The sequence below is a fragment of the Mustela erminea genome, chromosome 9 (assembly GCF_009829155.1).
Source record: "Mustela erminea isolate mMusErm1 chromosome 9, mMusErm1.Pri, whole genome shotgun sequence".
Classification (NCBI taxonomy): Eukaryota; Metazoa; Chordata; class Mammalia; order Carnivora; family Mustelidae; genus Mustela; species Mustela erminea.
The window spans coordinates 503,825-623,842 of record NC_045622.1 but is presented as its reverse complement, the minus strand read 5'-3'; the positions used below and the strand labels follow the sequence as shown (position 1 = coordinate 623,842).

The window sequence follows — 120,018 nt, the reverse complement described above, 5'->3', positions numbered from 1 at the left end:
CATGGGTTTCAGCACTGATTGGTATGAATTATAGCTAGCATTAATTAGGGTTATTTTTTAATGTTTCTGCCAGTTTCCCTCAGAATGCATCTATTTACTGTGAATACGTAAAACGACAATAATGTCTGTATATAAAAGTCAGTTCCTTACTGTTCTTTCTTCCTTTTCTAAAAAAGGCACTGTATTTAGAAACAGCTATGACTGCAGGCAGTGCTTTGGAGAATCTGAAACTCCCGATCAGTGCACTCCACCAATGTCAGTACACCTAAGAAGCCCTAACTGAAAAGAACACAAGATGTAAAAAGTTGATAAACTGAAAGGTTATAAAACTGGTTTATTGTAAAAGCAATTCAAGAATACCCAGTTAAAATCTTACCCCGACGCTACCCAGTATAACCAAGAAGCAGTTACACACGTTAACATTAGGAACAAGGACACAGAACAAGACAGACCACATCCAGGCTGTGATTCAAATCAGAAAGAGGGAAGGACTGCTACGTGTCCTTCAGGTGAATGGAGGGTGCGGTCGGGGTCCCCAGCACCTCAGGGACACTGTGGGGTGACTGGGCAAGCCAGAGTCTGGGGGACAGGAAGAACCCTGGGTCCCCGCTCCGTGGGCGCACTCAAGTGTTGGAACTCGGAGGAACGATGGCCTTCAGTGACAGCAAGACGCAAGCCAAGTCTTTACAGGGAAAAAGTGGAGCTTATCAAGTTCTCTGCCAAGGTCCCACAAGTCCTCGCCACCCCTCCCACGTCCCCAGCCGCCCGAGCCTACAGCTACTCTGCTGAGGCTAAAGACACGATCTCAGCCGGAGTCTTCCTGGCCACGCAGGCACCCCCTCCACGCAGCTCCCACCTCTGCACGAGGAAACCAACACCCGCTGGACGGTCCCTACACTCACTCATGCATTCTGGGTACAATTTCATTATTGCTCTTAAAAAAAAAAAAAGTCAAGGAATCTCCACAGTGGCCATTTCCCCTCAGAGTTAATTCAAGATTTACTCTTTCTGCTGCTTCCTAACAAGAAGTCTTAGAGTCAATAGTAACGAATGATCGACCTATGAGTCATTATATACAACACAGTCATTTCATTTTTGAGCACTGAAAGTACTTAAGATAAAACTTCTCATTCCCAACTATTGTAGTCCTCTCCACCGAAGGCCCAAGATTTTTGTAATTAAAAAAAAAAAAAGAAAAAAAATCTGTTCAAGCTGAGGTTTTTCATAGCAGTTTTAGCCAAGAAAAAAGATCTTCTTATGTCAGTTATAAACCCTTGAAAATAAGGGCTTATTCCAGAAATACTGAAAGACCCTCAATCCCAGAGGCACTCGCTGGTACCACTATGACTCACGGCTGACTAGTCCCTTCATAGCTTATACTGAAGAGCTGATTCCTGCTCATTTTGTTCCTTTAAAAAATACTCTTTGGAAACCATTATTATTCTTCCTGTAGACATACTCTAGTTATATCTCTTCCTGTAAAAATAAAAGTATAATCATGATTATCTCTATTTCTGTGCTAAATTCAACTACCGATATACATTTATTAATCTGATCACCTCACCAGCTAACTCACCGCCTTGGCAGGATCCTATATGCCGTCCAGGGTCAATTCTCACCATGTACAAGTAGGAGCACGTCTGTTTTAAGTAAGAGCAATCTTGTAGTATCTCAACACAGTCCTAATATGTTTGTTACAAGCAAGAACTGAGAGACTAGATCGGACTTCCAAAACTAGGGCAAAGGTCAATTTCCAGAGCTAAAGAAAGGTAAAGCACATGTAAAGCTTACTTCTGTCATGTACATTATGAACTTACAGAGTGATTTCCCATCGAGGCTCAAAATTAGTCCAAGGGAGTGTCAAGGGGAAAATACAGCCTTATCTTGTTTGCTTCTTTCAAATTCATTGGACAACACCGTGTGCCCAGTAAGCACACGGTCCTCTAGACGCTCTCTGTGACGACAGCCCTTTCTAGAACACTAAACTACCTCTAATGTCCGCACACTGCCCCGACAGATTTAACCACCCATGCGGTACGACCACTACTCACATATTCTAAACACACACATTGAAAACTACTGTGTTAAAATAACCTGGAAAGTAGGGAAACCTTAAAAAAAAAAAAAAAAAAAAAAAGATACATTCTTCTATCACACTATCATAAACATTATAAGTGTGTGTGTGGGTATATATAGAGCGGATAATCAAGATTTAAATAAGATGGTAAAAAATCAGGAAATGTAGATTTTAATAGTTGCCCCCAGCTACAACTACAGAGTTGCTACTATGATAATTTGTCTAGATTCTGGAAAAAAAAACAAAAACTAAAACAAAAAACAGAAAAGACACAGCCCAACCAATCAAAACAACAAACCCAGAATAAAACCCAGCACAACCTATACTAGAGTATGTGGCAATAATTAATACATTTCTACGGAAACTGTCTTATGCCTTATAAGCTCCTAAAATAAAATCAAGGTCACTACGTGACTAATGATAGCACGAGGAGGGAAAAACACTGAAAGTGAAGCGGTCTCCAGCCGTGGTTCCAGCGAGCTCATCGAATCAGCACGAAGCACTGAGCACTGGTGAATCGCTCTGGCGACTGACCGGTAAGTCATGTTTTCCCACCGGCCAAAGGCCACTGGACAGACAACCGCCCGCACAAATGAAATGCTATGACGTGACGCATCTGACTCCCAAGTCCGCGTGTTTGCTCGACACGACGGGCGAACACCTAACTGGGCGCAAGGCATGGCATCCGTCATCCCAACAGGCTCACTGCCCCCAGCCCCCCAAACGAACAGTAGTTATAATAGCAAAAGAAACCAAAAACTGTTTTTTGATTCTTTAGAGCCAACTATGAAAGAGGTCAGCAATATATCAACAGCAGCAACGGACAAGAAGAGCGAAACAACGGATCGAGAATCCTGCGGGACGTCCATTCCTCTTCTCCGGCGTGAGCCCGGAGACTGCGACCGGCTCACGGGGGAACCTCTCCTTGGATCCTTCACAGATGTGGCACTCGGTCTCCCTGCGGGCTCTACAACCACGTGAGAAAGCTCTCCTTATCAAGCTTGGTGGCGGCGAGCACGGACTCCATGTCGCTGAGGATGTCAGAGCTCAGGGCCTCCTGCAGGCTGGGCATCAACTCCTCCCCTTCCATGCTCATCCCGTCGCCCTCCAGCGTGCCAAGGTCCACGTTTGTCCCCGGAAGGGCTTCTAGGTAGTCTGGGAAACGGCTCTGCTGGGGGGGCACGGTGCTTTGGTTGATAGTGTCGCCTGGTGGGGACAGAGGAAAGAGAATAAGGTCCCTCGAAAGCTACCATCAGAGCTCTAATGTGAGAGCATCTGGAAATGCAGAGAGAAAAGCTCTCCCCACTGACCTCCTGAGCCAACGCCCAGAGTTTACTTCAGGCTGAACAATTTGCAGAAGACACAATAATGCCAAAGGTAACTTTTGCTTCAACATTTATTCAGACCCTGAAGCAACGGCACAAGGCGCTTATTACTAGATACTTGGCACTAAGGGGGCTCGTGAAAGAATGTCCCGCGACACTTTCCTTCCCGCAAGGACACTGCCCGAGAGCACCACTGCGGACCCCCCACTCCCGCCCCGTGCTAAGATCGAGTATCAGCAGAGCTACACACCCTCTTCCCTTGACGCCACCCTGGGGACCACTAACGTCAAGACTCCAGATGAAAGCTGCATCCCAGCCGCAGAACAAGCCTCCCTGAGGTCTGGGACTAGACGCACTCGCTAGCCCTCCTCCCAGAGTGCCCTGCGAGCCTGACGGGACATGCTTCTGAACACGATAGTACCACACTGCTTCAAGCTTCAACCGACAAACCTGTGAGAGCCACAGCAGTTTAGAGAACAGAGCCACGGGGGGACAGGAACAAAGACAGCGTGTGGGGAAGAGCCAGGTGTGCAGGGGCACCTGCAGGGGAGGGAAGATCTAGGGGCGCGAAGAGGAGGGGCCGCTGAGCACTCGAGCAAGCAGCAAAGCCCTGAGCCGGAGGAGCACGAGCAGAGACGACGCGGCCCGCGCTCCGAGAAGCTGTGGGCCAGAGAGCTGGCCAGTCAGGGCTTAGCGGGTGAGTCCCAAGGAGGCCGCTCCGAGTTCCCTGCCCTCCTGAGCCAATACCCACACTGGGCCAGAAAGCTCAGGGGAGAGGTCTGCAGTCACCGAACCCACACAGGTCCATGACCACAACCGTGTGTGAGGGCCCTCCACCGCCTTGCAGGCCAGCCCAGGGTCCTAAGTGCTGCAGAGAGTCGCGTCGTCAGTGCTTTTCGAAGGGAGCGATGCTGCCCACGTTTACAATCTGCGAAAACACTGTCCCTGCAAGCTACATATATAGAAACAAAGCAGGCTCAATCAAAATGAACTTTACGGAGTCGTGACGGGTTTTCTTCCCAACAAGCTTGGCTCCCGGACACGGTGACCACGGCTGTGTCACTGAAGGCGGCCCACCAAGACCAGCTGAGGACCCCCACTGCCCACCTGTGTCCATCTCGTCAACGCTGTTCAAGAAGTCGTCCGGGGTCCGAGGCACGCTGTAGCTGCTCATGCTCAGCCCGCTGTCTGTGCTCTCCTCCCTCGAGTGGTAGGTGCCACTGCAAAACAGGAGCGTCAGAGACCAGCATCTTCTAGGGTTCCCAGGTCACAGTGGACAGCTCAGTGCACACCATAAGCACCCACCCCCTTCGCCAGGACTCAGACCTGGCCCTTGGCAGGGAGAGGAGGGCAGCCTGAAGGGGCCCCGATCTCCCCTCCGGTGCTGGCTCTGGTGGCAAGAGAAGAAAAATGACAGACTGGCAGCCTTTCCCGTGGACAGAAAGTTCTCCGTGTGGGCATTCTCTCTGTGGTGCCGTTTGAAGCTGGGGGGGCCACACGGCCCACGCATTTCAGGATCTTGATTTCCCAGTGGTGCTCCATAGGCCGGGGGCGGGTGGGGTGGGGAGCACGGACAGAGTTCAAGCCAAGGAACAATCAACCCCAATCAAAGAACCAGAAGTCCCAGGGGCGCCTGGGTGGCTCAGTGGGGTAAGCCTCTGCCTTAGGCTCAGGTCATGATCTCAGGGTCCTGGGACTGAGCCCCGCGTCAGGCTCTCTGCTCAGCAGGGAACCTGCTTCCCTTCATTTCTTTCTCTGCCTGTCTCTCTGCCTACTTGTGATCTCTGTCAAATAAATAAATAAAATCTAAAAAAACAAAAACAAAAACAAAAAACAAACCACAAGTCCTTTCTGGATCAGGCCCTAAGGGAGGAGTCGCTGCCCATGAGTAAGAAGTCCCCTGGGGTGCTTGGGAGGCTCAGTCCGTTAAGCAGCAAGTCGTGATGCTGGGGTCCTGAGATTGAGCCCTGTGATGAAAGTTGAAACCTCAATGGCCCAGCTTCTTCCCTAATGACATGAAGGAGTGGCTGTGTCCTCCCTCCCCTCACAGTTGCACTGAAACCCCTACACTACTCTCGGGCTTCTGCCAGATTTGGCAAGAGCTGGAAGCCTCACAATGACCTGGGAAAACACGAATGTGCCCCTAGGGCCACTTGGACACAACAGTGCTGCTTCGGAGGCCTCAGGATGTGGTCTGTCTTCATCCTGTCAGAGCCCTGAGATGGGACAGGGCCTGGTTGCCACTCCTGCCACGCAGCGCAGGGCTTGCCCCGGCCACGGGAGACCCTGGTGTGGAGCTCTGTCCACACCACGGGATGAGCACAGGGGCCACTTCCCTGTCTACTCATCCCACAGACACGCGGGACTGGAACCAGCCCAGACTCTGGGGACAGACGCAATAACTACAAAAACCTGTATTTGATGGTTTCTGAGAGACGCGTACCGTCGAGGAGAGGCTAACGCGTACATTCACGAATCGCACCCAAGCGGTGTGCAAGCAAAGTGCTCTGAGAACCGAGGGGGGAGCTGGGAAGAGGCTGGTGCAAGGGGACACTGGACCTGATGATGAGGCTCCCAGGGTAACGGGGGGGGGGTGCTGCAGCAGGGCTGAAAGCCAGCTTGGTGACAAGTGGGGTAACAAGTGTGTTCTGTATGAACTCTGGATGTAACTACTGTGTTCGTGTATGATCTCAGTAGCAGGCAACGGAGAAACCGTCAAGAGTTTCTTCTTTTTCTTTTTGTTTTTAGAAAGAGTTTATTTATTTATTTGACAGAGATCACAAGCAGGCAGACAGGCAGGCAGAGAGAGGTGGGGAGCAGGCTCCCCACTGAGCAGAGAGCCCGATGTGGAGCTTGATCCCAGGACTCTGAGATCATGACCTGAGCGGAAGGCAGAGGCTTATAACCCACTGAGCCAGCCAGGCGCCCCTCGTCAAGAGTTTCTGACAAACATTCAAGCAGATGAAGGTGTCAGACTGGGGGAACGACACAGTGGCCAGAAGTCCCCCCTTAGAGTAACAGAAGCTCCAGCGACAGCCCAGCGTGCCTCAAATGTTCTCAGGAAGAATCTTCACACGTGACTACCAGAGGGTCCACCCACTTATCTATGCAGTCCGATTCTACCCCTGGACCCACACAGGCCCTCGGATGGACACTGGAATTAGATTATCTGAAATGCTCCTTGTTGGGGAAGAAAAAGTTGCGTGGCTCTGACCTTTCCTAACTAACCTCAGTTTGACTTCAGAACTATAACCTTGTGCACATATACTCAAACTCTGGCAGAACTTTAAACTGTATGTGTCAAAAGAGCAAATATGAACTTAAAATACATTTTAGATGGCCTTCAAAATCAAACCTAAGAATCGAGGCCACCAGCCCCAATCCTGTCGCAGCAAATGATTGGGGGCATCTGGGTGGCTCAGTCGTTAAATGCCTGCCTTTGGCTTGGGTCATGATCCCAGGGTCCTGGGAGTGAGCCCTGTATGGGGCTCCCTGCTCAGTGGGAAGTCTGCTTCTCCCTCTGCCCCTGCCCCAGCTATGCTCACTCCATCTCTGTCAAATGAAAAAATATCTTAAGGAAAAAAAAAAAAAAAAGAAAAGAAAACACTGATCAAATGATGGAAATTCTATTGTACTAAATGTTTTGGCAGGATAAGAGAAATTTCATTTTTTTTTTTTAAGATATTATTTATTTGACAGACAGAGATCACAAGTAGGCAGAGAGGCAGGCAGAGAGAGAGGAGGAAGCAGGCTCCCCGCTGAGCAGAGAGCCTGATGTGGGGCTCGATCCCAGGACCCTGAGACTGTGACCTGAACCGAAGGCAGAGGCTTAACCCACTGAGCCACCCAGGCGCCCCAGAAATTTCATTTTCTGAATTATGAAGTTTTCAATTCACTTGGTGAGAAATTTAAGTGTAGCATTAGTAACGTTCTTAAACCAAAGTGCCTTTAAATGTTTTTTAAAAGTGCACTGCTTAAAACTGGTTTTAAAAAACCTAAAAGGACAAAGACAAGAAAGTATTTGCTCCATATTTTAAAGACTGAAACTCCACCAATATTTTACAACCTAAAAGGATGAACCGTCGTCCAACCTTAGTTTTAAGTGTTTTCCAGGGAAGGGCCGTCAGCCCACAGCCTCCAGCCCAGCTCTGCACGGGACAGCACGACCTCACTCTGCTCAAACGCGAGGTCTGTGTGAACTTGCTGAAAGGCATCTGCAAGCAGATCCTGCCCGTGGCAGGGGTGTTTCGGAAGGAGGTGCAGCCTTCCATCTCATGGCCTTAAGCAACAGCCCTTGAGATGGGGAGGCTGTGGGCCCCTGCCCGGTGGGGAGGGGAGGGGTGCCCGGACGCTGGCCTTAGGGAACTCGAGGATGAACTTCCACGGAAGGCACGCACGCACCCCTTCAGGACTGTGTGATGTGAACTCACCAGAAGCAGACACGTGAGCGGGAACGTGTCACGCGTCCTACCCCAGGAGCCGACTCTGAAGCCCAGAGCTTGGTGGGACTCACCGTTTGCCAAGATGGTCATTTTCAAAATGGGGTGTGGCCCCCACGGCCACCCCCTGGGTGTGCCCAGCACTGAAGGGGCACGCGGGCAACTATGGCCTTTCTCAGACACTGGCTGGGGCAGCTCCCACCCACCTGTTTAGAAAGGGATCCGAGCCACTGGTGGTCATTGTTCTCAGTTCCTGAGACATCCCAGGGGAAGGCACCGGGTTTGGAGTCCCGCCATCCTGCTCCAGTGTCGGTAACTGGCTACGAAGAGCTAATTCCTAGGAAAAACCAACACAAACACAATCAGCCTACCGATGACAAATCCACTGTTCGATGCACAGAAACAAAATGCCGCTGGCAGTGCAAGGGCGCGGGGGCTCAGCTGTCCAGCACCTGCTCAAAGCTAACATGCTACCTGCCCGGAAAGACCACTGCTTCTACTGTCCAATCACACACATTCGAGGGATCCCAGATCCTTACGTCCTTACGAACCCTATACTGCATGACCTGACCTCACGGTGATACTCCTCTTACCTCGCAGACCCTCCCAAACCCATCCCATGGGGTAAGATGGCAAGTGTGGTCTTTCAGAAAAGAATGCTTCTTAACACTTTATTTCTATTCACCAACCCTCACCTGATCCTGTGTTCAGCGCATGCACTTGAAGCCAAGGGGGAGAACCAACACCAGACACCGACTGGGGCCACCAGCACACCCACCGCTGTACATGGGCTGTTGCGTGTCCCCAGCAACCTCCGCTGTCTGCAGCTGTGCTCAGAGCCTCTAACGGTCCCTCAGCAGGACTCCACTTGGATTGCCTGGCGAAGCCGGGGGCCCGCTACGGCTCCAGTGCTTCCAGAGGGCCTGCCTGACTGGGTGTCCCAACGGCCCCGGCCTCAGCCGCCAGGGGGGCAGGACCTGGAAGCTGGGTCCTCCCTCCAACCATTCTGACCCCCTTCCTTGCTACTCCGTCCTCGGTCACCTCCTCCTCTGCGCACGCTCCCGGACTACGCCTGCTGGGCCTCTCACCATCCCACGAACCTCCTGTCTGCGGGAGCACAGGCTTCCTCTCCCCTGGCTTTTCTGGTTTGACTTAAACGTGGCTTTTTATTGCTCAGGAAACTGGCGGCTACTCACAGAGGCATGCTCGAGGCACATCCACGAGGGAGACAGCCCACCTCTGCGCCCTCACCCCTACTCCAGGAGCTCTGCCTCTGCAGAAACCTCTGCTTTTTACTCAGGTTTATGCCCGCTGAATACACCATCCTTTACGCAGGATTTCTTAATCAGAGGATCGAGACAAAATGCAGAGGGCCCATGAACTTGGGTGATTAAGATTCACCTTCGTTCTCAGTAACTTTGTTCTGAAATTCAGCATTCCCTTCAAACACAAATAGAGATGACCAACAGCTGTATTTGCTCTCCCTCTGACTTTCCATCCGTGGTCAGCATTTTCGTATCCTGTCGTAGTTGCAGTATCTGGAAATACCACTTACGTTCACGACCACTTCGGTATCGCGGTAGCTGTCAGACATGCCAATAGACACTGTCACCTACACGTTAATTACTAGGTGAAGGGTTCACTCAACGTGACAGCTCCTTTACCTTCTGGGTCCTAGTGACCTTCACCTCCACCCACCTGAACCCCTGAATTGGCCGGCTGAGACCATGGGGCTTCAGTCTGGACAGAGACCCCTGTATGCACAGCCCACCACTCTGGCCACCGTGGCGCCAAGCCCACACGACCAGCTGCCACCGACGGTGCTGCGTCCGCACACGGCAACATGGGCGGCTCCAGCAACACTCTGGCACGGGCTCCACGCTGTCCCCCTCAGGAACCTCGCACATGCCCATCCCATGTTCTGGGACGCTGTTCTCTCCTGCCCGGTTCCCGCATGAGCAGAGTCCCACTCTGCTGCCCTCTAATCTCAGGGACTCAGTACTGTCTTCTTTCTCCTCCTGGTCTACTGGCTTTTTTTTTTCCCATTAAAAAAACATTGAAGGGACACCTGGGCAGCTCAGTCGGTGAAGGTCTGCCCTCGGCTCAGGTCAGGATCCTAGGGTTCTGGGATGGAGCCCCGCAGCGGGCTCCCTGCTCAGCGAGGAGCCTGCTTCTCCCTCTCTCTCAAATAAATAAAATCTTTTTTAAAAAATTAAGTAAAATGCGTTGAGGCCTGAGCAACACAGACGACTGTGTTAGTCCCCACAGGACAACACAAGGACCGGTGTCTGCGCATCCACCACGACCCTCCGTCCATCACCACAGTTAAAACAAAATTGTTTTTCTTAGAATGAGGACTTATAGGACTTATTCTCTCGACAACTTTTAAATTTGCATTTATTATGCATTATTAACTATAGCTAATAATCACAGTTCATTATTAATTACAGTCACCATGCTGTGTGTTATATCACCAGGACTTACTTATTTTGTAATTTGGTCGTCTGAACCTTCTGATCCCGCTCCCGCACGCCCCTAGTCACCCATCTGTCCTCTTTGTCGATAGGCTTGGTTTTTTGTTTTTTAGATGCCACTTATAAGTGATGTAACATGGTACTTGTCTTTCTGTGACTTATCTGCCTTAGCATAAGGCCCTGAAGGTTCACCCCACGTTGTCAAACGGAAAGACACAAACGGCCAGGCACAGCTTCATCCTTTCACACACCGATGGACACGGGCTGGTAAGTGACCGACAGCTAAGTGGGCACTGAGGTCACCGCCACATCTAGGTCACTGTAAATAATGCTGCAGCCAACAGAGGGGGTGTGCGTATCTTTTTGAATTAGTGGTTTTTGTTTTCTTCCAACAACTCCCCAGAGGTGGAACTGCAGGGTCACAGGGTAGCTCTGTATTCAACATGGAGGACTCTCCACACTCTTCTCCAGACGGGGCTGCGCCTCTGCACTCCCAGCAACAGCGCACGAGGGACCCCTCCCTCCGCATCCTGCGAACACCAGTTTCTGTGTCATGTTGTTAGCCATTCTGACAGGTGTCAGGGAATATCTCGTGGGGTTTTTTCCCAGGGGTGCCTGGGTGGCTCAGTGAGTTAAAGCCTCTGCCTTCAGCTCAGGTCGTGATCTCAGGGTCCTGGGATCGAGCCCCACATCGGGCTCCCTGCTCAGCAGGGAGTCTGCTTCTCTCCACCCCCATCTGCCTCTCTGCCTGCTTGTGATCTCTGTCAAATCAATAAAATCTTTAATTAAAAAAAAAACAAACCTTAAAAAAAAAAGATTTTACATATTAGAGAGAGAGAGCGCGCGCACAAGCAGGGGGAGCAACAGTGGCAGAAGGAGAAGCAGGCTCCCCGCTGAGCAGGGAGCCCGACACGGTACTCGATCCCAGGGCCCTGAGATCATGACCTGAGCCGCCTCCTCCAGGTCTGGTTATTAGTTCCCTGACGACGAGGAACGCTGAGCGTCTCTGGAGGGCGAGTTCCTGGTCTCTTCCTCCATCCCTAGGAGCCTGACCTCTGAGCGGATCATGTGACGTGCGCATGAGCACCTTTCACGTCCTGAAATATGCACATAACTTCACCTCAACAGAGCAAACTGCCACCTTGAACCAATGTTAGGAAAGTGCTCCCTTCATTTCTTACCGAGACTGCTAAGAAACGCTGGCGAAAAATCAGCCACCCACACTGGTATTACAAATCAGTGGTCTCTGGCCTCGAAGGGTGCTCAGTACCACTCCGGGTTTTCTTCTTTCTGTCCTCGGGGCAGTGTTTCTTCTCATCTTCAGGGCTACCGCCCCTCGTCTGGCACATGCTCTCAAGCCCGTCCTCACCTCGCTCCCATTTCAGTGAGAACCTGGAGGCGAGCGAGGAGTCTCGTTTCTGGCTCCTGCCATCCCCTCTCTCCCTGCAAAGCTACCTTCAGTCATACCCGTCTCTCTAACTTCTCAGAGAACAGGGGTTTCTCCCCTCCTCCAGCCAAAGCCAACGGGCTCTGCAGCGGCTTCTGGGGACTCCCGTCAGGCGTCTTCTCTCCATCCGCTCCTGGACCAACCCCACTTCCACGTTCTCCAGCACAGGGCGCGCGCCCTCCCCACAGGCCTGCGGGAGGACCTTCCACACGCACTTTCTGACGAGAACACATCTTTCTTCCTTCCTATTTCAGACTCAGTTCCCTCCCCCAGGTAACTCTCCATGAGGATTTTACCAGGCTTGAGCATGTATGGGACACATGCTTAGCACTTATCACACGATACTGGAATGATTTCTTTCTTCTCTGTCCCTGAAGGGCACATCAAATGAATGACTGGACGGTTTGGGAGCAAAGAAGAGCGATGCTCGAAGAATTTACGTTGCCATTAGAACATGAGGGCGTAAACAGAACAGACATGACAACGATTGAAGCCTGGGCTCCAATGAACCAGAAGCTGCAGGTCTCCCGAACTCTGGAAGCGTCTGCAGGCACCGTCCAGGAGCCCCGTTTGTGCCCCACTCCCATCAAAGGCCCCCACCTGTTTCTGCAGAGTGAGCACAGGACAGGACACTGGCTAGTAAGTCATTATTAAAATAACGAATAAGCCGGTTATTATTTTTAGTGTTTTTTATAAATTTTTATTTTTCTCTTCTTGATAAAGTTCCCACTTTTTTGAGATTACCTTTTAAAGTTAAAGCTAACTGTCAGGTGCTACTTTGGATTTTGACACTTTGCTTGTTCAAAGCTGCCCAATTTTTACTTGTTGCTATCTTTGGCAAGTGAATTTCTGTCGGCACGCAGTGCAGAACCCACTATCCAGACTTGCAAAAGACATTAATTTGGAGATGCCCGAGGACCACAAAGGCCTGGAGACAAACTTCTTATCAAAGCTGTGTCTGAGTCATGACTAAGAGTCATCTAGGGACTCATCTAACGTGAGTCTAAAAGGGTCAAGGAGAAAATGCCATTTTACTCCATTGGTGCTAGTGGGAGGCCGTCAGGGTGATCAACCAAACAGGGACCAATCTGGCATGCAAACAAATAGGACGTGAGAAGGCCAATGACATGTCTACACAGGCTGTAGAAACCATATCAAGGTATGAATACTCAGCTCAGTTTTGAAACTTCTAGTTACACCAAAAAGAACACGACTGATACAACCCCCTAAGTAATTTCTGATCAGCTAGGTATAATAACTTATCCACATATTATCGCCAAATGGATACTTCCTTAACACAGCTCAGTACTTGAAGACAAAATTGCTGTAATTAAAGTTGACTTACAGCCCCTCCTCAAGCCATTAATCCTTAATGTTAATATTTTCATCTGTTGTTCATTTAGTTCACTGGGTTCAACAAGGAAGATGGAAAAATTCTGTTGGTATTTAGAACCAACCGTCGAAAACGGGAAGGAAACTGTATGCACTGATGCCTTACTTTCCCCTTCTGACTCAGGACTGGGCTCCAACTGCACAGGAAAACAAACCCCCTGCATGTCCCGCACGCGCGCGCGCACCACACAGCACGGAGACAGAGCTCTAGGCAGGCAGGCGTCAGAGGTGGGGACCAGGGCAGTGTCTTCCTCCACGCTCCACCTCATCAGGTCCCACAGGAAAAGGAGCACGGAGTCAGAGGGAGCCCCTCCAGCCACCGTCCAGCTCCAGGGAAGAGCCGTGCGATGACATTTCACTGTCAGGAGTCATCAGAACTCCTTGTATCCTTTGACGAGAACTGAAATGTGAGGGTGGACAGGATTACATAAAATTAAGAATTTTAGAAGAATACTCAAGATTTGCTTCAGAGCTGTAGAGACCTTCTACTGGTGACGTTAGAAATTATTATAATATGCATAAGTATAAAACCAAGTTCCATAATCTGAACTTTTTAACCTAAAAATACATTCCATAGAAATGCTTTCTCTTTTATGCTGCACTTAAAAATAAAGCCTGTAAATATGTATATATACCTATACAGAGTTAAGTCTGCTCTAGTGCGATACAGTAGTTTTAGCGGAACACACTTCGGATAAATATGGACATTACTCTGTAACTGGGTAAATCTGGCACAGCTGCTTCAAAAACAAGCTTGGGACGTAACTGGATTGTCTCTAAAAACGGATTTCAGTGGAAACAGCTCATGTTGAAAGTTATGTCTATCTCTAAGGAGTTTTTTTACTCTGAACAAATGCCTAAAATTAGAATACTAAGCTAAAAATACAAGTTTGCTAGGCTTCTCTTTTTCCCAAAGGTAGTTAGAATAAATAGTTTGACAGACTTTCAAAAACGGAGAGGCAAGTTATAGGAAATTTGGCCAGAATTTAATCATGCTTCTGTATTTCAAAGGTCAAAAAGTTCTTTTGGAGTATTTGACTTTTTCTAAATGAAGCAAGTATTTTTAGCTCATAGTCTTCTGTAATAATACAAAAATGTGGCAGCTTTTCCCACTGAGCTTGTAAATCTTAGCTAATCTGGGATACATTTGGAGTCACAGCTCTCTGCACTGTAAGTAAAACGGATGGTCCCAACTTGGTCTGAAGGGAACTTTCCAGGATGGTTTGTAAGGGAAAACACGAGTTCGCTTGCTTTATACAGTGGACTTTCATGGACTCGGGATAGAGCCATGAGCCACTGTTCCTTTCCATATTTCCCCTCCTCTCACTTAAAGCAGTATCATTTCCTCTCACTTAAAGCAGTATCATTTCCCACAGGGTCAAAAGATACCTTGATATGTATCTGATAGTTAAAGTATTTTGGACCCATATGAAATCAGTACTTTGATTCATCATTTAGAAAAACAAGGAGAAAGGCAGTAGTCCATAGTCTGGCAACATTGAGAATATTCCTGGGTTACTGAATTCTTAAGAGTATCCAAGGGAAATCAAAGCATGTACCCCCCCACCCCTCCACAAAGTCAAAACCTGGAACAAATCCAAAGTCTATTAATGAGTGAAAAGATAAGTACAGCACGCTAGCCCACCACGGAACACCAGTTAACAATGAAGAGACCGAACGCACACGAATGAATCCCAGAGTAACTGTGGTAGGTGAACAGTTACGACTCCACTTATAGAAGGTTCTATGAACACACGACGTCAACCTTAATCCCTTTCTTGAGGCAACTCTGTCTTTAGCGCACAGGAAGCTATGGAATGGGGCGTTCATTTTAGGGAACACGAAACACACGACTGAAGGTTCAGTTGTTTTCCTCTGGGTCATGGATTTGCTTAAGGAAGGTTAGTTTAGTGAACTACAAATCCAAATTTAGAAATGGAGAGTAACTAAAAATACACATTGTATCAGTTTGTCTCAGCCACAGCAGTGTAAGTCCACAATTTTAAAAACAGAGGAGGAAGAAAGGCATTTCTTCTAGTGGTTCCAGACGGACCTTGCTGTGCCCTACTTCCAGCAAAGAGCATTTCATTAGGTCGGCAGGGATTTTAAAACATTTGGCCAGTGTTTAGAATGCTGCTGCTGCTGCTGCTTCTTTTTTTTTAATGTGTGTGCCATTTTACCAAATTATCTTCAACTTCAGAACATTTTTTACTTAAAAAACATGTACACATGGATCTAGGGACTGTTAGGACACTGAACTCTGAAAGGTGATCTCCGAAAGCAGACTTTAAGTTTCGTTGTTTCCAGCACTATCCTGGGATTCAACACTCTTTCTGAAAGATCTCTAGAATTAGGTCTTCTATAATTTTTGTTAATTATAATGTCAAAGGAATACATTTTTTTTTTAACATTCTTCAAATTATAGACACCTCGATGAATAAAACAAATGAGATAACCTATGCAGGTATGAGGCTTAGAGAGTTCCCAACTTTCCTATTAAAAAGAACACATGAAATTCTTTATTCATGAGAAAACACCTAAATGAATTTATAGTTTATTTAGTATTAGGACTTCAAAAAGAGGAGACAGAATTTTGGGAAAAGTTAACTGGACTCTGAAATAGCTTTTCTAGTGTCTGCTAACAGGAAAGACCATTTGGACGAACAAAAAGCCAAATTCTTTACTGCTATTAAATTCAGGGAAAACAAGATTGACGGCCACTGTTCTCACACTGCCCTGAACAGTGCTATTATTTGGCTCCATTTGGCCGAAACTGCGGACATCCCAACCGTCCTCACCTCCGCAGGCTAGTGGTGTGATACAGTCGCTGCACGTTCACACAATGGGCTGTGCCCCTCACTGAACCAGAGGCTGATCACGATGTGTACAACATTGGGAATGGCAACTAATACTCATTCCAGCTAGACACAGCAGTCTTGTTTCTACACTCTGAGTCGTTTCAAGAATCCTAAGAAGGCCAATGAGGACAGGTTTTGACCTAGGCCTTATAAAGAAACTGGAGAACCCTGGGGAGCAAGAGTGAGGAGACGTGCTCGTGACCAGAATCAGGGCAAGAGGACAGAAGAGTGCTCGCGGCCAGAGGAAGACGGAGAGGGAGAGGAGCTACTGAAGACACCCGGGGCGGGGGGCTCTGCAATCCCACTTCATCATCTCACCCATCCTGGGGAACCAGATTCTCAGGCACAAGAGAAGGTAAAAACATTCACACTTGAGGGGTACTATCTTTCTCAAAGTGTTTCGTTTCACAAGACTTTCAAACAGAAACTGTGACAGGTTCCTAACCAACTCTCTCTAAAGGTCTCCCAATTTACAAAGAAGTAACTGATGTATTAAAAAGATACAGCTAGAAAATTGAACAGTAAAGACTTGACCTCTGGGAGTGAAGATAACATTTATAGTTCCAAAAAGTTTCTTCTGAAAACAAAAATTCTGAATCATGAAAGTAATGAATAATCACAATGAAATTTTAAATTTTAAGTTCTCTGAAGGCAAGTTATTCCAAAATTTGCAAACAAACCCTAACAAAGTAAGCTGTTAATTTATACCTTTTAACTAAGATATACAAAATCCTTTAAAGTGGTCTTAATTCTTCAGAATTCCACATTAACCTGTCCCATACTGACATCAGTCTATGTGACCAGAACACAGATCTGTGTAGTTAATCCTATTTGGTAAAAATTAAAAGATAGCTTTTGAAATGACTACCTTTGTAAACATTTTGAAGTATGGTACCTTCCCACATGCCACAGCATCTGAACTGTATGATTACGATCTAATTACAGAGCGATGACACAGATTTCGTGTTGCTTAGCTCATGTGCACTAATTCCTATCAGAAAAGTAAAATGGCACTTTGAACACCATTTAGGACTCAAATATTGGATCTGTCCCCCTTTCTCCATTATTCCTTCATACATTCTGTTCCTTGAGACAGGAAAGCTCTTCCCAGCTTTCCTGGTAACCCCCTAAAAAGCCAGATTTTCACTTCAGAGAAGACCCCTCTTTGTGAAATTGTTTCCTGGCAACTACCTGAAGGTCACCCAGAAAACACATCAGCACACACAGGCTTGACTGACACAAACCCCATCACATTCTGTTTCGGAGCCACTCTAAACTTAACCCCGCACCAAACCTCTTAAGATTCACGGACACTCCCACGCCTGCCAGGCGAACACACTGACAAATAAAAACTTACATAACAAACCAGTATTCCATTCTCCAGCACATCCAAAGTTGATTTTTACAAAACCTTTTCAGGCTTCTAAATCTAAGGAATCAACTCCGTAATTTTAATTAACAGCATATAAACTTAACGGACATTCTATAATTCTCAACTTTTCTGAAACTATTAAAAAGAAAATCTAAGAACGCCTGATCATTTTAATAAGGGCTACTATTTACATTTGTACTCAAGTGTGAAAGAAAGACCTTAAGCTACTCATTTATCAGATTTATGGTTTAAAATCTCAGTAGGAAAACAAAGAAACAACCTCAAAACACTTTTGGCATGGAGGACTTTTTGCTTAAACCCAAATCTCATTTAATTTCTGCTCCTATCTTAGTTTCCACCTCACTTACCATAGTTTCCACCTCACTTATCACAAAGAGAAGCCTTCTTTCAGAAACACTTCAGAGCTAAAGCACGGGATGTATCCTCACTTCTTAAGACCCATGCTCCGGGCTCTGGCCAGGCCTCTGTGATGACGGCAGCCCTCACCGCGAGGATGCGCTCTCTCCACCGAAGACAACTTCCAGGAGTTAGCCCCTCCCCTGATGTCTTGCTTCGAGAAGGCATTTATGGGCTAAGGAAGCGAGTTTTCCCTCCCCAAGTTAACTGTCTCTACGGGGACTCTGACTTGATCAGCACGGGCTCTGACAGGCACAATGACAGCATCCAAAATGAGCGGAGCTCTGCCAACTCCTGCTTCCATAGCTCATTCGGACACATGCCCTTCAGCCCCGCAGCGCACAAGGGGCACGTGGTAGCATCTGCCCACCCATGAAAAGTGCAATGATCCCCCCCAGGTCTTCAGTCCTTTATATCCTGTGAACCCTGAGCACAGACAGTCTGTTTTCAAGACCGAGAGTCTTCCCTTCGATCACGGAAGTGTCTGAGTTAGGACAAATGGCAACAATCTCTCCATCTACATAAGATTCCTTTTCAACCAGTGCTCTCTGGGGTTCATCAGGGAGACAAACTGATAAAGTCAACAAAGAAACCCCAAACGCGACCCAAGCAGGCCCTTCCCTCTTCTGATAATTGTGATATTCTTCCTTTGGGAAGCCCTGGAAAGAATTTTTTCCCCTAAGAATACTACTGTGACTCTCTTAAGAGGTCTTACAGTAGTCCGCCCAAGGAGATGAGCTGTGCCGGTCTGTCCCCGTCAGGTGCACAGCTCCTATCCATCATTACAAACACTACTGTAAGCTACGCACCTGAGAATCACACACAGCTCAAGGCTGACAGGATGTACAACAGGGACATAATACACTTTAAATACGGAATAAAACGAGACTTCCATGATCAAACTGAGTGCTAGACGCTCTCTGGAAGGAGCAGGAGGGAAGCAGGCCGTGCAGACCTTCTGGGAACGGCAGTGGGAACGTACGTATTTGGGAAGAGATGGCTCACAGTCACACCCCCTGGGCTGATGCTCAGTAAGGACAGGACCCTGGAGCGCAAGTTTCTTGCTTTCCTAATTTAATATCTTTTTTTTGTTTTGTTTTGTTTTGTTTTTAATGCTAAAACATCAGATTAAGAGCCTACCTGACATTTTGGAGAATTTGCTGTGCTGGGATTGATATTCCGCATTGCCTAAGAGTAAAAAATAAGATGGATAAAAATTACTTTAAGCCACATGGTTTGGCTATGTAGGCTGACTTACAAATTTCATCCAGACATAGCACCACAGAGAGAACTCCCAAGCCAGCCCGAGAAGCAGCAGACCGAGGAAGACAGGAGCTGATGGGGTCACCACGTAACAAACTGAAACCTCAGGGGCACTGAACAGCACGGAGGACAGGACAGCAGGCTTCAGGCGTCAGGACTCAAACAAAATTGGATATTGGTCAGGAAGGTTCTTTGCTTCTGAGTATTAGAAGGAGCAGGAAAAGTGTCATTCAATGTTCAGTGGTAAGAGCAACCAACAAGGGAAGAAATTCACAGGAAGCCAAAGACTTGAGACTTGCTGAATTTATACTGATTGCCAAAAAACAAAACCAAAAAAATCCTAATAAACAGACTATTAGTATGAAATAGAGCAGGTCTATCACTTGGAAGTGAGAAAGACAACACAGCTGGTGATAAGGAAGAAACAGAGCTGCCTTTAAAGGCAGTTAAGCTGCTTGTCTCGGACCCGTCACCCACAGTAGGAGGGAGGACAAGACTCCAGAAGGAAGAGCTTCACAAACAGCAGCACTGCCCACCCGAACAGACCGTTACAAACAACAAAACGAACAAACCCCAGGCTGATCAATGGCATACAGCAAAATAATGAACGGTGACATTAACAGATCTTTACTCTTAGTAAGATTTCCTGGTTTGGACAGTCTTCAACTCCTATGTGGAACGGGGACCGGCGTGTGCATGGGCCGTCCAGCGCTCAGGGGCAGCGTCGGAAACAGGCCCGGAGGCCGCTTTGTTTCCTCTAGCAGCTCCATCGTCATATTCTCGATGGTGCCGCCTCGCTCTGATGATCGAGTTTTTATTTAAATGAGAAATATCTTTCCTTTACAGACATTTGTTAGCCAGAGGTCCAGAACATTGAGTTGAAGTGCTTCCTTTCTACACCTTCCCGGCAGGTTAAGAAATCCGTCCGTGACAACCACTCTGTGGCCTCGAACCCTGAACAAGCACGCCCTGGCGTCTGGGCTCAGAGCCGGGGCTCGGCGCACTGGCCTTACACGGACGGACAACGGACAGCACAGACAGCTGAGAGGTGGGTCTGTCTGGGACCTCCAGGGCCGAGTCCCCATCCCCAGGGCCCAGTTTCTCCAATCCCACGTCAGAGTCTGGGGACGGCACCACGTCTGTGCACGTCCAGTGACCCTCCTGGGACGTGGCCCACATCACTAACGGGCCTGAGCCAAGGTCCTGCCTCCGGGGAACAGAAACGTGGAGTGTCATGACGTTTTAATTTCTACACTTGGGAGGCTACAATTTAGTGGAAAAACAGTAGATACATGTGTTCTGTGTCTGTGGACAGAAACAATGTTGGAGAACAACGTAAGTGAGAAGCTGACCATTCTGGCCACCCCGAGGGGTAGACTCGGGACACAGAGTGGGAGGTTCGGTCTTCACACACCTTCACCTTCTGCCCCCTTCAAAATCGCACTGTTTTCCTGTCAGAACAACCTCTAGGAAAATGACAACATACGCTGCTCTGGTAAGGCTGCATCCCGGTCCCTGGACTCAGCTCCCCTCCGGGAGCCCCCGGCTCTGACAGGGGCGGTCCGCTGTCCCGGAGCGCAACGGCACTTCCCAGGAGCAGATCCCGGCCTTGTCCGCCCCGAGGACCGCTCAGAGCGGGCACCGGGAAGGCACTATGGGATCTCCTAAGCTTGGGGTCTCTGGGATTCAACAACGCTCCCCTGGGAAGCACCTTGTGGACAGGCCCCTGCCGGGTCCAGAACAGCGCTCCCCGGGGAGTGGGGTGGCCTCTCCCCCGGGGCCTCACCTGGCGGAGCAGCTCCTGCTGCTTCAGGCGCAGCCGCTCCTTCTCCATCTGCAGCTGCTGCAGCCGCATCTGCTGCGGGCCGGGGCCGCCACCGCCCAGGACGCCCCCTGGAGGGCTCTGCGGGGCCAGGGGTGGAGGCTGCTTCACCGGGGCGCTCTGGCTGATCCTCTGGTTCATGGCTGCAAGGAAACAAAATATCTGGCCTAAAACACTGGTAGCCAAGGGAAAGGAGTTTTTCAAAAGCAACTAGGAATAGTCAACACAGCCTTTTCACCTTTTTGGCAGGGACTGGAAATAAGCTGAAAATCCATCCCTAGGACAAGGGTTGTGTTAACTGGTCGTTATTGTCACTGCCCCTGCTGTCCTCGAACAAGACCCAAGACAAGAGTCAGGAGACACAAGGGAGCGTGCACCTCCCACGACATGCAGCGGCTGCGGATGCCGCAGGTTAAGAGCCGAGTGTGGAACAAAAGTACGAAAAAGTGACAGACGGCTCAGAACCAACTAACCTCTGCCGGCTCTGCAGCGGGGAAACTGACGAGAGGACGGACTTGCAGAGACATTTTGGGTGACTTTTTTTTTTTTTTTAAAAGATTTTATTTATTTACTTGAGAGAGAGACAGTGAGAGAGAGCATTAACGAGGAGAAGGTCAGAGAGAGAAGCAGACTCCCCATGGAGCTGGGAGCCTGATGCGGGACTCGATCCCGGGACTCCAGGATCATGACCTGAGCCGAAAGCAGTCGTCCAACCAACTGAGCCACCCAGGCGTCCCGGGTGACTTTTGAAATGTGAATGATGTGAACACGTTGCTCATTATAAAATTGTAATATATACAGATTTAATAAAAAATACAGCTCCCAGAGCAAATGGCACAAAGCACTGTGAGCAGTAAAGCTCGCTGTAATGCCCTGTCCTTGGGACGCCGCTGGCTCGCTTGGGGGAGCGCGCAACGGGAGCCCAGGGTTGGGAGTTCAGCCCCACATCACATGGAGAGAGGACTTAAAAATAAAATCTTAAAAAATAAACAAAATGTTCAAACATTTGTAAGTGACTGAAACACACGCAGAACCTCTCCGGAAGCAAGCAGGTGACAGTGATGAATGAAGAGCCCAGGGACACCCGGACAGTGGGCGGAGGTCTGTGGCACAGGACACTGGCCCCCGGTGGTGGGGACGGGCCCTGTGCTGGGCCCCCCATGACCATGTGACAATCAGGAACCATGGATTCTCCCACCAGGGAGTTTCGGTCACGGACACCACCCGGACCAAACCATGGCCCATGGCAGCCTCCTGAGCAGACACTTATTCCAGGAAACGGAACGACATACCACCTTTCAGACACACACCAACTGTTCCAGGTGACATTCTGGGTCCCTGCTTCTACTTAATGTTTAATACACACCGACCAAGAAAACCTCAGGCCCTAACAACTTCGCAGACGCTGAAGGAAGAACAGCACTGTCCCACAACCTCCCAACACAATCCTGAGCCCAGGACATGAGGACAGCGCAAAATGACACACCTGTCTGTCCCACCACACTCCTGTGACTTCCCAGGGTCCCCAGGCACAGGCCCGACCCCCTGGCAAGGGTTACTCGTGGGCCCCCGGTACAGGCCTGGGACACAGGAGCACAAGGCTCAGCCTCTCCCAGAGCCCTGCCCTCTTGATACTGCCACGGGCAAGGGCCGAGGACCCAAGTTATGTGCATGTCCTCGGGGCCCTGTGCAGTGGCCGGCCTGAAGCTGGAGCTAAAACACCTGAGCTGAGTTCTCTCACTAAGGCAGAAACGGAACGATCTGGGATATGACAATTCACAAATGCTGCCACCCACGTCACCAAAGACTGGCCAACTCTGCCACGACACCAGCCCCACGCTGAGACAGAACTGACACCACCACCATGTCTGCGCCTTCGTTCAGTCCAGCCCCAGGCCCCTGGCTGATGGGCGCGGAGGGCGCCCACCACCACGTCCTACCTCCTGCTCCTGCCTTTTCCCTCCAGGCTTTCTGTGTTTCCAACTTCTCGACTTCCAGTTATTTAGTTTCAATCTTTTAGTGAAGCACTGAAAATCAGTACATTTACCTTTAAGTGATGCTCTTCCTGTGTCCTCCCCCTTTGGAAAGTGTAATTCACAACTGTTCTCTTCCAAATACCTGTGGTTTCTGCTTCAATTTCCGTTTAACTCATGAGCTACTTAACAGACTGTTAAGCTTCCAAACATGTTTCAAAGTTCCAAAATGACTTCCACAAACATACAGAGAAGTAGGAAAAACAGATAAACTCTCCCATGCTTGTTGTGCAGCTTTCCGATCAATACACGATTAATTCTGCTTCTTCCCTATCCCCATCCACCGCCTCATGGACGACTGTCAGGTCAACAGTGCAGCCTTTCACTCATACAGTGTCCACGTGTATCGCTCAGGGGTTTTCCTTGGGGTTCTGAGTGTTCTCTCTCTTCTTAGTGTTCTCTCTCTTCTGCTGAGAAGTGTGGTTCTACTACGTGAGGATGTGTTACCCCTCCGCACATATGCCGTTCCTTCAAACAGCACGAGCTGAACGTCCGCTCAACACGACGACAACTGGAAAGTTCTGAGTCGTCAGGGCTGCGGTGAAGGCAGCTGAGTAACTGCTCTCCAGGCCACCTCGGCCACCAACTCACCATCGAGGGTGACCGGTGACACTATGCTCGCCAACTCTGGAGACTCATCTACCTGCCCCCTGCCAGCACCAACCCGCCCAACAGTCACCAGTGCTCCGGGCGTTCTAAAAGTCCAAGCAAAGACATGCACACTTCTGGGGCCTGCGGTGGCACCCGCGCTGGACGGCTCTACTCCAGGCCCCTTTTCGCACCCACGGACATCCCCTCGGGACCACTCCAAAGCACAATATCCAGGTTTTCTCTCATTTCCTTTATAAAATAGCTAATTAGGGTTCCATTCAACCAATTTCCCGTCAGGTGTTCACTACGTCAGAGTCAGTTCATACACACCTCACTTTGTTCTTCGGCTAGCCGGGGCAGAGTCCCAGCGGGGACAGCTGTTAAGTTAGTGGCTGAAAACAAGCGCTCTCAGCAAAGCCCTCCCTTCCTGCCTCTCACACCACGGGGCACACTTCATTGCACCGTCCCAGTAATGCGTTAAGGGAATCTTGCTTTCCTCTCAAATCCTTGCCGAACTTTTGGACTTTTGCCAATCTGAAAGATGAGAAATGGCTCGTGTGATTTCACTTTGCTAGTTTTTATCACCAAAGTTTGAGCAATTACCCAAATTTAAGGGCCATGTGTTTTTTCAACATCAATTGTTTTCCTATCTTGTCCAACGGGGTTATTAGTCTTTACATACTCTACTAAAGACTGTCGCCACAGCCTAGGGATAGACTACTATGGCAGTACATACGCCACAAATAATTTCCCTGTTTTCCATCTGTTTCTTTAGTTTGCCTTTTTTTCTCCCCACAAGTTTCTTTTTTAAGCAAATTTATCAATCTTTTTGAAATCTGAGCTAGTTTTCCCCATGCCCAGATGGCAAAGGAATTCATCAACTTTTTAATTCAAAAACTATATGCTTCCTTTTTATATACTTGTTTGGCAATTCAATCCAGACCATTTGGAATTTATCCTGGAATGTGATGTGAATGAATCAAATTTTATTTTTTTGTACCTATTAGTCTCAACACATGCATGTGAAGTATATCCTTCCCCCAGAAACACCTTTATCACAGACTAAACGTCTAGATTCTGTGGTCCTGGATTTTCCATTCTGTTCATTAATGCCATACCACAAACCACAGTTTTAATCACAACATTAATGATATGTGCTAGTAGTACTCAAGAAGGCAAACCACAGTTTTTCAAAGCTAACTATTTTATTGGGATCTAATTTAACTGCACTGTGGTTAAAGAACAAGTTCTGTGCATCAATTCCTGAAATTTGCGACTCGACACAGGGTTGAATCCTTGCTTTGGCACCAGGGCCTGTTTCAGTCTAATCTCCCCTGTTCCTACCACTTTGGAGTCCTGACATCCTCGGGAGCGGAGGTCCCTAACCCTGGTCGGCCCCTGGTCCTGCCTGCCCTTGCTCACTGTACAGTATGTGGATTTTATTTTCTGACCCACAGAGATTTTTTTTTTAAACTATGACCCCAGTTATGTCTTTTTGGTTATCTGCTTTTAGTATTTTGTCTGGCAGAGCAGAGAAGGGACGTCAAAACAGGATTTGCTGTCCCGTATTGTTGGAAAGCCTTATTAGTCTCTCAGAAGGCCCCATGAAAATATTTATGATTGCTCTTTACAAAGAATAAATGGCTTTACATTCCATAATCATAGTTTGTAGTGTATTTTGTAGGGAAATGCATAGGAAAAAGCCAAAAATTTTAAGAACTAAGATTTGCCAGGCACCCATCAACAGCCTCATTCGTGCAACTGCGCACACCCGCTCGCCGCCGACACGAGGTGCACAACTGACACGTATTGTTGTGGTCTTCACCGTCAAAGCGACCACGACCAGAATCCGACACAACCCAGTAACTCGTCCCGTACTCGGCTTCTCCGGCTACTCTGGGCGTGCCCCCACGTCCCTTCGACAGACGCTGTGGAGATAACAGCCTGGAGAAAAGGGGGTGAGCCACAGAGGGCACCTGCTCCTGCTCCAGACCAATTCTTTCTAAGCTTTAAGACCCTTCCTGCTACAGATAACCATTCTGCGCTCTGCCGTCTCCCACTTTTCCAGCCACTTGTGTTTCTAGGCATGCTGTGATTCACAGAGATATGCATATTTTTCCAATAAAACCAAATTGGAACAAAACGGGTAGTGGAGATTAAGCCTCACGTCAGCCTCCAAGGCATCCTCCTCCTCTGTGGAAGCCCGTTCCTGGCGGTCCAGCGCAAGGCCTGGTGTCTTCCCCACGGACTTGTCTCATCCACTGTGAACGTCTGCTTCAATGACATGAGCTGGGAGCTCATCTAAGGCGCCATCACACGCAGTGCACACCCCATAAACTGCACCCTAGAACAAACAGCTACTGGGGAGAATGTTTCCAGTTCTAAGCAATTACGTAAATCAATGTTAAAAAGAAACTGCTAGGAAACAGCCCATTAGTGAGTTGAGGAGTGCTGGAACATGCAACTTGATTAACTGCAAAACAGACTCTGTAACTGTACAGTGGTCCATACTTCATCTCTAAGAAACATCCGGAAAACTTTTGAGCTTTCCACACTGGATCTTTACTCAGTTACAGAACATTTAAAGGTTAATATAAATATGTAGTCCTTGGGAAAACTAACTAGACAACAACGTAACTGCGTGGAAATAAAGACGTAAATATCCTCTGCTTTCCGCCCATTTCCCAGAACTGAACACCATAAGGAGTCATGATTACTGACAGTGACCACTGCTAAAGGCATCCTAAACTGGTTGGAACGGTCTTTTTTAGAACTAAGCTTGTGTAACTACTCAAAACCACAGAAAGGGAGAAACAGGAGAGCAAGGGATGGGAGAACAGCTCTGCAAAATTCAACAGAAGTCTGTACCACGTCTGCAGCAGAAACAGCCCGACCACTCGAGCACTTGGGGTTGTCTGTGGCCACGGTTCCCAAGGATACCAGCGTGCGGTGCTCTCCCCTCAAGAGCGCATGTAGGGACGCCTGGGTGGCTCAGTTGGTTAAGCGGCTGCCTTCGGCTCAGGTCATGATCCCAGCGTCCTGGGATCGAGTCCCACATCAGGCTCCTTGCTCGGCAGGGAGCCTGCTTCTCCCTCTGCCTCTGCCTGCCAATCTGTCTGCCTGTGCTCACTCTCTCCCCTTCTCTCTCTGATAAATAAATAAAATCTTAAAAAAAAAAAAAAAAAAGAAAAGAAAGAGCGCATGTAAATCACCCCTCACACAAGCTTGTTCATCCCCTGGAGCTGGGGCAGACTCCTCTCTGGAAGTGTCCCGAGCTTCACCTTGAGTATCTCAAGCCTTTCAACAAAGCACGGAGCAGTGCGCCCACATGGGGCACAGCAGAGACCTCACAAGCAGGCGAGAAACAAAACAGGCTTTGTTTTCCCAGGGAAAGGGGGCAGGGCAACTAGAAAAGGAGAGACCAGCAGTACCCAGTCCTTCCATGATCAACTTCTCCAGTTTTAATAACATTTCCAGAAGATAAAGAGAAAACAATCATCCTTAAAACATGACAGAATTTTTTTAAGAGCTATTATTTTTAAATTCAATCTGTGCTGCTTGGACTGTGAAACAGTAACTTTCAAGTGTTACTGAACAAAATCAAGTGTTACTGAACAAATCAGCATTACAGTAGCAAACTTAAGACTCAACAATTACTGAAAAGAGCCCCCTGTCTCCACAGAACAGGTCATCCCCACGGATGCGTCTGGTCCCAGACCTCCTTCTCAACACCTGCATTTTCAAGCTTCTGAAGGTTTTCAGTTTTGTAATAAAACTTCAACCTTGGAATATTACAAAGTATTCCACATGCGGTAATCACCATAAACCTGGTGATAATAAATTAAAACCTAGTAACCTCATCAAGCAGGAATTGAAACGAGACTCCTGCTAACTTGCACCGAGTCCCCCACAGCCCGAGAAGGCACGTCTTCACTCAACCCTGCACGCCGCCCTGTTAGCCTGCCCCTAACATTCCGAAACAAATCTTGGGTTTTGCACATACCTTCAGGGATGCTCAAGACTATAAAATAGTAAATCTATTTTAAAAAATGAATATTTTAAAAACACAAACAGGTCGTCAATCTGAAAACTAAAAAGCAAAACACAAAACACCCACTACCAGCTCAGTGTTCACTACACAACGTGGGAGGCTGAATCCACATCTACAAAAAATGGCTACTAATTGGCACAATAAATTATGCATTTAAATAGAAAATGGGTTTTTTCAGTGACAATTACTGTTCAATTCACACAGAATCTGCCTCTTATAAAAGGTGCAAAAAACCAGAGTCCTAATCTAATGACTGAATCTATCCTTTTTTTTTTAAGATTTATTTATTTGACAGAGAGATCACAAGTAGGCAGAGGCAGGAGGGGGGATGGGTGGGAAGCAGGCTCCCTGCTGAGCAGAGAGCCCGATGCAGGGCTCGATCCCAGGACCCTGAAATCATAACCTGAGCCAAAGGCAGAGCCTTAACCCACTGAGACACCCAGGCGCCCCTTTTCTTTCTTTTTTAAAAGATTTTATTTTCAGGTGGGGCTTGGACTCCTCGCCCGAGCCCAAGCTGCGCGGTCCACCTTCGGGGCCAGCCCCGTGTCCCCTCCTCGGAATCCTTTACCAGCAATACACTAAAGAGTTTCCCATCACTCCACTGAGCTCTGGACCTAAACAACAGTGGCAGACCAGGAAGGACTTTCTTAAAAGTAAGTTTTCCTGGGGAGCCTGGCTGGCTCAGCTGGGGGGACATGCCATTCTCGGGTCTACAACCTTTCAGAAAACAGGAAGCTCTACTGAGATATTTCACCCTTTTAACACTTCTCACGGATTCGCAGAATTGCGCAGCCATCACCAACTTCAGTACCTGTTCATCCCCCAAAGAAACCCTGTACCCTCTGCAGCGCGCCTGTCCCGCACCCCTGGAGGCCAGGCATCTATCTTCAGGCCTACCGACAAGCCCAGCCCGGACAGAACACATACGCAGAATAAAACAACATGTGGCCTTTTGCGACGGGCCTGTGTCACTTAGTGTATGTTCAAGATTGAACCACGTTTAGCGTTTACTGACAATTCCTTCCTTTTTTGTTGCCGATTATCATGTCGTGACACAGGTACAGCGTGCCTTGCTGGTCTAGTCACACATCGACGGGCAAGGACAATCGTGAGCAGAGCTGCTGTGAAAACTCACGTGCAGCTTTCCGTGTGGATGCACGGTCTCGGCATCCCCTACAAGCATGCCCAGTAAGGAGCTGCCGGGTCCCGAGCGGACTGTGTATTTAACCTTCTGAGCATCTGCCAAACTGCTTTCCAAAGTGGCTGCCTCGACCATATGAGGGTTCCAATTCTGGCACACTCTGGTGAACACTGACGCTCTGCCCTTGATTTTAGCCATCTGACGGGGTGTCACGAGGGACAGCGCCATGGTCTGACTGTGTCAGGTCGCAACAGTGGGTCTCCTTGAAGCCCCTGCTCTAGCTCTTGTTCCAGGCACAGAAACGCCCCCTTCCCACATTTTGCACTTCTCTCCTTTCCCAAGTACCAACCCAACCCATCCACACCCAAAACTGGGCTCTAGTTTTTAAATCCTTAAACTGTTAAAAAAAAAAAAAATACCGACAACAAACATCATTACTTAGGTCCATTCAACTTCTTTCAAACATCTATCAAAAGACTGGCATGAACATTTACTAAAATAGTATTTTTCAAACTACAATTGTGGATGGAACTTACAAAAACCCAATAGCACATGCTCCCCTTATCACGTCTTTGCGCAGTTTGGGGCACGACACAGGCACTGCTAACTGAGCTGAGAAGAAAAGGGAGAAAGTGTTCTAACGAGCATTCATTCAGTTCTCTCTGTCCCCAGAGCACAGCCACGTCTTCCCTTTACTATGGAAAAGAAGTCTGAAGCCTAGTTTGGAAAGAAAGTCCAGATAATGAGACTACTGGTTAGAAGGGAAGGGGAATTACATTTTAAAATACACCTGGCATCATGAAGTCATTAAATTATTGAATAAATACTGCCATTAATAACTCTATTTCCAATCATATGTACCTTATTACTATAAAGGCTCTTTTTCTAGGGGAATTTATAGTTGAGGTCCATTTTTGAGTCTTGGCTGACAAGCACAAACTTGGACCTTCTAGTCTAGAGCTTGATGGGGCTCTTCTCGTGCCTCAGTGTCCCTCTTTGGAACAGCCCTTCCCCCCCCAGCCAGTCACGCTCCTTTCTCCCCCACTGCCCCCAACCGGGCATACTCCATCCCACGTCACTCCCTTCCGGGGCGCCTCACGAGTCCTCCATCCCTCACTGGACCTCACACGTCTGGTGGTGACTTACTTATGGAGCAGCCCACAGCCCCTCCCCGGTGGCCCCCGTTATGCTCGGCCCAGAACTGGCACTCGGGCGCAGGTCGGAAGATCCATTACTGAACCAGCTCCTATCCCTGCTCAGCACGAGGCCGTGCGCAACTCACAGGACACTCTCCAAGTTGAAGCAAGTCCAGCAGGAGCTATAAAATGACCTCAGCAGCTAGAGCGGCAGAACCGAGCAAGGGTAAAACCAAACCAAGAAGAGGGGCCGCTCTCCTCCGAAGTCGCTCTTATTTCTACAGAAGCCCATCTGCCTTTTCCCTTGGCAAGTCTACAACCCGCTTCTTGCGGCGGAGTCTCTGCGGGGACACAGACGTGGTGCCCACGCCGGCTTTCTCCACCCGCAGGTCTTACAGGGGACTTGCTATGGACGCAGAGCTGGTAAAACACAGCTCCAAGCAGTTGTTCTTTTAAAAGCTAATTAAGGTTTTTGTTGTTGTTTTTTGTTTTGTTTTGGTGTTTGATGTTAGGGCCTTTATAGTACCATAAATAAACCATTAATTTAAATTACTGTTCAGTGACTTTGGTGATCTTAAGCTTTAAATATGACTAACTTCCGTTAAAAAAAAAAAAAAACTTCACTTTGTAATTCCTGGCCCTGCTGAGCCAGCAGCAGCCACGAAGGGCCTACCAGGCCCGCCCTGCTCAGGCGCAGGGCAAACTGCTGACCGTGACCGACAGACTCTCTTGGCTCCGTCCTCCTGAAGGAACACTGAAAACAAGACAGAAACCACACAGGCACGAACAGACACACAGACCGCCAGGACTGAAGCGAGTGTGGTATTCCATAATCTGAGGCAATAAAATGGTCACTTCCCTAGTGCCCACCTCACACTGCGACGCCCGCCGGGGCCGTGGCTCACCCAGCCCCCAGCAGGCCTTTGCTCTCTATTGGGGCAGCTCCACCGGAAAGCTACACTTGGGAAACAAAGCATGCCAAAATGCACCATCTTTAAGGCAATAAAGCCAAATCCTGCTCATGGGAGGTTTTTTTAAACTCCTACCTGCTTCCAAGAGACTGAGTGAGGACAAAGTCTTATCTTTAAAGGTTGAAAGATTTCTGTCTCCTCACAAGTCATTCCCTAATGTGCCCAGAGGACCAAAAGCTGACCCCAAATGACTCAACAAAAAGTTCCCCAGTCCCGGTGTGCTCAAACCCGGTAGCCGGGGGTAGAGCAGCTACTGGTCCATAATCCAGTACACTGCATCAAATTAATTAAGACTAGAAATCATCCTCCAAAAAGCCTCCAGTGTCATTTAATTAAATCAAGAGCAGTCAGGTGTTCTTCTGAATGAGCTGGTTAGACTGTGATTCAGGAAAAAACTCAGGTCTCTGGGTTCCGCGTTGAGCAGTAAAATCCTCTCTGCCGCACTGCACTTGAACCCAGCGCGTCACGCGGTATGTACGGCACAGGAGAGAGGACACCAGGTCATTTCGCAGACTTGAAAACCGGAGTTTTGGAAGGCATGTAAAATGCCGGGTGCACGCAGAGCCGTGCGCCGGGCTTCCTCTGCGGGGATCGCACACAGAACTCCCTGCTCGGGGCATTACAGAGACGCTAGTGAAACGCAGGGCATCCCCAGAGCAGGGGAGCGGACTGGTTCAGATCCCAGAACGCCGAGTGCTCGCTCCAGAAGAACGCTTCTGGGACTGAACTACGGCCACAAATCTGAAAGGAAGTGTAGGCAATAAAGGGACACGTTACTTTCTGGCCGCTGGAACTCTCCTTCAATAGAACGAGCCGCTACACTGTAGTCTAGGGCAAGGTCAAAACTGAGGCTGGAGGACACTCTCTCAAGAACACGAGAGACGAGGCACGAGAACTCACGTAGACCACTTCACAGTCTGCGCCACTCAGAGACGTCCTGATTTCTCTTCTGCCACGGAAACCATTCCCTTCGGCAACTATCTTCAAGGGGAGGCCCTACATAATTCAAGTGACTGTGCTACCCTCAGTCATCTTCCCTCGGAAACCTCCAGGTATCGGTGCTGAATGAATTAGGGGTGTTCCTATAAGATCCAACTGCACGCAATCTAAACTTCCAAAAAATCCTAGGTGTGAAAAGAAAGAGTTCAGGTTCTAGTTCTGTCACTTAACTCTGTGACCTCGGATGGATCATACTTTCCCTGGATCTGAGATGAAGCCCGGTGTGGGGCACTCCTCCCACCGCCCCAGCATTTCTGGTTTCAACACCACGTCCGTTGCTGGTGTGGGGAGTCCACGGTGGCTGAGTGGCTGTGTGGCATTCTGGGGGCAAGGGCCATGGGTGTCAATGTCCCCCAGTGTTGTAATACTTCTCACCACCCAGCTCCATTTGAAAAATGTTGGTTAGAGGAATTACAAGGTCTTTCCAGAGCCTAATTTTGTGAGATTTATCTGTTAAAAATTTGTCATTAGCCACGGCTCTTCTTACCTACAACGCAATGAACTACCGTTTCCTGTCTATCCTAAGTAGTTAGTAATAGAGTCCACAACCAAATACTTTCAATTTAGGATGAGGAGGAAGGATTAAAAACAGGATAAGAAAAAAATACCGATTTTTTGAATGTATGATTACCAAGAGACTCATGTCAATAAAATTCCAATAATTAGATACTGACGCTCCGTCCAAGACTCTGCCAGTAGAGCTCACGGCCTTTGGCGTGTCTTCCCAGCTCTACCAGAACAGGCTTAGGAACTAAGTTGGTACTGGGACTATTACATAAAACGGTATTTCTACAACATACAAGGAAACATTTAAAACTTCAGACTCTTTATATTTACGATAAAAAGTATGCAGGAAAAAATGGTTGTTTTACTCTTCATCAAGAGTAAAACATCACTTCACTCAGAACAGCTATCAAGAATATTTGGTGTTAGAAGGAAAAGGTTAACAAATAGTAAAATTTGTAAAGACCTTTAGGTTTTGAATCAAAACATTTAACTCTGAGAAAAGTGAACAACTTCTGGTTTGGAGACTTAATAAATTATGTATTTTTTGTTCTTTTAATCTTATGTGTTATTATCTTAGGAATCTTCTCTGTCACGCACACACATCAAGTCTGGGGCAATGCTGGGCTTTAATGCCACCTCCACACACAGAGCTTCTACGCACACAGCCCTAGCAATTAAAGGACATTGTGTTTTGGCCACACTAGATTGTCCATTAAATTCTTTAAGACTCAAAAGATGTACTTTTTAACCCAAATCTCTGGTCCCAATATTTCATGTACACCAAACATGATTTTCCGTTTATTTTCTCAGTGGCACCAGCACTGATCTCCAGAAACAACTGCTAAACAATATTTGTATGTCCTTCCCCAGGGCAGTGAGGACAGTAAGAGCACATAACCAAGGAATTCAATCATGATTACCATTTTGGAGATTCTTCGTTCTGAAGAACAGAAATTATTTTTTTGAGGTGTTTTCATTAGGGCTTTTACCAGAAATTATTCCTAGGACTATTACATAAAACGGTATTTCTACAACATACAAGGAAACATTTAAAACTTCAGACTCTTTATATTTACGATAAAAAGTATGCAGGAAAAAATGGTTGTTCATATGAATTCAATGGCCTACATAACACTCAAGCACCAATTTTCATTTAATCCAGGATCAAAACATCCCTAAAAGGATTCCTTTAAAAACAAACAAAAGCCCTCCTTTCTCAAAGCCAATAAATACCAGGGAGCCCTTACTGCCAATGGATGTCACACTTCATGATTTCATACAAATTACTAAAGGACTCTCTAAACTAAAATAAGTGTCAAAAATATATAGTTTTTAAAATGCTAAAGAAGAAAATCAGATAAAAGAAAACCAACCCACAACAAATTACTCTTTAATTTCCTGAATTATACGGCTAATTTACCAGCTTTCTGCAGGATATGAAGGATGGATAAACTATTCTAAATATATATAACTAACCTAAAGCCTCTGATCAAGAAATGGGAGAAGCTACCTGGAGGAGGAGAATGAAAACGTCGAGCTTACACACAGCTCTATCTTCCATTTCAAAATGTCAAAAGACATCCATCAGTGTGACCTAAGCTAAACATGGGTAAACGCTTTTATACAAATTTGGGAAATACAGGGGAGCAAAGCTCACCACCATGAAAAGAATCTACCGTTCGTTTGTGTCTGCACGGCTCAGAGGGTCCTACAAAGGACAGTTTAGAGTTGGCAGAGATCAAACACAATCCACTACAGGATTTGGGACTTCAAGGAAAGCTCCCTCAAACGCATCGGCGAGCAGCTCGTCTCTATTTGCTGTCACTCCAGACAGAAGCCCACGTGGCTCCCCTTCCCTGCTCCGGCCCAGGCACACTTGAGCTCTCGGACTAAAAAGGTCTGGAACAGATTAAACGTCGGGCCACAAACTAAAAAGCTCTGGCCTGTTCTCAAGTCTGTCTGGAACACACACACAGTGGGCCCAAAACAGGAGACGAAAGGCAGTAAGAGAATTTTATGGAACTTTGTTTTGGCATACCTAATTGTAATGTTTGCATGTACGTATGTGCTCAAGGCAGTGTGGGAGAATTCTTCTAGTACTTTCTCTCATTTGAAACAAAAGACCACGCTGGGTGATATGAAGAATGGGTCTACTGAGGACCACAGCCGAGCTGTTTTACTTCACTTTCTAACCTGAAAGTACTTACACAAGAAAACAAAACAACTCTGTTCTAATTCCTGACTTCTGCAGGAAGCTAAGAGTTAATCATCATCTTTCATAACCTCATGTAGGGGGGAAAAAAAAAAACTACAGACCATTTTAAAAAATTTCCAAAATGTGGACAAGCTGATCCACTTCATTAACGATGATTCAAGGCAACACGGTGTTTGTCGTTCCAGTCCGTACAAACGGCAGCACGGATTAAATCCTGTACCTTACTTGCTTTCCTATTCCAACCACGAGGGCTTATTCAAGTATTAAATAAAACCCAAAGCTGCAAATTATTAACATACCACGTTACTTTTTAACACCCAAACAGATCTGCAAGCTCCCAAGGCTAGCGCTGAAACCACACGGGACATCTGTCAGGATGATGGTCTCCGCCCTGACACCCCACACAGAAGGTTCCGTCCATCCAGGGCAGCTCCGGCAGCTCAGGCCAAGCCACAGGCTGTGGCTGACAGAGCCGACATAAATGTGGCACAACTGTCCACAGCGCTTCTGACGGGGACGCTATTTCACTCAGCTGCGGGCAGGCAGAGTTCTCCTTCCTCTTCTGGGTTTGGAAGGCATTCGCAGAGTTAAATCCTCGTTCCCGTCAGGGCCCCGCAGCGGCTGTGAGGCCGACCCCTGTAGGGCTTCACAGCCTCCCCCGCCCGTCTGACCCACTCAGTGACGTGCACACTGTTTTCGTTTAGCTGCATCCAGGCCAAAGACGAAAACTTCAAAACCACAATGCTTTGCTCCTTTCTAGACTCATTTTTCCATGGCTCTGGAAGAATATCTCAGAAACCCAACTGAAGAAACTGAGAAGAGTGAAAAAATGTGGATAAAAAGGCACACGGAGCTTGTGTATGATGATCAAGACGTGTACTTTTGTGGAGAGTATTCGCTTGTGCAAATGCTGAGTAAGTCATGTAATTTGGAGGGGAAAGTGCTTTGCTTTTGCTTTTTGTTTCCTAAAAAAAAAAAAACAACTAAGGACCTTTCCTTTAAAAAAAACAAACTATAAAAAAAGGCAAGGCAGAGTGAGGAGAGAAGGGAGAGATGTGACACCCCCTTCCCAGCGGAGGCAGTAAACATAGCAGCGCCTAGCACGAAACGGGCTCAGGCTGACCGCCCTCTCAAGTCGAGCAAAAGCAGACACAGGGGCATGGACCAAAGCTGGTGCCCCAGGTTTCCCAGCAGCTGACAGCCTGATGACTAGTGCAGCAAGAAAGACCTCTTTAAGCAAGATCAGAGGTCTCCCAAAAATGTGAAAGGAACAGCGACTCTGGTCAGTACGCCGCCACAACGTTTCCCCAACCCGACCCCGAGGGGTCCAAGCTACAAAGCTCATTTACATCTGCATTTCTCCCTCAAGGGCAGAGGGAAAGGTATAAAAAGAGTCCTGGGTATTAGAGAGGGCACGGATTGCATGGAGCACTGGGTGTGGTGCAAAAACAATGAATACTGTCACGCTAAAAAGAAATTAAAAAAAAAAAAAAAAAAAAAAGAGTCCTGGAGAAACTGGGTGAGCAGTCATGTCTTTAATACTGTAAAGCAATGCAGTTTTATTTCCGTGTACCTTCCCAAGGTGTCTGTCTGTCTGTCTGTCTCTCTCTCTCTCTCTCTCTCACACACACACACACACACACACACATGTGCGCGTTATCAAAAAATGTCTAAAAAGGTTTTGAAATGAACCTTTACCAAAACGAGGATCAAGCCTTGGGTCTAGCCAAGAGGTGGTCTTGTTCTTATGGTTTATATAGTATATCTCTCCATCCTGAGTCATGGCTTGCTCCCATCCATCAGGAAGAGGACCTATAAATACAGAAAAAATAATCATGGTTGGTTTTTACTTGGTGCAACTAAAATAAGTGGGAAGGGTACTAATTTATAAAGAAAACAGGTATCGGCAAAACTTACTAAGACAGAATTAAGCATGTGTTCAGAGAAGAAAAGAAAACCTACATACCTGATTCTTTTCCATCTCGCCAAAGAAACCACTAATTCACAAAATCTGCATCTCCAGAGACACAGACAGGAAACCAGAGTCCTGCAACATCCTCTCGGAAGCCATGACCCAAACAAGCATCATCACTGTTAATACACCACATTCGGGGCCACGGCTCAGGGAGCCCCCCACCCAGTAATTTTGGGGACAATGCCTTCCTGCGGACGTCAAGGCTCTTCAGTGAGAAGGACACACAGCGTGCTCGGCACATCTGAAGCGTCACACACACTCGGTTTCACGTAGAGCACACTTCAGCTAAGTCTGCCAAGATCCATTTACTTCCATGACTTACAAGACTGGCTCTCAGCGAGAAAACTAGCACAGAGCAAACTCTACTCCAGGAAACGCTTATTTTTAGGCAGACTGAAAGCGGTGAGGAGGGCGGGTGGTAGCTGAGTGCTAAGTCCATTCCGGGCTCCAGGAGGGCAGGGTGGGCACCGGAGCGGTCAGCAGAAGGACACAACCTGAAAGCCGCAGGGTGAGGGAACACCACCGTGAGGCAGGACGGAACACCACTGATGATTCGAGGGAGTGCCCAGACTTTTCCCATCTGTGGATCCACATACCTGAGCGCCTCCGGGGGCCTGGACCCTGGCTGGAGGTGACGTGCGTCAACTCATGTAACCCTCAGGCCCGCCGGCGACCTCTGTGGCTGTCATTCCACTCTAATGAGACACTGGCACACAGGGGCTCCGTGTGGTCTGATGCCGCGCGGTCTGGGTCAGAGGCCACGGAGACCCGGCAGCCAGGTCCCGGAGCCACGAGGCTTCTTCTCAGCCATCGCCCACCGCAAGACCAGGCAGGAAGGGCGCTGCCTACGTATAACTGGCCCGGGTTCCTGACTCCTCAAATGGCAGTCTGAGCCAGCCTTCCGGGGGGCGTTGAGGAGCCCTGCTGGAACAAAACAGTCACAAAGGCCCACGGGACCCGAAGCCCTCATTCCAGTCCACTTCCCTTTGTTGCAGAAACTGACCGATCCGCTGCTATGCCACTGTCAAAGGCCTGCCGCGACAGGGGCACAATCTTGTCAGGACACAGACACATGCAACTGGAGGGTCCCGCACGGCTCGCGGGGCCCAGGGAAGCCCCTCCTGCCATCCTCCTCGGGTAGCTCGGTCCACAGTGCAAGCGAATTGGCCAGAAGGACCCCACATTTACTAACAGTGAGTGGGATGCAAACAAGTTCAACGCACAGAGATGGAACCACTTTTGGTGGTGTTCGCTGTCACTAGAGATGCTTCATTCAGGAAGACAGGACCTCCAGGACACAGTACGAGCGCCTGGGACGACCTTCCACCGGGAAGCTGCCATTCCAAGCGCCTAGCACACCACGACGATGAAGCAGTCGGAGCAGTCGTGGGACGGCTCTGTACACCTCCCTCTCCGAGGCCGCCACAGCCCGGCACCGCCTCCACACCTGCCTCTTCTCCTGGTCCAGCCGCCCCCTCGGCCGCCTGAGGCAGAACCCCCAAAGTCGTGTTCTGAACCCGAAGCACAAGCCCATGCTCCAGATGACACTCCTGCGCACTCTGACCCCTCGTCCCAGGGCACCTCTAGGGACTCCACCAGCATGGGTCACAGCTCCCCTTTCTCAGCCACCACCAGTGTCCTTCCCTGGCACCGGACTGCTCATCACCTCCCCTCATCCCACCGTCCCCTCCCAGACAGCCACCCGGACTTTCTTAAAGCACCAACTCATCAACTCCTCCATGCAACTTGTTCCTTGCAAAAGCAGTTCCTTTCCTCTCGACCATCAAAAGGGAAATGCCTGCTGGGCTCATTTCTTAACCCTAACCCTAACCTGATCCCACGTTCCCCTCAACTCAGCACAAAGGCAAGCCACCCCTTTGCATCTCCTGCTCCTCTCACACAAACGTCCCCTGACTCTAACCCTTACGAACTCCTATTCATCCTGCAAGCAGCTCACAGGTCAGCTTTTCGAGCCAGCCTTCCCTAAGTTCTCTCTCCTGCTCTGCGCCGACAGCTACCGTGCAGGCCGCCGTCACCCGTGCACACGCGTGTCCTCCTGGCGGCGCGGTCCCCTCATGCTCGCGTGCACGGGCCGGCAGGGCTGAGGACACGCTCAGTATGAAGGCCCTGCCACGTAGGAGTTGGAGCTTTCTATAAATAAGCTTAAAATCATGTAGTACGTACGCGATTTTCCATTAACGTGTTTATGAATAATAAATGTTATTAAACCCAGTGCCTTCTGTTTATTAAACTTTTTGTTCATAAACATATTCACTTTCATAGTTTTTTTGAAATGTTAAAAACTACAGAAACGCAGAGTGGAAAAAGCGTCCGTTTTTTTTGACCCGCTCCCCGGGGGAAAAGCTAAACAACTTCAGTTTGTGCTATGTCCCAGACTCCTCTTCTGCGCCTCTGCTGCTATAAGACACTCACACCCACCGAGGCCAGGCTCCACCTGCCCCGTACCTGCTTTCATCACCTAACAGATAACGGCATCTCTTCTTGACACGACACATAGATCTCTTTCCTTTTAATGGCTTCATACACCTTACTGTACAGGCAGAGCTCTGAGATGTTGTGGCTTTGGCTCCAGACCACTAGAATAAAGTGACTCAAATGAATTTTTTGGTTTCCCAGTGCACTTAAAAATTATGTTGACACTACACTGTTAAGTGTGAATTAGCATTATATCTTTAAAAAACTAATAATGTACATACCTTAATTTGAAAATACTTCATTGTTAAATTTGCTGGCACTATCTGAGCTGGCTGTGGGTCCTGAGCTCCGGGCAGGCAGGGGTCCCCCCGCAGTGCTGAGGGCGCCGCCAGCCGGGCTGTGGGCTGCAGAAGGCCAGGCGGCCGCGGCGAGCTCCCAAGACAACCAGGCAGTGGCTGCGTGTATCTGCTCTCCTATCAGGATCGCGTTCCTGCGGCCCCAGAGGCCGGCCGAGCGTCTTCTGACGCGGGAGAACTTCTTTCCAGACGGGGGTCCCCCCGCTCAGACCCGGAGCTGCTCCATCAGCAGAGCCGACAGGACACTGAGCCCTCTGCTGCCGTTTCAACCATCTTCGCGGCGCCTTCCCCGGGAGGTTCCAGCCCGGGAAACCACCGTCTCTGCCCAGCCCCGAGCAGCACATCCTCCTCTTCCAAGTTGGCTCATGAGACAGCCGCTGCCTGGCCCTGTGTCCAGGTCTGACTCGAGTGCCCTTGCTGTGTCCACCCTGTCTGCAGCTGCCTCCCACCCCGAGCTCCTGACCCCTCCGAGTCTTCCTGAGGGTGGGAACCGACATTGCCACAAAGTCCCGCCTGGGCCGCTGCTCTGCTGTACATCTGATGGCTCGTGAGCCACGACGCTCTTTACCGCATCGAGAACAGGGAATCTCTTCCCCTTCCTCCGCCCGGACCCGCGAGAGGAGCCACCACCCACGGCAGCTGCCGCTCTACAACACCCGTTTCTTCTGTGGTAAGACCCAAAAGTTAGAGCGACGCCTGGATCCACGGCTGCAGGCCCGAGGGCGCAGGTGGAGCTGACTGAATGTCCTCTGTGCGGAGGCCCGCAGAAGTTTGGGACTGGGCAGCAGCTGCGACTCAAAGTGGCCAGCTGCATGAGCCTCGATCCAGAGTCAGCCTGTGCTCTGAAGTCAGGGACCAACTTCTCCTCTGCAGCTGTGGAAGTCCTAGAAGGCACCTTCTTCCCGAAGAAGGCTGTGTTGTCTATGTTGAAATGTGCTGTGATCTTGGCGGGAACTTCGGGCTCACTTGCTGCTTCACCCACCCGTTCACATTCCTGAAGCCTCACAAACTGACTTCCTCCAGCTCCCGACCTGTCTTCTGCAGGTTCCCACACTTCCCTCAGCCTCCACAGAACTAAACGGAGTCAGGGCCTTGCTCTAGATCAGCTTCTGGTTTACAGGAATGTGGCGACTGGTCTGACCTTCTATCCAGATGACTAGAACTTTCTCCCTGTCAGCAATAAGGCTGCTTGGTTTCCTTTATTTATGTGCTCACTGGAGTAGCACTTTTCATTTCCTTCAAGAGATTTCCTTTGCATTCACAACTGGACTGTGAGGCAAGAGCACTCTAGTGGCTTCATCATTTTCTAGCCTTTGACTTTAAGGGACAGACATGTGACTCTTCCCTTCACTTGAACACTTAGAGGTCACAGCAGGGCCACTGACTGGCCTACTGTCAAGACCCCAAGTGTCAGGAGGAAGGTTGGGGGGTGGGGGATGGCAGAGGGACTAGCTGGGGCCCTGGGGCGGTCACCACACACACAGCACGTATTAAGCTCCTCACCTTACATGTGGATGGCTCATGGCATCCCGAAACGTCACAGATCACAGATTAAAGTAACTAGTATAGTGACGAAAAAGTAAGGAATATTACGAGAACTGACAAGATGTGACAGTGACACAGAGACACAACGTGAGAAAATGCTGTTGGAAAAATGGCCCCAACAGGCTTGATGGGTGCAGGGTTGCCCCAAATCTTCAGTCTGTACAAAATCCAATCTCTGGGAAGCTCCATGAAGTAGAATGCATGAGAATTCAGAAATCCCTTTCCCTGTGTTAGATCTCCAAGGGGTCCCTAACTCGTGTTGACTGTTCTAAGGAGCAGAACAGCACACAGACCCCACTGCCACAGCTCCGTCCACGGCCACTGCACTCTAAGGACACGGCCACTTTCAGCCTTGCGCACCAGGCACCGTTCTCATCTGTGTCCCATGGAGGAGATATGGGTTGTGCAGGGATGTCACCCACCTGGGGGACAGGAAACCTGGTCAAGGTAAAGGTGTGAACCCAGGTCTCTGACATAAACCCTACAATACGCTGCCTCCCAAACACAGCAACATATTCCCCAAAACTTAGGAAAGTATTTCCTACGTTAAATTTGTAAAGCGGAAATAGTGAATTTATCCCCTTTTACGCAAGTTTAAATCAGTAAGTATTTATCATATGTAACCATATCACATCAAATATGTTATGTATAAATCATTGATTATTTAGTATTCCACTAAAAACAGTAGCCTTCAAAAATGAAGTTCAGGGGGCACCTGGGTGGCTCAGTGGGTTAAGCCGCTGCCTTCGGCTCGGGTCATGATCTCAGGGTCCTGGGATCGAGTCCCACATCGGGCTCTCTGCTCGGCGGGGAGCCTGCTTCCCTCTCTCTCTCTCTGCCTGCCTCTCTGACTACTTGTGATTTCTCTCTGTCAAATAAATAAATAAAATCTTTAAAAAAAAAAAAAAAATGAAGTTCAGAATACTTTTCACTAACACCCTTCTCCTACGCCGTAAATACCAGAACCAGAGCTGGGAGCGCACTGACCTCAGACATGAAGACACAACGGGAACTGTCCTACTGCCATCCACACGGGGACAGCTGCCTGTTTTCACACTCTATTTCTACTTAAAGAGTTAAATGAGGTGCGTAGGAGATAGAATTCCCATACATTTAATAAGCACTCAAATTAATACGTCAAACAGAAAAAAAACCAATGCTTTCCGTATTCATGTGTATTTTTCGTGTAACGCTTGGGTGAATACAATGTTAGACGGAAAAAGGCTCAAGATCGGATGTTTCTTTTATAGGGAAAGAAAGCTGCTCATCAAAGGCAAAGGAGATGAGGAAAGGTGACCTTTAAATAGCGTCGTGTCACAATCGAATCCTTAGCAGTAGAGAAAGGAAAGGGACAAGAAACAAATCTTCCACCTTCAGTGTCAGCATCCAAAATGATACAGACCCAGGGGCGCCCGGTGGCTCAGTCGAATGAGCGCCTGACTCTGGGGCCCAGCTCGACCGCTGGTCTGGGGTTGTGGGTTCCAGCTCTGCGCGGGCTCGACACTCGGTGTGGAACCAAACCACCAGCTCGATCTGGGCTTCCTACGTACACAACAGAATCCCGGCTAAATGGACCTTTGGAGAAATCCCGAGAAATACTCAGCGCAGGGTTCGAGGTCATTATGCTGAGAAACCACGAGAAGCACAGAAAACAAGAGTGGCAGATTTTCTGAGTCATCAGGTCACAGGCCACGGACAGTCTGACTCAACGGCGTTTGCGCGAGCGCTAACGGGGTAAGGTCCGGCGTCCCAGGGAGACTTAGGAGAGGCCGCAGGAGACCGACACACAGTGAGCGCCCGGGTCCGGTTTATGCTCCGACTGAACGTGTTACAGATGCAGCGCCGTCAATGTGAAGAGAAAATCAAGTAAAATGGAAGCAGCAAAACGCTAGTTGCGTAAGATGATTTAGAACTTGCGACCGATGTCACTGGGAGGGTTTGTTAAAGCGCACGGAACAGCCGAGTCCCGCCCTCAGAACTTCTGAGGAGAACCGGACGCCGCCGGGCTCGCAGGGTCCCAAGTGTGCGCGGGCCGCGGAGCTCGCTCACGGCGTCCGGCGTCCCCACAACCGCCACAGCTCGCGCCGCGGGCCAGGGCCGCTCCCAGACCACGCTCTGGCGCACTGCGCGGCTGCGAACGACACGCACGAGGTCCCTAGAGCGGGGAGCGAGGTCCGCCACAGCCGTCCGGGCCGCGCGTCCTCACCGGAGAACGGCTTCTCCTTCCGAAAACAGCAAGAAACCACGCCGGACGGCTCGAGCGACTGTGGCGGAGAAGCCGGCCGCTAACGACCGCGTGGGAATGCGACGGGCCCTGGAGGCCGCACGGTTTCGACTGGACGTTCTCGGTTCAGAGGAGGAGCCCGCGTCCCACAGCGCCAGTTGGCGACGTGCGCTTCCCTCCAGGCCGGCCTGTGAGACGCGGGCCCAGAGCTTTCCTCTCCGGCGTCCCGAGCACTCCTGCGCGTCCCTGTCCGGGGAGCGCGCACGACTCGGGAGCGCGGATGAGCGGGGACTGAGGCGAACGGACAAGAAATTCAATTAAAACCCTTTGGCTTGTGAGAGAAAACATCTGCGTTTTCCTCCTCACGTGGGTGCGGCGTCTCCATCACTGGCGCGACCGGAGCGGGAGGCGGAAAGCGACGCGAACGCGAACAAACCGGGCGGCCCGGGAAGGGCTGCGCGGAGGACGGGCCTGTCAGGCCGAGGCTCCAATGGCACGCGCCGGGCCCCGGGATGGTCCGGGCATGAGCGGCCCCGGTAGGGCCGCAGCGCGGAGGGTAGCGCGGAGGGGCCGGCGGTGCACACCCCAGGACGGCAGCGCCCCCGCACCCGCGCGGTCCGAAGGAGCGGGACGTCTGAGAACCGGCCTCGCGTGTGGCAGGTGGAGGCACAGCGGTCGGCCTTCTCCTGGAAGAACTCTACCCCCCGTGGGGCTAGAGCGCACTCCCGAGACCAAGAGGCGCTCGCTCCACCGACGCGGCCCGCCGGGTGTCGTCCGGGGGAGACGCTCGGACTGTGGTGAGAGGACGAGGAGAGGCGGCCCCACCGGAGTGCTTCGTCCACGGAGGCCACGCGCCTCGAGAAGGTTTCCTACCGCGGGGGCAGGGGGTGACCTCGCAGCTCCCACGGCGCCGGCTCCGGCCGGCCGGACCTCCCGCCGCAACAGCACCCGCAGGCCACACAGCGCCCACGCCCGGCTCCCGCCTCCGCCGGCCCATCAGCGGCGCCTCGGCCAGCATGGAAACCCCGAGAAGCTACCGCCGAGCTAACCCGAGCGACCTCTCCCCGCCCCCGGCCGCACGACTGCGGAGTGACGTGGTCGCAGCCCCGAGAGCCCGCACTCACAGGCGCCCGCGACCGCGCACTCGGGGTCACGGAGCGTTCCGACCGCGCGAGGCCGCCTGGGCTCTCGGCCGGCGTCTCCGGACTCGCGTCGCAGACCCGAGGCGCGGGCGCCACCGCTGCCGGCACAGAGAGGCCGAGTCCGGCCGCAGCAGGGGCACGCCGGCCCTCCGGTCCCCGCACGGGCTTCAGGTCACCCTGACCGCCTGCCGCGACGTCCGAGACACCGCGCAGCCGCCGTGGCGTCCCTGCGGGGCGCGCTCCTCCGCCAGCCGCGCACGGCCACCTCGCAGGACACGTCCGCACACTGACCGGGGCTCGCTGTAGACCGACGACGCATCTGCTCGACGAACGCTGTGGCGTAGACGGCGCGTCTCCCTGACGCCGCCCGAGCGCGGCCGCCCCGCGGGGGACACCACTTCCCCGGGATCCTCTGCCTGCGGACGCCGCCTCTCCCGCTGCTTCAGGTCCCTGCGTCCTCTACGGGGACTCCATCACGCTGGTTACGCAGCGAGCCACTCCTTGTCAGCACTCCCAGCGATTTTTTACTCGTTGTTTTAAAAGATTTTATTTATTTAACAGAGAGACAGCACAAGCGGGGGGAGCTGCCGAGGGGCAGGGAGACGAGGCACACTTCCCACTGAGCAGGGAGCCCGATGCGGGGCTCGACCCCAGGACCCTGAGATCAGGACCTGAGCCGAAGGCAGAGGCTTAACCCACGGAGCCACCCAGGTGCCCCCCCCCCCCGCCCCCGGTAAAGATCTGTATTTGCTAGAGCGCACGTGCATGGGGGGTGGGGCGCGGACGGAAAGGGAGAAACAGAGTCCGCGCTGAGCAGGGAGCCCGAGGATGTGGGGGTTCTGGGATCAGGGCCTGAGCTGAAGGCAGACGTTTAGGCGACGGAGCCGCCCAGAAGCCCCTAGCCTCTACTGTTTTTGTCCACTGAAATTCTACCGCTTTCTCACACTACAGCTCTGGGAAAATTTCCTCAATTCTACTCCATGAGTAAGACTTTCCCCACGATGTACTGAAATTACTTTTTTTTTTCATTTTTTACTGCAGACTGTCTTGAATTTGCTCTTTTACATGGAGCTTAACTATAGACCAGGTAGTAGCATGGGAAGAATTTATAATTCCGTCTCAGAATATAAAAAAGGAGGTCTCGATTTTTTCATAAATGGGTATGCTCTATTTTCAAGGTTGATCAGAACAAACATGGCAACGCCGACCAGAAACTGCCCCTGGGGTTAGGGACACTATGACCTGCAGACATGTGGCTCTCGAACACAGGAGCTCACACATATTCACCCCCAACTCCTCCACAGTTCTTTATCCACGGACGTGAGCATCCCAAGTCTACATGTTTGATCTCATGAGCTCTCAAGAGTCCCTACTGAAATGCTGCCCTGAATGAAGTTTTCAAGTAGACACACTTGAAGCAGTTGCTGTGTGCCATCACTATTAACTATTATTGTCATTAAGTTTTCTTTGGCTTCAATAATCTCAATGTGGGGCAAGTATTCGTGAATGCACTAGTGGATGAAAATGTCATTTATGAAATCTAGTTGTGGGAGAAGAAACGATTTCTTTTCTGGTTTCCATTACAACAGTTTTACTCTCAGGGTAAAAAGTGACTTAAAGCACGCAGCCCCAGGTCACAAGGTCAAGGCTGTGTCATTGTGTACAGACCTAGAAGCTAAAAAGATTATGAGCACACTGATTAAAATCTGCTTCACAAAAGCAAAGGCAAGATGGTGACCAGTCCCTTTCTTTTATTACTTTAAGTCGGGGTGCACTCCTGGGTCACGCAGGGAGCTAGAAGAGTCTTCTGCCAAACCAGCAACCAGGCTGGGGAGCCCACAGCCCAGGTACCACCTACATGCAGGCTGGGGCCCAGCCATGATGCACATGTCCCTTCAGCCACACTGTGCACGAGCTCAGCTCCCCCTCCGTCTGCTCACCCGATGTTAACACGAAGGACCTACAGTCAGTTCTTGGAGCCTATACTCCTGTCCTTCTAACCTGGTACAAGTTCCCTAACCTTCCCAGTGCTCACTTTCCTCATACGCACAGTGGACAGGATCACTCCTGCCGGTTAAGTTCAGAGAGGCTACAAAAAAAGCGCTTGACAGAGGGCAGGGCTTATAGTCGGTACTTTTTCTTTTTTTTAAGACTTTATTTATTTGACAGTGGAAGACAGAGAACACAAACAGGGGAATGGGAAAGGGAGAAGCCGGCTTCCTGCAGAGCAGGGAGCCCGATGCGGGGGTGGACCCCAGGACCCTGGGACCACGACCCAAGCTGAAGGCAGACACCTAATGACTGAGCCACCCAGGTGGCCCTGTAGTCGGCCTCTTAAAAAGTCAGTTCCCTACTTCTTTCCTGGAACAGCTGTGCAATTTTGTTTTAGTCATGTGTTTAACTTACTAAAACTCATGCACAAAGCAAAGAGACAGGTTGGTCAGAAAATAACCCTGGGTCTCAGAGACAAACTGATCAGACGACAGAAATAGCACCAGGTCTGTCCTGCCATGGCCAAAGGGCCCCAGAGAAGAGTCATGGTTTTGGTGGTTTCCCAAATCCATCAGGATAAAGCTCAGACTTCTTGGCTGACCACACAAAAGCCTTCTGAGTTCCCAGCACGCGTTCAGCGGCTCAGGGGATTTCAAGCTCCCTTGCCTTCCCTTTCCTTGGACACACCTAAGCTCACACTCACTTAGCTCAGGTACTAAAGCCAGCTGCTTAGTACCACGGCTCCAGGCTCCAGCCCCCTGGGTCACTACACTGGCACCTGACACATCGCCCTCCTGTTAGAGAACGCCTCTGTTCAAGACCCGTAAGCTCCTATATGATACAGCTTCTGGGCTATCTTTCCCCGAATCTGTTTCTGCAACTTCGACCCGGCTGTTGCATGATGCAAGGAACATTCCCTTCTCTCCCCCAGAAAGCTGCACAGCTCTTGGCTCATTCACGTCTCTGCTCAATTACGGGGCATCTGGGCCTGGAAAGCGAACACAGCACCACCTCCCTCCAGCCCAGCCAAGTGTTCTCCGACCCGTAACTGACTTTTCTCTTGCCAGTTTTAACTACGTGACACACTGCACGTGTGCTGCTCGTGTGTGTCATCATCTACGAGAGTGCGTGGCACAGGCTCGGTATTCGGGGTTTGTTGAGGGGATGGATGAACGCCTGCCTTCTAAACCGCCTTCTGTACCTCCCGATCATGCCCGACCACCTTCACACGGCCCTCTCCTTGCTCGACACTTTAGTGCTACACCTGCCCACACATTTGCTGCTGTCATTATAAAGGGAGAACCTGTTCTAACATGATGCTGTAGTCTCAGTGGCCACTCGGGCACTTGGTACAAAGTGGGGCATGTGGTATTCGTGGAAGGAATAATTTAGAAGGGGAACAACTGTCTCAAGGTAAAACTGAGACTTTGTTCAAAGTCATTCCCATATTTGGGGCACCCGGGTGGCTCGGTCAGTTGAGCGCACGACTCTTGATTTTGGCTCTGGCTGAGATCTCAGCGTCCTGGGACTGAGGCCAGTGTCGGGCTCCCTGCTCAGCACAGGGTCTGCTTGTCCCTCTCTCTCTGCCTGTGTGCACACGCACACACTCTAGCTCTCTCAAATAAATAAAGCCTTTAAAAAACGTTAAAAACTTCATTTTCATCTTTGTGATAGCTGAAAGAATGAGCATACTAGAGGAAAAGGCGAAGTACAAGCTCAGAGAACTTTCTAATACACAACCCTTCAAGCTTTCTTCAGGGCAACTGGAGTCTTTTATATTTTAACATAATAGTTCAGACTTTCTGTAATAAATTTATGAGAGATTAGCTTCTGTAAGTTCAGACTTTAGAATGCCTGAAGAAACCACCTTTGAAAAAAATGTTTGACCTAGTACGAGCTCTGCTACCCCCTCTGTTTATTGTTGCAGAATTCTGTTTTATTTCATTGATGCTGCCTATATATGGTAGTCTATGGATATCATTTTTAAAGAATTAGCATTTTAATCTTTCACACAAATATTCTTCTCATGACTCATAAAATTACTGTAGCAATAGAGTAACCAGAAGTATTTAGAAATCAGTGGGAAAGACAAAAATAATATTCTATCCCTATCCAGAGAAGAAATAAAACAGGCATTTTTTTCTTAAATGTAAATAACTGAATTTCCTTCTCCTCCTCTCTGCTCCAAAGCTGAGCAAAGTTTCCAAAATTCTACAAATAATCACTAAAAAGAAAGTTGAACACACACTTCTATTTGTAATAATAACTCATGTCCCAGAGTGAGCTGGAGACGACAACACTCACATGTCAACTTGTTTCTTTATATTCTTTAATAATATCCTGACTCCCCTCTAAGTTAGTCTGTTGGTTAAAATGACAGAACATTAGCTTCAGTATTTGCATAAAAATTCTTAGTATCTTCCAGAATTCAAATGAATTTTACTTTCCCAAACAGTCCCTTCAAAAAAACTGCTCGATTTTTAAAAACATCTGTTATTTGTGCCCTAAGACCAGGTGACTCGACAGCCCTGCATCTGTCCATGTCCCCAGTCAGTGTACCAGACAGCCTCAAGCATAAAGCAAACAAGACAGGAAGGAAGTACTTTTCTGAAAATGGAGTTTACTGCTCTCAAGCTTCCAGAAGAGGGAGAAACTCTACCTTATGACATGATTAGCTGGGATTTCTTCAATAAAGGAAGGAGGAAGTAGATACTTCAAAATGCTGTAAATTGTAGAGGCCAATACATTAATATGTAAACACGTCCCTCAACTCCAGACTTTAAAGTTCTGCTTCTGTGTTTGGGGGCGGAGGGTTCCTTAGACTCAGCATTAAGACACAATCCAGCAGCATCTACTGTTCTGTCTGCCAAATGCTGCAGCCCTGCTCAGGCAATCCTCAGTTCTACTACCATTTAGAAAATATTCCTAAGTCAACAGTCCCGACTGGAGTGGGTCACCTCGAAGAGCACTCGCCAGCGACAGGAAGGGAAAGGCTCTGTCGGAGCGCAACAGGCGCCATGGGCGGCCCTGGCAGGAGCCATGCTCCTGGACACAGCTGAGTCCTGAAACCACGGTGATCGACGGTGCCTCGGGCGCCGTGTGACCCGGCAGAACGCCAGGGGAGAAGGCAGGTGGCGGCAGCCATGGTCCTCGGCGAGAGGCCGGACGCCCTGCCTGATGTACGATGTCCACTCCCCAGCACTCTGGTCTTCGCGGCCCCCACGCCCTGTCCATGCACAATGGTCCTTCCTGAGCTGGCTGTTCTATGGTTTTACACTAGAAACATGGTTCGGTTCTTCTTTCCATATTACTAACTGTTCTTGAGGAGCATAAATACCAAAAACAATCAAAACACAAACTATGTAAAACAAACCAAGTTTCCTGAGAATTAGTTCCATTGGTTTTGATTATTATGCTTTTACTATTTTCCCTTTCCCTGTGGCCATCTTTTCTTAATTTACAGACATTCCAAAAAGAAAGCAACTTTGGTTTAAAAAAAGATATTTGGGATAGGAGCTTGAGAACAACTAATAAAATACAGCATCTCTCTTAGTCCATTCACTGCTCTGACTCTGGGCTTTGTTTTATTTTGGTTTTATTGATTATTTAGATACACTAAAGTGTATCTCATTCCATTTATTATGACTCAGGTTAACAAAACTTCCATCTTAGAACCGTCAAGAACTTTCAGAAGAACAAAAAAAATTTTAACTCGTGTAGAAGAAAACCATATTTATATTTAACGTTCTACCACCTATATATACCAAACAGAGAACGTGTAAGAACCTAAATGCCAGAAGTTAACACATAACTGGGAAAGGGCCAAGGGCCCATATTTGGTGATAAAAAATTATTTTAAATGAGAAGTGGCTACCTGTTGGAGTAAAATGTAAACTGTGGGACCAGATGATATTTACTTACTCTATCCACCATACGTAGAGAGCACTGGGTGCTGTGGTTAATCTGTAACTATGCCCCGATCTCCGATCCTGTCCCACGACTGTGGCATCGCGTCTCCGGGACAGCCCTATGCCAAGTTCCACGCTGCTAGTCCCCTACTCCCGATCCCTGCATGAAGAAACGCAGCACAGGGAGCTCCCGTGTGCCTGTGTGGGACCTTGTCCAAGGTCGCGCAGGCGCGCAGCAGTGACACAGCTGCGGTTCAAACCCTCGTCCAGCTGACTGGAACCCTTATTAGCCATCCTGTCTCCGTTCACTCCCAAGCTGAAAAGCATAATTCAAAGCTGGTGAGCTACCACACAGGAAGCAGGAATTACCAGCTCTGAAACCTGTCGTCAGCTCTGAAACGGTGTTCTGCGCCCTCATCCTTCCTTTGCTTTTCAGGTTTTTACTTTTTGCTTTTACCTGTCCCCTTCCCATTTCACATCACCTCTCAACCTGCCAATTTTCCTGGGGAACCATCTCTGACCCGCTGGTGTCTGGTGCCGGCACAGAGATGGCGCAGCGCGGGCGGGCAGGCAGGGAGCTCGGCAGCCCTCGCCCAGCTTCTGAACGTCTGCCCGCCACAGAGAGGTGCTGGGCACACTCCTCAGACATGCATCATCTGTCATGATCGAGGGCATCTGCTCCACCCAGCGAGACTTACTCCCCAGAAACCCCGTGCAGGCTTTCGTAAGAGGGAAGTCTGAAAGTGCTGCACTGTGCGCCACATGTGGACGTTAGCCAAATATATGCCCCCTTCTAAAACACAGAAACAAAAACTCCTTTAAAATCTACCTATAAGAAGACACTTGATTTTGGACTGTTATCAAAGGTATGTTTTTAAAAAGCAGAAAATTGGGTTATTGCTTAATTTAAATCAAAGCTTACGATTCTGAACAGTTCTAAATGGGCAGCAGACTTTTGCCATTAAGCTATCTCAGGGTCATCAGAGAGGTCACTTTCCTGACTTTACTACTGCTGTGAGATTCAGCTATCCTGTGGGTCGTAGTTAACAAACGACTACTAGAAATTTAGTATCTTCATATAGATAAAGCTGGTCAAAGAAGACTAGCACACTTTCTCTCCTCAAGTCCGTATTTCCTAATGTTAAACGAAGTCACTAAGGTTGGCCAAACTCTCAGAATGTAGGACAATTGGATACCGCTCCCAACCAGGTATGGCAGGGCCGCTCACGTGCTGTAGCAGAATTCGCTTAATAGAATTTCTGAAGGGCAATCATCTCAAGTACTTTAAATAGCTTTTAAAAAAAAATCTCTACCCAGGGCGCCTGGGTGGCTCAGTAGGTTAGTGTCGGCCTTCAGCTTAAGTTAGGATTCCAGAGTCTTAGGATTGAACCCCGCACTGGGCTCCTAGCCCAGTGGAGAAGTCTGCTTCTCCCTCTCTCAGCTTGCGCTGAATCTCTCTGTCAAAAAAAAATTTTAAAAAGAGTAATCTCTACCCAAAACATGGGGCTGGGACTCAGGACCCCGAGACAAGGAGCTGCCGCATGCTCCAGCCAGGCGCCCGTCACCTCAAGTAATTCAACAGGACAGGGCTTAGATGCACTTATCTATATAAGACCGTGTTACATATTTAAATGCATAGTAAAATAGGACTATTACTTTATTAGTCAAGTTCCCTTTTAGTGTTTTTCTTTTTTTTTAAAGATTTCACTTATTTATCTGTCTAAAGAGAGAGAGCGAACATGAGGTGGGGTAGGGCAGAGGGACAGAGAGAAAGAGAATCTCCAGGAGACGCCCCGCACAGCGGAGCGCAGAGCCCGATGCCCAGGGGACCCTGAGGTCATTACAGAGCCAGCCGCCGACTGTGCTACCCAGGTGCCCCTTTGTTTTCTGTTCTTCACCTTTCAAATTCCCTTTACAAGGTTCAGTGTCACTTATTTGCCCATGAAATGGACAATTAAAAGATACAACCTACTTTACCAAATCTAGTAAGTCCCATCTCTAGAATCCTTTCCACGTCTTCCATTTAAGTGGCAAATATGTGATTTCTCAATTATACATGATAATTGGTGGCCAGTTACAAACCATGGATAGCCAGGGCAGCAATGAAATCCATCATTTCAGCCTCATACTTTGAAAAAGGACTTGTAAAAACAGAAGTAAACTGATCACTTTGTTAACTGAATTAGACTGAATGAAAGAAATAGGATTTCATAAAATCTTAGAATTAGAATTTTAAAAAACTAGTCAGTACTGTGAACCACTAAAAACTTAGAAAACAGGTCTGGAGAGTCTAAAGAAAGTGACTGTGTTTTAAGGAAGTAGGGTCTGATCAGAAACAGACCTGAACACTGAGCTAGATTCATTCTTTATTTTATTTTTTTTTTTTAAAGATTTTATTTATTTATTTGACAGAGAGAAATCACAAGTAGATGGAGAGGCAGGCAGAGAGAGAGAGAGAGGGAAGCAGGCTCCCTGCTGAGCAGAGAGCCCGATGCGGGACTCGATCCCAGGACCCTGAGATCATGACCTGAGCCGAAGGCAGCGGCTTAACCCACTGAGCCACCCAGGCGCCCCTAGATTCATTCTTTAAAAAAAAAAGCAAAACTCGAAAGCTCTTGCTTAAATAATTAACAGTAAAAATGTAAATCAAAAGTTGCGCATAGGACAAGTGACCCAGTGAGTGCTTCCGAAGAGACGTGCGGGGCTCCTCCTCCATCTGCCGTCCCCTCAGGGTGAAAGCTGTGCACACCGGGGCTCAGCCGCCAGCCGCCTGCTGCTGTGCTGTGGGAGACGCCCTCCCATTCACTGAAATACCCTCACAGGGACTCCTTGCTCACTCAGTCTCCAGGCTCTAAACGAGGAGTCTCCACGCACAGATGATGTGGAGAACCCACGCACAGGAGGGCCTTTCCTCTGACCTCCCTGCAGAGAGCACGGCCCCCACGCCCTGCAGGTGCATCCAGAGGGAAGAAGGGACCCTTGGCCGGAGACCTTCTTGCGGGGACCCGTGAGCTGTCATTCTGCGGGAGTGTGAAGAACAGCCAAGACGGCAGTCCCCAGGACAGTCCTTCTAAAGCATTTCAAGACTGCGTCTGAGTCCTTTCTGTTCCCAAACAGGCACTAGCCTGGAAGAGACGAGGGACAGGACTCGAGTGTGCGGGCTCCGCGGCTGCCGCCCTCATGCCCCTCCGTAGCCTGGGCCCCGCACCAGCGTGCACCAGCCACCGCACGCCCCACATGCCACACCTTCCGAGAATTCTCACACCGCCGCTACTTCACATCCTATTCTCATTCTCAAACTCTGGTGACTCCCTTTCCTTTTTAGGATCAGTTTTAGGTTTGGGGTTAAAAAAAACTTCTTAGTTTTGCCACATCTGTCTCTTCCTTTCTTAACAGCTCGTGCTGTCCTAGCGGCCCAGCAGAGACAATGACCGCTGTCTTCTGCAAGGCACAGTGTGCTGTGATGACCCACAGAACCACCTTCTCCCAGCACCCCCACGCACCCTTTGTGCAGAAGCAATTCCCCAGGGTGCCCATGCATTCCCAGGTCCTGTCCCCTCGTGGGCTTGGAGGCTCCTCTCTGGCCCTGTCCTAACACTGGTTCCCATGCAGAGGAGGAGGATGGGCTCCGGAGCCCGTCACCAAGCACCGAGTCTTGGCTTCGACCACTGACAGCTGCGTGATTTGGGGAAAGTAACTTTGATAACAACAGCACAGAACTCCCGGTGCCCAGGGGCTCCATCAGGGAAGTGTCTGCCTGTAGCCTGGGTCGCGATCCTGGGTCCCGGGATCCAGTCCCACGTCAGGTTCCCTGCGCAGCAGGGAGTCTGCTTCCCCCTCTCCCCCTGCTTCTGCGCCCACTCACTCTCTTGTAAAATAAATCTTAGAAAGAAAAATTTAAAAAAAAAAAAGAAAGAAAGAAAGAAAGAAAAAACACCCAACAACAAACCAACTGGCACAGAACTTCACTGGCCACCGTGAGGGTTCCCTGACAGAGACCACGCAGACCCCAGCAGCATGTCCGACAGGCTCCCTCTGACTACGGACTGGCCCCTCCTACCATGACGCAGGCCCACGCCTCTCTGGGGGGCTTGTCCTATTTCAGGCCAATTCTGCACTTCCGACCTTCTAACTAGACCTTCCACTGCTAAGGCCACTCTGCTCCAACTGTCTCTGCCAATGTCACCTCTGTTTACTAATACAACTACAAGTAAGCATGCCTCCTAACTTACATGCAGTGTGTAAAACACACTTTATGTTTTACAAAAGAGTTGGAAATATAAACACAAATATTCTGAAACCCACTAAAAATAAATTGATACATACTTTTGATTTTTAAACACAAATCTGAATACAAATTCTCCCTATTTCTCAAGGCCATTACCATTAGAAAATTTAATAAGTAAACAAAGAAAAAACTGATATTCTAAAAGAAACACAGGGGCGCCTGGGTGACTCAGTGGGTTAAAGCCTCTGCCTTCAGCTCAGGTCATGATCTCAGGGTCCTGGGATCGAGCCCTGCATTGGGCTCTCTGCTCTGCAGGGAGCCTGCGTCCCTTCATTTCTTTCTCTACCTGCTTCTCTGCCTACTTGTGATCTCTGTCAAATAAATAAAATCTTTAAAAATAAATAAATAAGTAAAAGAAACACAATCAACTTTGTTAGATGCAAAATGCCTAAATCTTCCAAAATAAACCTTAAATTAATGAGTTATTTATTACTAGTTTCCAAGGCATAGTTTTAGGTGGAGTGTGACAAAATGAGTAATGTGAATCATCTTGTTGGACTGTAAGTACAAGAAAGCTTTCACAACTTTTATTTGGAAATTTGATGATTAAAAAAACCCTAGATGTCAAGTAAAAATATTAATCAAATACTTGCATAATATTTTGCCGTGAACCTTTTGATCTAAATATCACATACAAAACAGATTCTGAAAATAAATAAATATATTCTTATTAAAGTAAGCTAAAATGGAAGATTTAGGGAGTTATCTTTTTTCAAGAGTTCTATAAAGACAGTTCATGACAAGACAAGTTTAGTCCTGAATCTTGCATTATCTTTCTTGTCAGCACTTAACTCTTTAGAATTCAAGTGTTCAGCCCACCAAAGGCAAGAACAGAGAGTTCTGAACAGCAGAAACACTCCAAACACAGGCATCATCTCTGGGGGCAGAAGGACGTAACAAATTCTACAAGCTCTCCTAGGCAAGCAGCCCTTCTGACAACCTGCCGTGCAGACCCCACAAGCTGGTAGCCTCTTACCAGAGGCTGCTGTTTGAGAATATCTACAGGCAGCTGCACATCCTGTGCTCGTCAGTGTGCTGGACAAGGAGGGCGGACACACTGAGCAGAAAGCCATCGAGGCCCCAGGGCTGCCTGGGACTGTGGCTGCCACCTGTGCTCAGAACCGGGACACTCAGCAAAGCAGGCAAGTGTTGGGCGCAGGCAAGTGGTCAGAGTCGGCCTGAAGGCTCCAGTCCCTGGTGCCAGGTCTGGGGCTGCATCTTCCCAGAGCAAGGGGCGCCTTTTTCTGCTGCACACGAAGGTGCAGAATGGGGCCCACAGAACAGAGGTATCGGAGGACTAGAGAAGTAATGAAACCTTTACGGAGTTCCTATTCTGCACTGAAACTGTAAATAAAGGCTTCATACTTACTCTTTGATTTCCTTTAATATTTCTCACTCTCTAGTAATGGGCATTATAATCCGCGTAACATAGATGAGAAAAACAGCAGACTTAAAAACACTGCCAAATAAGAAGGATTCATACTCAAGTCTATTGCTGTGGCAAGGGTGGAAATGTGTTCAATGACACACACTGAACTTCAGAAAGATGCCTGGGATTTATACGCTGCTGTCCTCCAGTTACTCTGAAGGCAGAAGAAGTATGCACCTTAAAAGACAGTAAAGAAGGGAGCCTGGGTGGCTCCGTGGGTTTAACGGCTGCCTTTGGGTCAGGTCAGGATCCTGGAGTCCTGAGATTGAGTCCCATGTGAGGCTCCCTGCTCAGAGTCTGTCTGTCCCTTTGTCCCTCCCTCCCCCCAACTCGTGTTCTCTCTCTCTTGCTCACTCTTTCTCAAATAAATAAATAAATCATAAATAAATGAACAAATAAATGGTAGTTAAGAACACCATAGCTTGGCTTCCCGTCCAAACCACAAAGGGAAGAAACCTCCAACTTTAAGACAAAAGAAAGCAGTAGAGTCAAACACCAGCATGTCAAAATTAACCAAATGAGGAATCTGAGATAGTGACTTCAGAACTAAAACTTTAAAAATGCTGGGTTTCAGTTGGCAGCCCCTTTATGAATTAAAGACTGAAAAAGGCTTGGACGAAGCACAGTTTTGTGAAAAGGCAGGGCCCGCAAAGAAAACCAGATGGAATGAATGGTCAGCCGTGCTCCAGCTTCCTTAAAAGATTACATAGTGACCATCTCCTGCAGAGAGCCAGACGCGCGCCAGGCCTCTGTGGGCATGCTGGGACGGCGATGTCTCACTCACCTGAGGCCGAGGTCATCAGACTCTGCTGCACGGGGGGGCTGGTGGGTGCCGTGACGCTCATCTGGGACAGCATGGCCTTCCTGGGGTCCTGCCACGTTGTCGTCTGATCGATGTGACTGAGACACAACAAACCACTGCGTGAGACAACAGACACCAGGTCCTGGGAGCCCCCGCCCCACCCCCTGAGCAGAGCCCATGGCTCCTCCGTCAGCCTCCCTCCCCCATGAGCCACATGGCCTGCCCTCAGCCCCCACCCCCGCCGCTGCCTGGTCCACCCTCACCCCTGCACCCTGTGGGCCACTCTCATTAGCCAGAGCCTATCTGAGCAAGGTCTGAGAAGCCACCACCTGCAACCTTAAGGGACAGGAAACCATCTCCAGCAGGGACTATTATATCTGCTTCTAATTTACAGATAAAAGGTGATTTATGAGTTACTCCTCCATGACAGCACTCATAGAACTGAAACCCAGAATTCACAAGGGAATCACCCACTTTTTTTCCTCTAGGACCCAAGAATGCCAATTAACATGTATTTTTTAGATCTGAAGTCTCTTAGGTAAAACATAAAAGGATGAAAAAGTCTTATTATAAATATATACTCGAAAGCCAAAACATAATTAAAACCTTCATCTGTAAGTTTGCACTAACTCGTGACTGGGGAAGGTCTTTGTTAGTTGATAAACAAAACATGTGAACGTTAAGTACTGCACACTGTTAACTTACTACAAAATATCTTATTACATCTGCACAGAGATTTGTTCATCTATAAAACTGGTTGAAAAGGGCCAAAGACTCTGGGAACTCAAAGACTCCTGGGCATCCCACATAGAAGCTGGCGTGGCATCTTTCAGAAATACTAGTTTTCTTCTTCCAGCAAAGTTTGCTTCAGTGAAACAGAAACTAGAAATACTAAGTATATGAAACTACTTAAGAAATTATCCTGAAGAGAGAGCCAGAAAAATATTCACACACTAATGCAAAGTTCTCTCTGTATAATTTATAAAAGCAAAAATTTGAAAGCCAGGTAAAATCTAATGAAAGGGATTGGTCCATTAAATATTATAGTGTAGGACAGACCACAACACAGCTACTGAAAATATTTTAGAAGAATATTTAATATGGAAAGTATTTGTAATACTGCTATTTATTTATTTATTTTTGTGATATTGCTTTCTAAAGTAGTTTATAAAACAGCATGTACAGTGTGAGCCGGTGTGAGCCGTGTGTGTGAGTGTGTGTGTGTGTGTGCATGCGCACACACACAGAAAACGTGGGAAGGATAAACATCAAAATGTTCCCTCAATATTTATTTCTAGATGACAAAATTACAAAACTCTGCTTTGCTATGCTAGGTTTTCCTATTATTAAGCAATCACAAACTAACACTACTTTTGAATATGGGAGTGGCCAAAAATCAGGGTTATTTTTAAGAAGTCCCCTCTTCCGCAATCATTTTCTACATGGCTGTTTGAATTCCAAATCTGAGCTCTCTCTCCTTTAAGGAAATGACACTCTATCACTAACTTTTCTGAAATGGAACTAGATGGTAACTGGTGAGTAAGACGGTGAGAAAGATCACACTGCACTCTGGCCAGCACGAAACTCAAGTATTATCTACTAGTAAACGGAGAGTTCCAAGGAGAAGAAAGGGGATGAAAACAGGGAGAGAACAGGAAGGCCTGTCCGCCTCCGGACAGCAGCGGGACCTGCCCGGCGCACGCCCGTAAGCCGCACGCCCGCGAAAGGTGCTCCAAGTATTCAGGTCTCCGGCGGGGCCCAGACTCTCCCAGCAGTGACCTGCGGCTTCTGAACACAGGCACTAGCGTTCGCACAGGCCCAGACAAGACAGATGAAACCCATTTCTGTCCTGCCATGGAAGCACCCCATTCCAGAAGACTGGGTCCTCAACCAACCCAGTAAGCGCCCATTCCTCTTCCCTTTCAACCCTCCCTATGAGCCACTAAACAAACAAAACCACAGAATGCTTTCTAGACAGGCTGCTCGATCCCAAGCGACACGCACACAGGGGTTAACACAATCATACCGGAGAGAAGCCTACAGCCCTCAAGAACAGAATGGAGAGAAATGCTTCTCACTGCCTGTTCCATGTCAAGAAACTAGGAAAGGAAATGGACAAGTGATTACTATTGGCTCTTAAATTTCAAAGCATGTGCCCCTGCCTATTCCCTGGGTCTAGTACTTCCTAAAATCGCCCCACCCTAAGGAGTACAGAAGAGGGAGACAGACCTCGGCGAGCTCAAGATGCTGACTACCGAGGGTTTTCTCAACACTCAACAGCTGGGCCTCTCTGAAAATGAGTCAGTTCCACAGATCATATTAATCTGTTCGTAACTAAACAGGGCTCCACCTGAGGGTTGAGCAAGACCCCACTCTGACGGCTTCTGGAATATGGACACGAATCTGTATGTTTGTGCTTAGAACTTCTTTCTCCCTGAAATAAATTGGGATGTGAATACTGAGAACATAGTCTTACTGCCTCAGAAGCTCAGTTATTTTACTGAAATGTTCCATAAGCATACAAATGCTAAAATTTCTCTTCCTGAAACAGCCATTAAGCCCTAGTAAATCGGCGGACAGCCCCATACAGCTGTCTATGTCACCTCAGCTAATGACAGTTACTTAGAAACACCTACAGCTCTTTAGGGAATCAAGATGTCATTATCTAAACTGTCCAACTATAAAAGCATGCAATCACTTAGATGCCAAAGAAAATGTGAAATAAAATTAACTTAGAATTTGTCTTATTCTATAAGATTAAATCATGAGGGTGCCTGGGTGGCTCAGTGGGTTAAGCTGCTGCCTTCGGCTCAGGTCATGATCTCAGGGTCCTGGGACCGAGTCCCACATCAGGCTCTCTGCTCTGCGGGGAGCCTGCTTCCTCCTCTCTCTCTCTGCCTGCCTCTCTGCCTACTTGTGATCTCTCTTTGTCAAGTAAATAAATAAAATCTTAAAAAAAAAAAAAAAAGATTAAATCATGAAAAATGCTGTTTTATCCTAGTAAGTCAATTTGAAACAGAATGCCCCCAAATATCCAGCTTTCCTTTTTACCATAAAAACAAAAATCTTCGTAAAAGCATTTTATACCTCCGGGCGCCTGGGTGGCTCAGTGGGTTAAGCCTCTGCCTTCGGCTCAGGTCATGATCTCAGGGTCCTGGGATCGAGTCCCGCATCGGGCTCTCTGCTCAGCAGGAAGCCTGCTTCCTCCCCCATCTCTCTGCCTGCCTCTCTGCCTACTAGTGATCTCTGACTGTGAAATAAATAAATAAAATCTTAAAAAAAAAAAAAAAAAAACCCACAACACTTCATACCTCAAAGAAGCATTCTTGCTAACACCACATGAATGGTTTGAGGTCTGCTCTTCCCTAGATCGTGCTCCGCTCCTTGGCTCATCTCCTCTGGGCCTTGCTCCATGTCCTATTCTCAGAGAGGCCTTCCCTCTCCACGCAACCTAAAATCTACCCTACTGAAACGTACACTCCCCTTCCACTGTTTTTCCTGATGATCCTTTATCATTATCTATTTAATCTATTTAACTTTGTTTGCCTATTTCCTCCTATCAACAAACTCCAACTAACAAAACCTCCAGGAAAAATAGGCACTTTCACTCATTTTATTAATTACTCTATCCTCATTGATGAGAAGAGTGTTTGATAAGTATCTGTCAATGAATTAATGAAAAGAAAGCCTTCTTTCTTTCTTGCCCTAAGAACACCCAGCTTTCTTTCAAAGTCCTTGTAGCCTTACTGACTTTACCCCAAAATGAAATTACGGGTCAGGATGATAGAGCCACCACAAATGGCAATAAGGGGAGTCCTGGCGGCAGCGGCAGGAGCAGCCTCGGCAGCATGATGAGGTAAGGAAGCAGACAGGTGTGGCCATGCACACGGAGGAAAGGAAAACCACAACCAGATGCAAAGGAGTCTTTCTTTTCTTCAAGACAAGGAAACACAAGTTCAATGTGAACAGAAACAGATTAGCTGAGTGTGCTAAGGGATGCCTGCAGAGTCTGGAGTCCTCCATCGGAGGGTGGGAAGGCACAGCATGGAGACACTGCTGCCACTGGAGCACCAGGGGCATGGGGCGGAGGCAAAGAATTTCACTGGCTGGTAAAAGCAGAATGAGTTCTGGTGTGAGGACTTCAATTCTCCTGGGAAACATCAGGCTGATTCAAGAGGCTGGTATTACTGGTAACACCACTATGCAAAGAGGAAGTTCAGGCACTTGGACGCCTGGGAGGTGCAGTCGGTTAAGCATCGGCCTTTGATTCAAGTCATGATCTCCGGGTCCTGGAATCAAGTTCCACATCAGGCTCCCTGCTCAGCCGCGTGTCTACTTCCCCCTCTCCCTCTGCCACTTCCCCCCGCTTTTGCGCCTTTGTTCTCAAGAAAATATATAAAATCCTAAAATTGAATTAAATTTAAAAAGCCAGAATATTAAGAAACACAGTTTCTTTTACCACTAGAGTATTAGGTTCTTGAAGTAGATGTACCTGAGAGATTGCTGGACCCCAGTGTGTGCTGATTTTAATGACTTACATCAAAACGTGGGTGATTAAGATTTCATATAAATGCTAATCTGAAAAAGGGCTGAAAAGAATTTTGTCACTCAAACTATACTAATTCTACCAGTCAAGAAATGGACAGAGGACATGAACAGACATTTTTCCAAAAAAGACATCCAAATGGCCAACAGACACATGAAAAAGTGCTCCACATCACTGGGCATCAGAGAAATAAAAATCAAAACCACAGTGAGATACCACCTCACACCAGTCAGAATGGCTAAAATTAACAGGTCAGGAAATGACAGGTATTGGTGGATGCGGAGAAAGGGGAACCCTCCTACACGGTTGGTGGGAATGCAAGCTGGTGCAGCCACTCTGGAAAACAGTGTGGAGGTTCCTCAAGGAGTTGAAAATAGAGCTACCCTATGACCCAGCAATGTAGTGATCTGAAGGGGCACGTGCACCCGAATGTTTATAGCAGCAATGGCAACAATAGGCAAACTATGGAAAGAACCTAGATGTCCAACAACAGGTGAATGGCTAAAGAAGACGTGGTATATATACACAATGGGATACTATGCAGCCATCAAAAGAAATGAAATCTTGACATTTGCGATGACATGGATGGAACTAGAGGGTCTTATGCTGAGCGAAATAAGAGAAAGATAATTATCATATAACCTCAGTGATATGCAGAATTTGAGAAAGAAGACAGAGGATCATAGGGGAAGAGAGGAAAAAGTGAAACAAGATGGGACCTGGGAGGGAGACAAACCATAAGAGACTCTTAATCTGAGGAAACAAAATGAGCGTTCCTGGGGGGTTGGAGGGTAGGGCCAGGGTGGCTGGGTGATGGACATTGGGGAGGGTATGTGCTATGGTGAGTGCTGTGAAGTGTGTGAGCCTGGCGATTCACAGCCCTGTACCCTATGCAAATAACACACTGTATGTTAATAAAAAAATCTCTTCTACTACTAAAAATGCCAAATTTTAAAGATTTTATTTATTTATTTGACAGACAGAGATCACAAGGAGGCAGAGAAGCAGGCAGAGAGAGAGGAGGAAGCAGGGTCCCTGCTGAGCAGAGAGCCCCATGCGGCGCTCGATCCCAGGACCCTGGGATCCTGACCCGAGCAGAAGGCAGAGGCTTAACCCACTGAGCCAGCCAGGCGCCCCTAAAAATGCCAAATTTTAAATAACAGAATGAAAATATATAAACCAAGGAGATGAAATTAAGCAAAACTCCTAAACCAGTACTTTCAGAGTCAGAAACGTGCCTAGTTATTCACAGCATGGAAACAAATGGAAGATTCAGCTTATCCTGTTCCTAAGAACAGTCAAGATACTGAACTTACTACAAGAAAATAAGAAGTGTGAAATCCTACAGCCCCTTCAAAGTATGTACACAAATCTTGGTATGATCTTGGATAAAAGCAGCTGGATCTGGGAGCGAGACGAGCGTGACGGCCTCACGGTGAGGCCACCGACGAAATGGCCATCCACGGGCCGGTGGGAGAGGGGCGGCTGTGCTGCAGCCGCGGCCCCGCAGGCAACTCCCTCTCCTGCGCACACAGGGCCACCTCTCCCACTGGCTTCTGTCTTTTCTATCTTACGCTGCAGAATCTACTCCCGCACACTGGATGGCTTAGCAAGATGCATACAGAACCAAAAACAGGGCGGAAATCCTGAAGTACACTGTGAACAGCAGACTTTTTGCAGAGGCCCTTGAGCTGACCGCAGTTGCGATGTGAGCGGCTTGACATCCCCCGTAGGAAACACGTCTCACAAAGCTCAAACCTGGCCCTTGAACATGCACGGATTCTGCCCTTATAAAGAATAACAATATTGGGACGCCTGGGTGGCTCAGTGGGTTAAAGCCTCTGTCTTCAGCTCAGGCTATGATCTCAGCGTCCTGGGATCGAGCCCCACATCGGGCTCTCTGCTCAGCAGGGGGCCTGCTTCGCCCCCTCTCTCTGCCTACTTGTGATCTCTGTCCAAAAAAAAAGAAGAATAACAATATTACTGTCACATCTTCAAATTCCTGAGGAAACCATAAGAACTTGAAAGGCTCCTTGGCAGTTTCGACGGGGAGAGCCCAAACTCTCGCCTCCCCAAGACCACTGTTCCACAGGGAGGATGACACTGTCCCCTGCTTCAGGACTCCTCAGGAAGGACAACAACAACAACATCACTGAAGAACAAAACAAAACGTTTTGTTTTGCAATGTATTAAGACGAAGGGATTTGTCTGGGGACAGAGGACCAGGACGTGGCAGAGCTGGGTTTTAACTCAGAACTGATGCAAAATCTGCACTTTGTCCTCCAGAAGACTTCCTCTCCTGCTGTGAGAGCGTTTTGGGGTGGTAATCAGATTTCTTAAGACTGACCTTTCCATCCCTGTGCTAACCCTTGCAAAAAGGAAGCAGGAGACAGAACCTTTGCAACAGCACGCAGCACAAAAACCCTGGACCGCATTCCTTTGCATCTCTCCCACTCAAATACGGAGGGATCGTGGGAGTTGAGGAAAGATCCCAGGCCTTTCAGATGACGAGATCAATGACACACAAACATAACTTCTCATAGATCCTCGGCCACTAGGTGAAGAGGAGGGGAGAAACCCTCTATACTGGTTCTGAATGTCAAGAAACATCCCACAGAAGCACCTGGCTGGCTCAGTGGGTAGAGTGTGCGACTCTTGATCTCAGGGTTGTAAGTTCAAGGCCCACGGTGGGTGCAGAGATAACTGAAAAAAAAAAAAAAGAGAGAGAGAGAGAAAGAAACGTCCCACAGACACTGTCCCACAGTGAGACACACACGCTGCCTCCCCATGGAAACCCTGGGATGGGCCATGCAGAACCAAGGGGCCGAGCTCTGTGGACCGCCCTCAGGGTCTGCAGCCCCTCCTGGGAGCCAACGGGGCCAACCAGGGCACGGGAGGGCCCGAGGGTGGGGGCACTCAAGACCTCCCTCCCAAAGAGCGGACCCTCGTCTGAGGGCTCTCATTCACCGCCCGGACAGTCCCGCCCGAACAAAGGACGGGGGGCGCAGGACCACAGAGGGGCCTCGGGCCCATGGCCAGGAAGCAGCTCAGCCTGCGCAGACACGTCCTTCTGCTTCCAGCTCAGCTTTTCACCCCACCTCACTGATCTCCAACTAGAAACGGTTTTTCTAAAAATGCTAAACTGTCACTCAGGCAGAAGAGAATTTCTTCACGGAATGTAATTTAAAAAGAGACTCAGAATCCTTTTAAATGCTTTCTTTTCCAATTCATCGACAATGAAGACTCATCCAGGACGAGCCACGGAGCCCCGCCGTGAGAACAGGATGCGGTCGTGGCGAACGCACAGCCCGTCGCCGGGGGACGTTAGTGATCGGTCACCACTAACCCTGGGAGAGACATAAACTGTTCACGGGGCTGTTCTGCTTTACTGTTTCTCTTCCTGTAAACTGGTGGTTTGTACTCTAAACATGTATGCTGCTTTTTGTTTTTCCTACTTTGTTTCTTAATTTAGAAGCAAGACTTCTGACTCTGAACTTAAGGTACAGCAAGGGCAGCAGCAAGTGGCCTCCCGAACTCGGCGTGGCCGTCTTCCCATCGCGGCCGTCTCCCCATCGCGTCTGAGTGTTGGCTTCCACGGCTCCCGCCAAAGGGTCTCTCAGAATCTCCAGGAAGTAGCTCTTTCTACTCTTCACGTCAACAAGTCCTGTCACACGGCGCACACACACCAACGCATTCCCGGAGAAGCAGGGAGCCCGCTCTGCAACTGCATCCTAAGAGAATGGCTTAGACAACACGTATCTCATTAAAAAATCCCTACGCAAGTCAAGTGTTGTCAGCGCCCTATAACCGGCAGCCGTAGAAGCCTAATACGGATCTGATTCTTGTGAAACATCTGCTACGTTTCTCAAGACTACTTCAGGTCATCTCCTCCCCAGCTGGCCTTTTATAAAACACCTGATTCTACCAAACCTTCTCAAGACCCAAATCCCTCCTCTCAGAAGCTTCTCTGGAACGGCAAGAAGAAGGAGGCAGGCGGGGATTCAAGTCCCAGCTCCGACAGTGACAATCTGGGTGGTACGGGCAGGTCACTCTGGCCAACGGCTTCATCGCCATGATTTATTTCCTCACTCCCCAAGGCTGCAAGGATAAAACAGAGCAGTAGGTCTACAAGCACCTAGCAATGTGGCACCAGGCACACGGAAGGCCCTCAAGTCTGTTTCCTGACTTCATCCCTGCACTTGTCCAACAGACAGAAAACCCCAGTGCAGGGACGGGTCAAGTCAGGAAGACCAGCAGCGAAAGAACAGTTGTGTGAGGCGAGGAGAGCGGGTCTCAGGGAAGGAGACAGAAACGACAATGTCTCTACACCATCAGTTCAGTGCGCAAAGGGCTTCCCGCTATAGGAAGAAGGAACGAGGGAGGGAACTGTGCAAGTATAGGCGTCCTGGCTCCCGGGACAGGAGCGACAGGGAAATCTGGGAATAAAGCAAGTTCAACCCTGCGACCAGACGTCTCAGATAGTTGCTGGTGAAGATCTCTTCATAACTGTTTCTTCACATAAGCCACAAGAGACTCAAGTCTGTTGACATAAACCAAGACAAAAGGGGGGGGCAACATTTCTTATGTACCAGCAAAGCCATTCCAATAAATTCTAAGATGGTCTTCAAATTCTCGGCTGTATTAGCAAATACTGAATCCATATTCCTTACAAGGGACCCTCAGCAACATAATGAGAAACAAATTTCACAGCTATAAAAAAATACTGATTAGTTTCTCTCTCTCTCTCTCTCTCTCTCTCTCTCTTTTTTAGGAGGAGGATGGGGGAGAGGGAGAGAGAAGCTCAAGCAGACTTCGAGCGGGGCTCGATCATATGACTCTTAGATCTGCGAGTTACATACACCACGGGCTGCACTGGCTAAGGTCCTCTCCACTCCGTGCCTTTAATTTAAAACAAAACTAAACAAAACAAAAAGCACTGTAGACTTTCAACAACTGAGTCAATAATGTAACAACATTTTTATTCAGAGCAATGGTTCTCAATTTAGAAACGGGGCTGGGGGGATGGCATTTTGGTGATCCCAGTCCCGCAAACATGTAACAAGGAGAGTGCTGGACGCCTGACTTCCCGCAATGCCGTCTTCACCGGCTTCAGAAGGCCTTACCAGACACTCACGTGGGCAAAAGCCGTATTTACACATAAAACTCCACTTGACACATAAAGTATATTTTGCACAGTTTTAATTACATGCCAAACTTCCTGGAAGACAATTAACTCCATTTAGTTTTGCCAGGAAATCTTTTAGCAGTAATATCCTTTCTGGATAATCTCATTACTGACAGTAAAACCCCCCTGGTATTTTTAGTTGCCAACTCAACACACTTGGTCTTTATTCAGAACTGTCACACTCCAGGAACTCACAGACACCAGCAGGGGACCACTTTATCACAAGTTCTAGAACAGTCATACCCAAGCATGTATGTTAATATACATATCACTGTACCATAAATTACTTTATTTCCCTCCACATTTATAAAATTATGTAATTAATGGCATATGAATTTTAAGTTCAATTCATCAAACATACGCTGTATTATCGGGGTAGAATCTAGTGGTTCATCAGCTGCTCACAACACCCAGTGCTCATTCCATCACGTGCCTCCGTCATGCCCGTGCCCAGCCACCCCATCGCCCCACCCCCATCCTCCAGCAACCTAGAGTTGGAGGAGTCTCTCACAAATTTTATTTTAAAATAACAAACACTTCCCTAATAATTTCCTACTCAAGGGGGCTGAAGGACAGACAGCACTGAGAAGCACGAACGACAGGACGCCTGAGGGCTCAGTGGGTTAAGTGTCCGCCTTCAGCTCAGGTCATGATCCCAGGGATCCAGCCCCATGTCGGGCTCCACGCTCAGTGGGAAGCCTGCTTCTCCCTCTGCTCCTCCACCTGCCTGTGCTAATAAATAAATAAAACCTTAAAAAAAAAACAGAAAGGGAGCAGCATGAAGTCTGGGCAGAGAAAGCGTGTCCCCAACGCACCTCTCCCGCCGGGCCCAGCGCTGCCCTCCCACCGTCTCGCACGATCGCCGGGCCTGCCCGCACGTGCTCAGTAACCATGTGAGGACCTGAAAGCTTATTCTTGGTGGCTCGTTCTCGAGCCACCAAGAAATACTGTGACCTCAATCCTAAACAGGGTCAACTGTCCTGCAGGGCCTGGCATCTTGTGAGTCACGAGTCAGCAAAATTTTGAGAGCACAAAATCTCGTGCCCGTGACTGTCGGGGAACGAGACCCAGAGCACTATTTCTACACCAAGTGCTAAGCGCGGCACCAGAGCTGCCCGGAGACAGCGGTGAGGGCACAAAGCTGCTGGTGTCCTGGGACAGAGGCAGACAGAAAATGAGGAGTTCAGTGTCTCCTAAGTGTCACTCCAACCCTCTGTCTGTAACATGCTACAATGTAGTTTAAAATCCAGAACGAGTATCAAAAATGAGGCTGCTACGAACTAACCACATCTTGACTGTTCACCGCCTTTCACAGACACTTCTGAAATGTTTTTCTTCTAAACCAGTAAAACCCACCTTTCACAAAATCCCAGCAGTTAATTTTATTATCTTCTTTTTAAGATTTTATTTGAGAGTAGAGAGGAGAAGAGAGCACGAGGGGAGGCACAGGGGGGCAGAGGGAGAGGGAGAAGCAGACTCCCCACTGAGCAGGGAGCCCGACGCAGGACCCGAGCAGAAGGCACCAACAGAAGCCCCCAACAGTGTAGTTTTAGAGTGTCTGTACCTGCCCAGGGCTACCCACCAAACTGGTTCTTTTCCAACTCTGCTGACATTCTGTGATGCCCGATGCCACATATCAGTTGTAAGAATTTAACAACATAATTCATAAACTACATGAGTAGAAACTTTCTAGAAATACATCGGACAAGCGCTTAACCTCCTAAAACATCTTTCAGACCCTCTTTGTTGTGTTGCAATAGGGAAAAACCACAAAATCTAGCAGCGGTGACCTTCTTATAGTAACCCCCAATCAAATGCATCTTTGTGAAATCACCTTTGCTACATGGGCTTGTAATTCAACCGTTAATGGAAGGGACAGAATTTCCTAATTTTTCCGGGGCACTTGGCTGGCTCAGCAGAGCATGAAACTCTTGATCTCAGGGCTGTGAGTTCAGGCACACACTGGAAGCAGAGATTCCTTAAAAAATAAAAGTTAAAAAAAAAAAAAAGTGTTGAAACAAAACAATCAGTCTCATTAAAAAAGAAAGAAAGAAAAGAAATTGCTAACTTTTCCCAATAAAGGTAAACAAAAAAATGAAATGACAGACGTGTGCTCTGCTTCTATGTTAAAGACATCTGCACAAGCAAGTCACTATCATTTCTAAAGTAAGACAATTCGTACTAACCTATGTGTAAGACCATAAAACCTCAATATCTCATGAAAAGCCAAGTAGTCAAACTAAAAGAGTCTTTTTATTAAGAAAAACTGACTTTTAGGAAATAACAAAATTAAGATTAAAGTTGGAAAACTGGGAATAGTACAAAATAGACATGGGCAACATTTTAATTTTAAAAGTTCTATTACTGCCATCAGGCCCTCAGAATACTACGATGGCAGGACTGGTTTTAAAATTTAGGAGAGTGGGCAGTCAGCCCGGATTTATTGCTCACTTATCAAGCCCATGTTTGTCGTGCAAGTGTTATTTATAGAGTCACATGCTAGACGCTGTTCCCAGCGAGCTAAACCTACACGCTTAATTGATTCTAGGAACAATGACACATTGTGTTCAATCTAATCCTTCTATGAGCTACAATTCCTAAGCCACAACCATATCCTTTTGTAACTGTATAGATCTACCACTGACCAGTTGACTAGTTTCAGAACCCCCAAAGTCAGAGATGTGGACGTACTGTAACCTCTCGATAAGGATGAAAAGACTTACATACTCTGCCCTTAGGATAACGTGACGCTTATAGTACTGGAAAAGTAGAATATTAAACTGAGCTATCACTAGAGGCTATTAAAATTGGGCTAAAATATGAAGAAGTGTGGGCAGAAACACAGAGAAGCAAACATGACAACTGATAATTCTTCACGAACTGTACAGCACTGTAATCTGACCCCATGTCCTCAGGATAAATAAAATTTAACATCTGCTCACAAGTATGAAATCAATTTAAACACGACTTAACCACGTTGCCCGAGAAGAGCGACACGCTGAAATGCGGCTCCCCTGGAAGGGGTCATGAGCACAAGCCGAACTCAAGCGGACGCTTCCTGAAGCCAACACCGAGTTCTCCGAATCCTGATCCCAGACGGCTTTACTCTGTAGTTACGGCCCGTGACGTTCTATTCATCATGCCACAGTGACCAAACACACTGTCCCCAGAAGTTCCACAGAAGGATTTCCGTACCCTTATCTCATGACACAGACCACAGCAGCGCTCACAGACCTACCGAGAGTCACAGCTCTGTGAGAGGAACAAAGACCAGAATTCAAGTGTTGGGCTTCGGAATCAGGAGGTCTACCTAGCTCCCTCCTTCAGAGTCCCTGTAAAAGAGAGGGGCGCCTGCAGGGCTGAGCCGGCTGCCGGCCGACTCGTGGTTTCGGCCCAGTATGTGCTCTCAGGGTCGCGAGACAGACCCAGGCCGGGCTCTGCGCTCGGGAGAGTCTGCTTGTCTCCCTCGCCCTCTGCTCCTCACCCCACTACACTCTCTCTCTTAAATCAAATCTTTGAAAAGAGAGATGGAGAGAAAAGACGGGGGAAAAAATCTTTTTAAATTTTAAGAATTAAAAAAAAAAAAGCTGAGAAATTTAAAGAAACCAATGTTACTCAAAATGCAGTCCTTCAACCACTTACATCAGAACCACCTGGAATATTTAACTAGCACAGGAAGACCGGAGGGTGAACGATCTGGCAACTTCCATACTCTTCCACAATGAGATCCCTACAGAACCAGAATTCATTTTTACCCAGAAAACCAGACAGAATCCTTTCTCTTCAGAAGACGACGGGCTGGTCTTCTCCCGGCCCGTTGCGCTCACGGACACGCCTCAGCAAACACTGTATTAAGTGAAACTGCGACAGGTCAGAGGTCAGGAAGTGGCCTCTCTTATACCCCGTCTGAAGACCTGGCAGGACTCTCCTCTCGCTTTGTAACTGTCCGTCTAGGGGGCGGGAGAAAACCCGAGAAGACGGTGAACAGGTGTGCTGAGCGCCAGCTCTGCCCTCGGCAGCCGCAGGGGACAGAGGCCGGGGATCCTCGCGCAGGGACGGACACGCGCCCCAGGTTCAGGCCGTAGACGACGCTATCATCGGCTTTGTGCGTCTCGCCAGACACCGGCGGCTTCCGAATAAGGATCTGCTCGCTGTGCTGGCTCCTGTGTCCACCGCGAGGGAACCACACCGGCTGCCCGGCCCCATGCTCAGCATGTGGATGCGACAGAACCTCAGCCGCCCGCAAGACTGCGGCGGGGCCGGCCCCGCGGTCCTGGGAGGGGCTCCCAGACGCCAGAGCGCCAGGAGGGCGGTCAGGAAAACCCGCGGGACCGGGCTCCTGGGCGGCTCAGCCGGTGAAGCGTCTGCCCACGGCTCAGGTCATGATCGTGGGGTCCACGGACCCAGCCCTGCATCGACTCATCACTCAGCTGGGAGGCCTGCTTCTCCCTCCGCCCCTCCCCCGCTCATTCTCTCTCTCTCTCTCTCTCTGTCAAATAAATAAAATCTTTAAAAAAGAAGAAAAAGAAAAAACCCACAATAACCCTTCTAAGCAAAGTCGGCAGACGGGCTGACCGAAACAGACACACACAGACCTTGTAACATGAACTGCTGGGCACCTCTAGCCCCACATTTTGATGAAAATATTACCATTACCTTATACATTTTTCTTTAATCACCACTTGCCTTAAGCAATAGTCCAGTAACATGCAGAATGTCCCCAATCATCTAAATTAAGTAACTGGGCGAGGGATCCCGAGCCTGGCTGTCAGTGCACGCACGTTCTCTGTGGCTCTCTCGCCACACCGTGAGCAGTGACTGACGGCCTCCACAGAGGGGAGCAGCAGGCAGAGTCTTCCTGGGCCTTAACTGCCTTTCATTAAATGTTATCCAGAAATCTTACTCCGATGTTTCTTCAGTTAGCTGTCACTTTAGAATATATCACTCGGCTAACTCTGAACTTTTTGTTAATGCCTCCAGGCTCCAGGATTCCTAGACAGAATGGAACGCGCTGCGGGAAAGGCACTCTGTTGATTCACTTGAGACTCCGGGTACCTAACCTTGGTCAAGTCTTGTGACGTGTCTCGACCTCAACTTCAGCTTCCAACAGGTAAGTACCAACACTGCACTTTCTGAATGTCTACTGAACCATTCATTCACATAACTATTTTCAAAGTAAATAAATACGTGATGGTAGCTCCTGGAAAAATTTTTAACTGTGTAAATTTATTATTTAAATTCTACTTAGGTAACACACGGTGTAGTATCAGTTTCAGGTGTACAGTACAAGGACTCCGCTCTTCCACACATCACACGTGCCCCGCGGCTCGTCAGGACAGGCGCCCTCCTTCATCCCCTGCGCGCTTCCCCTCCGCTCACGTTCCTGTGTTTCTCTGTACTTCAGAGTCTGTTTCTTGGTTTGCGTCTCAGTTTTCTCTTTTCCCTTTTTCCGTTTGTTTCTTAAATTCCACATGAGTCAAATCATATGGTATCTTTCTCTGACTTATTTCACTTAAAACAATCCTCTCTAGTTCTATCCCCGTGTCATTACAAGTGGCCAGATTTCATTTCTTATTACGGCTGAGTAACAGTCCACTGGACTGGACCACACCTTCCTTCTCGATCCGTCAGCTGATGGACACTAGGGGAACATTTATGTTGAATGGAGTGACAGATCCACTCAGCTAAACTCCAGTTATTGGTATTAATTGGTGATGAAGGCATGAATAAACTCTACATGAAGAACTACCACAGATACTACTAAAGGGGTTGGCCAGCCCTATGTATTTTAAATGTGGCAAAGAGAGAGCAGGATTCTTCTACCCAGGGCCGAGCAGCCACCACCCATCTTCCCGCTACCCATTAGGTTCTCTTCCTGTAGTTACGCCATCCATGCTGGTTTTTGTTTTTTTGGGTTTTTTTAAGAAAATGAAAGCTAGGGGCGCCTGAGTGGCTCAGTGGGTTAAAGCCTCTGCTTTCGGCTCAGGTCATGATCCCAGGGTTCTGGGATCGAGCCCCGCATCAGGCTCTCTGCTCAGCGGGGAGCCTGCTTTCCTCTCTCTCTCTCTCTGCCAAATAAATAAATAAAATCTTTAAAAAAAAAAAAAGAAAAGAAAATGAAAGCTAGACACTTGTGCAAGCCATGCTGACCTTATTAATAAGTACAGAGAAAATGCAGCAGTCTATCCACTCTGGATTATAAATCTAGACTAAATGCCTCCCTTCGGGCTCCTCTGGACTTAACGTGTTCATTAAAAAGAGAAAACTCGCTGTGTAAATTCCCCAGTCCATCAAAATGAGAGTATTTTTTCAGGCTGAAAACTAGCATTCAACTTGCTTTTTTAAAGTCGCAACTGAAATGTGATCCTGTCAGTGAAAATCGTTTTCTTCTCTGAACCTTGCAAGTTAAATGACATGAAATTCAGTTATACTATGAAATATATTAACACCGTCTTGAAGGGGACTTTTCTGGATGCTGGTAGAACAGGTCACACAAAGTCACTGTTTCGGTCCTTACGAGGAAGTTCACGCAGAGGCTCTACTGCAAACACGGAGCCGCAGGCACCACCCCTTAGGGCGGACGAGCAGGCTAATGGGCTGCGGTTCTCAGGGTCTGCTTCCAGGAGGAGCCCCTGTGCGGGGAGGGGCCCGCTCCCTACTCTGGATCAAGACGCCAAACGCCCACTGGTTTACTGAGAACAAGTCCAAGCTCCAGGGCTCTAAAACAGGCGGACACTGGTAACCAGGTTGGGAGTTTCACTAAAATTCTCTTTTGTTAACCCAAATGATTAAAAACTGACAGAGGTTCACAAAGGCAGGAATTTTATTTGGTTATTTATGGAACTCATTTTGTTAGACTTGTAATTCACATACAACATACTTACATAAAAATAGTGATTCTTTTATTTATTTATTTATTTATTTATTTATTTGAGAGAGAGCATGAGCAAGGAGAAGGTCAGAGAGAGAAGCAGACTCCCCGTGGAGCTGGGAGCACGATGCGGGACTCGATCCCGGGACTCCAGGACCATGACCTGAGCCGAAGGCAGTCGTCCAACCAACTGAGCCACCCAGGCGTCCCTAAAAATAGTGATTCTTTAAAGTGGTGTCAGAACCACTAGATTTTTAAGGTGAGAAAGCTGAAATAAAAGTTATTTTTTTGTATTAAAAAAAAGACCTCTATGCGAGGGTTTCATAAAGCCTTTTGTCCTGCACAGCCCCAGTGAGGAGGAGGGGCAGGGCCAGGGGGCCGAGGAGGCTGTCGCACCTGCCCACAGTGGCCCAGGCCGCGGGTGCTGCTGTGGAAGGCGTTCGGCACCACTGCTCGGGACGGAAGAGTGCAGCTGCGGGCAGATACCAACTATTAAAGTGGCTCGAAAGGGATGGCTGAGACTAGGCCTGACTGGAACACCCCAGTCTATAGAGTCCAAGTGGAGAGAACCGTCAAGTCACCAATGGAAAAGCACTCTAAAATTCTTAAAATAGGAAAACACATTTAACACCTGAGGGAAAACCTCACCCACTGACAATTTCACGTTGCCCAGTCTCTACTCACCATATCCTGGCCTTCGAGCCCCCAACCCCGACCCTGGCAAAAGCCTTTGAGGCCAGCTCCCATGCCCACTCCCAAGATGGCTCCCAGGGGCTCGCCCCACCTCCACTCAGCCCCTAAGAGCTCCAGCTGCCCCCGCCCTTTTCCTTGATGACTTTGAGCACCGCCACCACCACGCTGACCCACAGCGAAGCCCGCGTGTTCTTCAGCCCCTACTAGAGCACAGGCTGGTGCAGGCTCAGGACTCGCCACAAAGAACTGACGTTCACAAGTGTCCTACAGAATAAAAGAGAACAATCATGCCATCGTTCAGATTTAGGACACTATATGGAAGCTTGAAGCATCGTGGGGAAAAGGACCAGACCACCATAACAAGTACTACAGCGGAGAAGAAATCCAAGGATTTGAGAATTCATCTTATGGCTAACATTAAGCCAAACTCTGAATCTATTATGTGATCATTTCAGATGCATGAGTTAAAGTAGAAACAGTAGGGGCATCTAGGTGGCTCAGCCAGTTAGGTGTCTTTGTTCAGCTGCGGTCATGATCCCAGGGTCCTGGGATTGAGTCTCTCTGTTCAGATGAAAGTCTGCTCTTGCCTCTCCCTCTGCCTCTCTGCTCCCACTCCTGCTCATGCTCTGTCTCTCTTGCTCTGCACTCTCTCCCAAATAAATAGGTGAAATCTTAAAAAAAAAACAAAACAAAAAACACATCTGTATCAAGAGAATTTGTATGTGATAAGAAAGCAGCATCAGGGGGCGCCTGGGTGGATTAAAGCCTCTGCCTTCAGCTCAGGTCATGATCTCAGGGTCCTGGGATCAAGCCCCGCATCGGGCTCTCTGCTCAGTGGGGAGCCTGCTTCCTCCTCTCTCTCTCTCTCTCTCTCTCTCTCTGCCTGCCTCTCTGCCTGCTTGTGATCTCTGTCAAATAAATAAGTAAAATCTTCAAAAAAAAAAAAAAAAAAAAAAAAAAAAAAGGAAAGAAAGAAAGTAGCATCAGGGAGAAGACCCAGTATTTGTTCAAAGAGCCCCTCAAGATCTCAGAATTTCTTTTTTTTTTTTTTTAAGATTTTATTTTTTATTTGACAGAGAGAAATCACAAGTAGTCGGAGAGTCAGGCAGAGAGAGAGAGAGAGGGAAGCAGGCTCCCTGCTGAGCAGAGAGCCCGATGTGGGGCTCGATCCCAGGACCCTGAGATCATGACCTGAGCCGAAGGCAGCGGCTTAACCCACTGAGCCACCCAGGCGCCCCAGATCTCAGAATTTCTTAATCCAACATATTCATGTTACAGACTGGGGAAATGGCCAATCAATGGTAAAATGGACTTACTCTTCTAGAACAGAAGTGTCCAAATAAACAAAATGTGGTGGCCTCTGTAGTCAGGGAAGTTGAGGAAGGAAAGTAAGGCACAAACAAAAAACTGCTAGTTTAAGGAACCTCCAAAGCTATGCCAGGAGAAAATCACCAATATTAGGTAAAAAAAAAAGAACCCAAATTTGCACGGCAAAAGAAACAATGAACAAAATGAAAAGATCAAACCTTCAGATTTGAAAAAAATATCTGCTAAACCTGATATCCAATAAGGAGTTAACAGCCAAAATATACAGGGAACTCATACAACTTAATAGGGGAAAAAAAAAAAAAACCCAGGCAGATTAATCCAATTAAAAATGGACAGAGGACCTCAACAGGCATTTGTCTGAAAAAGATACACCAATGGCCAACGGGTATTTGAAAAGATGCTCAGTATCACTTATCAGTAGAGCCATGCAGACCACGATGAGCCTGGCACCTCACTCCTGTTCAGCGAGCATCCAAGACGAGAGGCGGCCAGTGCTGGCTTGGGTGGAGGAGAGGGAGCCTTCTCGTACCACTGGTGGAGTTGCAAACTGAGCAGTCACCAGGGAAAACAGCGTGCGGGGCCCTCAAAAAGCTAAAACAGAAATACCATGTCATTCCGCAATTCCATGTTTTGTTATTTACCTGAAGGAAACAAAACCTCTAAGACACTAACAAGACGCACGCTCTCCCAAGTTCACAGCAGCACCACTTACAGTGGCCAACATCAGCAACAACCCGCATGTCCATCTATAAGCGGGTGGACGAAGAAGCTGAGTGTCTCTACACATACAATGATGTATTACTTGACCACCAAAACAACCAAGGGACTTCCGTCATTTGTGGTGACAGGGACGGACCTTGAGGACATAATGCTAAGTGCAATAAGTGAGACAGAGAAAGACAAAGACTATATGATCTCATACAGTAAGATGTGTAAGATTTTAAGATGTGGAATTTTAAAAAGGAAAAAACTAAACTCACAGAAAAAGAGATGAGGCGGCGGGCGAAGGGAGGGTGAGCGGAGGCAGGCGGGGCATCAGCTGTGAGGCGCTGCTGCGGGAGGAACGGCAGGACGGCCACACGCAGCACTACTCTGGGGCACACGAGGGAGTGGCTCACAGACTCAGTCCCCAAGAGTTCTCATCCCAAGCAAAAAAGGTATTTTGGTTTTTGCTTTTTAATATAATGTATTTATTTATTGAGGGAGAAGAAACGTGTGAGCAGGAGGGAGAGGGAGAGACTCTCAGGTGACTGAGCTGACCACGGAGTCCCACATGGGGCTCGATCCCACGTCCCTGAGATCACAACCTGAGCTGAAACCAAGACTCAGACGCTCAACTGAATGAGCCCCCAGGTGCGCTTCTTTTTCTCTCTACGCCCCACCTCCCACAGCTCCCACTAAGAAATGGTACAGCTGAGTTCAAATCACAGGCATCATCAGAAAGGCCCGAGGGCAGTGGACAAGCCTCACCCTGGGAGAACCACCCTCGGGTCACAGCTTCTCCCTGCCAAGTAGTTTTCCCTTTTCTCGTATTCTCTATCTACCTCAGATGGTGGATGTTGACCAGACTTACCTACGGTAATTGCTTCACACTACTTGTAGGTCACCTCCTGGCCCTGCACACCTGAAACTGAACTTGTGCCCTGCTGTACCTCAGTTCTACCTCACTAAAACTGGCAGGGAAAATCCCACAACACTTTGTTCTTTCAATGACCAGTTTAGGTCTCATGAAGCAGTCTCAATGATCTTTTACAAAGTTGTTATAGTAGTTACAGTGTTTTACTGACTACCTCTTTTAATCGTTCAAGTTCCTAACTTGATCATGTTCCTAACTAGATCAAGTTCCTGACTAGATCCCTAACAAAGATCCTGAGACTAAGTATAGGAGAACAAAGATGGTTAGAAACATTTCAGTTTAAAGGGATCCTAAGTCTACAAAATGTTTCTAATTATTTGCTTTGTTTTCCTTCTTTTTACAGACTAAGACACAGAATAACAAACTTAAGTCAGGCACTATGAGGAAAAAAAGCAGAACAGGCATCATCTGTTCTGACTGGGGCTATCCAAGCCTCTCTCCCATCAAAATGCACTTGCACTGATCAAGGCAGACTCTGGACTGTTTTCAGATCATCCCCTTGCGTCCCAGGCACAGCCAGAGTCTCCTGCGTCAGTCTCTGGTGACTCAGTCAGCACAAATTAAAGAATCGTGGAGATCAAAAGGTAAACTTGCACGGAACAGCCCAGTGTCAGGACTAGAAGGAAACCTGCAGACCAGCTGCCCTGTTTTATAGATGAGGACGTGGAGCGTGACCCTGAGAGGCTGTGGTGAGACAGTGAGACACGCACTTCCTGACTCAAGGGGTAGCGCCAGGACTGGTCTAAGGCACGATGGACAGAGCCCGCTCTAGAGAGGCCAGAATGAAAGGTGTGGGCCCTGCCCACCGTCCCAACACCTGCAAACATCAAGGTCACTGGGAGAAGCAGCAGCTCCGAGTGCTTTGATGCTGATGACTCACAGGGTAAAAACCAGCTCCCGGCAAAGCCATTTTATCAGCATCTGGAAGCTCCTCATCAGGCGGCTGAGAGGCACTCACTGCACAGGGATGTGACCCACACTGGGCAGGACGCTTTACAGCCAGGTCAGCAGCGTGCGCCCGACACCGGTCCCTTCACGGTTAAGCGAAGGGCCCTTCTCCTTGGGATTCTGAGTGCCTGGTATTTGTTTACTATTAACTGCTAATCATAACTGCCTGAAACTACAGAGAAAACACCTGGAAGTTATGCAAAGTCTCTGCCGGTCACTCGTGGACACCCAGCTGTGTTTAGTAGGGTGGTCTGGCCCCAGCTAGGCCGGCGGAAACATGACCCCTGCAGGCTGAGCACTGTCCTTGACCTACTAAGGCCAATGCTCCCTCGCTTTTTAGAGGACAGAACTGAGCTTCATGATGGACAGAGAGTATCCAGAAGAGGAAGAACTAGAATTCAAGTCCCATTCCGATCAGCTTTTTCCTCTGCAACCCCAAACCTCTCCCATACCACACAAAAACACTAAATCCACATCGAACAGTATTTCGTTCATTTAAAACACTTACTGAATACATACCAAGTGCCAAGTGCAGCTGACATCAACATGAGTAAGACATGGTTCCTGACCTGGAGAAGTTTCCTCCTGGAGGGGAAGCGCCCCCAGAACACTGAAACAAACAAGGGTAGAGAGGGAAGCTCACCATACTTTTACAGAGATTCTTGGTCCAGGTGGGAACACAGAAGACACAGAGCAGATAACTTCCAACATGTGCGATGAGCTGGTTGAAAAGGCAAGAAAAACCCTCTCCAAAGAAGGGGCGACCATGAGCTCTACCGGGGTGGTTTCTGTCCACTTCAGTAAAAGAGCCCCAAAACCCCCTCTAGCTAGAAAAGATTAATACGATACTCGTGATCGAATACATCTCGAGACATTACCAAATGTCTCCAGGGAGTGAGGACAACACCAACCACGGCTAATAAAGATCACGTTCTCCTCCTGGGCACCCCACACTGTCGAGCTACGTGAACACATACGAGGCCAGGGTGCCTGGGGAGCTCGCTCGGTTCAGTGACCGGTGTCCAACTCTTGATTCTGGCTCAGGGCGTGACCTGAGGGGTTATGGGAGCAGAGACCCGCGTCAGGTTCCTTGCTCACTTTCTCTGTTCCTCTGCTCCTCCCCTGCACTCTTCCTCACTTTCTCAAAGAAATGAATAAATAAAATCTTTAAAAAAAAAACAAAAACAGGGGTACCTGGGTGGTTCAGGTCATGATCCCAGAGTCCTGGGATAGAGTCCCGCATCAGGCTCCCTGATCAGCGGGGAGCTGGCTTCTCTCTCTGCCACTCCCTCCTGCTCTGCTCTCTCTCACTCTCTCTCAAAGAAAGAAATCTTTACAAAAATAATAAAAAATAAAAATAAAACAAGAATAAGCAAAAAACACAAATACCAGGCCAATGGAGGCAACCAAACAGTTTCAGCAGTGTGACCAGACCTGGGACTACATGAAGCACCAGGAGAGGGACGTCCCCAGCTGTCCCCGTGAGGGGACAAAGGACAAATCTTGTCTTACCTCGTCCCCAGGGAGCGGACAAGTGCACCGGCGCCATCAACAGGCCGGCCGCCGCTGGAGCCACGGCTGCCGCAGAGACACGGGGAAAAACACTGTGCCCGGAGTACCGACACTTGAAGGACCAAATGCCGTGACTCTGACCCCAAACATGAAGTCTCTGTGATCTTCCCGTGACAGAGACTTTCACTGAACACCAAATGCCTCCGCATGCTCGCCTGGACCTGCAGGCCACGAGAGCCGAAGCCCACAGCGCAGTGGCTGCGAATCCTGCCCGTCCCTCCCCGCCCTTCGTGGAGGACGCTGAAGGGCAACCAGCCGCCGCTGTCACCTGAGACGTACACCCGGGCCAAGTCCGTACCAGGAGGGAGAGGCCCGCACAGCCGGCGGCTCGCAGAAGCTCCCCTGAGTTGGGAGGGGCTCGGCAGAGGGCAGCCTGCGCCGCTGAAAGCAGCCCGCGGCCCGGAGGACAGAGCGGCCACGACCGCACGCGCACACTCCGGCGCTCCGCGAGCCACGGCCCAGGCTCTAGCCTGTTTGCTCACACGACGAGACAAGGGCTCCGCCGGCTCACTGTAGTACGGCCTTAGATGAAACCGGCGAGGGAGGACGAAGTGGGCCCTTCACCACAGAAGCAGCAAAGGTCACCGGGCGCAGGAAAAGACGCACAGGCCCGGCCGCGGGAAGCCAGATGAAAAGCACACCGAGCCTCCGCCTCACGCCCGCGGGGGCCACCACGCGCACACAGAGCACGAGGGCCGGTGGGGCTGTGGGCCGCGAAGGACCCCTGCACGCTGAACGCAAGATGGGGCAGGCCCCACGGACACGGCGGCGGCCCTGCAGAACACGGACATGAAGCTCCCCTGTGAGCCAGCAATTCCAGGTCAAGACATAAGCCCCAAAGATGTGACAGCAGGACTCCGGCAGCCGCGTGGCCACCAACATTCAGAGCAGCCTTATTCGCAACAGCCCAAAGGTGGACACACTCTAAGGGCCCACCGACACATGAATGCACAAGAACACCAACAATGAGTAATTCCCAGCCACAAGACTGAAAGTCTAATACACAAAAGGACAAATCTTGTCTTATTTTACTTATAGGAAATATCTAGAATACGCAAATGCACAGACACAGGAGAATCCAGGGTTCCAGCAGGGGCCGGGAGAAAGGAGAACAGAGAGTCACTGTTTAGCACGACACACGCTCAGCGTCTCTGTTGGAGAGGAGCAAACTGGAAACGGTGACGGGTCATGGTTGCATGATCCTGCAAGTGTAGTCAATGCCAGCAAACCACACTTAAAAATGCCTACGCGGGAAACTGTACAGTATGGATTTACATGCGATGTGCCACAATCTGAAAGAAATGCGTTTCAAGGCAAATAAATCGATCACACAAACTCCTGGATGTTTCTCTTTCACAGCCTAAGACCTGGTGAAAATTCTTCTAAACATGCTACTGAATCACATTTTCTTTTTTTTTTTTTTTTTAAATATTTTTATTTATTTATTTGAGAGACAGTGAGAGAGAGCATGAGAGGCGAGAAGGTCAGAGGGAGAAGCAGACTCCCCATGGAGCTGGGAGCCTGATGCAGGACTCAATCCCGGGACTCCGGGACCATGACCTGAGCCAAAGGCGGTTGCTTAACCAACTGAGCCACCCAGGTGCCCTTGAATCACATTTTCAATTGTGTCTTCCCAGAATCGCAACCAGCTTCATCTCAAAGAAGTTCCGTGAACCGGCAAACAAGGAAAAATTCAAAGCAAATGACATCCGTGTGCAGCGTGTGCGGACTGTCCCGTGCACCGAAAGCTCCCGTAGGCTCAGGCTCTGGCGGCCGGCATGCAGGGCAGCCCAGGAGGGCCCGTGAGAGCAGCGGAGCGGCCCACGAGCTCCAGCCACAAAACAGAAGGCAAATAGACCAGCCTTGTAGGCCCACAGCACCAAGAGGGATGCCTTTCAGGTAAAGGCTCCAGAGCTCGTCCTGTACTCCTAACAGGCGTCATTTGAGCAGACTCTGCGAAAGCCGACTCAGGCAGCAGGGGAAGCAGCAGCCCACGCTGAGCGGGGTGAGCCCGGGCGCACCGCTCTAGGGCAGTCCCCACACCGCGGTCACAATCACGGACACAGCTCCTAGATGGAATCCCAGATCATGAACACCCTATGTGGGCTGAAAAATGGTAATTTCAGCAAGGTCAAGAAAACGAAACTTCACGCTAGGGTTACAACTATATAAAAGAAAACACGGTTTGGATATATGTATTTCCATGAGGAAATGCAGACCAAAAAAAAAAAGAAAGATTTGCATGCGTAAGAATTATCTCACCCGTTAAAGGTTTTAACACTCTTAATCGGATGAAATAAAAAAATATTTTAAGGATTAAAATCAGGCCAGCACACATGGTATTTTTAAATCAGTGCAGGCCATGGCACAAGTCTGCAGGCACTGTGGGAGCTGGGAAATAAACCCTCCCAGGTGCAACCCCAACTCTCCCGGGGACGTTGTCTCAAGGGGGAGGGAGCAGACCAACCTACTGGAACACCACACACGCAGTAACTCAGGCTGAACCCGGTAGCTAAAGCTGTCGTCATGAGATTTTCTATCTCAACAATTTGCCATGTGAGGTAATTGAGCACTAACCCATCATTTCAAAAGCTCCCCAATGCTGGCTGGCGATACTTCAGTTGGCCAAAGATGAAAACACCCTGAAACGTCTTGTTTGACAGACACAAGACAAGAGACACCGAAGTGCCACTCCCAATTTTGTGGAAGGAAGTGAGCCCATTACTTGCACTCTTTCGTGGCCAACAGCCAGAGGGGAGCTGACCCAATGAAGTGTGCAGGGAACGTGTTTGTGTGCCCTCCTCCACTCTGGGCACTGTGGAGGGGGCCAACGGTCCTCCCTGGCCCTCGTGCACGGGTCCCAGGGCTGTCTTCTCCCTTCCTTGCCGACAGCTTTTCCTGGTCACTCAGCCTCGAGAAGTCAGAGCCTGTGACAGCTGCAGTGCTGCAACCCCCCCCCCCCCATACTGTTTGTCATGGAGCAGTTAGTCCCTGAATGGTCCTGAGCTGCAAGACCCAGCCCCAACCCCAGGCCTAGGTCTCGGCCGGACAAGAGCTTGAAGGGAAACGCATGTAGTATGTTACGCAGGCGCACACTAAAGTCATCATTGTCAGCTTCCCAACGACTTCTCACCTTCCCAGGAGCGGGAAAGCAGTGCTAAACCCTCTGTATGCCAGGCCCTGTTCACCGCCCACCCTGCTGTCACAGGTTTGGCCAGTCACCTCACATCCCTCCTCAGAAGAGTTAAACCGGACGGCCCGCCTGCCCCCGGGGCCCCGTCCACACAAGGACTCCTGAAACCCAAGTCCAGTCTCTCCCTTCCCTTCAGAGCAACACATCCGGCACTGGAGGGACCCCCACCGCCCCCCACATATCTCACCAGGCGGTCCATTTCTCACGCCGCACACACGTCCCCCGCCCCGGCTCCCAGCTCCCTGCGCGGACTAGGCCTCTGCAACGCACCACTCCCGAGTAACCTCAAGTTTCCTCCCGACCTTCCAGTTTGGTGTCTGCCCACCGTGGTCACTTAAACAGTTTAAAGAAACACATGCTTCAAAGTGTGATAAAACTGCACAGCAACGTATGGAGAGATACAAGACGATCTACCAGAATGCCACAAAGAGCAAGAAAATCAGGCTGTCTCGCGGTACTCGTGGGAGGTGAACGGTCACCCCCTTACTGGAGGGCGGTCTGATTGCCCTGGCACGTGAGCAGAGATCCTGAAAACAGAGACAAATGTTACCGACAGCTACTGACATCCTGGGCAACTTCTTTGGGGTTTTTTGGCCATTCTGTTTTTCTCATTCTCCCCCTTCACCGAACCCTCACCACCTGTGCAATAAAAAATATAATTTGTATTTGTTCTTTAAAATGGACTGATAAAATGATGGGAAGCCGGCACAGCCATTTCAGACGTTGGCGTGCTGTGCCGAGCGCCATCAGACCGCCTCTCTGATCTCCCTACAGCGGCCCTGCCCGGACACCAGCACTGAGGCGGGCACACCCAGGCTCTCCCAAAACCACCAGTGTGCGGCACACGGTGAGCACACGGGACCTACCAGACTGAATGAACCCCCGCTGAGCCAGGCAGACAGGGCTCAGTTGTTGGTCCTGTTCCGTCAGTTCTTATCTAGTGCACAAGATTTTCCAGGCAGATAAACCAATTCCAAACCTGCCCTCTTCTGCAAAACACAGACTGTCACAAACCTACACTTCTCCCGGCTTTCAAACCAGTGGGCTCTTCTCAAGCTCCTTGAGAGCCTCACACCAGGTACTGACAGAGAAGTCAGGATGTTTACTTGCAATTCAGAGATCAAAGCTGCAATCTCTCTCACAAGTCAGCCAAAGAACAACAAAGTGTCCCAGGTTTATGCACGCCCTTGTGTTTGCTTATGTTACGAAACAGCTACAATTTACAACAAACTAAAACCATTAAAAATTCTTATTTCTAACACAGACTGTACTCTGTACTAATTATTCTAAATAATCAAAGACAGTCATAGTTACAATATACTTAGAAAAGTCAAAAGGATGCTTTTAAAGCTTTTTAAGATTTTTCTAAAGCTTTGTTTTACTGCAATTCCACAAGACAGTCAGACAACTTCTAAATCTGAAACAGTACATGTGTCCATCTTTTTTTCCCATAGACTATCATTCTGATTTTTTTTAAATTATGTTGTGGCTGGCAGAGAAAACTACTATTAAATATAAATACAAAGTTATAAAATTTTTGTTAACAGCTACTGAATAATTTTTTTTTTAAGATTTTATTTATTTACTTGAGAGAGAGACAGTGAGAGAGAGCATGAACGAGGAGAAGGTCAGAGAGAGAGGCAGACTCCCCATGGAGCTGGGAGCCCGATGTGGGACTCGATCCCGGGACTCCAGGATCATGACCTGAGCCGAAGGCAGTCGTCCAACCAACTGAGCCACCCAGGCGTCCCTGAATAATTTTTAGAATAATTCTTCTGTAGAATAAAAGGACAGCAAGGGAAAAAAGGCTTCCTAAAAACCCTGAGATAAAACACCCCCGCAAGGGACCCTCTGCGGGGCAGGAAGAGCCCCGCACTGACAAGAGCTCGTGCTCCTTGGTCATCAGGGGCCCACACGCCCATCTTTCTTCTGTGCACACACGGTGTAGTTTGTGTCCTTCAGGAATTCGTGTTAGCAACTGAATGTAATGATTTCAAAAGCTAGGAGAGACCCAGAAAGATCATATTAACTCCGTACTCTAGCATGTACCCTCCCTAATAGAAGGAAATTATATTTTTCTCCTTTCAAAGAAACATAATTTATCCATTAAATGGACCTCCCCTGTGCACATACATAAGGACTTTCCTATCGCTGGCTGAAGGGCCGATCTCAGGGTACCTAACCCCTTAGGCAGTTATCATACAAAGCTTAATTTTATAGGACTGATTTTGAATTAAATACTATTAAAGCTAAACTCTCTCATTTGAACTTATTGTCTCTCTTTTAAATTTAATGGATTTTTAAACTTTTAATTCCAGAGTAGTTAACATACTGGGTTGTATTGGCTCCAGGCGTACAACACAGTGATTCAACAGTTCTGTGGGTCACCTGTGCCCATCACAGTCAGTGCCCCCTTCATCCCTATCCTGTCTCCCCACCCCCACTCACCCCTCTGGTCACCATCAGTGTGCTCTCTAGAGTTCAGAGTCTGGGGGTTTTTGTCTCTTTTTCTCTTTGTCCATTTTTTAAAAAATTCCACATGAGTGAAATCATATGGTATTAGTCCTCCAACTTTTTCATTTAGTGTAATACTCTCTGGTTCCATCCATGTCATTGCAAATGGCGAGGTTTCATTCTTTTTCCTGGCTGAGTAATATTCCTCTGTGTGTGTGTGTGTGTGTGTGTGTGTGTGTGTGTGTGTGTGTGTGTGTGTCTGTCTCTCTGTCTGTCTCCACTCACTAGCTGATACACACCTGGGCTGCTTCCACAATTTGGCTATTGTAGATAATGTTGCTATAAACACTGGGTTGCATGTATCTTTTCAAACTACTGTTTTCATACTCCTTGGGTAAACACCAGTTGTGGAATGACTGGGTAGCTCTATTTGCAATTCTTTGAGGAACCTCCACACTGTTTTCCAAATGGCTACACCAGTTTGCACTCCCAGCAACAGTGTAAGAGGTTCCCTTTCTCTTTCTCCGCATCCTCGCCAACACTTGTTTCTTACAGGAAATTACTTTATTTCTTTATAGTGTCAGAGTATGGACTAAAATCTCTGTGTGCAGCTGACCAGTGGGCGTGTTCTATTATACTGCATTACAGACCCCCACAGAGCTAGGATGAAGACTGTATGAGAAGCAGCTGAAAGAGCACAGCATGATGCCTGCTTAAAGCTTCATTTATGTCTCAGGAGAGAGTAACGGCTAAGAGCACAGACTCCCGCACCAGCCTCACAGAGCCGGAACCCACTGCGTCACCATGTGCTCCAGGACCTGGATGGAAGTGGGCCTTAGTTTCCACATCAATAAAATGGAGATAACAGAGCTGCTGTGAGGACTCACTGAGGGGCTCCACAGGAAGGACGTAAGCCAGTGCTGGGCACACAATAAACCCTCGACAAATGCTATTCATCATTGTTATCGCTGCGGCTGGATGTGTAAGTAAATCATGCCCAAGAAACTCACCTGGACACAGCAAGAACCAGATGAGGTGTTTCGATCTCATGCAACACTGTGTGAGCGTCAGGGGTCACGGGTCAGGTGCCATGTCAGGAGGGGAACTAGAGCTACAGCCCCACCAAAGCGTACAAGCTCTGTGTGCACAAGTCCCAGCATGGAGCCTTCTCTCATTGGGCCATACACCCTCTTTGATCAAACCTAAGAGCTCAGGGGCGCCTGGGGGGCTTGGTTAAGCATCCATCTCTTGGTTTTGGCTCCGGTCATGATCTCAGGGCCCTGGGACCCGGTGACGCTTCAGGCTCCATGAGGAGTCTGCTGGGAACTCTCTCTCTCTCTCTGCCCCGCTGCATTCTCACACTAATGTAAATGGGTAGAACTTAAAAACAACAACAACAAAAAAACTATAGCAGCTGACAAGGGGAGGTCCACACCGTCAATACAGGCTAGGGAGGAATTTGGGCCAGTGTCCAGGCCATAAATGACTAAAATAAAAAATGGGCAGAGGCTGAGGAGACCTCCTCAAGTGAGCAGCCCTAACAGTGGGCACAGGTGTCTGAACTCCCACACACTCACTAGGGGTGCACGCTGGGGGTGGGGGAAGGCCGTAAACCGAAATAAGGCTGGAAAGCAGACTGGGAGCCCAGCTTTGGACCCTCATCTCTAGGTGAGTGGTTTCGCTGACTCGCACACTGCTTGTACTCATCTTCACTAATTTATAACCAAGCATACCAATTCCTTCACATAGCAGACCCAACTAAGCTAACCTTAGCAAAAATAAGTGACCTATCTTCACGATGCAGGTCAGGTAAGAACAGGCCTTCTCTTCTGTAACTCTCTGGTGGACCATGATTTTGCAACCACTTTTGTCCTGAAAGACTCCAAAATATCTGGACATCAAAACACCACAAATTTTGAAAAGCATAAAGAAAAGGTGAATAAGCAAAGAAGTAGAAAACGTAGAAATACACAGAAGGCAACATGGGTCTTAGGACAAGAATCCTGAATCCCGTCTGTCAAATGTGGGCCGGCAAGGCTGTGTGTGGATGGTGAACAGTTCAAGCTCACGTAGAAAGATGTGGTCAACCTTTCAGAGATACTCCATGCCTCCCAGACAAATCTACTTCTCACACTTCCCACCCACTTTTCTGTGCCTTGTTTTCTCAGTTTAGTACTGATGGTTTCTAGGGTTTAAGTCTGCAAGAATGAAAAGACCTCGACATGATTCTTTTCAAGCTGGTTAGGGCTAACGTTACCACAGAGACTTATCTCCACACTAGAGACAACTTCTGTAGGGACACGTCTCCCAGACCAGTGGGGCTGGTCCCCTAAAACTCCTTCCCAAACTCTGAAGAAATCGTGCACATTTCCCCTCTCCTACCCACAAAGAAACAGTTGCCCGTCCACTCAAAAGACATACAAAACCAACCAGGTTATCTGGGATTCTGACCAATTATTGGAGAACACGGTAAGCACTGAGCAGAACTCCAATACTTAAGCACAGTACCTCTATTCTTAGGAAACAGCACGGTTTGGTTCAGTTGGCAACACTCCTGACCTCTGGATCGAGAGGCTGCAGTCTCACATTTCACACAACAACTCCAGGTTACAACCCGTGCTAACACTCCTGCGGAATCATTCAAGAGGCATTAAATGACAGTCCCATCAAAAACCAAGTATCCCGCAAAACTTCAAACCTCAAGATACAATGTGGAAACAAACTGGACATACTAAGTCTTCCTTTAAACAACAGCCCAGTGCTTAGATACAGGAGAGAAACAAAGAAAGAGAGTTTGAGTGACTAGGTTTTGGCCAAACGTAGGATAAATGAATTAGATTTCCTAACAACATTGGCATTTGCTTTTGAACACTGCCCCGGTTCCAAAGAGTGCAGCAGCGTGTGCAGTAACGAGTCATTACAAGTCAGCTCTGGCATCTGAATATTCTGTTCAATCATTTAGCGTCACACTAGGGTGGTGGGCTAAAAATATAGGAAAAACTTCTGCAGAAATGAGAGGCTGATTCCAGAGATTCATGGAGACCATCCACAAGCACACAACTCAGACACCGCGGCACCAAGCGATTAACAGCCCTTTACAAAAATAGATAAATAATGTTGCAATACACACGCTCTCATTTGAAACACCAGGCTGAATTCCTGAAAGCAGAAGCTGATTCTGTACTTTAAAACAGACATCCAGGGGCGCCTGGGTGGCTCAGTCAGTTAAGCATGTGCCTTCGGCTCAGGTCATGATCCCGGGGTCTTGAGATCGAGCCCTGCATCGGGTTCCCTGCTCAGCAGGGAGCCTGCTTCTCCCTCTGCCTGCTGCTCTGCCTGCTGGTGCTCTCTCTCTCTCTGTCAGGGAAATAAATAAAATCTTTAAAAAACAAAACAAAAAAACAACAACACAAAGTAAAACAGGCATCGTAGCAGAATCAGTAAGCCTCACTTAAAATTACATAACAGATATCTTAATTTAAAGAACACCAGAGTTCCTTAAACGTGGTAGCTTTCCTTAAATAAAACTGTTTTCCCTACTTAGAGTTACATAATGAAATACTTCCCTCCCATGGAAGTCAGTCAGCTCTAAGCTCCCGTTAAAAACTCTATCACTTGAACTAATCTGGGGCGGAGCTGGGAAAAAATTCTGTGTGCGTGGGTGTAAACACACTTATATAATGTCATGAATTTTCCACCTTCGTTCGCAATGGGCTGGCGCAGCCTCGGGGCCCGGAGCGCGGGAACAGCCTCAACGGGACTCGCCATCCCCCGCCTGGAGCCCGCGGCAGCCGGCGCGCCCACCCTTGGCCCGCACGCACGGGGGTGTCCCCGGCGCTCCGTCGTCCCGCGGGGCTCTGCGACCAGGGCGCCGCGCGCGTCAGTCCGCGTCAGTCTGCGTGGCACCGGCCCACGGAGGACGCGACCAGCCGCGAGCACGCGCCCTCGGCTCCCGCTTCCAGCCCCACGAGCGCGCGCCCTCCGCGGAGACCCCGCCAGGCCCGGCCCGAGCCCGGGCCGCAGCACCGACGCGTCCTCCGCTGGGCCAAATCGCCGACTTCCAGACGCAGCGAGATGCCCGAGCGGGCAGTGCCGTCTTCGCGCCGACACCGCACCACCCGCTCCTGCCTGCAAAGGCGGCGGGTCACACGGGCAACCGCACGCACGCGGCACAGGGAGGGCACCCGGCGAGGAGGCCGCGGGCACGGGCGGGGCGCGAAGGGCGGCGGGACTGCCGAGGCGGGACGGCACGGCTGCGCGCGTCTGGAGGCACCGGTAGCAGGCGCCATCCCCGCTCTCCGTGGCTCCCTCGACCCCTGTTCAGCGGGGCGCGCCCGTGCAGTGACACTCGCGACGCTTCCGCAGCCGCGGCAGCTCCTCCTTCCCAGCCAGGGATCCCGGTGCGCGCTTCCAAGGGGCGCGAGGCACCTCTTTTCCCCGGCACCTGCACGTGCATGCTCTGCCAGTGCGCATTAGGCCCGACACGAGCGCTCACGACCGCAGGACCTGTGCGGGGACACAGCGCGGACAGAGGAACCTGCCGGTGGGACGCAAACTGCAGAACTTCTAGCATCCTACGGAGATGCCACAGACGTAACAGAACGGGTTTGTGGATGTTTCCCCGGCCCTCGGGGAAGGCCCGCGACACGCGCGACAGCCTGAGGCCGCACAGACGGGTCACACGCGGTCGCGGCTGCCGCAGCAGGTCCTCCAAACCCCACGACTCTAAGGGCGGCAGGAACCGCAGGGGCCGGAGGCGGCGCGGGAAACAAGCTTCACAGGCTCGAAAGGAAGTGTCTTCACCAAGTCCTCACCGAGTAGCGCGTCCTGCACGTCGCCGCGCAAGGGCCAGGCACCAGAACCCCAAGGGAACTGCATCACCGCCCACCGCGCGTGCAGAGACAACTGAGTTACAAACGACAACCGAAACAGCCCAAATAAAATTCAAGCAGACCGCAAGGAAGAGCGCCCCAAGATGCAGAGACAGCGTGGCGCTGCGGGGCGCAGGCCCGGCTCTCAGGGGTGGCCAAGAAGTCACGGCTTCTGGGCTAACGGAGAAGACACAAATGAAAGAGTCCAAGTTTAAATCTCCAATGCCTGTCTTTAGGTAAGAAGCAACTTGTGACGTGTCAGTGTTAAATAGAACCAGTGTTTCTTAAAGTCAGTGTGCATTCTTACCAAAACTACACGCCAAAACAAGTCAGAGTCTTCATCTAGGAGGGTCAGCCCTGTCTTTTCTAACTCCCCGAATATAAATTCCATCTTCATTCATACCTAAGTCCCTTCATGTCAGCCTCGAGCTTTTTTACTTTCCTTTTCCTCCACAGTTAAGTCACAATAACAAATACCTCTCCTCTAAAAATATCCCTGCTGTTGCCCAAGTTACTAAGTTTTTTTGCTGAACAGCGGTTAATTATCTAGTAAACTTGGTATACTTAATGCTAAATGGAAAGCATCATAAATACATCATTTCAGAAAATAGGATATAAAGACCTGGGAAGTCACATGAAGGTCGCCACTGATCTTCACAGAATCTGAGATCACCCAGGGCTTTCCGCTAACTCCACCAAGGAGGAAAGCAAGGCTCCAGGGCAGGTGAGTCCGCCGCTGGGTCACATCACTGGACCCTCCCTACAGGCCAGCCCCGCACTAAGTTCTGGAGACAGAACGCTGAGCTGGAAAGGGTCCTGCCACAGAGACGGGGCCGGGGTTGGGGGAGCAGCAAACAATCAGGCAACTGAAATTCAAGAGGCCAAAGTGTTTTTTGTTTTTTTTTTTTTAAGATTTATTTATTTGACAGACAGAGATCACAAGCAGGCAGAGAGACAGGCAGAGAGAGAGAGTAAGGGAAACAGGCTCCCCGCTGAGCTGAGAGCCCGATGCGGGGCTCGATCCCAGGACCCTGGGATCATGACCTGAGCCCAAGGCAGAAGCTTTAACCCACTGAGCAACCCAGGCGCCCCCGGCCAAAGTGTTTTAAGCCAGATGTAGGATCTACTAAAATCACAGAATGTAAAGCTACTGAACCACCGACAGAATGAAGTCAAAGAAAGAGGTCACTGTTCAGTGTAAAATAAAATCCTTCTAAACCACCTCAGGCCAAACTGCCCCGGAACCTCCAATACGGCAATCTCTCCTTTTCTGGGTGACCAACACAGGTGACTTCAGGCCTTTCACACTGTTTAGCTCATCCCACACACCCTGCCTCCTGAGGGACCCTGTGGCTCTCAATCCTTTTGTTCCTACTCTGAGCAGGGCGCTGAAGCCTTCAGAAGGCAGCACGATGGAGGAAAAGAACTCGGGTGTTTCTGAAATGACTGGGAAAGCCAGTTTTGGTGAGCAGTTACTATGTGCTAGCACTAGGGTGTGTGTGGGGGTGTGGCAAGTCTGTAGGTGCAACCGGATTCCCAGCAAGGCCCGTGGGAGGCAGAAGATGGGACCATAAGGGAGACCTGAGGTAGGAGAAATCTGGAGAGACACTCTAGGAGGAAAAGATGTTGTGTTTCATCAAAATAGTTCCTAGAAATCCAAAAAGCACTTCCAAAAAGCCATTTTGCTAATGACAGAATGTCCAAAATCTCAGCTTAGGTTAAAAACTAAGAAATTAGGGGGCGCCTGGAAGGTTCAGTGGGTTAGGGTTCTGCCTTTGGCTTAGGTCATGAAATCAGGGTGCTGGGATCGAGCCCCATATCGGGTTCTCTGCTCAGCGGGGAGCCTGCTTCTCCCTCTTCCACACAAGGGAACACAAGCAGGTCCCCCTCTCTCCCTGTGTCTCTCTTCGCCTAGTAAAAAAAAAATCTTGAAAAAACAAAACAAAACTAAGAAATTTCTCTGGATGTGTGTGGCGGGAGGGGACAGCTGCAGACTCAGTAAGTTAGAAAATACTTATCTCCTACAGATAAGGTCTGAGACTAGAAACCCATCTCAAATAGCCTACATTATCATACCTATAAACATCAACACTTTCAGAGAACTTGAATTAAAAGCAGATTTCAAATCTCATAACATAAATCCTGACTTTATGAATTGATGCTTTTCTTGACATTAAAATTACAGGCATTACTAAAAACCATTTTCCGCGTCCTTTAAAATCTTCCTGAAATTGAAAGCAAAACAGTGGGAAAATATTTTTTTTTAATAGGGTGTAGATTACTGTGACTGAATTTTTATAGAAAAGCTACCAAGTTTTAGAAATTTGACATAAAAGAGTAGAAAGGTTGTAAAATTCACAGATTAGAAGTATCCTGTTGAAGATAAAACTGCTATTAATTTTATCCTGAGAAGAAGGAAGCTCATTCGTTTTCAGTTCATTATTGCTGTCATCTAAGCAAATATAATTTCCAACATCTGTATAACCTAATTTCATTCAATGAGGACCAAAAACCCACAGACAAGTCTATTTTATTTTCTACCACTATTGAAAAACCCCCAAAAGCAGCAACCTGAGTGGCTCAGTCATTAAGTGTCTGCCTCCGGCTCAGGTCATGATGGTCCTGGGGTCCTGGGACCCAGCTCCACGTCAGGCTCCCTACTCAGTGGGGAGTCTGCTTCTCCCTCCCCCGCGCACTCCTTGTGCTCTCTAATAAGTGAATAAAATCTTAAAAATACACACACATGGGAAAAAAAAACCCACCCCAAGACTCTCTGGAGAAATGAATGTTTTACAGGTAAGCAATGAAGCTACATAAAATCCAAACTCGAACTCCTCTTTTTTTTTTTTTTTTTAAAGATTATTTATTTATTTATTTGGCAGAGAGAGATCACAAGTAGATAGAGAGGCAGGCAGGGAGAGAGAGAGAGGGAAGCAGGCTCCCTGCTGAGCAGAGAGCCCGATGTGGGACTCGATCCCAGGACCCTGAGATCATGACCTGGGCCAAAGGCAGCGGCTTAACCCACTGAGCCACCCAGGCGCCCACTCGAACTCCTCTTGAACACAGACTCTGGGTCCGCAGGATGTGTACATCAAATCGTGATTCCTCTGACACACACAACTACCAGGATCTGTTTTGCAAACTTAAGCGAAACTGCCAGGCAGGTTCTGTGTTTGCTCAGAAGAGTGGATCTGAAGCAAGCACAAGGGAGCGGGGACAGGGGTCACCGTTACTCCTGGATGGTGCAGTTCCCTACCAACCTCACAGCCGCTTCCACTCATCTCAAGGCTTGCAGCAGCAGCAGGACCGAGCTCCGGAGCTCTGCCGGCTGGGGGGTGGCGGGAGGGGGAAGGTAGTGCAGGGGCCCCTGGCAGAAACCCGGCCTCGCTAGGCAGCCCTGCTCTGCTGGCTTCAGATTGCAGGCCTGAGGAAAGGCTCCATAAATAGCGGCTCTTTCTTCTTGGGAAACCTCCTCCTAGGCCTAATGCAGCTCCACCACCAAAAATGGAGGGGTCACCACGGACTTCCTCCCTTTTCCCAAGTCCAGAGAACAACTAGGGATGTCCTGCTAACCGCGTTACTCATTCTGGGAGTATGAATCACAGGGCTGGAACCTGATTCACTGTTTAACTTCGACTTTTAGATTCCAGAAATCACAATGGATGAACTACTCAAAGTCATGAAGAAGAAAAGAATTGCTGTTTTTAGGGTGCCTGGGGGGCTCAGTTGTTAGGCTTCTGCCTTCGGCTCAGGTCATGATCGCAGGGTCCTGGGATCAAGCCCCACATCGGACTCCTGTCTCAGAGGGAAGCCTGCTTCTCCCTCTCCCACTCCCCCTGCTTGTGTTCCCTCTCTCACTGACTCTCTAATAAACCAAATCTTAAAAAAAAAAAAAAAAAAAGCTGTTTTTAGAGTCCTTGGTTCTGAAATTAAACATAGGAGATGTGTTCACTGCAGGCTCGGAAAGCCTCGCTGCCCCAGGGCTGCCTCAGACGACAGGTGTGGGGGCCACAGCCCAGCGACCGGCCCCGGGCCTCGTCCTTGCGGGTCGTCACGTACACACGTGGGACTCACCATTCAGACAACTCCCCCGTCCCTCAGTACCAAAACCTCAATGAAAAAAGCCACACCTGTGAGCAGGGAGAGAGAGGCTCCTCCTCCCGCACTCGCTCCTGCCGGGGTTCTCCATGGCGATCCAGAACCTCGTGAATCCAAAGGTAAGTAACTTAAAAATGAGACTGTTTACTGACAAAATACAAGAGGCAAGTTTTAGAGGATGATTCGAATTAGATGCTAATTTGTGAACACAAACCCTCTTGTGTAACCAGAAAGCCCATGTTCTGTCGAACCCACTGAGTGATTTCAAAACAACCGGGCTGATCAGATGGTAACCCAAAAGGAAACACCGATCGACTTATATTCCATCTTTCACAAAAAACGAGATTTCACTTTACAGAAGAAACCGTTTTCCAATGAGACTGTGCTCCACCTGGAGGTTTTTTGGCCCCACACAGTAACTCATCTATCCCGCACATCGTTGTTCTAAATCTTCCCATGGAAGTGTGGTGGACAACACATGGGCAAGGCGCCTTGCAGCTCCTTCCCTCAAGGAGCACAGTCTGGGCTGACCTGGTCTGGAGCCTCTGAGCGCCAGAGAGGCTCAGCGACACAGGCAGGAGGACCGCCACCTCGCTCTGCTCTAATGAGTACATTTTAAAGTCTTTAAAAAAAAAAAAAAGAAGGTAAAACTCACTTTCCACAGTAACTTACACCGGTAATAGGCAGACTATCTGATTTTACATTTTTTTAAAAAAAAAGATTTTATTGGGGCGCCTGGGTGGCTCAGTGGGTTAAGCCGCTGCCTTCGGCTCAGGTCATGATCTCAGGGTCCTGGGATGGAGTCCCACATCGGGCTTTCTGCTCAGCGGGGAGCCTGCTTCCTCCTCTCTCTCTCTGCCTGCCTCTCTGCCTACTTGCAATCTCTCTCTGTCAAATAAATAAATCTTTAAAAAAAAAAAAAAAGATTTTATTTATTTGAGAGAGCGAGCATGACCTGAGCCAAACGCAGACGCTTCACTGACTCAGTCTCCCAGGTACCCCTGTTTTACAATTTATTTTAATAAACTGAGAACACAAGCACTCAAATGTTTATTTAGTTTTGGTAGCATAAAGTAGACTAAAACATCTGATTCTGCTTGTCTAAAATGAATTCTTAAGTTGAAATAAAATAATTCTTCAAATTTCTGAAAGAACAATGCAACTTTAACAAGTAAAAACCAGGGGTGCCTGGCTGACTTGGCTGATGAAGCCTTGATCTGATCTGTGAGTTTGAGCCCCACACAGGTGTAGCGATTTACTTAAATAAATGATACTTTAAAAAAAAATAATAAGGGATGCCTGGGTGGCTCAGTTGGTTGGACGACTGCTTTCGGCTCAGGTCATGATCCTGGAGTCCCGGGATCGAGTCCCGCATCAGGCTCCCAGCTCCATGGGGAGTCTGCTTCTCTCTCTGACCTTCTCCTCGTTAATGCTCTCTCTCACTGTCTCTCTCTCAAGTAAATAAATAAAATCTTAAATAATAATAATAATAATAATAATAAAATAAGGGCTCCTGGGTGGCTCAGTTGGTTAAACCTCTATAGTAGGCTCAAGTCAAGTCCTGTTACCAGGATCCTGGAATGGAGCCCCAAGGGGCTCCCTGCTCACCAGGGAGCCTGCTTCTCCGCTCCCTGCCACTCCCCTTGCTTGGGCTGGCGCTCTCCCTGCCTCCCTCTCTGTCCCTGTGTCAAACACATACAGTCTTTTAAAAATAATAATAGTAAGGGGCGTCTGAGTGGCTCAGTGGGTTGAGCTTCCGCCTTCGGCTCAGGTCATGATCTCAGGGTCCCGGGATCAAGTCCCGCATCGGGCTCCCTGCTGGCTGGGGAGCTGCTTCCCCTCTCCCTCTGCTGCTCTGCCTTCCCATGCTTTCTCGCCCTCTCTGTCAAGTAAGTAAACAGACAGATAGATAAATGTCTTAAAAAATAAGACAAATAAAAATAAAAAATAGTAATGATAAAAAGTAAAAAACTGTAATTACTTACACAGTACTTTACTATGAATTCTATCTGTGCGGCATATGAAATAACATATGAAAAGGGCCCATACTCACTTCCCATGCACTAATAAAGTTTACGTGTGAGCAAATGGAAGGTAAGCTGCATTTAAACAGTACCCAAAAAATGGAAAGACATTCTTTCAACTAGTATTTTCTAACAAATACTGTCCAAAAAATAGCAACAAAAAGTCTTAAAATAGGCTGCAACATCAAATTAAACTTTCACAGTGCACACAGGCTGAACCCATGTTTGCCAATGTTCCTGTAATGGGTGGTCCTCAATTTAAAACTCTTTTTTCCAAGCAGTGAATTAGACCAACCACTTAATGGTTTTTCAAGTATTATGGTTTTGGAAATTTTTGTTTTGTTTTGTTTGTTTGTTTTTATTTTTGTTTTGTTCGTTTTAATGCCCAGTCATGGTACAGATTGAACTGTTAATAGGTTCACTTTGATGAAGGGAGGGAGTCTGTCAAAGACACAAACGTTACTCAAGAGGAGAAGGGCAAACCCTTCAGCAGCTCCCAGAAAACCCGTGCTCGGCTCCGGCTCGGCTCCCCACTCATCCACTCCGCAGACAGGGTGCAGAGGAGCTAACTGCGTCCGCGGGACTGGGTGAGAAGCCTGTTCAGGGTCCGCCTGCGCCACCTCCTCACTACTCCCCTGGACTCCCAGGCATCTTCTCACTGGCTCACCTTTCAACAACACGTCCACTCCCTCTTCGTCTAACTCAGAAGCACTCAGCTAGTCACCGTCCACGGAACAAACCTGTAATGACCTGCAGTAGAACTACTACTCACGCGCACCCGGAACACACGCCGTCTTTCTCTAGCGGCCCTGGTTATCCGAGTTTACCAGCAATCTCAAGCCTCTAAAATTAACTGCAGAATACAGAAAGTCAATACTCTCGCATCTTTCTCGGATGGAGGGGAGAAGCCCAGTAATCACGCAGGGGTTACAGGCATCGCTTGGGCTGGCATCAAGCAACAGGCTCTAAAATCAGTGAGCACCTGACAGACGGCGTCGTCGGTACAGACAGCCGGGACAAAGCCGGAACATCTACCTTCACGGAGCTCACACTAAGTTAGCCTCCGCAGGTTCTCCAGGGAGAGAGTCAGCAAGGAAAAGGCTAACAAGATGACAGGCAAGAAACAGGACCCATCCAGTCCTGACTGACACAGTCCCCAATTTGGTCCCCACTCCAGAGTGGGACCCAGCAAACCCTTAAAACAGCGTCTGCTCCCTAAATCCACTAAGCAGTGGCTCATGAAATCAAGAGACTCTAAGCGTGTCTACTCAGCTCAAAGACGACGACGAAGAAGGGCAGGGAGAGAGGCAGTTACATACTTCAATGCAAGCGACCCGACACCCACCATCCAGAACCAAGGAATCTTTCCGGAGAAAAATCACACCGTGTTTACACAAGGGGAGCGAGTCGGGCTACTGACAGGCTGTGCCAGTTCTCACCTACAGTGTGGCAGACACAAACTGGAAACTCACACACAGGCACCCCACGCGCATGCTTTGTCTTCAAGCAGAGGACGATGACCTTGACTCTCACATAGCACTGTCTAGTAACAGTATTCATTCTGTCACCCGAAGAAGAGAGGTGTAGCAGTCCTAACACGAAAGTCTGCATGCGCAGCTGGGAGGGGTTACAAATGACCCTATTACCTCATCTGGAGCCCATCCAAACTACACGATTTCGGAAGCATAACCTATATCAGTCTGAACATGTGTAGAGGAAAAACAGAAACATCTGTATTTTGGCCAACTCTTCCCCAGAGGGCCTTTAAAAAAAAAAAAAGTTATGCAGGAGAGTTCAGTATATTTTAACTGTGACCCCCATTACTAGTAAGGACTAGCTCCAGGCAGGTCTCAGCAATCTCCAGTCCTAAAGCTCTTTCCTAACCTTAGCATTTGACTACTTTTAATATACTTCTTGACTTTACACGTTTAAACTAAGATACATTGATTCTGTTCTATTCTTCTACACCATACGACATTTTAATACCTTTTCCAATCCAGATTTATCACCTTTTCTGGTATCATTTCACACTGTTCTCTGATGGCTAGAGTGCTCTGGTCTGGTTTTGTGTTGGTCATGTAGGATTTTACGTGGTTTTTTTAAAAGGTTTTCTTCCTCGTCTTCCACAAAGGATTTCCATATGTAACTGATTTTTACCTAATCAAGGCAGAGGCTCCTGAAAAAGTGGATCTGGATGAATTCAATGACGTCAATGACAAAGGGGCCTACACACATCTCAGTCACTACTGTGGGTGAATCTATTCAAAACTAAACCCAGTTTGCATGAAATCCTAACCACTTCATGGTTATAACCACAGGTAGAAAATACTCTGTGTTGTCTTATGACAGACATCTACAATAACCTACTGAAAAATGAGTACTTGCCAGGGAAAAGCACCTGCCAAAACTAAGATAAAACCAAGTTCTATACCTCTGGGGTGAACCAACCCAAGTACACCAATAATATCTAAGTCATTTAGATATCCACGAATGTTTTCTTTACCCTAAGATCATCTATACCGATGCAAACCAGGGGGAGGAAGACACGAGATAATTGTGTGAGGCCGTTTTACTTTACAGCCGTGTACACCAGACAAAGAACTAGGAGATGACCCACAAGCAGGAACATGTCCACAGTCACAGGCAGGAACGGGATTGAGGTCTTCCATGCTTCTCTCCCTGCACAAGGTTTCAGAATCCGAGCCCTCTGAGCAAAATGCCTATTCCCTTGTCAAAGCACACAGTTCCCTCTAACACATGAAGGCGTAAACTAGCACAACTGTCACTGAGGGGACAGATGTGACTGAATTATCATCTGTCTAGTAATACCACTTACTGAAGTATTCATTAAAAAGTGATCCTGCAGAGGCATCTGGGTGGCCCCTTCAGTGAAGCACTGGACTCTCGGTTTTGGCTCAGAGCATGACCTCAGGGTTGTGAGATAGAGCCCCTCATCGGGCTCCACGCGGAGTCAAGCTGACTGGACACTCTCTCCCCCTCTCTGCCCCTCCTGTTCATGCTCTCTCTCTCTCTCTCAAATAAATAGATCTTAAAAAAAAAAAAAAAAGTGATCCTGTAATATGTAGGTCAAGTCATATGAAATTGTCAGTAGTCACAGGCTGAAGCTTAGAACGCAGCAACTTCACACAGTTAACCTAATAATTACAAATTGGATTCACAAAAATTCATTCTACCTACAACTTTAAAAAAAACTATTGCATACCCTCCTCCCAGCCCAAGCAGGAGATGGAAATTTATGTCACAAAGAAAAGGACCCAGAGGCTCTGGCTTCAGATACCCGGCCCAGCCAAGAGCAGGGACACAGCCCCCGAAGCTGCAAGCTACTGTGCCCTGGAACACAGGCCTCAGTCTGACCCACCACCATCAGCGCTCTTCAATAGGGAGAGGACGGCACGCTTTCATCTGCAGAAACCGGCCACTGCAGGAGAAGGGACATTTAGGGCCCTGCACAACTTGAGGACTTGGTTGGTCCCAGTTATATGACTCTAAAAGCAACAGAAGAAAAAACAAAATATCAACAACAAAAAAATAGGGCGCCCGGGGGCTCAGTCGGTGAAGCGTCTGTCTTCCGCTCAGCTCATGGTCTCGAGCTGCTGGGATCCAGCCCGCGTGGGCCCACCTGCTCAGGGAGTCTGCTTCTCCCTCTCCCTCTGCCCCTTCCCCAGCTCATGCTCTCTCTCAAATAAGATCTTAAGAAAAAAAATAAAGAAACACCCACTATGTCAACTATACTCAGAAAAAAAAAGGAAAGAACAAAACCAAAAAACCACACCCACTATAAAATCCCCAGAGAGATGTTCTATCACTGTGCCCGTGAAGTAAGAACTGCATGTTATTAAAAATCGCAATGGAACAATGACCTTAGAAAAAGAATCCCTGGAAATTAAGAATGATGAAGAGCTTCTGGGGAAAAAACAAACAAAACAATGATTAAAAAACTGAAAGCTTGGGGTACCTGGGTAGCTCAGTGGGTTGGGCCCCTGCCTTTAGCTCAGGTCATGATCTCAGGGTCCTGGGATCGAGCCCCACATCAGGCTCTCTGCTCAGTGGGGAGCCTGCTTCTCCCTCTCTCTCTGCCTACTTGTGATCTCTCTCTCAAATAAATATATTAAAAAAAAAAAAATTGAAAGCTAAAGGAAACTTCCGGAAGGTATAACAAAAGGATACAGGAAGAAAAACAGAGAAGATAAAATTAAACAGTTATTCTGATAAGCAGGAATTCCAGGAGAAGAAAAAGAAGAAGGGACTGGAAGAAGTCATCCAAGAATGGATGAAAGAAATCTTTCCCAGAACCCAGGGACAAGCTGGGCACCTGCACCACAGACTTAAAAGAGACACCTGACTTTCTAAGCCATGAAATCCTTACACTGAATAAAAAAATGTACATACCAAGGCATATCTTGAAATTTAAGAACCCCCCCACACACCAAAAGATAAAAAAAATACTAAAATCCGCAGAGGAACCAAAATGGGTCTAACTGTTCACTAAGAAAACTGGAAGCTAAAATAAAATGGAGCACTGCCTTCAAAGCTCCAAGGGAAAATCATCTTAGCCTTGAATTCTACAACCTACTGCCCATCAAATGTCAACAGACAGAATTATTTTTGGACACAGAGGATCTCAGTGCAGTTACCTACCATCCATCCCTTTTCTCAGTAAATTCCTGAAGGACAAGACAACTGTGTGAGTGGGCAAACCAAAAGAAACAGCCAACAACGTTCCCTGCAGGGGACTTGCCAGGAGGAGATGGAGGGGAGCCCCCCACTCTGAAGCAACCATCCTAATCCAGAGCCCAAAGACAAAGGAAGGACTCGGGGTTGTTTTCAAGGGGACAAAACAGAAACACTAAAGAAAAAAGAAGGCCATTAACAATTCCAAGAAAATACCAAAGCTGTTCAGAAACTCATATACATTATACAGTTCAGCTTCATGCAAATCGGAAAGAGCCTTAACACTGTAAAAGTACCTAACAAGAAAATTACAGAAATTATACTAGAGAGATTAAGGAAAGAAGAATTTTAGGAGATGCAGAAACTTTAAGAAACAGCAGTGCCGCACATTTTATAAATATGGAGTTTGCTTAAGTATCCGGGGGAGGGGAAAGATCGCAAAGGAGTTCCAAGCGTTTGCCTGGGAATTATCCAAGCCAGAGATAGAGAAATGTGGGCCAGAAGTGCCTTTTTTCTTTATAAACCTTACAGTACTAAGGGACTCTCTCAATCTATGTATATGTTATTTCCCTCAAAATTAAACATCAAAACACAAGTTTATAAGTGAGGCTGATAATGAGACTCTTCAAACTCCTCTCCTTGGCAGAATCTAGGTGCTTCTGCCCCTAGTTTCTCCTTTCCTGAATTTTCCAAATCGCTCTAATGAACACTTCACTTCTTCACTTTTATAATCAAAGAAAATACTTTACTAAAAATCCACCACCTGATTGCTACCTGGAGGAGGAGCAGGAGGAGGAGGGAGCACAATTTTGTAAGTGTACAACACAACCCCACAGCCCTACAGAGGAGGACAACCTCCGCTTCACCCGCACCTCCCAGACGGGGGCGGGGGGTGGGCAGGTCCTCCCCAGCACTGCTGGGCCTTGGAGGCACCTCCAGATGCGTGGGAAGCTCGACCCGGAGCGACCCTCCAGCCAGGCCCACGAGCGGAGCGCAGACCTGCACTGAGCGAAGCCCTCGGGGCCGCACACCCCAAGCCGCACGTCTTCTCAGGGCACTCAGCTCCCTGGCCGTCCTTCTCGGTCACACAAGGACCTTACCTTGAGGCTCCCCACTCCAGATTATGGCAGCGGCTGCGAGAGGAAGCCCTCCCCTCAGCCAGCACACACTCTCTGAGGGCGACCTCAGCTGTTTCCTTCCTGCAGCTTACTGAACATTTGATGGCAAGATCACAAGCTTCCCATTTCTAATGGGAAGTCGTTGGGGTTCCCCTAGTCCTATCAAGAAACCAGAAAACAGGGTACCTTTATTCTCTCTGAAGACATTCCTTTCTCAAACATCCACTCTGTACTATGGTAACATGTGCTGCGTTTCCAGTCACCAACTGGGCAAGTGGTAGGAGGCGCACACGTCAAATTATAGTAGGAAATGGTTTACTCATCTCCTTTAATCAAGACATTTCTGAGGCAGCTTTAATTAGGGCAATGGAACACTCACTTCTGAAATAACGTAGCAAAAGAAGCAGCAATCAATTACAGTGATCAATGACATCTGCAATTCAAGTTCATTTAACGTTGAAATACAGCCCAAGTTATAGGCTGTGCAATGATGACAATATCTGGAAAAATACCTTTTTGAAATGTGGATCAAAACACTCAGTGTAATTTTTAATCAAATCACAGCCACAAGAAACCTTCAATCTTCAAGGACTAAAAACACTGTGACCAGTTATTCAGAGAATGACAAGAGAAATGAAGCAAAACATCTTTAAAAATTAGAAGAACATGATTATGGCAATGCAAATTTACAAATGTTTAAGATCACTGAGATTCCTTAAACCATATCATAATTCTATATGGTACGTTATGTACAAGAAGTTCTTTGTTAACTATTACCATTAACAGTTACAAGGTATCAAATTCAGTAAAATAAAATCTGAGAAGTAAAAAACACTCCTTGTAACCAGAAATATTATAGAATACTAATTCAGGAAGTCATTCAGCAGCTTATAAAGAAATAGGAAGTTGTTGGCCACCTACTTGAAGAACCATTTCCTGCAGGAAAACTGTAAGACAGCTGAAGAAGGCAATAGTTCTCAGAGTAATACAGAGAAGAGTTCCTTTAAAACAGAAGCTCCATATACAATGTTGACAAGATGAGTTTTAAAACAGTAAACTCTTGAGCACAAATATTACACGTAACACAGAATTTTTCACATACTTCACAACGAACCAGAGCTCAAATACGTGTTGGTGATAAATGAGGTTTCCTACCTTACCACTTGCCAGGCTAAGAAACATCTTTTCTCCAGATCTCACTGAGCTATGGAGGGCTTCAAAAATAGTAATGATCACCTGCCTGTAACCCTTCAGTAGTTACGCTGCTTTGAAACTAGAAGAGGGGCTGACAGGCTTCAGAAAGTCGCCCACCTACAGTCACAAGGCAACAACTGGTTTCCAAAGTCAACATTTCTACATTTTCAATCAAATTATATCACCTTACATGTTTAGACCATTCACAGATTTCTTCATGCCAAGTATAAACCTCAAAAAATTGTATACTTTGTAACTTAAAACTTAGTTCCAATGATTATCTAAAAAGATGTACATAAAGAAGGTCTATGTAGTAAAATACAATTTTTCATTATTAAAAGAGCAGAAAGTAACTACTGTAAATCTGCACTCTACATCTTGATGGCAACAGAATCTTCTGCAGACACAAGAAAAATATAAATATTGATCCCCAAAAGAGCCCTGACTTGGAAACATCACAACCAGGATAAAAATGAATTCAGACAACAGGAATTTGGCTCCAAAAGAAGGTTCATTTACCATCATCTTTGACTCATAGTCAGGACAGATACCAATGATCTCATTTACCTGTGCACTACACAAAAGTCATTCATGGCAACTGATACAACCCATAAAATCACAAAAATAGCTAACAACTGGATGTAAACTTTTTGTAACTTCTCCAAATTACATATTATTCATAAAGCAGATACCCTTTAGAAGAATACAGAATTTTATAAGCCCACAGTAGCTATCGTCCACAAACCAACATTTAGGGGCCCCCTCTCCAATTCCTCACAACTACCAACTAATCCATGGTTTCACCTATCCCTCGGGAAAAATCCCTGTATTTCTGAAAGGTCTGATATGAGAAAATTTGTCCATGGAGTCTCAAATCTTCGTGTTTCTTATCATATAATAAGCCCAATTTAACTTCTATGTGAAAATCCCCCCCAAATCCTAAAGAACAGCCATGCTTTTTGTTTTTTTAATTTTCTCCTTTCCATCTGGTAAGAACAATCACGTTTTCTTTCTCCTCTTTTTTCCTTCCCAGGTAAGTTTCTCCGCACCCCCTACAACCACTTTTCACATGGCATAACTTTCCCTATCATTTTGGCCTGGTTTACCTTCCCTACAAACCCATTCAACTGGGTGTTTGGGTAGTGTGGTATAGACGTGTCTACCCTTCCTTATCTACCCTTTACCAATATCATTAAGAGACACCTTCCTCTCAGAGGAAAAACCACTGGAAACTTTTTAAAATGGACACACAGAGTATTTATTTCAGGTCAAAATAACAAGATCACTCAAAATAACGAAAATGTAGGCAGATGTCACCTGTAAGCAACTGTTACAAGATACAAAAGACTAAGAAGAACAAAACTGCTGCTCTTTAACCTCATACTTTTAGCTACAGCATCAACCAAAGAAAGGACGCAAGCACGCTATTAAGCTGTTTGAAAAACCTCCCCAGGTCAGCACGTGACCCAGCAGAGAGAGGTTCAAAAAAGTACAGCTTTTCTTCTTCCTTGCAAGGACCTGGTCTGTCCCTTCAAGGCACATCCCTCACAGCTAGCAGCTCTTTCAATCAAGGACTTTGGCCCTCTGCTTGAGAACAAATGATCTTGCTCATGCAGATGAGTTTGCCAGATTTGTGTGGACTTTCCAGTTTCAGGCCCTTTACTGTCCTGGCTGAAACCTGACCCTTTAAAATGGATACCAGGACATCAGAAAACAAATTTTAAAAAGAAGAAAAATGTTACGGTGAGGGGTAGAAACTTTTGAAGATGAAACTTTTTTTCTCTACTCTTCTAAGCAAGCCTCTCTGAAAACCCTATGTTACATTACACACCACTGCCCTAGAAGACAAGTAATATACTAAGACTCACACATCGAAACAGATCACTAATTGTATTATCTGATCTAATAAACAGATGTTACATTTGCCGACAAGTCGACTGTCAAGACTTTATTTTCACTTTATTATCTCAACCTGATTAAACAACAAGAAGCAAGCAACTTTTAAAAAACATCAATTTCAGTCTATAATTAGAGAAAAAGTCTTTTATACACTTAAATCCAAAAAGCCAGATAAAAACACTTAGGTATTATCTACAAATTCAAAGTAAGAAAGGATAAAAACTTTGATCTTTTCAGTCTAAATGAAATTTTGCCATTTTGTTAAAGACAAGAAGTCTCATAAAAATAAATACCACAATGGCCTTGTTTTTGTTTTCCCAGAAGAGGATTCTGTCTTGAGGACCTGCTAACTTGAAAGAAGTTTGCTGTGGAGCGATTATATAAACAGGAAAACTCCTAGTTCTCTTTACATTTGGTGGGGGGGGGGGGGACTGATCACATCAGACAGCGGCTAAAGGATGTGTCATTTGACAACCTCGACTATTGTAAAATCTGATTCCCAAAGAAGAACTACTTATTTTGTAGTTCTTCTCTGCCAATAAAATGTTCATTTAAAGAGATGTCAGCCTGTAATTCCCAAAACTTGAAACATTTCATAGTATTCTTTCAGTTTTAAGCTAAGCTAATTAATAGATTTGGAACAAAGTCAAAATAAGAATATTCAAATTGCCACAAAAGAAAAGATTATGAAAAGACTCTGAACCAAGAATCAATCAAGCTTTTAAGATATAACCCAAGCTGAAGCAAGTAATTATTACATGTTAAATTAAAAAAAAATTACGTGTGCATGTGTATACATACGTACATATCACGGATCTCTATATTAGGATAAAACTAAGTTTGACATCAAGTAATACATACAAACAAATGACTTTTATATCCTGATACCACTTTCTTGAGCCTTCCACAATGTTCACTCACTTTAAGAAGTATCTCTGACCAGAGGACGTCTTTGCCATCTCCCAGCCCGCCGGCAGAGGGACATCATCAGGGATCTCAAAAGAAGACTGTCGAAGGTGCTGAGCGGTGGGGGTCGCTGCTGGGCCCGAGACCACCCCGGTGGGCGTTAGGCTCCCTGGGGACGCGGCGCCCAGCTGCAGGGAAGCAGGCGAGGAATGAGCTCGAACATGCTGTGGGGTCAGGGCTCCTCCGGTGCCCCCATCAGTACTGGCCTATTGGGAAGAATAAGATAAAAATTTCTTAGAAATTATTTTTAAAGAGGGTCTCTTTAGGGGCGCCTAGGTGGCTCAGTGGGTTAAAGCCTCTGCTTTCGGCTCAGGTCATGATCCCAGGGTCCTGGGATCGAGCCCCGCATCGGGCTCTCTGCTCAGCGGGGAGCCTGCTTCCTCCTCTCTCTCTGCCTGCCTCTCTGCCTACTTGTGATCTCTGTCTGTCAAATAAATAAATAAAATCTTTAAAAAAAAAAAAAAAAAAAAAAAGAGGGTCTCTTTAATCTTTGACAGGATTTCATGGCAACCAAATGTCTAAGTACCAAATGCAAAAATTAAAGTTTGACACAAAGGAATATAGGTTAATAGGTGTGTATTTTTGAATGGTTTGTGTGATTTTAAAGTATACTCGTACAAACATTTATAACTTTACAGATTAGCAGTCCATGTTAAGTTAAGCTCTACGTAGCACACATTAGATGGGCCTTCTGTATATTTTAGAGGAAATCAGAACAAAATGAATGGAACATTATTCTACAGTATGTTAGATTTTAAAACGTAATGTTTTTTGAAAAACTCTTATTTATTTGACAGAGAGATAGCCAAAGACAGGGAACACAAACAGGGGAGCAGCAGAGGGAGAGGGAGAAGCAGGCCTCCTGCTGAGCAGGGACCCTGACATGGGGACGCAGCCTAGGACCCTGGGATCATGACCTGAGCTGAAGGCAGAAGGCAGATGCTTAAAGACTGAGCCACCCAGCTGCCCCACAACTTAATTTTTTTTTTTTTTTTTTTAAACAGACTTTATCTGAGAGAGAGAGCACGAGTAGGGGTGGGAGGAGGGACAGAGGCAGAAGCAGGCTCCCAGCTATCAAGGAGCTTCACTCGGGGCTAGATCCAGGGACTCAGAGATCATGACCTGAGCCGAAGGCAGATGGCTAACCAACCGAATGAGCCCCACCAGGTGCCCCTAAAACTTAATTTCTAAAAAGACCTGGGTAGTATAGGTGCTATTTTGAATTCTGAAATGTCCCATGTATAACACAACCTAAGGAATACAGTAACTATATCCTCTCTCTTTTCTTGTTCAGCTAGTTTTTAAGTAGTTAATGTTTCTTTCCAGGCCAAACCCTAAACACTGGACCACTGCTATTTTTCTCTCACCATGGACCAACGGCATGGGCCAATACCAAACTATGTGATTTTTAATGAAAGCAAGAGATTCAGAATCATTCAAATGCTCTTAAGACATCTAATGAAATGAAAATCCAACCATTTATTCCTATGCAGATGAAAAAAATGAGAACAGTTCAACTGCAACTAAAATATACACATGTAACTACAATGATGTAAGGGCAGAAAAACGTTTGCATCCAGACCCCAAAGATGGGAGTTCCAGTCTGCACAGGCTACTGTGACAGTGAACAGATACCAACCTCTGAGAGCCTCAGTTCCGTCATGAGTGAGAGCTTCTCTTGTACGTGTGTGCATGTGTATGTATGTACATACATAAAACACGAATGGACCTAAGCCAACCGTCTGTGGACAGTAGTATTTATAAGCCACATACACACCATTCATGATCCAGCACAGCCATCTAAATTCCTCTTTAGAATTAGGATTTGATTATTAAAGTAAGAATTTCCTTGGAGGGGCACCTGGGTAGCTCTGTGGGTTAAGGCCTCTGCCTTTGGCTCAGGTCGCCATCCCAGGGTCCTGGGATTGAGCCCGGCATGGGGCTCTCTGCTCAGCAGGGAGCCTGCTTCCTCCTCTCTCGGACTGTCTCTCTGCCTACTTGTGACCTCTGTCTGTCAAATAAATAAATAAAATCTTTAAAAAAAAAAAAAAGAATTTCCTTGGAGACTAGAAGCAATCAGCAGAGGCATTTATGCCTTAAAGTCAGCCACACTGCTGAGTTTCCATCAGAATAAACCCGAATTAGGACATCACTACCAGAACTAAAAATCAAACTTACAGAGGCGCAACCCCTCCTTCAGAAACTTATTAAAAACAAAACTAGAGATTATGAATAGAGTATGAATCCATAAACTGCTGGACATAATTCTCGTGATTATTTACTAGAATTTTGCAGTTGTGGGTCTTCATGGCTTACAGATGCCACAAAATGAGAAACTCACTCTGCTACGTGTTTTCTGCTTTCAAATCCTACCGAGGAGCGCGCACCCGACTGTGTCGCCAGCACACGGTTCCCCGGAATAACTCCAGGGACCCACCTCGAGGCCTGGGAGAAGGAAAAGCGCCCCCCCCCCCCACCGCCAAGCTGTTTTGCGCAGGCCGGCAGCTCCCAGGATTCTCCTTCCTGCTCCCCAAGCCGGCCTTCGCCAGCAGGTTCCCAAAGCCCTGGGTCTGCGGCAGGAGGGCGCACAACAGGCCTGGCAAGCAGGAGCGGAAGGGGAAGCGGAATGGGGGCGCTCACTCTTCTTCCCACTCAAGTTTCAGCCCGACTGGACCAACTGCATCGCAGTATTTGGAAAACCAATTAACTTTTGGGCAAAGTTCCTATGCTCAAGTTTAGCCTCAAGCAAGTTCTTTTCAAAAAGAAAAAGCAGCAGCAAGCCAGGCCTAAGCAAACATGTGGGGGAGCGCTGGGAGCGCGAACCCGTTCCGGACAGTCTCTCCCCGGAGCCGGATCGCACCGGCCGCGGAGCGGGGGCCCTGCGCCACGGCCGCGCTCCGTCCCCGGGGCGGACTCCAGAGCCAGGGCGAGCCACCGATTAGTCATCGCTTCCCCAGCAGCGCGCGGGGTCGCGGCGGCGCCACGCAGCCCCGGCCCCGGCCCCCCGGCCCCGCGAGGTCCCGCTCCCCCGCGCGGCGAATGCGCTCCCCCAGGAGGCGCCCCTCGAGTCCCCCCACGAAGCCAGGCCGAGTCCCCGCCGGGGCCCCAGACCCCAGAGTCCCCCCTCAGTCCCCCCCGGCAGCCAGCCGTCCCCAGTGCTCCCGCCTCCCGGGAGCCGGTCCCCCGAGTCCCCGCAGGGGCCCCAACCCCCCAGTCCCCCTCAATTCCCCACCGGGAGCCAGCCGTCCCCAGTGTTTTCCCCCCCGGACCCGGTCCCCCGAGTCCCCGCAGGGGCCCCGACTCCCAGTACCCCGCTCAGTTCCCCCTTCGGGGAGCCAGGCGTCCCCAGTGTTTCCCCTCCCCGGGAGCCGGTCCCCCGAGTCCCCGCAGGGGCCCCGACCCCCCAGTACCCCGCTCAGTTCCCCCTTCGGGGAGCCAGCCGTACCCAGTGCCCCCCCCCCCCGGAGCCGATTCCCCTAGTCCCCACAGGAGCCCCAGACTCCCCACTGCCGCCCCGGGAGCCGGTCCCCCGAGTCCCCTCCCCGAGGGCGCCCCTGAGTCCCCGCACGGACCCCCCCTTCCTCCCGCGCGGGCGCTGACCCCGCAGCGCCTTCCAGGAAAGCCTGGACGCCGCCCGCAGAAAGCGCCGGGCGCTCTCGGGAGCGGAGAAAGAGCCAGAAAGTCCACGCACCGCTCCAACCCCCACCCTGGTCAACCCTGCTGAACAAGAGAACAATTATCTGACTCCCCAGGACACTCGCGCGGCCGCAGAGGCCCCGCAGGAAAGGGGGCTCAGGGTTCCCCGCCACCGGCTCGGCCGCCGCGGGCCACTCACCCCTCGCGGAGGCCAGCGGCCCCTCCCCCGGGCCCCCGCTCCCCTCCCCTCCCCCACCGCTCCCTTCCCTCCCTCCCTCCCTCCGCCCCTCGTTCCCGGGCCCCCCCGCCCTCCGCCCCTCCCCCGCCCCCCACCCCCGTCCCCGTCCCCGTCCCTGCGGCGGCGGCCGAGGTGCGGGGCGCGGACGCGCGCACATTGTGCGAGCCCACCCGGCCCCCCCCCCTGCCTTCCTTCCTCCCCCTCCCCCGCGTCTCCCGCCAACCTCCCGGGAGCCCCAGGAAGAAAGAAAGGAAGAAAGGGAGCGGGGAAAGCACGCCCCCCGGGCCGGGGCCGCGCCGAGCGACTCGGAGGGAAAACAAATCTCGGCCCCGGACTCGGGAGGCGCTCCCGCCGCCCCCCCGCCGCGCACCCCGCGGCCCGGCCCGTCCGGCGGGGCGGCTACCTGGCGGGAGTGCGCCTTGGGCTCCGGCGGCTTGAAGAAGGAGTCGGGCAGCTTCCGCAGCCGCATGGGCACCGTCTGGGGCACGTTGGCCGTCTTGGGGTTCATGACGGCGTTGAAGAGCGCCTCCAGGTCGGTCTCCGAGTCCCCCCGGACGTGCACGATCTGGTGGCCGGCCGGGGGGGCCTGCGGCGCCGCCTGCGACCCCGGGGGCGCGGGCGGCCCGGCCGCCGCCGAGGGGCCCTGGCCCGAGGGGGGCTGCGCGGCCGGCGGCCCCTGGCCCTGCGCGGCGGCCGGCGGGGGCTGCGGCGGCTGAGACGGCGGCCCGGGATCCATGCTGCCCGGCGACGCGGGCGACGGGGTCGGGGTCGGGGTCGCGGCCGGGGGGGGAGGCTGCGCCGCAGGCCCGCCCGCGCCCCGCGGCCCCCGGCGCTGTCCCCCGGCCGCTGCGCTGCCCCGACGAACGCGGGGCCTCCCCTCCCCCGCTGCCCGGCTTCCTCCGGGGGCCCCTTCCTTCCTCCCTTTCTTTCCCGCGGCGGCGGCTGCGCCCGACTGAGGCAGAAACTCGCCGCCGACGCCAAAACTAAAGTTGAGAGAAGCGCCCGCCCGAGCGGCGCGCCGGCCCCGCCTCCTCGCGGCCCTTCCTTCCTCTGCGCGCCCGCCCGCCCCGGGTCCGCCGCCGGCGCGCGCAGAGACGCTCCCCCGCGGGCCGCCGCATTCCTGCGCTTTCGCCGCCGCCCCGCCCGGCCCGCCGCCGCCGCACGTGACCCGGCCGCCCGCGCGCGCGGCCCCCCGGGGAGGCGGGGCGGCCGGGCGGCGCCCAGGTGCGGCGGGGCGCGGCGGGCCGGGCGGCGGGGGGGGGGGGGGGCGCGGTGCCCCCCGCCCGCCCCCCACCCCCGGCCCCGAGCAGCGCCCGCCCCGCGGACAGCAGGCCAGCGCCGGGCCGCCGGAAAGGGAAAACTTTCTCCCGCGGGCTCTGGAGCCCGCGGCCCGGTCCCGACCCCTCGGCGGCGGAAGGGCGGCTCTGCGGACCTGCTGCACTCCTGCTCCTCCGCTCGCCTGACCCCGGGCGGGGCTGGGGGCTGCGAGCGCCTGCGTGGGGTCCCTGTCCCACCTGCAAGGAGGCCCCCGTCCGCGCGGCGGCCGTGGACGTTTGCTTTTATTCTCTTCGATTCCTCAAGATTTGGTTTGTTTGGGAGCGCGAGCGAGCCGGAGCCGGGGGAGCAGGGGCGGCGCCCCGACGCGAGGCTCGGTCCGCCGGGATCATGACCTGGGCCAAAGGCAGGGGGCTTTACACATCGAGCCACCCTTGCTCCCCTGCGAGTTTTCTTACAAATTCATACAAGTTCATGCCTTCTGGTCTTTTTTTTAAAGCGGCTCTACTGAGACGTAATTCGCAGACCGTCCAGCTCGGCCCCTGAGCGGTTGAGCGAGCTCAGGATCGTCGCGGGTTGTGCAACAGCACTCTTTGAAGCTCCGGGGTTAGCCCATGCTCGAGAAATCTAGCTTTTTAATGATTTTGTCTGTAATGCTATTGAAGCAGATGTGTAAAGAGGATTGAGCAACTGAAGGGCTCCCGAGCAGAAAGATAATCTCTCCTTCCAGCCGGGACATGCCCGGGAGAATTCTGAACAGGGATCTGGATCCCTCTGTGTGCAGGGCAGGGCCTGGAGGAGAGAGGCTCCAGAAATCTGGAGATTGTAAGGCAAGATTCTAACCAACTGGGGCGCCTGGGTGGTTCAGTGGGTTAAGCCTCTGCCTTGGGCTCAGGTCATAATCTCAGGGTCCTGGGATCGCACCCCGAAGCGGGCTCTCTGCTCCGGGGAGCCTGCTTCCCTTCCTCTCTCTGCCTGCCTCTGCCTGCTTGTGATCTCTCTCTGTCAAATAAATAAAAGCTGGGGGAAAAAAAAAAAGACTCTAGCCAACGGCTCTGGAACTTGCTTTCCCGGTGAAGGCTCTCAGACTTCTCCACAGTCCCAAACCCAGATGTCAGGGCTGTTTAAGCACAAACTTGTAGATTCCAGAGTTGAGAGATGTGGGTTCAGATCCCAGTTTGACCATTTAGTAGTTGTGAGACATTGGACTTATGACTGATTTGCTGTTCTCTAGTTTCTTTAATATTGGGGTCAGGGTAATAACACCCGCTTCATGTGTTAGGTCCTGAAATGAGTTATTGGGTGAAAAGTATGCCCTTAGCCCAGTTTGGGGGCATGCGGTGAGTTCTGTGTGGACATCAGTAGCTGTCATTGTCCCATGTTCACGGACTGCGTGTTGTGACATTGTCTCTCTGCAGAAACCCCCTGGGGGATCCTGCTGGCAGTCCCTCTCACTTCCATTAGTCAGTCCACACAGACGAAGCCTGTGGGCAGAAACTGTGCATTAGAAACTTCAACTGGGGAAAAAAAACTTTTTAAGAATGAAAGTGCTTGAAAACCTAGGTCTTGCATGGAAACCTTCCCTCAGCTAGAGCACTTACTGCGGGGAACACTATAATTCAAGGGCGTAGGGCACAGCCGGCACTGCTTTGTTCAGTATGGTTACACCTGCCATTACGTGGAGAACAAAATTACTTTGATAACTGGGTTGAAAGACTGGACTGACTTTACATCCTGTAAGGACCTTTGCAGCACCACCCAAGATTTTGTAATTTACAACTTCTTATCTATAAAATTTCGGTCACAGGTTAGTAAGGGATAAAAACGACACGTCCCCTCTCCTCCTCAGCTTTGAAGCAATTACCACCTTAAGGCACCCGGAGTCCTCTTCATAAAAGACCACCGTCTCAAAGTGCTAATGTTCCAGGGACGGGCACTTCCCGCTGCAGTGGCGACTCAGGCTCCTGTGTCCCTCCACACTCTGTTCCACCCAGAAATGCCCCCACTGGGAGAGGAGTCTCTGGGTACCACTCCCTTACTAGCCCCTGGGTTTCCTGGTTTCCTTACTCACACCTCACAGGACATTCATCTCTTTTCTACCAACCTATCACTCCCTTTTGTTTCCACTTCTTTCCCGATTCAGCTGAGAAATCCTAGCTCAAGGCTCCTGGGGGCTCAGTGAGTAAAGCATCTGCCTTGATTTTGGCTCACGTCATGATCTCAGGGTCACAGATGGAGCTCTTGTGCAGCTCTGCTCTCAGCAGGGGTCCGCTGAAGAGTCTCCCTCTCCCTCGGCCCTTCCCCTGCTAACGTGGCGCGCTCTCTCACAAATAAATAAAATCTTTAAAAAAAAGAAATCATAAGTCATGGCTTCAAACTGTCATAACTATCTCTGCCCTCCGTTCCATGCCGTGTGTGTTTCCTGGAACTGGATCTGTTAAACCTGGTGAGCCTGGTCATCGCTCATTCCATTCCAATACTGACGCTTACCAGAGGCCAGGCCCCACACTCATTAACAGTGTCAATCAAAGCTTTGACCTTGTGTGCAAGTGAGGTTATACCATCATCCCAGAGGTGTATCTACACGATTACCAGAACACTTTCTTTGTACGACTCTAAACCTTGTCCCATTACCAAGTGACGCTGCCTGCAATGCTTTGTGAATTAATATTTTATATAAATTCCGTAAGCAGAATTTATATCCACGGGTATACCTGTGGCTGCAGCTATATCAGACTGTAATCATTGCATGTTAAAAGTATTAGTTTGCTCAACGTAAACATTTGAGACATAGCCTGCGTCTGTCGTAACCCGTCTCTTGGCAGTCCAGCATGTTTGAAGATACTGGGGGCTTAAAAAGAGGAAGTGTCCAGGCCTCTGGCAGCCTCTAGAGAGCCTGGCCACGCCCAGGTTCTCAGGGACAACTGGAGGGAATCTTGCTGGGGCGTGGACTGGTACCACCCCATGTTTATGGTCTCTAATCACATTTCCTTGTATCCGCGGGCAGCTTTTCTCTTTTTTTTAAAATCTGCGATCATGTGGCAACTTAACTTCCATTGCCACTTTAAGCTTCACAGATTTTTTTTTTTTTTTTTTTTGAGAGAGGGAGAGACAGAGAGAGAGCACAAGCAGGGAGAGAGGCAGAAGGACCAGGAGAAGCCCGCGCCCCACGGAGCAGGGAGCCTGATGCGGGACTTGAACATAGGACCCTGGGATCATGCCCTGAGCTGAAGGCAGATGGTTCACCAATGGAGCCCCTCAGGCGCCCTGTAACAGGCAGAGAGAAGTCAAGTAACTTGCGGGAAGTTGCCAGGCCGGTGTTGGTGGGGTCACCTGGGAGCTTACCTTTCGGAGTCCAGAGCTCAGACTCTCCTCCGGCAAGGTTATGCTGTTAGGCAGTCCGAAATGGCTATTGGCAAATGTATGCTCGCAGGATGATAAAGAGGTGTAGGAACACTGTCATTTCAGGAAAATTTTATTTATTTCTATCGACCAATAAGTGGGGCGTAGGGCGATATGGTTTTAACGTTAAATGTTAAGGACGAGCGCCTGGTGGCTCTGTCGATGAGGCATCTGACTTCGGCTCAGCTCATACCTGATCTTGGGGGTCCTGGGATCGAGTCCCCACACTGTGGAGTCTGCGCTTCACGGGAGTCTGCGTGTCCCTGTGCCTCTGCCCCCACTCATGCTCTCTCTCAGATAAATAAAATCTTTAAAAAATGTTAAAGACCAAGTTGGGTTGATCGTGGGGAAGTCAGAAGGAAAGTATGAAGACACAAATTCTCTCATGGCAAAAAAGGGATTGTTTAGGGAAAAATGGCCTGGTGCACTCACAGCTAGGGCTCCTTCTCTTCCGTTTCTGGGTCTCGCTCGTGGTGCTCGTGGTGTGTCCGGCTTGGAGCAGGTGCAGCCCCGAGGACGTTTGTGCGTGTACTTACGGCACCGATCTTGTGCCAGGACCGGGCGATAATCGGTATAATAAGGCCTATTTTGTGGGATGATAATGAAGAGTACCCAAAATAAGAAGAATGTATGAGGTTTATTACAGCATCATGAGGATTAAGAATCCCGAGAGGAGGGGCTCCCGACCAGCTCAGGCGCGGAGCAGGTGACTCCTGATCTCAGAGTCATGAGTTCGAGCCGCACAGGGGGCACATGGAGCCTACTTTAAACAAAGAAAATCATTTGAGTCAGATTTGTTTTATTCTAAAACCTAGCTGAAGTTATTCATATAGGAGAACTTAAAGTTAGTCCTGAGAGCTGGACGTTAAGAATTTTGCAGTCTAAAGCCCTCCAGGCTCAGGGCAGAACCCACGTGGGGCACATCCTGGAGGCCCCGGGGAGCCTGTGCAGGGCTGTGCCCTCTACAGAGTGCACTTTCCACATCCCGGCTTGAAAGCAGAGGCTACCAGAGCTCACCATTGCCTACACTTTACTGAACTATGCTATCAATAAAGGTGACTTCTGAAAATATGAAGAATAATACGTTTTCTGTCTCAACGGTTCTCAAGGTGTGACCCCCGTGAGCATCGCAGAGAATTTGATAAGACACGTATGTTCTCAGGCTGTAACCAGACCTACAGACACCCCAGAGGGGACACAGCTGTCGGTCTTAACGAGCCCCTCTAGCTGGTTCTGATTCACACTAATGCTTGAGAACCACTACTTGATAATAATACTCCACATTCTGTTTTTGTTTCTGTTAAGTATTATGCTTTGTACATATGCAAGGTAAATATCTTCACAGTTTTGTAGATAATTGTCCCCTTAATCTTCTTATTTATTCTATAAATATCAGTATCTAGCATATAATATGTATTGGACAATTGAAAACTCGTGAAGGACCTCAAACAGCGATGTCTAGAATCTTACCTGAAAGCCGATCATGACTCCAGTCTTAAAAGATCCCTTAAGTCCTGACTCCAATCTGTTTGTAGTTTTAACATTCTGTGGCTGTTGTTTCAAGGTACATGTATCTTCAATGTTTTAAAAATAAAATTAATAAGTAAATTTCTTTTGAGAATTTAATATGCTAAACTCTCTGGAGGCGCCTCCACACCCAGCCGACGTCCTTCTCGTGCTCTGTCCACGAGGCGGGGAACATCTGGATGCCGCCCCTGGGAACGGTTCCTGTGCCTGAACACAATTCGGATGTCTGCCCTCTGCCTCTTCCTCCAAACGACCCCAGCTCCTCCCGAGTACTCCGTGTCTTGTCTCTCATCAACTCAGTGACCACCGAACAGGCTTCTGTGTCCCTCCAAGGGCCCCGTGCCCTTCTGCAGGTGGTGTCACAACATGACAAACACGGGGCGCTCCCCAGAACCTCACGTTCGCGATTAACATTGGTGAACATCAGTATTTGCATGCTAATTTTAGACTGTTTACATATTTACATATTTATGCCTTTTCTAGGTGTAAAATTTAACATTCTTTAGAAGTGATATTTTGTTTTTGGAAGTCAAAATCTGAACTCTTAAAATGTGCACAGGATTTCTTTTGTTGGCTGGAATTACAGCATTTCCAAGTAGAAGCTAAGGGGGTCACCTAGCCCGGTCTCCTTGTTACAGCAGAGCCTGACGTCTTTTTTTTTTTTTTTTTTTCCAGAGCCTGACGTCTTGAGAGAGCTGCCTGCTTGGCGGGCCCGTGTGGCGGGCCCGTGTGGCGGCCGTAGCCACATGGTCAAGGGAAACCCCAGTTCTGTGAGCACACGAGCCCGTTTCCTGTGCTCAGCCGCTGCAGCTGGGGTGAGTGGCTCTGGGACGTAGTAGCACACATCTAGAACATTCCCCTTACCGCAGGAAGCTCTGCTGGGCAGCACCGGGTTAAACGGCCCAAAGCCACACAGGTCCTTGGTGGAAGAGCCGGACTTTCTGGTTCCGGGCCCAGACCCACCTTGCCAGACTGCTCTCTTTTACCAAAAAAGTAAAACATGGTAAGCTTACTTACCCTATCTACGACATTTATTTTTTGTACAAGCACTGTGCTAGGCATGGATCTTGACCCCAAGAAGGTTTTAAAGAAAATCACCCCAGGAGAGACTGCTGCCCATACAGGAAATGGCAGGTGTCGCGGTCGCCTGTCCTTTCAGGCTCCCGCTGCTGGGTGCAGGCGCACATGCGGACGCATGCAGCTCTGAAGTGTCTGTGGCCGCTCTGACCTTCCCAGAGAGGCCGCACAACACTGCGCTCACACCTGCAGCCGGCTCCGGCCAGTCCCCAGGCCCCACCCAGCCCGTCTCACTCCGGCTCCGTTTCCACACTCCTCCCCGCCCACCACCGCCGACCTCTAGCAGCTTGACACTTTGACTTGCACAAGCGCTGTCCTGCTCCTTCCTTTCCCAGCGCACCCTCCGGTGCAGCCCTTGCACTCCCAGCACGAGACCTGAGGCCGCTCCGCGCTTGCACAGCCGGGCGCCCCTACCCCATTTCGCATAATTCACATCTTTCTTTCCAGACTTCAGGACCTTCACTCAACTGCTGCCCTTTTATTTTGGAAGATGTTTTCCTCACACATTTTTAAGTAGACGTGTTCTAAAAAGTTCTAACACCTGGACAGCAAGACGCAGCCTTGACTTCTCCAATCTCTACTCCCCGCCTCCAGCTCAGTCCAACAAGTAACCCTGCGGTCCAAAATACCAAACACTGGGTCCCAAAATCCGCCCGAACACGCCCACCTCCCTCATGTGTTACTCGGCCACGCTTATGCTAACTACGTATCACAGAGCGCGATAATGGAAATTAATTTTCCCACAGACTCTGGAGGCCAGAAGTCCAGCCTCCAGGTGTCAGCAAGGTTGGCTTCTCCTGAGGTTTCCCTCAGCTTGGAGGCTGCGGCCTTCTGGTGTCCTTGCACGGCCGACCCTCGGGGCCTCTGTGTCCTAACCTCTTATCAGAACACCAGTCCCGCTGGATGAAGACCCTCCAGTAGGACCTCACGTCACCGTGATAACCTCTTGGAAGGTCTCATCTCCTCACACAGGCACACTCTGAGGTTCCGCAACATATGACTTTTGGGGAGGACACAGTTGGGCCCATCGTGCTCCACCTTCACCGAAGCCATCCGCGCCCAAACTGCCTTCACGTCTCACTAGACAGCGAGCAGTTCCCCGTCTTCTCACTCCATCTACCGGACAGTCGCCACAGCGCTCTTCGTATCTCTCAAAAATGTACACCACTCCCTTGCTTAAAATCTTAGAGTGGTTCCCCATGGCACTACCATTAAATTCCAAACTCATTTCATTGACTTTTAAGATGTGCATGATCCATCCCCCAGCTTCGACTCAGGCCACCCCTTCTCGCCCGCTATGCCCATCCACAGGGACGTCTGTCAGCGCCGGGGACATGCTAAACTCCTGTCTCAGGCCCACGCCTGTGCTGTTTTGCTGAGAACGTTCACACGCTGACATCTCAGTTCAGATGTTACCTCCTCGGAGGGGTCTTCTCAGACTAACCACTCTTTTTAAAGAAATTGTTTTTCTTATTCTTTAAGGGAGCTCTGTGTCCAACATAGGGTCAAACACGCAATCCCAGGATGAAGAGTCCCGGGCCACGCCCACCAAGCCAGGCCGGTGGCCCTCAGACTAATCACTTGTGATTTATTTTCTAGAAAAACTTGACTTATTTTTCTTACTAGCCTGTGTTTTCTTTAGAAGCGGCGATTTTGTGTCTTTTCGTGGTGTCCGCAGGACTAGCTGTGCCTGGCCTCCAGCAGACGTTAGCAGCCCTGCTCAACGCAAGGAAGCCTGTGATGTGCCCTCCACGCCCCAACCCTCGGAGCTTTGCTGCCCTGCCTGACCTTGTCTGATTAAGTACTTTGAAGCAGCACAACTGTTCTAGTCTATGTTAAGGGAATACAGGGTGACAGTTGGTCAAGAATCTGGTTGAATAAAAATTTATGTTGTTCTAGCTGGCTTTCACGTTACTATTTCTCTCACACAGCTTTCTAGTCATGAAAAGGGCAAGAAAAATAATTTGCAGGTTCTTAGTCTTTGCTAAAGCCCAGGGATTTATTTTTTCGTCTTAAAAACACACACACACACACAGACCCACAACAAACACACCCAGCTTGCCTTGTCTGTTGCCTTGACCTTTACTCGTGTGCCAGGTCAGGAAAAGGAGGGTGTCAGGATGGCAGCGGCCGGGCTGTGGGTCCGATGCTGCTAAATGTGGTTTTTACTGTACGACCGCAGACTTCCCATTTGTTCTTTGCTCTGTTCTTTTATACATTCTCTCTCTCAACTGAAGAAGTGGCGAGCAGAGCACGGCGGCTGCCACCAACATCCGTATCCGTGACCGAGGAAATACACGGAATAATGCTCCAGCTCATGGAGAGACCAAGTAAAATCATAAATACCGTTTCACATCCATCAGACTGAAAAAACTGACAACTGTGAGTCATGACCCCAACAAAACTTGAGGTTTCTTGAGAGCAACTAGGTATTCTCTACAGGTACTTGTATATCTCATTGCGCCTAACGCTGTTGTGGGCCCCTGGACGGAAACTCTCCAGTGCGTGGAACTTCTGTCCGATTTGTTCGCTGCTGTATCTGCTGCAAGTGCCTGGGAAGTGCCCAGTGTGTAGCAGGCAATCTTCTGACACTTGGAGAAACACAGGTCCTGCCCGGTCCCCTGGATAAGACTCCTGCAAGCAGCTGTTAGGGCCGTCAAAGTCAGGTTTTCAAAGCTGCAATGACTGACTTAAGTTGGTCGAACCTGGGGCTGGGACACGAATGACCTCAGGACAAGGGATTTCCCCTCCACAACCACAACTTCCTACCACAGTTCCTCCTTCCCAGTCCTTGGTACCTCAGAGACTCAACACGCCATGATTCACCCCGTTGCTAACGTTTTGGGGGCCGTATTTGATTTTCTGCTGAGCAATCCATTGTCACATACTTCAGGATGCCGGAAAGGTCTCCCTCGCTAGCAGTTCAGATGGGGCAGCTCTGTGCTCT

The 120,018-nt window shown here is 48.8% G+C and overlaps 1 protein-coding gene across 4 annotated transcripts; it reads right to left on the bottom strand.

Annotated features, from left to right (window-relative positions):
* Positions 1–1,021: 1,021 nt before the first annotated feature.
* YAP1 (Yes1 associated transcriptional regulator) lies at positions 1,022–110,820 on the bottom strand. Of its 4 annotated transcripts, none has more exons than XM_032360534.1 (9): positions 110,194–110,819; positions 105,872–106,122; positions 56,610–56,725; positions 36,223–36,342; positions 20,851–21,029; positions 18,942–18,989; positions 8,048–8,178; positions 4,510–4,622; positions 1,022–3,283 (listed from the first exon to the last, which is right to left on the bottom strand). In XM_032360534.1, the coding sequence occupies exons 1-9, from the start codon at positions 110,524–110,526 to the stop codon at positions 3,045–3,047; spliced, it is 1,530 nt and encodes a 509-aa protein (XP_032216425.1). In that variant the 5' UTR covers positions 110,527–110,819; the 3' UTR covers positions 1,022–3,044. The 4 variants fall into 4 exon arrangements, with proteins under 4 accessions (XP_032216425.1, XP_032216426.1, XP_032216427.1 ...); XM_032360535.1 differs by having other exon boundaries at positions 36,229–36,342; positions 110,194–110,818; XM_032360536.1 differs by lacking the exon at positions 18,942–18,989 and having other exon boundaries at positions 110,194–110,820.
* Between the last annotated feature and the right edge of the window lie 9,198 nt (positions 110,821–120,018).

Bases quoted from the DNA above. Each gene is read 5' to 3' on its own strand.
- YAP1 (XM_032360534.1), bottom strand. From the start codon at position 110,526: ATGGATCCCGGGCCGCCGTCTCAGCCGCCGCAGCCCCCGCCGGCCGCC. The intron at 4,623-8,047 runs GTGGGTGGGAGC...CCTGTTTTGCAG, and splicing joins TCGGATCCCTTTCTAAACAG to TGGCACCTACCACTCGAGGG. The intron at 3,284-4,509 runs GTGGGCAGTGGG...TGTCCCCACCAG, and splicing joins CGTTGACGAGATGGACACAG to GCGACACTATCAACCAAAGC.